This window comes from Pelophylax lessonae (genome assembly GCF_965119305.1).
Source record: "Pelophylax lessonae genome assembly, chromosome: 1".
In the NCBI taxonomy this organism is placed as follows: domain Eukaryota; kingdom Metazoa; phylum Chordata; class Amphibia; order Anura; family Ranidae; genus Pelophylax; species Pelophylax lessonae.
In genome coordinates, this window is record NC_138768.1 from 842,143,353 (window position 1) to 842,287,531 (window position 144,179).

Sequence of the window (144,179 nt, forward strand, 5' to 3'; positions counted from 1 at the left end):
AGGGCTAGGTGGATGGCCCTGGGAAACCATGCTAACAGAGTCATCAAAAAGAAGAAGAGACTGCTGCATGACTTGGGGCGCAGACTGCTTGGCTGATTTGCAAGGGGGTGAGGTGAAAGATTGATGGACATCGGCTGCAGGTGCCAACTCTGACCTTTCAGCAGTAGACTGGGTGGGAGACCATGTGAAGGAACTGGAGGCACTGTCAGCAACCCAATCTACTATCGCCTGTACTTGTTCTGGCTTCAACATTTGTAGAGGCGCATTAGGCCCTGCCAAATACTGCTGCAGGTTCTATCGCCTACTCACACCTGAGGAAGGTGTTTCACTTGTGCGTGTAGCTGGCACAGATTGACCACATCCTCTCCTTGCAACAGGAGCTCCACCAGCAGCACCACGACCCAGGCCAGGTCCCTTATTTGACCTTCTCCTCATATTTCTCTAATTTAGGATCTTCCCCTAAATGGGTGTTTATTGAATAGCAGAATAGAACAACAGTATCCTTAAACATATTGGACAGTATCCAACGGGTGTATCTCACAGTAACATATGCAGACTAGGCCGCAATTTAATTTTTTTCCCTAAATGGGTTTTTATTGAAAAGCGGAATAGAACAACAGTATCCAACTGGTGTATCTCACAGTAACATATGCAGACTAGCCCGCAATTTAATTTTTTTTCCCTAAATGGGTTTTTATTGAAGAGCGGAATAGAACAACAGTATCCAACGGGTGTATCTCACAGTAACATATGCAAACTAGGCCACAATTGAATTTTTTTCCCCTAAATGGGTTTTTATTGAAAAGCGTAATAGAACAACAGTATCCACCGGGTGTATCTCACAGTAACATATGCAAACTAGGCCACAATTTAATTTTTTTCCCCTAAATGGGTTTTTATTGAAAAGCGTAATAGAACAACAGTATCCACCGGGTGTATCTCACAGTAACATATGCAGACTAAGCCGCAATTTAATTTTTTTCCCTAAATGGGTTTTTATTGAAAAGCGGAATAGAACAACAGTATCCAATGGGTGTATCTCACAGTAACATATGCAGACTAGGCCGCAATTAAATTTTTTTTCCCTAAATGGGTTTTTATTGAAAAGCAGAATAGAACAACAGTATCCAACGGTTGTATGTCACAGTAACATATGCAGACTAGGCCGCAATTTAATTTTTTTCCCTAAATGGGTTTTTATTGAAAAGCAGAATAGAACAACAGTATCCAATGGGTGTATCTCACAGTAACATATGCAGACTAGCCCGCAATTAATTTTGTTTTCCCTAAATGGGTTTTTATTGAAAAGCGGAATAGAACTACAGTATCCATCGGGTGTATCTCACAGTAACGTATTAATGAAAAATTTTTATTTTTCCCTTTAATTGGTGATTTTTGAAGAGCAGATTAGAACAGAAGTGTCTAAACGCTGTATGTCATTGTAACAGTAAAGTATGAATGAAAAACTGAAAAATAATTTTCCCCTTAAATTCGTGCTTTTTGAATAGACGTTTAGAACAGCAGTGTCTAAACGCTGTATGTCAGTGTCACAGTAAAGTATGAATGAAAAACGGATAAATAATTGTCCCCTTAAATTGGTGCTTTTGAAATAGCAGATTAGAAAAGCAGTGTCTAAACGCTGTATGTCAGTGTCACAGTAAAGTATGAATGAAAAACTGAAAAATAATTTTCCCCTTAAATTCGTGCTTTTAGAATAGCAGATTAGAACAGCAGTGTCTAAACACTGTATGTCAGTGTCACAGTAAAGTATGAATGAAAAACTGAAAAATAATTGTCCCCTTAAATTGGTGCTTTTTGAATAGCAGATTAGAACAGCAGTGTCTAAACGCTGTATGTCACAGTAAAATATGAAGGAAAAAAATTATTTTTTTTTAAAATCCAGATTAAACAGACACATATGCACTGAGCTTGCATTACATGGCCGCTACACACCGCACACCTAACAGACTGATAAAAGTTTTTTTTTTCTCCCTCCTCTTCACTGGGCTCAGGTCAGGACAAAAAGATTGTGCACTGCACCCCCACACAATAAAGTCAATGTAGATCGCTGTCTGATTAAAGAAGATTTTTCTTATTCTTTTCCTGAAAGCAATCTCCAGCCTGCCCCTACAATAATCTCCTATCTCTCCCTTAGCAGCATCAGGAACCTCTCCCTACAGTAGTTAGAGCAGAGTGACGCACGGCGCTACGTGACTCCAGCTTATATAGAGGCTAGGTCACATGCTGCACTGGCCAATCACAGCCATGCCATTAGTAGGCATGGCTGTGATGGCTTCTAAGGGCACACTAGTTAAACGCTTGTTGATTGGCTGCCCTGCAGCTGTTGAAACCGCGCCATTAAAACCGCGCCAAAACATGAAATAAATTACCAAACAACGGACTGTATCCCGAACATACAGTAAAATGTTCGGTTCCTTGTCTGGGTACCAAACACCAAAAAGTCCGGTACGATCCCGAACAATACAGTCCGTGTTCGCTCAACCCTAGTGGTAAGGATACTGGGTCAGGTCCAAAGGTAAGTAGAATAAACCCAGGCTGCCTACACACGGTGGTGAAGAGCTTTATTTAGGAACAACTTTACTAAAGCTGAAATTGGACTTTAAAGCAGAAAGCTAGTCGAAAAAAAATGAATAGCCCAATAAAAAATGAATCTGAAGTTGTTCCTCACAGTACTTCTTTTCCACCATTAGATGTCATCAGTCTTCAGAGCACATGATAGCAACCATTTTCTTTGTACCCAGGTTAGCATGGACCCACCCCCTGCCTGTGATTGGACCATGAAGGAGAAGCAGCACAGTAATGAGCTCATTTACTTTTCACTTTCATTACTCCTCCATTCAGCATTCTCCTTGTCAGCACATGTACTGAATGGCTTGGTAGGTTGGTTTCACAGGGAATGTCCGATTAGGTCATCTGTCAGTTTTTCAGGCTGGCCTGATCAGACCATCCATAGTTCTCAATGGAGTGCCGGAAGTCAGTGGACACACCAGCGCCTGATCCCGATCCTGTCCACCAGCCATATTCTGATTTTTCCTCCACCAGTATGAGCTCTGCTGTACAGGCTGAGCTATGACTGCAAGAGGCTGATACCAAGTAAATTCAGGGATTTCACTGCATGAATTAAAAAAACAAAACAAAAAAAAAACACATTCATTGATGTAATAATGAATATAGAGCTGCATAGACTTAAGCTAGCCTCCCCCTAGCATACAAGCTGAACACTTTGGCTTCTACAGAGTTTATCAGGAGGTGGAAGATGGATTGGATACAGGAATTTCATGATTCTATGCCAAACCTTTTAAACACTTTCCAAGAGTTAATTTTCTGCCTTAATAGAAGTACTTATTTTTCAATACGGACATTATGGTAAGTGGTCTTCCTGGAGCTCACCAAGTGATATCATGTCAAGGATTGCCAGCCCTCCAAATGTAAGGCAATAAATGTAATAAGCTGCAAATTTGCTATCAGTCCCGTCTCTGCTGTGCAATTAATTACTTATTCAAAATTAAAATGTAATTAAAAATGTATGAAACACCACATGCAACATTTGGTGAAGTTTTCCGTGCAGGTCTAATGTAAATTTAGATCACCAGTGGAGAAGGAAAATTATTATGCAGTAAATCCTTATTGATCGTATTGGAGGGCATTTATTTTTGTAATATTTTTTAATAGAGTGGGAGATTTTTCTTATAAATGTATGAGTCTAGTTAAGAGATACTGTAAAATTTTTCATTAGCCGCATGTGTTCGCGAAAAGTAAACACATTTTTTTCAGATAATTACCCCAAAAAAATCAACATTTTTGAGTAAGTTTACAGTTTTTTGTTGGACTGCATTCATAGCCATCTTGGGCCGCAGACAAGGGGGGGGGGGGATCAGACTGGAGGAAGGTCGGTGTAAATGGACACAAGTTCACTTACACCCTCCGGTCCATAGGGGTAAATGGACCATTCAATCAGGTTTCCCTGAAAAACTGACAAGTGGACCTGATTTGACCTTTCTTGTGAAGGGGGCCATGATGCCTCGATGCCCAGGCCAAATTAAGCAGCATCAAAATGGGTCGGTTAACTTGTAATGTTTACATATTTTATTAAGGATATGGCTTTTATTTGTTATACTGTTTTCATTTAAAAAAAAAAAAAAGAAAAAAAAATCCTCCTTGGTTTTTATTATAGGCCATCAACTGTTACAAAAATTTTAATTTATTGTATTATTATTTTTAAAAATGCAACTGCATCTGAAAAACACAATATTAAATAAATTACACTACAACCTAAAGTTGGCAGTGTTCATCTGCAGGCTGAAGATGTATTTTGTCAATAAAGCCTTAAAATGGGAGTAAATTCCTATAAATAATTTGTACCTATAGGTAAGCCTATAACAATGCTTACAGTATCTCACAAAAGTTAGTACAACCCTCACATTTTTGTAAATATTTTATTATATCTTTTCATGTGACAACACTGAAGAAATTACACTTTGCTACAATGTAAAGTAGTGAGTGTACAGCTTGTATAACAGTGTAAATTTGCTGTCCCCTCAAAATAACTCAACACACAGCCATTAATGTCTAAACCGCTGGCAACAAAAGTGAGTACATCCCTAAGTTAAAATGTTCAAATTGGGCCCAGTTAGCCATTTTACCTCCCGGGTGTCATGTGACTCGTTAGTGTTACAAGGTGTCAGGTGTGAATGTGGAGCAGGTGAGTTAAATTTGGTGTTATCGCTCTCACTCTCTCATACTGGTCACTGGAAGTTCAACATGGCACCTCATGGCAAGGAACTCTCTGAGGATCTGAAAAAAAGAATTGTTGCTCTACATAAGGATGGCCTAGGCTATAAGAAGATTGCCAAGACCCTGAAACTGAGCTGCAGCACGGTGGCCAAAACCATACATCTGTTTAACAGGACAGGTTTCACTCAGAACAGGCCTCACCATGATCGACCAAAGAAGTTGAGTGCACATGCTCAGCGTTATATCCAGAGGTTGTCTTTGGGAAATACACGTATGAGTGCTGCCAGAATTTCTGCAGAGGTTGAAGGGGTGGGAGGGTCAGCCTGTCAGTGCTCAGACCATACGCCACACACTGCATCAAATTGGTCTGCATGGCTGTTGTCCCAGAAGGAAGCCTCTTCTAAAGATGATGTACAAGAAAGCCTGCAAACAGTTTGCTGAAGACAAGCAGACTAAGGACATGGATTACTGGAACCATGGTCTATGGTCTGATGAGACCAAGATAATTTTTTTCAGATGGTGTCAAGCGTGTGTGGCGGCAACCAGGTGAGGAGTGCAAAGACAAGTTTGTCTTGCATACAGAAAAGCATGGTGGTGGGAGTGTCATGGTCTGGGGCTGCATGAGTGCTGCCGGCACTGGGGAGCTACAGTTCATTGAAGGAACCATGAATGCCAACATGTACTGTGACACACTGAAGCAGAGTATGATCCCCTCCTTTCAGGGACTGGGCCGCAGGACAGTATTTCAACATAAAAAAATGACCCCAAACACACCTCCAAGACGACCACTGCCTTGCTAAAGAAGCTGAGGGTAAAGGTGATGGACTGACCAAGCATGTCTCCAGCCCTAAACCCTATTGAGCATCTGTGGGGCATCCTCAAACCAAAGGTGGAGGAGAGCAAGGTCTCTAACATCCACCAGCTCCGTGATGTCATCATGGAGGAGTGAAACAGGACTCCAGTGGCAACCTGTGAAGCTCTGGTGAACTCCATGCCCAAGAGCACAAATGTCAAACACAAGGCCCGCGGGCCGAATGCGGCCCGCCAGGTCATTTCATGTGGCCCTCACACCTCTCCTGCCGCTACAGCACCCCCCTAGTCTCGCCCCATCTTGTCTCAGCAGTTGGCAGCAGAGAGGATGACAGAACTCCTCCACCAGATCTTGCACTTCTCTGTGCAGCCGCGGAGGCACTCATCTCTGCCACCCTCCTCCCCATCTCAGGAGTCGGCAGCAGAAAAGAGAACAGAACTTTCTACAGATCCTACTCCTCTGTGTACAGCTGCAGCACCCCCTTGCCTCCACATCCCACAGTCTCGACATTCAGCAGACTCTGGAAGTTGACTCCAGCCCTCCTCTTGTCCTCCTCCAGACTCTGCACTTTCTGCTTCCCAGCCTCTTCCCCGGCTTCTCCCCGGCAGAAGCACAAGGTAAGAGGGGTGAAGTATAATTTAAAGGAGGCTGGAGGGCTCTTGACATCTGATGTAGGGGGGGTCTAGTCTTACAGATACAACCGGCCCTTTGAAGGCAACCATAATACTGATGTGGCCAGCATTGAAATTGATTTGATGTCTGTCTCTCTCTCTCTCTCTCTCTCTTTCTCTCTCTCTCTCTCTCATCTTGTATTACTGGAAAAGCAGGCTGTGATATATCAGTATTTCTTATTTTAATGAGCAGACTAAATCAATGGCAGCAGGGTTCATATTGTGGAGAAGCCACATTTTTTTGGATGTAATCTTGGGTTCCCAGGATAAACAGAAGACAGCTGGGGTCAGCCGAGCATATCAAAAGTTCAGATGTTGAATCTGCCCCTCATCAAAGTCAGTGGTAGCCAAATCTATACAGTCATTTTTCTAAAAATTTAGTAGTGCGCAGGGGTGTGTCTGGGCACAATCTAATCACCTGCTAACCGGTTAATGTATGCCTAATAGTGCTTACTGACTGACTGTGTGGGGGGGGGGGGGTGTTCTGTGACAGGCACAGAGAGATCGGGGTTGTAGCTTAGCTGAAACTCCTGATCTCTCTCTGCCTGTGTGGCAGAAGACTCGCCTGCTTTGTTTACATAGGCAGGCGGGTCTTCTGTCAGTTTCTCTGACGATCGCAGGAGGCAGGTGGCAATCGCCGCCGCTCCTCCTGTGGCCCGCCTCCCACTGTGTCTAAACATAGCGTGCGCGCCACCGAAAACCACGTGCACAAAGTCACGTAGATCTACGTGACTTTGTGCAGCCGAGCCGCCCTGCCGCAGTATATCTGCGGCGGGCGGTCAGCAAGTGGTTAAACACTAGATTCAAGAGTTGTGCCTACATTTTTCTCTCCCTCCCTCCCTCTTTCACTGTCTCCCACCCCTCTGTGCCCTGAGCCCACCCAGTTGTGTGACAATAGCGAATGAGTATTCCCTATTGTCACACTGATTCTCCTCCCAGCCAATCAGGAAGCGGTCGTGAGACCCCTTTCCCGATTGGCTGAAAGGAGAATCATTCTTATTGGCCGAGGAGGAGTAGGAGGGAGGAGACACACGGCCGGAGAAGCACAGACCGACCCACCAGCCGCCACTTTTCCTATCCCTGCACACACAGACAGATTCTCAGTTGCAGAGTACAATGTGTTGGGTGTACAAGGGCATAGCTGACCTGACCATAGCTCTACATGGGGATCTGATCCCCATCTGATCCCCATCTGATCCCCATCATCTTATCATAGGTAGAGAGTACACTTACTATGAAGTGGCTGTAATCACATTGTGACCTGATATTACTGTCTATTATATATTGGGAGCAAATCATAGCTCTGCTGCATTTCTATGGAATGTTTGTACTGTATATCTACCCATATACATGCATTACTACTGTATATGGATTAATATAATATAAATTATTAATAGAGTTTAATCACTGTGTGATCTCATATAATGAGTCGATCAGATTTCAGCTCATTTGAATTCCAATATGGAATATATACTGTATATATATATATTATTTGTATATATGTATAATATTATATTGAACTTGAATACATGTACATGGGTACATGAATACTGTGGGTAGGCTGGAGGACAAGCGGGTGGGCGGGCAGGCGGGCGACTGGGAGGGGGGGGGGATGTGAGGCAGAAGGAAGTTTGTTTGCCGCCCCACAAAAAAAATGGAGCACCAGCCGCCACTGGATTCCAAGAGACAGGCAGTTACTCTAGGAGAGCTGGATGGGGCCATAGAAGGTCCTTAACCCGTCAGCAGGACGGGTATCTGCCCCTTTGTGCAAGGAGGAACAGGGTGAGCACTGCCAGAGCCCTACAAAATGACCTCCAGCAGGCCACTGGTGAGAATGTCTCTGACCAACAATCAGAAACTGATTTTATGAGGGTGGCCTAAGGGGCTGACGTCCTCTAGTGGGCCCTGTGCTTACTGCCCAGCACCGTGGAGCTCAATTGGCATTTGCCATTGAATGCCAGAATTGGCAGGTCCGCCACTGGCACCCTGTGCTTTTCACAGATGAGAGCAGGTTCACCCTGAGCACATGTGACAAACGTGAAAGGGTCTGGAGAAGCTGTGGAGAACATTATGTTGCCTGTAACATCGTTCATCATGACCAGTTTGATGGTGGGTCAGTGATGGTCTGGGGAGGCATAGCCGTGGAGGGACGTACAGACCTCTAAAGGCTAGACAATGGCACCCTGACTGCCATTAGATATCAGGGTGAAATCCTTGGACCAATTGTCAGACCCTACACTGGTGCAGTGGGTCTTGGGTTCCTCCTGGTGCACAACAATGCCAAGCCTCACATGGCATAAGTATGCAGCCAGTTCCTGGAGGATGAAGGAATTGATACCATTGAATGGCCCCCAGGCTCACCTGCCCTAAATCCAATAGAACACCTCTGGGACATTATGTTTCGGTCCATCCAACGATGCCAGGTTGCACCTCAGTCTGTTCAGGAGCTCAGAACACCATCTGTCGTCTCATTAGGAGCATGACCCGACGTTGTCAGGCATGCATACAAGCACGTGGGGGCCATACAAACTACTGAGGACCATTCTGAGTTGCTGCAATGAAATTTCAGCAAAATGGACTAGCCTGCTGCATTATTTTTCCACTTTGATTTTCGGGGTATCTTTGAATTCAGCCCTCTGTAGGGTAATAATTTTCAATTCCATCAAACGATGTGGCATCCTTTCATTACTAACACATTACCCACTCCATACCATAATAGATCCTAACACATTACCCAGTCCATACCAGTATAGATCCTAACACATTACCCAGTCCATACCAGTATAGATATCCAGCATGATATTTTTGAGATCTGTTGTGTTTTCAGTGTTCCTTTATTTATTTTTTTTTTTTTGAGCAGTGTATAAGGAATAGTACTCATTGTAGTACATATAACAGTGTTATAGGTACTGACACTCAGTTTACAGAGATCACTGTTATATATAGGGAATAGAATACACTTTGGCGGGAAGAATGTCCCTTACATTGGTGGTCAGTGAGAAGAATGTCCCTTACATTGGTGGTCAATGTAAATAATATACCTTACATTGGTGATCAGTGGAAGAATATCCCTTACATTGGTGTTCTGTGACAAGAATGTCTCCTTACGTTGGTTGTCAGTGAGAAGAATGCTCCTTACATTGGTGGTCAGTGGGAAGAATGCTCCTTACATTGGTGGTCAGTGAGAAGAATATCTTTTGTATTGGTGGTCAGTGAGAAGATTGTCTCCTTACATTGGTGGTTAGTGAGAAAAATGTCTCCTTACATTGGTGATCAGTGGGAAGAATGCTCCTTACATTGGTGGTCAGTGGGAAGAATGCTCCTTACATTGGTGGTCAGTGGGAAGAATGTTCTTTACATTGGTGGTCAGTGGGAAGAATGTTCTTTACATTGGTGGTCAGTGGGAAGAATGTTCCTTACATTGGTGGTCAGTGAGCAGAATGCCCCTTAATATGGTGGTCTGTGGGAGAACACTTCTTACATTGGTGGTCAGAAGGAAGAATGTCCCTTACAATGGTGGTCGATGGGAGGAATGGCCCCCTTACATTGGTGGTCAGTGAAAATTATATAAAGTAAATAAAAATTATTGTTAAAAAATGATTGTAAAGCACATCCAGGTAGGGTGTTATGTAGGACAAGCACATGTATGTAAACAATAATGGCGACACATATGTATGATATCGTCAGGAACGTCAGAGTGGGAGCAATTCTAGGGCCATAATTTTGTAACATGCTGGTCAGAGCTTTTTATTTTTTATATCTTTTTTAATAAACTGTTCAGCTAAGAAGACATTTGTTGCACCTGTTATGTTGTGTTAATTCATGAAAACCTTAATTTTGGAAATGTACCATTGTTGCACTTTATTTAATGTATATTTTTATTTTTTATTTTTTTTTTCAATAATAAACATTTATTTTGAACATAGTTTAGAGAAATTGTGTGACGAACAAATGTAATGTGGGCAGTGCAAGCTGTAGGCGGGGCTTTGTGTGGGTGTGGCTTGAGTGTGGGCAGGGACCCTGGAGGGCCCATGATCTCTTATCTCAAAAAAGATGCTGAGCCTTAATCTGAAACCATGTGGAAATGCAGTGTCCTGCAAGAGAGTGTGCTTCAGGCATAAAGAGGGGTTGTGAAAAATGCGAAAAGGAGGTATAGGGTAGTGGGGTTTCAAACCCACCATCTGTGCACATGTGGCAGACATGGAGGTCTGCATTGAGCACCTGGGCTGGAATCTGCCTAAACAGGTGCCTACATATCTTTATTTTATGTAGTTAAAGAGAGATATAAAACCCATGTAAAATGCGAAAAACCTAAAATTTAAGAAAATAGACTCCATATCGTTTCCCACTTATTTTTTTTAGTTCCACTTCACAAAAACAGTTTGTTGCCTTTCTCCTACTCAGAAAAGGTTAGGGGATTGTGTTTGCTATCTTTCTTATCTTTCCCTCTTTGAAGTTCTATCAGCCTTTTAATCTTAGCTATGTTTAAATATTCAAAGGAAACTCATTAACGAGGAAAACATCCCCGGGAAAACTCAGCGTCTGATGCCGATCTTTAATTTTGTTTTTATCATTATTTTTGTGACACAGATTTTTGTCTTCAATGGATGAAAATTCTGCATGTATTGGTCAATGACATGAAGAAAATCTCTTTGTGTTCTTGACCAAAGACCCAAGCAAGACCTGTTCACCTTGATTGACATGCATGTATGTTCCTGCAACAGTTTTCTTCCACGTTCATGCTTGAAGTAAATGTAGCCAAATTAGTGCACTTGCTGTCCATGATACTTTTTTAAATTGCACTAACATACAATTTTTCAAGACAAGCTTTCAGGGTGTTCCACCCCTCATCAAGGTCCAAGCAGTAGTGCTTGGACCATGATGAAGGGGGTACACTCTGAAAGCTTGTCCTGAAAAATTGTATGTTAGTGCAATTAAAAAAGTATCACAGACAGTACTCAATTGTTTCTTCTACATGTATGTAATGTTTTGGGGTGTTCCTTCCAAGGCAAAGTGCTACACACATAGCAGTTGAGGTAATGGCTATGGGGCGCAGGTGCCACTGTACTTATCTGAAAAAGGATTGTCAAGAAAAAGCTCTGTCATGTTCTTTCATATTTTCATAGTTGGTAAGGTTGAATAAAGACACTAGTCTATCCAGGTGTGTGTGTGTGTTCATGTCCATAATCATTTTGCATATCCCTGTATATTGTGTTCACTAAGATGCACGTCTAAAAGTTTTTTTAAATTAGCAATACTTGCTGCTGACACCACCGATTGTGAAAGAGAGTTCCACATCCTTACCGCTCTGACACTGGAAAAACCTTCTACGCAGCTGAGGTCCCTTTCACACTTGTGCAACTTGTCATACAACTTTTGGGCATCAGAGTTGCACAACATGTTGTTCCCTGTGTTTTCCAATGATACCCATTCATATATGCGCAACTTCAAAGTAGTTCATGCACTACTCTGGTCTGACTTTCATGCAACTTGAGGGCCATAGACTTCAATGTTAACCCTCAGAAGTTGCATGAAAGTCATACCTGAATGTTATACAATGCAACTTGTGTGCAACAGTTGTCCATTAAAACTGGTCAAAGCCAAAGACGTATCCAAGTTGCACCCATCCAAAGTTGCACTCCAAAGACAGCGCAACTTTAGAGTCTTACAAGTGTGAAAGGGGCCTCAAGGTTAAACCGCTTCTCCCTTAAATTTCAATAAATGGCCCCATGTCTTGTTAGACTCTCTGAGACTGAATAGTTTCCTTCCTATGCTGGGGTCACCATTGAGGTATTTGTATATTGCTATCATATTACCTCTCAATCTCTTCTCCAGGGAGAATAAGTTAAATGTTTGTAATTGTTCCTCGTAACTGAAGCCTCCAGTCCCCTTATTAACTGCTGACTGTACAGCACAGTGATAATGTCACTGCTACTTATACAAAGTAATTTCTCTGTTTGAATATATCTGATGTGAACAAATCAAATTTTTATCCTTTATGACTATTGTGGAGAATATTTAAATGGAAGCTTTCGTGCCCAAAGTTCAGTTAAAAAAACAAAATCGGCTGCTATACACCCCCTAAATCCGAAACTGCCTATGAAGTACCGCTTCTTGCCAGCACCATGGCAACTGTAAATCAGACAGAGGCTAAGATGACCTCTTCCTTGGTTGTAAAAGATAGGAAGGTTTAGTTAACCCCAGGTATCTGGGCTTGTGATAGCATCTGCTGCCTCGCTCCTTTCCTGTTGTGGCCTGTCAATTACTGTGTTACGGCTACTTTGACACTGCTCCATTGCAAAAACATGGTAAAAACACATATGCGTTTTGCTGTGTTTTTACTGCATTTCTGGTGCATTTTGCACCTAAGGAAAAAGGTCATGTGACTCAAAAAAAACGCACTAAAAAGGCAACGGCCACGGTTGCATTTGTGTTTGAAACGTTTTCGATGCGTTTTCGATGCATTTTCCATTCATTTCAGTGGGAAGGTGGGTTTTTAGTGCGTTATTTTTACCGCACCAAAAATGCAGCAAGCAATGGACCCCCAGTCTAAACAGTTCTTCCACTTTTTTTAACGCAAAAATGGAACAAAAACTGATCAGTGTGAAAGCAACCTACATGTCGTTTGAATTATTCGAGGGGGGCTGTGCGGGCGGCTCTCTGATGTAGGAGGGGCTCTAAATTAAGGGGGGCTTTGTGTGAGGGGGGTCTCTGATGTAAGGGGGCTCTGTGTGGGGGATCTCTGATGTAAGGGGGGGCTAAGTTATTAGTGATCATAAAAAAGAATAGTGAAATAAAGTGCAAAAAAGTGCAAGAAAATGCGTGGGGGGGGGGGGGTGGTATTGGGCGCCACAGGATTAGCTCGCACAAGGCGCCTGAACACCTAAGGCCGGCCCTGTTTGAATCCCTCATTGCTGACCCCTGCCTTGTACCCAGACTTCTAATTTGGAATGCAACCTAATTTGACCTGGGATTGCTTACTGGATTATACTTGTCCGCTACCTGGACTGAGCTTGGAACTGTCTACTGGACTGCGCTTGCCCACTACCTGGTCTGACCTTGGAACTGTCTACTGGATTACTGCAGCGATTATTGTCTTGACTGTATTTACATACCAATACCTAGTGAGGATGGTTACACGTATCAGCGCCTCAGTTGAGGCGAAGTATTTATGTTGTTAATGTCCTTTTAATTGTAAATCAATAAAATGTGTTATATTTTACCTACCTAGTGCCGTTAAAGTCCATGTCTTTTCCAACAACATATTCTCTGTCTACTGGATTCGGTTTGCCGCTACCTGGCCTGACCTTGGACTGTCCCAGGTTTCTGCTGCTAGCTGCTGTCCTCTGCCTGATAAAGCTGCAGATTACGTTCCTTGCCTTGTCTTGTATGTCCAGTCCTGGTGTTATCTGGCCAGGAACTTTAGCGTTGTGCTCTAACCAAGTACAGTAACGCTACCTAGACAAACCCAAAGAAAATTCCCAGCTCAACCCACCAACCAGTCTGCTTACCAACCAAATTATCCTATGTAACAGTTGGCATTAAAACCAGGGGTATAGTTAGCACACACTTGCAAACGCATGTGTAAGCTGCAAGGCCCCTTCACGGCACTCTGTATTACTTGCAGTCCTAATCCTTGTAAATTTATGATATTCTCCAGCAGTGGGAGCACATGTATTCTAATGGATAGATAGGGGCCGGTGGGCCTGGAGGTAGCCTAATAGACTAATATTACTGTTGTTGGTTTAGTAACACTTTAAGGAACTCAAAGCAGCAATGGCAGCTATAGTTGACCTAGGCATCGGGCTCTACATCACAGCAACAGATTAATGTTGAATCTCTGTTTAAAAATAAACTCTTATATCACCGGATTTTCCCTGGAGATGCCTGCACCTTTACCCCCGTACACACGATCAGAGTATCATACAAAAAATAATGCTTTCGAAGTGATCATACAATAATCTGATCATTTGTACACAGCTTTCGTCCAAAATTTTCAGAAGGGAAAAACACGAAAATTCTCTTTTTCCAGATCGTACGATTTTCATGTAATCAGAGTTTTCGTCCGAAGATACAATAAAAATACATTACATTACTTCCAAATTTTTATTGTATCATACAAGAATTTTTGTACTTTAGTAACCTATTCATCTTCTATATGGAGGCAAGCATGCAAAAAAACCCCAAAAAAACGGACGATCATTTCTCCGAATAATCTCATCGTGTGTGCTTAGGCTTTATTCTTGGTTTCCAACAGGGTAAAGTGGCATACATTGTGTCTTGTTTCTGTTCATGTGTTGCAATAATTACCCTTTTGGGATCAATAAAGTATTCTGATTCTGATGCTAAACAATTGTATAATTCATAGACAAGTAATCCTTTTTTTTTTTTTTTTTTAATCATAATGAAATAATTAAAAAACTTATTTTTCCAATAATACAACATTTATTTATGTAGCAATGACAATTTTTCCACGGTGCCTTACAGAGATCATTGAGTCACTCTCACCTCTCCCTGACTTCAAAGGAGCTCACAATCTAGGGATCCTGTCCACACATAGTAGGGGCAATGCTAGTATCACAGTACTTTTAGATTAGAAACACACACAACAAACAAATCATACAAACTCCATGCAGATAGTGGTCTCCAGGAGAACCTAACCCAGCACCTCAGCACTACAATGTTCACTGCTATCCATTTTCCTCGTAAATAATATACACATGCTTTCATTTCCTAGCCTGATGATTCATTGTCTAATAAATTCTGGGTCTTAAATGACATCGCAATGTCCATTGTGGTGGCATTTGGTGTGAACTTCACTGCTATTTTTAGGAGTGTCCCTGGAGTGCCCGTAAAAACTTTCCCCTCCCAGATTTTATTTTTGGTAAGCTGCAGTTCTGTCTTTACAGGCCCAATAACAAGAACCTTACAAGCTCCAGGGATCTTCACTCTAAAATTCTCCCAACTCTCTGCATGGAGGAGTCCATATCTTGGCTGCAGTAAGATACAGCCGCGACCCCAAGCGCTATAAACTTTGGGGAAGGGGAGTAAGCGATTAGTGAATGCACATTGAATGACATAATCACAGGCGTGGGAATATTCCTCATTTTCCTTCCTTTTTGTAAAAATGCTGAGCTTATAATGTCCTGACTCTGGCAGATGGACAGTCAGACTTATCTTATGTTCCAGGTGTGTTATAAAACAGTATCGGTCCAAGGAATGCAAACTGTTATTCAGTCTATTATTTTCCAGAGAAGTAAAAACCTCCAAGTCCCACAGGGTATGGAAGGTGATGTTGCACTTCCCAGTAGTTGTGTTTATAATGGGACAAACATGACTGGGGCTGGTGAGACCATTTTGCTTAGTGTTGGTTCCAGGTCCACAGTGAACGCTGAGGTTGGGTGGGAACAGTTCATTGTGGTTGATTGGATTCTTGCAGTTGATGAACATGTTAGCAGCATTTTGGAATTTGTCTCCTTCCTGGCCTTTCACAAATAAAGACAGTCTGTAATATCCCCAAAAGGGAAATAGAAGATGACATTCCAGTTGGTTGTCTTGTCTTTGGGAAACCAGGCACTTCTTACTGAACGGTTCCGAGAGTTCTGGGTGAATCAGCTGGAACTTGGCCAACAAGGTTCTGGATGTCTCAAAAGTAAAAGTCAAAGCACCGTTTTCTGCAATAATCAGGTCTTCCCTGAGGCTACAGTTGGTTACTCCCAAGTCTTTTGATCTTGGATGTAGCCCCCAAAAATGAAAAGGATTTTCAGGCAACCCAAGTGGATGTTTTGGTTGTGGGCAATCAATTTGGTAGGAACAAACCCACTTGTAGGGATCATTGGCTTCACTGGGTTTTGCAAATACCATCAGCTCAAACTGGCCAGCTGATGGCGGATAAAAGCACAGGGTCATGCTAGATTCATGGACAGTAAGTATGCCAAAGGACTTGTCCACCTGACTTCTGCTAGTGTTCAAAAGCTTGAAGACCTTGTAGCTAAATTCCAGTGGAGATACACAGCCTAGTGACACTTTAACTTCTCCGTTTTCTGTATGAGAAAGAAAAAGAAAATGTAAATAATTTAGATAACTCTTAAGCCAGCCTTACGCCTGTAGAACTTAGTTCAAAAATTGTAATTTTCAGAAAATTTGTTTGATTATCTTGGGGTTAAAGAGGACAGTTTGACAATTGTTTTTGACCAGAGCTAGGGAAAAAAACGAAGGTCAATGATGGGAAATTTTTATTTAATCTAATGTGAAAGAACCTTATTCTAATTCTTAAAACAGCTCCCTTCCAAGAAAAATTTTAACTAATCCTATGCACATGCACTTGTCCAATCTTTCTGTAAAAATTGAGAAACTGACATGTTACGTAAATGAAAAGTACCTGAATTTAAAATTAGTTCAGTCCATGAAGGAACCATTGAATGGTTGAACGAGCAATTTTTATACTTTCTTGTCCAAACTTTTGAAGAAAATTCTACAGATGTAAGGCCGGCATTACACAGCAAGTCCCAGCAACAAGCAAAATCAATCAGGGCCCTTTGTCATCCATGCACATAAAAAAACATACTTTTTTACATGCTTTACTGTGTGTGCCTACATTTTTTAATGCTTGTTATTGTACATTTTAAATGTCATTTTCTTGCTCATGTATTATGAAAAGAAGAGGAAACACATTCCAATTAGAGATTTTTCTATGGAGCACTAAATGCACAAAAACACGATACATGCTGCTACTCTTGCCTACAGAGGGAATTTTTATTTCTTTATTTTTTATTTTTTGCTAAAAAATATAGTTTAAACTTCCAAACAATTACGTATTTTCTGAAAGCAGAGACCCCGGAGAATAAGAGGGTGGCATTTGCAGTTTTTAATGTCTCACAATATTTGCACAAATGTTTATGAATGCATATTATCATTACATTAAAAGTAATATTAGTGCAAGCAAACACAATACTCAATTGTGGTGATGGATAAAAATGGGGTATACCTGCGCTATGGAGTGTGTATGCAACACAAATACATGCACATAGGTAAAAAGGAGTGAATAAAATAAATTAGACCACTTAATTGAGGATTCTTTTGTATAAAGAGGAGGTACTAGTGGAAATGAGGCGGGGCTTGTGCATGAATGTGACATGAAATGAGGCCTTGCTGGGGCGTATTTTAAACGGCATCTGGGGAAAAAATTTGAATATGTTCTGATAAAACTGTTGGATGGCCATTAGATAAAAAGGCAAAAAGAGGGGGGGGGGTAAAAGAGCATGATAAAAAAGCATGATAAAACATGATATAAACATGATAAAACCGCATGGTAAAAGTAGTAAAAGAGTAAGACCAGGGTAGAAATGGAGGGTGCCTAAAAGTCAGTGATAAAACAGTTTAGGTCAATGTCTATATTGAGACCTTCAGGCTGGAGAGTTTGTAATAGATATATCCATTTTGTCTCGTTGCGTGATACATTAATTCTTTTTTTACTGCCTCTCCAATCTCCATTGATTTTATCGATTGCATAAAAGGTCATACCTGAAGGATCTTGGGAATGTGCTGATTTAAAATGATGTGATAGGCTATGCTTTGCAAAACCTTTTATATTTTTTACGTGTTCCCTTATTCTAACGAACAGTGGTCGGGTGGTTCTACCCACGTACTGTAACCAACAGGGGCATTCGATCACGTATGTTACATGTGTACTTGTGCAAGTGATTGTCTCATTGATTTTGTACTCTTTTCCCGTTGATGTAGACTTGAATACTGATTTCCTTCTTTCTTGTTCTTTATTGGTCCTGCATGGTAGGCATTTTCTGCACCTGAAGTCATCTTTGACCAGGTCATTAATAGACAGGACATGGACAGTTCCTTTTAACAGCTTAGACATAACATGGAAAAACAACTGAGAGTGTGGTGGGACATATCCACTCTAGATAAATACACAAAAGAAAACATCACACCCAGGAGACTGAGGTGGGATATTGCACCTAATGACCATATCAATAACCCACTATACATGGATGACTGGTTTACATTTTTCAACAAATGTGAGAAAGACCTTCTAGGGCTGATTATCAAAAGGAGACAATATAAATTGAAGAAGGTTGAGGGGATTATAATACAACTTATAGAACAGTTAGCCCCCTTCTCAGACAACAAAGAATATAAAGATAAAGAAAAAGCACTTCATGAAGCCATACAAAAATATGACAAGACGATCCAAGGCAAAAAACAGAAGAAGTATAAAAGGGACGTGACGGACTACAAAAACCAAGAGGTTTATAAATGGCAGATGGATTAAATATATGGGGGACAAACAACCCATGTGGATCCCATCAGCTTCCCCTCCAGGGAACCATCAGAGGATGGAGATGATGACTTGGGTAGAGGTCAGAACAACCAGACCCCCACAAAGGTAATACACACACAGACCAACTGACCAGAGACAGAGTGGGGAAGACCCCAGACCAATCAAACAGGATAATACAAGACCCATGAGAACCCAGAGAAATGAAAGGGAACACGTGACCACATATAAAACAGTTACTCACCCCTGGAAGACTACCAAGAGCCCTATTATGAAAACAGGGATCCACCACCAGCTAGGAGGGTTTTTTTTCGAGGGGCAACAGGGGAAGACCACCACGAGGAAGAGGAGGACCACACAGACCACCTGGCCAATGGGGGCACCAGAGGGACAATTGGTGGCACCAATCATGGCGACAAGGACCCCAAGGAGGGGGACATAGGGAGAACCCTTGGCCCCAAGGGGGGAACAATGGACAAAGAAGATAGGACACACAAAGTTACCAAGAACAAAACAGTTACCAAGAACAAAACAGAAACCGAGAGGAAAACGAGGAGGGGCAAAAAGAAGAAGAAGGGAACAATAGGAACAGGAATTTTTAACCTAAGCAATACGGTATTTGATGAGGAGGAAACTTAAACTGTTGGATCTGGGACTTAAATATGCACCAGACAAAAATATGAACAAATTCGAAACATATATTGACCTTCAGAAATATGTCAGGAAACTCAAGATTAAGAAATTTTTCACAATTAAGAAAAACCAAGAAACACCCAGCACTAATATGGATTATAGACAAACGAACTTAAAAAAACGATCAACCTTTAACCCAAAAAACCCCCAAAGTGAGAACTTGGAGGTATTTAAGAGAATGGTGGAGGAAGAAATAAGAGCACTAAAAATTAAGAATAAGAAAGAAAAAAAACACATGGGAAACCATCAAAAAGCTGGAAAAGAAAAAGGGCGTAGTCATAAGACCAGCGGACAAAGGAGGAGGGCTGGTAATACTGGATAAATAGGACTACGAGGCAGAAATGGAACATCTACTGAGTATGGAGGACACATATATTAAATTGAGGGGAGACCCAAAGAAAAAGTACAAAAAAACATTACATCAATATGTTGACAAAGGCAAAAAGATGGGTATCCTAAATAAAAAGGAGGCCAAATACCTTTGCCCAGAGGCACCGAGGACCCCGGTCATTTATTATGTACCGAAAATACATAAGGATGACAAGAAACCACCAGGACGGCCCATAATAAGTGGCATAAATTCTCTACACTCCAGATTAGGAGAATATCTCGACCAACACCTGCAACCTTTAGTACCCTTAGGCAAATCTTACCTAAAAGACAGAAAGCAATTTCTATCAGAAATTCAAAATATTACAACTACAGAAGAAGAATTATTAGTTACCATCGATGTAAATTCATTATATACGAACATCATTCAGAAGGATGGCCTACAAGCAGTAGAGTGGGCACTACATAAACACACAGACATGAAAGAAGCGCAGATCAACTACATCTTGGTAGGACTCAATTTGGCCATGAATTCCAACTATTTCTGGTACAAAGGGAAATACTACACACAAACCAAAGGCGTAGCCATGGGAGCCAAGTATGTGCCGAGCGTGGCCAATATTTTCATGCAGAAATGGGAGGAAGAGCAAATATTCAGTATTGACAGACCTAATCTTGGCTACTACTGAAGATACATAGATGATATCGTACTTATTTGGAAAGGAGACATGGAATTCCTACAATGTTTCTTCGACGAAATAAATATTAATGCATATGGAATCACGTTTTCAGGCAACTGGCACACCCAACGGATCGCATACCTTGATCTAGAAATCTTCAAGAAAGATGGAGCATTGGCAAGCAAGACATACTTCAAGACAACAGATAGAAATGGGTATATCCCAAAGAAAAGCTGCCACCATCCAAAGTGGCTAGGTAATATCCCTAAGGGACAGTTAATGCGCATTAGGAGAAATTGTAGTGACCTCAATGACTACAACACACAAGCAGACATGTTGATCGATCGATTAATGGAAAAGGGGTACAGGAAGAAGGAATTGATCAACATCAAAAACGCAATAGAGAAGATGAAGAGAGAAGATATGATTCATGACAACAAACAACAAAGAGGAAAAACCAATAACCTGGATTTTGCCTTCCTTACAGGATACAATAGACAACATAAGGCCATAGAAAAGATCATAAAGAAGCATTGGCCCATCCTCAAAGCAGATAAAACTTTGAAACACATGTTGCCCAACCAACCTACTTTTATCTACAGAAAGGCGCCCACGTTAAGAAATAGGTTGGTACAAAATGTGATAGACCCTCCTAAAACAGTACATCTTCCTAACAACCTAAAAGGTTTTTTCAGGTGCAGAAAATGCCTACCATGCAGGACCAATAAAGAACAAGAAAGAAGGAAATCAGTATTCAAGTCTACATCAACGGGAAAAGAGTACAAAATCAATGAGACAATCACTTGCACAAGTACACATGTGACATACGTGATCGAATGCCCCTGTCGGTTACAGAACGTAGGTAGAACCACCCAACCACTGTTCATTAGAATAAGGGAACACGTAAAAAATATAAAGAAAGGCAAACCTACTGTATGACGTCATTTTAAAACAGCACATTCCCAAGATCCTTCAGGTATGACCTTTTATGCAATCGATAAAATCAAGGGAGATTGGAGAGGCAGTAACAAAAGAATTAATGTATCATGCAACGAGACAAAATGGATATATCTATTACAAACTCTCCAGCCTGAAGGCCTCAATATAGACAATGACCTAAACTGTTTTCTCACTGACTTTTAGGCACCCTCCTTTTCTACCCTGGTCTTACTCTGGTTTTATCATTTCTTTTTTTGTCATGCGTTTTTACCATGCAGTTTTATCATGTTTTATCATGCTTTTTTATCATGCTCTTTTACCCCCCCTCTTTTTGCCTTTTTATCTAATGGGCATCCAACAGTTTTATCAGAACCTATTCAAATTTTTTTCCCAGATGCCGTTTAAAATACGCCCAGCAAGGCCTCATTTCATGTCCCATTCATGCACAAGCCCCGCCTCATTTCCACTAGTACCTCCTCTTTATACAAAAGCATCCTCAATTAAGTGGTCTAATTTATTTTATTCATTTTTATCTCATTTTAATTTTTAAAAATAAATTCTACTTTTTAATTCTTTTAGAATTAACTTTTTAATTTTCAATAAACTATTATTATTTTATCTATTTCACTCATTTTAGACATTGGTCCATATTGCACATACTTCTTATGCGCTTTTATGCATTTTCTTTTTTGCACCGACAGCACAATTTCTGCACCATTATTATCATTAAAAAGTATGAATCTAGCAATGCATATGGAAACCACTGTCTAAGGAAGTTCACATGATGAAATGTGCCTACCGTATCCATGTATACACTGACCTGTAGCAAAGCGCCTTAAGGTTACCAATATGGCCGCCGCGTGACTTCTAAATTGGTTACCAATATGGTGGAGGTAAACATTATGGTCACTAGGATACGGAGACCTATATAAACACTGGAAGTACATAAAATGGCACCGCCCCAGATGACGTCGCAGTGACGAAACGCGTACCGCGGCAACACAGCTTCATTAGTCACTTCCGGTTAGGTGGTTTCGTCCCTGGAACGCGGAAGCGCCGGACGGCCGAACACCTGAGGAGCTGAACGTGAACTTCCTATCAACGATTATCATTGAGAAATTGCAAATAGTCGAGCCTCATACAGCAGCTTCATACGTGCAGCATATCACTAGAAGCAGAGTGACACAGTGGGAATGCTACCAACCGACCCCTACTTGGAACAAGGGAGTAAGCCTGGTAAGTGCTTTACCACGGGTATTAGCACTTGCACTCCCAGCACGCGCCTAGCAGGTGCCACTCACGCACAGATTGGAATCTCATCACTTTTATGGCTATAATCATACTCTGTTCACCCCCAATATGGGGACATCACAATAAATGTATTTGCAACAATATTCACCTTTTTATTTATCTTAGCACTTCGGCAAGTGCTTCGTAAGCAATACCAGTTGGTTCTTTCACGATTTGTACTCAGAAAGCTGGCACATTAATTGATTTGTTGATTTGTATTAGCACTAGTACACTTCATTCGTTTGGTTCAGCAAACAGATTATACTCTGCAGCACATTGCACTTTCTGTTTATTTCAGCACTTATTTGCCCAAGGGCTAATTCTTTGAGCACAGTGCACTTTTTATACTTCTTTACAGGTATATCCTATATTTTATAAATTCATAATTTTTAGTTCTTGCACAAATTTGTTTGTGCACGGTGGTAGCGCCATAAACCAACATCTTCTAAACCACAATACTCAATTGTTGGTAAAATATAAAATATGTGGGAGACCATGGAAAACAAAAAGGGAGGCCCGGAGAAAAAAGAGCAAACCTTAGACGGAGGACTGGCATGACTGGGTCAGAAGGGGTTTGGGCATAGGAGGAGTCGGGAAAAATAATTGGGATGGGATTGAACTGATTTGCTCCGATACCCAGAAATATATGTATAAATAATAAATAAAGATTATGTGTGTATATATATATATATATATATATATACACACATAATCCTGCTCAGCGCGACCGCCCTGTAGCAGTAAATCTGCTATGGGGTGGTCGGCAAATGGTTAACCACTTCTAGACCGGAAGGTTTTCCCCCTTAATGACCAGGCCATTTTTTGTAAATTGGCACTGCGTTATTTTAACGGACAATTGTGCGGTTGTGCGACGCTGTATCCAAATAAAATTGATGTCCTTTTTTCCCCACGAATAGAGCTTTATTTTGGTGGTATTTGATCACCTCTGTGATTTTTATTTTTTGTGCAATAAACATACATGCTACATATTTTTGATAACAAAAAATCCCAACAAGTGTACATTGATTGGTTTGCGCAAAATTTATCGTGTCTACAAACTAGGGGAAAGATTTATGTCATTTCTATTTATTTATTTATTTTTTACTAGTAATGGTGGTAATTTAGCAGGACTGCGACGTTGGGGCGGACAGATCGGACACCTAACTGACATTTTTGACACTTTTGGGGGGACCAGTGACATTACTATAGTAATCAGTGCTAAAAATATGCACTGTTACTGTAATAATTGCACTGGCAGGGAAGGGGTTAACACCAGGGGCTATCAAGGGGTTAAATATGTACCTAGGGAGTGCTTTCTAACTGTGTGGGGGATGGAATTGTGGAATGAACACAGAGACCTGTGTTCCTAAATAGGAGGATCACAAGATCCCTGTGCTCATTGCTGACAGAACAGCAGTCTGCCTTGTTTACATCAGCAGGCCGCCGTGCTGTCTCCATGGGGAGCGATCTTGGGTGCCCGGCGGCAATCGTGGCCGCCGGACCCGCAGATCAGCTTCCCCCTCAGTGAATGGGCGACCACTCGAGGTCCCGCGACGTACAGTTAGGTAGTTTCGCGGGACAGAGCTGACCTGCCACAGTATATGTACTGCTGGCGGTCAGCAACTGGTTAGGATCATCAACATTATGATAACTCACAAGCAGCAGGCACTCTATCATGGCTCTGGTTGGCTCTGTCACAGTGTGTCACATAACATGCCTGCTGGGTTCTGATTTTGCTAACCTATGACCAATAATCAGCACCCAGCACCCAGCAGCCATGTTATGTAACACACTGTGACAGTTACTGCTAGCCAGAGCCATGATAGAGCGCCCCCTGCCTGTGGGTTATGATACCATCCATGATGCCAGAGAGACAGACACAGTGCAATATAGTCTATTCACAGACACCCCCAAAGCCCCCCTGTGTTGAAGCCTTGAAGGCACTGGCAGCCCCACGATGGGATCCATTTCTCCTCTGTTCCTGCTGCTGGACACTATCAGCTGAGCTGCCTCACTCTGCCTGTCACCGCCACTGCCCGCCTCACAGCCTCTCAAGTCTCACTCTCCGGGCCCCCGGCTCCTACTGGGTGGGGAACCGTGCTGAGTGGAGGAAGATCACTCCCCGTGGAAGGCAAGGAGATAGATAAACAGGCAGCTGGCCAGGACTTGAGCCAAAGGCAGAAGAACCTGCGAGAGGAAGCAGGATGGGCATGCACCCGAAACTGAAGAAATAGTCCCTCCGCTCTGACCAGCACATGATCATCAGAAAGGGGCACAGATAATGGAAAAAATACCCCCCCCCCCAAGTTAGTAGGAGCAGCAGAGCGGGGGGTGTAATTCTGATGTTTTTTTTTTTTTTTAATTCTGCACTGACTGTCTTTGAAATTGCCCAGGCACCTGTTTAAATCCAATCCAGGGACATAACAGGGGACAGACTTGGTCCGGTGACTGTCCCTGGAAACTGGGGACATCTGGTCACCCTAGTCTAAACTTTCATTAAAATGTACATTGAGACTTTTGTATGTTTTGTATGTATAGTATGTTTGCAGTGCTCAGATTTAATTTAGTTTCGCTTGAAATGCATTATAATATCAAAGAAGTAGCTTTGCTTGCTTTTTAAAATTGCTAGATAACATGAAATAGTGGCAATAGGAAAGATTTTCTTGCACACGTCCGTAGGTATAATCTGTCCTCCTTTAATTTTACTCATGTGTGTAAAGCCTTGTGACATACTGTTATAATACAAAAAGGGTTTTATGTGTGTCTTTTGTAAGCAATATAAAGAAGGATTATGAGAGGATTATATTCCTGGCAGAAAGGCATGTCCAGGTTGGTGTGTGTTGTACTTATCGCCTCTGTACACCCTCCTCCGCAGGAAGGGCATTGAGAGCCACTATAAAAACCCAGCTGCCAGGGGCACAATGCTGAATCGGCTCCGGAAAAATACATCTAGCTTTTATCTAACTAAGGCTAGCCATGCATGTTAAGGTTTTTCCATGCTAGGGTAATGAATATATCTAAACACTGTGGATGGAGGCATCTCCTCTGCTGGCTATTGTATCCTGACAGCCGCTGTTCCAGTTGCTGTGAGAATATCCATAGCTCCCAACTGTCCCTCATTTGAAGGGCCTGTCCATCTTTTGGGACCAAATCCCTCTGTCCCTCGTTAATCCTCAGATGTCCATCTTTGGAGAACAAATCTCCCTGTTCCTCGTTAATCTTCCGATTTTCTTCTTTTGGGACCAAATCTCCCTGTCCCTCATTGGTCCTCAGATGTTCTTCTTTTGGGACCAAATATCCCTGTCCCTCATTAAGTCTCATATGTCCCTCTTTTGGGACCAAATCCCCCTGTCCCTCATTGATCCTCAGATGTTCCTCTTTTTAGAATCATATCCCCCTGTCCCTCATTGATCCTCAGATGTTACTCTTGAGACCAAATCCCCCTGTCCCTTAATGATCCTCAGATGTCCCTCTTTTGAGTCCAAATCTTCCTGTCCCTTGTTGATTCTCAGATGTTCCTCTTTTGGGACCAAATCCCCCTGTCTCTCATTGATTCGAAGAAGTTCCTCTTTTGAGACCAAATTCCTCTGTCCCTTGTTGATCTTCAGATGTTCCTCTTTTAGGACCAAATCCCGCTGTCCCCTGTTGATCTTCAGATGTTCCTCCTCTGAGACCAAATCCCCGTCCCTCTTTGATCCTCAGATGTCCCTCTTTTGAGACCAAATCCCTCTGTTCCTCGTTAATCCTCAGATGTTCTTCTTTTGGGATCAAATCCCCCTGTCCCTCATTTATCCTCAGATGTCCCTCTTTTGGGACCAAATCCCCCTGTCCCTCTGTCACGTACCTGGTCAGGGAGCCTGACGTGTAGAGTAGAGCCTCTCGTACAGCACCGGCTCGGGGGTTACTAATATGGAGACAGCAGCCACAAGAGCACGTAGAAGTAGGGGTGCCTGCAATATGTCCAGTAATCCGCATGGCAGCAATCAGCAGGAGGATGTGCAGCAGACAGGCTGGTGATAGGTAATCTGGCACAAAGCTTGACAGACTGAAGAAGCAGCTGAAGCAGACTGGAAATGCAGGTGCAGAGTCAGACAAGCTGGGTCAGTAACAAGCCGAGGTCGGGGTATTAAGCAGACAAACGTAAGTCAGGAGTAAGCCGGATCAGAATCAGAGGTCAGCACAAGAAACAGCAATAACACACAGAAGCTGCAGACCAAACAGCAATGAGTCCACACTGCAGCCAGTTTAAATAGCCCGCCTGGCGCCACCATCAGTGACAGGCGCTTGCACGTGTGTGCGCGCACATATGCACGAGTGCGCATGCGCGTTTGCTTTTGCACATTCCTTGGTCCACAACCATGTAATTTTGCCTGAACAGTTGCTGGCTTGTGCATGCGCATATATTTGCGCTGAGAACCTCCACCTGTACGGGCATGTCTTCCCTGACACCCTCATTGATCTTCAGATGTTCCTCTTTTGGCACCAAATACCCATGTCCCTCATTGATCTTCAGATGTTCCTCCTTGGAGACCAAATCCCCCTGTCTCTCATTGATCCTCAGATGTCCCTCTCTTTGGTCTGATGTGTACATCTCTATACAAAATGTACTATTTTACTACCAAAAGTGTTATGCTACACTAAACCTTTTATCCAATCTCTATATTAATGCACCTGATACTTTGAAAAGCCAATATAAAGGAAAAATAGAGATAAAAAGCAATTGTGTGGTGGTCATTGTCAAGAACATCTTGTCAGCCATCAGGGAGATCGTTTTTCTGGCATGAGAGCCTAAGTGGGCAAGAATGGAACACATGCGCAACAGCATGCATGTTGACACACGACACACGGGCATGTCTACAACAGATATTGGAACCTAGTAGCCTACATAAACCTGGGCCCTTCGTGGGATCATTGCTGGATGGTCTTTCAGCTTGTACTTCTGTCAGTCTTGATCCTGAATCCGCTTGATTCTGGTATTGACCTGGCTTTCGTCTGACCAGTCTCGGGACAAGGTCATCCAGCCAGGGCGAAGATGCCAAACAGGCATTCTTTGTTGTTCTCCACAAGGTGGAGTTTATTTGGTGGGGGGTGCATCGGTTAACATGCTCCTTAAACTGTGTATTATACATGTACAGCAGAGTGTAAAGATATATTTTTTCACGCTAATTTATTTGTAAATTCTTTTTTCCCTTTTCCAGGTTTGTGGGATACTCCTGATTTTTGGCAGAGTTTTGATAGGAGGCGGCTGCCTCATAGTCAGAGGGACCTGACTCATTTTGGTGTGGGGTGGGTGTAGCACCCTACAGGTAGGTGCTAGGTAAATGTATAGTGGGCCTTGTCTGCCTAACAGGAGGGCCATGATTTCTGTTAGTTAGGGTGTCATGGGTTCCAGATGTGTTTGCTGAAGGGGAAGTCTCCTCACTGGCTCCTGTTAGAGGCTTCTCATAGGGTAGTGGAAGAAGCCCAATCAGGGGACACATTCAAGCTTGTAGCTACCCCAGAAGGCAGATTATGCCGCAAAGGATTCTGGGAGTGGATATAAGTTTGGGGGAAGTGCGTGACACAGTGTCTTTGGCGGGAGCAGAGTCCCAGGAGGGAGAGAACGGCTGTCTCTCCTACTGTCTGAGGAAGCGGATGTCTCGGGGTGCTGCATGGGAATCCAGAGAGTGCTGAGTTGAGCTGAGGGGATCCGGTGTGCCAAGAACCTGCGGCGAACGAGAGGGGTCCAGTCCCAGGAAAGCCTACAGAGGTCGTGAGTACTGAGGATTGCCCCTGGGGGTCTGCCTAGAGTCAGAGGGGCCACTCCGGAAGAGGTTCTAGGATCCAGTGTCAGCTAGCTGAGGGAAGGGGTATCTAGGTTGAGGACCCTGAAGTTACCGAGGGGGTACATAGTCAGTGAACCCCGAAGAGTTCAAGGTTAATGGGGGCACCTGCAGTTTGGGCCCTGGATTGTACAAAGTGTCAGTTGAGAGTTGCAGCCATACAGGAACCTACAACAAACTACCTCAAGCCAGTGCAAGGCTGGAGGAAGTAGCCAGTGACTTTGTAGTACCGCAGTGTCAGTAGTTCTATAATCCACAGTCCTGGATCTTCTGGACTAAAAATCGAGGATTCAGCACTTCTATCAAGCTACAGTGTGTTCTGAGAGTCAGTGAGCGTTGGCTAGCGTCGGCTGGCGTCAAGGCAGCGCTAATAGACATTTTTCCTGGATAAAGTCCCAAGTGTATTTAGTTGAGCCTAAGGAGTATCCCACTCACTCCCTTCTCCCATCCCCTAATCTACAATAAAACCAAAAAACAAAGATGCCGGAGTTGTCAATGTCTCAGTTCTCACACCCAGGGTCGCAGCTCACATGGGCTGGAGAGGTAACCGGTAACAATGGCAGACCCACATCAGGCTCAATGCCTGAAAAACCTGCTACAATTGCATACTGATTTTACATACTGTATGTGAAAGGACATCCTGATTAATAAAAGATAATACAGTACGTTTTGAATATTGTCAAGTACAACTGAATCCGCAGTAAGAGCTTGTTTACACTTGTGGCATAGACTGCTGCTCCTCTAAAAAACAATCTGCGTTTGGATTGCTTTTCAGAGATGTTTGCCGGGCAAGAAGGAGTTGATATGTCACCTCCTCGCCACCTGTTTAACCCCCTAAATGCTGCACTACTGTACTGCAAATGCATACAGTGCATACAGTGCATGCAATTGCACAGAAGTTGCAGCTTTACCCCATTCATCTTCGGTAGGCGAAAGTGCACGCTGAAAGTGGCAGGGGGTATAATTCCTGCTGCAGCCTCAAATTAAAGCATCGCAGCAATGGCAATTGTACACCCCCAGCTACTGCCTCTGCAGCTTAAGAGGGTGCGGAAGTGGGTGGTAAAAATGAGTCTCAGCCACATGTTTTTGCCCCCCCCCCCCAACTGCAAATGTAAACAAGCCCGATTAGTCAGCTATATGCATAAAGCAAGCCTCCAACATAATCAATCCAAAAGCACAAAGTCACTTTATGAACTATTATAAAGTTCCACTGAGTACTCCTTGATTTAACAATCCAATCCATAGTGCTCATTCCTCAGGTAAAACCAGCAGAACACAATTGCTCCTTACCTGTAATACTTCAGTGTTCCTAGATCTTCCCGGGTTTAGACCCAGTATGATGCCTTGTGTCACCGCCCGCCAGTTCGCCCTCCATCTGGAACGTTTCTGTATTCTTTCATTTGCTGGAGTCTAGTCTCGGCATCTTCTGACGGAATGTGCCCTGCGCCCACCACCTATTAGACCTGTAGCACAAAGTTTAGCGCATTGCTACAGGTGGGTGTGTGTGTGTGTGGGGGGGGGGGGTTGTCAGGTAGGGACACTATCTGTCATAAGATCAGGGCTTGGACAAGGGATGGAGGGGTGGTTGCCCTGGCCGCAATGATTTATTATAAAATATGGGTATAGTTGCGCTAAAAAACGTAAAAAGTAAGCGATTGAACGCACAATTAAATAATTAACAAAGCAGCTACACTCAAATCATACACTGAGCATATGTATATAACAAAAAAGAAATAAAATATGTAGCGCTAAAACATTATGAACAAAGTCCATAAATAAAGTCCATTTCCACCAGTGATATTGCACGGCACCAATTTGCAGTAAAGTGAAAGGAATCCACCACCAAAAGGAGTGTTCAAAACACGCTTACCAGATAGTTATGTATATTGGGCCTTGAACTATCATAGAACTGCAACACACTCGGTGACGAATTGGACCGGACCTCTTCACAAAGATGAATCCCAGAATTGATACGCCCCTGAAGACGTCAGTCATATGTGACGAAACGCCGCGTCGGGCCACCCTTGCTGGACGCCTACATGCAATAGAGGACATTGGCTGCTACCTTGCTAACCGATTTGGAACCACGCAGGTCGGCGTGTGATTCGCACACTATACCCTTCTCAAATGTGAGTGCTATATATCTTTGCTTTACATCCAATAAAGTTTATGGAAATTACTGCACTATGAGGGGTTTTATTTCCTTCTTTTGAGTGGCTCCCTTAAGGTATACTGTCAAGGTATCAATTCTGGGATTCATCTTTGTGAAGAGGTCCGGTCCAATTCGTCACTGAGTGTGTTGCAGTTCTATGATAGTTCAAGGCCCAATATACATAACTATCTGGTAAGCGTGTTTTGAACACTCCTTTTGGTGGTGGATTCCTTTCACTTTACTGCAAATTGGTGCCATGCAATATCACTGGTGGAAATGGACTTTATTTATGGACTTTGTTCATAATGTTTTAGCGATACATATTTTATTCCGCAATGATTTATTGCAAGGACGGGGGGGGGCATCCTTGCCCTGGGCGCTGGGTGACCTTGTCCCGGCACTGCATAAAATGCCGGGATAGGGCCAGGCAGATGAAAGAATACCAAAGAATTAGTGATGCTAGGCAAGCCGGTGGGCGCGGACAGACAATTTTGGTCTGTGCATTAAGGCGACAACTGTGCCTGGGACTAAAATGCAGGAGAAGCTGAAGCTCCCACAACCCTCTCACCACTGCACCCGTGGCAGGTGCCCCCTGCCTCCCACCCCCCCCGTTGTCCCCTCCCTGCCTGTATGCCCCTACATTGCCAACCTCTTCTTGTTTCTGACCTTGATCCTGGTCATTTTGGCTCGATTTGGTGCCTTTCTGTTCATCTGTTACCGAACTTGTGACCCAGTACTGTTCTCCTGGTCTGGGTGAATTTGGGGTGCCCTCATCGCTGTGCTTCTGTCTACCTGACACCAGCGCTCACTAGTTCAAGTCCACAGTTCCAACTTCCTGCGCCATTCCCTTGCCCTAGCAGCCCCTGTCTCACCTTTAAGAGGTGTTCGGATGGGAGTTGTGCACGAGGCCACCCTCATCCTCTAAAGCTCCCTCATACAGATTGTTTAACTTTTTAGATTTGGTTGGTGGAACACCATTAGATTTATGGGTTGGTATATTTAGCAACATGTTTATTTTTAATCTTGTGACATACCAAATTTACCAACCTGCTATATTGATTAATGAATCATTTATTGCCCGCCGCATAGCGAATTTACTGATAGAGGGCGGCCATTCTGTGCAGAATCACGTATATAGATAGATATATATATTCTGCTGTGATTTGTCTCAACAGAAGCCAATCTGCGGGTGCTGGGCACTGGATGTCCGCCGGCACTCGACAATCGTCGAGAACAGAGGTTGGACAGAGTTCTGTCTATGTAAACAAGGCAGAACTCCATCCTGACAGGGAGAAAGTAAGGCCCCTTTAACACGGACTTTCCGATCCGGTCCCTGTCAGTTTTTCAGGTGGATCTGATCGGACGCTCCATGTACCTCTATGGAGCAGCGGATGTCAGCAGTGACATCTCTGCTGACACCGACTGCTATCCGATCCGATCCTGTCTGTGTAATCCGGACGAATGGAAACCCTATATTCCATCCATCTGGAGGATCGGATAGGATCGGATCGGATGAAAACGGACAGGTGGCCCATTTTCATCCGATCTCCCATAGAGGAGAGCAGGGATCTGACAGGTCTGTCTCTGCAAAGTAAGCGGAGATGGTCCTGTCATCCGCTTGCTCAGTGGGGATCGGCGGATAGATCCCTGCTGAGCAAAACAGACTCCACCGAGCGCACCGCTCATTTGAAAGGACCCTTATGGATTTTCTTTCCCTGCAAAGCAGGGAATAAAATACATTACTTCCCTTAGTAAAAGCAGAACACACAGTACACCAAAGCACTGGTTAGGCACACAGTTAAAGCTTTGATCGCCCTAGATGTTTAACCCTTTCCCAGCCAGTGTCATTGCATATTTTTAGCACTGATCACTGTATTAGTGTCACTGGTTCCCGCAAAGTGCCAGTTAGTGTCTGATTGTCTGCGCAATATCGCTGCCCCGCTAAAGGTCGCTGATCACCGCTATTACTAGTATAAAAAAAGTAAATAAAAATTCCAGTATACAGTATCTCACAAAAGTGAGTACACCCCTCACATTTTTGTAAATATTTTATTATATCTTTTCATGTGACAACACTGAAGAAATGACACTTTGCTACAATGTAAAGTAGTGAGTGTACAGCTTGTATAACAGTGTAAATTTACTGTCCCCTTAAAATAACTCAACACACAGCCAATAATTTCTAAACCGTTGGCAACAAAAGTGAGTACACCCCTAAGTCAAAATGTGCAAATTGGGCCCAATTAGCCATTTTTCCTCACCGGTGTCATGTGACTCGTTAGTGTTACAAGGTCTCAGGTGTGAATGGGGAGCAGGTGTGGTAAATTTGTTGTTATCGCTCTCACTCTCTCATACTGGTCACTGGAAGTTCAACATAGCACCTCATGGCAAAGAACTCTCTGAGGGTCTGAAAAAAAGAATTGTTGCTCCACATGAAGATGGCCTAGGCCAGGACCCTGAAACTGAGCTGCAGCACAGTGGCCAAGACCATACAGTGGCTTAACAGGACAGGTTACACTCAGAACAGGCCTTGCAATGGTCGACCAAAGAAGTTGAGTGCACATGCTCAGCGTCATATCCAGAGGTTGTCTTTGGGAAATAGACGTATGAGTGCTGCCAGCATTGCTGCAGAGGTTTAAAGGACTGGGGTTCAGCCTGTCAGTGCTTAGACCACATGCTGCACACTGCATCACATTGTCTGCATGGCTGTCGTCCCAGAAGAAAGAGTTTTCTAATGATGATGCACAAGAAAACCCGCAAACAGTTTGCTGAAGACAAGCAGACTAAGGACATGGATTACTGGAACCATGTCCCATGGTCTGATGAGACCAAGATAAACTTATTTGGTTCAGATGGTGGCAAGCGTGTGTGGCGGCAACCAGGTGAGGAGTACAAAGACAAGTGTGTCTTGCCTACAGTCAAACATGGTGGTGGGAGTGTCATGGTCTGGGGCTGCATGAGTGCTGCCATCACTGGGGAGCTACAGTTCATTGAGGGAACCATGAATGCCAACATAAACTGTGACATACTGAAGCAGAGCATGATCCCCTCCCTTCGGAGACTGGGCCGCAAGGCAGTATTCCAACATGATAACGACCCCAAACGCACCTCCAAGACGACCATTGTCTTGCTAAAGAAGCTGAGGGTAAAGGTGATGGACTGGCCAAGCATGTCTCCAGACCTAAACCCTATTGAGCATCTCTGAGGCTTCCTTAAACGGAAGATGAAGGAGTGCAATGTCTCTAACATCCACCAGCTCTGTGATGTCATCATGGAGGAGTGGAAAAGGATTCCAGTGGCAACCAGTGAAGCTCTGGTGAACTCCATGCCCAATATTGACACTTTGGGCCCAATTTTAACATTTTCACTTAGGGGTGTACTCACTTTTGTTGCCAGCGGTTTAGACATTAATGGCTGTGTGTTGAGTTATTTTGAGGGGACAGCAAATTTACACTGCAATACAAGCTGTACACTCACTACTTTACATTGTAGAAAAGTGTCATTTCTTCAGTGTTGTCACATGAAAAGATAGAATAAAATATTTACAAAAATGTGAGGGGTGTACTCACTTTTGTGAGATACTGTATATACCATAGTTTGTAGATGCTATAATCTTTGTGCAAACCAATCAATAAACGCTTAATTTTTATTTATTTATTTTTTTTTTTTTTACCAAAAGCATGTAGCAGAATACAAATTGGCTAGATTTTAAATTTTTTTTTTTTTATTGGATATGATTTATAGCAGAAAATATTGTTCGTATTTTTTTTTTTCAAAATGATCAATCTTCTTATGTTTATAGCACAAAAAAAAAAAAAAAAAGAAAATGCAGTGGTGATCAAATACCACCAAAAGAAAGCTCTATTTGTGGGGAAAAATGACATCAATTTTATTTGGGTATAATGTTGCATGACCGCACAATTGACAGTTAGAAAAACGCAGTGTCGTATCTCAAAAAAATGGCCTAGTCAATTAGGGGGGTAAATCTTCCAGAGGTCAAGTGGCTATCAAGACAAGAAGTGACAGATGGCAGGAAAAAAAAACTGAAAGGCCTTTCATAATTCCCTGAAAGTTTTGGTTTTTGATAGAAAGTAAGTATTCTGTAAAGAAAGTTTTGGAGTCACGCTGTACAGTAAATTCCAGAACACAGCCCGCTGCTCCCCCCTCTGTTTCTTGCAAAGTCTGTTTAGCTCATTTAGCCCTCTGTGTTGGATATGCTTGATTCATTCGGTTGTATCTCATGTAACATGCTCGGCCAATTTAAACAAAAAAAAAAATCCAATTATAAAACAGAAGGCTGAGGAGAAAACAATCTGCTTGGAGAGCTTGTGGGTGTTTCATCAACAAGCTTCCATTATTCCGAGAGCCAGAGAGTGATCTGTGCTCTCCCCACTCAAGTAAGCCTCTCAAAGGTTGCAGAAGTCTTTATCAGAAGCAAAAATATCAAATTTGCATTCATTTTTACTAAGACTGCCAGGAAATTGGGTTGGTAGGACGGTTATTGCAGAAAGTCCTGTCAGTTGTTATAATAAGGAATGTTACATCTAGAAGCCGAGTATTACCTGGCTAATTGCCGGATCTTCTGTTGGGTGAAATTCTCTAAATATTGATTTTCCAACTAATAAACAGGAAGCTTGTTCCAACAGCATGCATTCTTACAAGTCACAAGAGTTCTTCTACTCTTTATGATATTTTTGGCAACCAGTTCCAGGTCCTGTCCCCTTTTTCTGGAGTATACTTTAGGCCTCATGCACACGGGACTTTTTACAGCGGCTGTTTTTGGTGTCAGCAGTGGCGGCCCGTCCATTGGGGACGCAGGGTGCGCTGCCCCCCCTATAAATGCATCCAGCCCCCCTAATCTACACGCAGGGCGCCGGATGCATAGATTCCAATAGGGTTTTTTTTTTTTTTTTTTAGCACCTGATTAGAGCCCGAAGCTCTAATAGTCTTCAAAAAAAGGTGGGCTCGGGGCGCAGAGCACTGCGCCCTGAGCCCACCCAGTTGTGTGACAGTAGCAAGTGAATATTTGCTATTATCACACTAATTCTCCTCCCAGCCAATCAGGAAGCGGGTCATGAGACCCCTTTCCTGATTGGCTGAAAAGAAAAGCGATTTTACTGGCCATTGGCCAGGAAGAGGGAGGAGACACTCGGCCGGAGGAGGTAAGAATGCTGGCTACCTTGCCAGCCGGCCGTCCGCCCCACTGGGTGGGGGTGGTGTATTTGCTGGCCGGCCATCCCGCTGGGGGGGGGTGTATTTGCCTGCTGGCCATCCCGCTGGGGGTGGGGGGGTGTATTTGCCGGCCGTCCGGCCATCCCGCTGGGGGGGTGTATTTGCCTGCTGGCCGTCCCGCTGGGGGGGTTGTATTTGCCGACCGTCTGTCCTTTCCGCTGGGGGGGTGTATTTGCCTGCTGGCCGTCCCGCTGGGGGGGGGTGGATTTGTCGCCCCCCTCCCCCCAAATTATCATGCCCCAGCACTTACTGGGTGTCAGACATTTTTTTCTGCAGCCAATAAACTCCCCAGCATGTTCTCATATGTGTCCATGCACACACAGGCTATTAGCATTTTTGTGGCAGGGGCGTTTTCTGGCTGTAAAAACAAAAAAACAAAACTAGTGGGTTTTGAGTGGTTTTCAGCCGTAAAAAATGCTCTAACGTTGATTGTAATGGAACCGCGACCCACACTGTGTTTGTGGGCTTCTGTCAGTATACGGCTTCCTCCAGTATTGAACATAGATATCAGATATTCTTGCCTCCCCCCATACGAAGTAGCCGACAATTTAGCTTGCACAGGCTATAGAACCTTTAGGCCCCTTTCACACAGGCTTTCCGATCCGATCTGCCTGTCCGTTTTTCAGGCGTACTGGATTGGATGCTCCATGCAGCCCTATGGATTGGCGGATGTTAGTGGAGACATGTCCGCTGACACCTGCTGCTATCTGATAAGATCCAGTCCATGAAATCCGGACGGATGTAAACCCTATTTTCCATCCGTCTAAAGGATCGGATAGGATCGGATGAAAACGGACAGGCGGCCCATTCTCATCCGATATCCCATAGAGGACTTTGGGGATCTGAGAGCTCTGTCTCTGCACACAGAGTGGAGGCGGAGCTGTCATTCGCCTGCTCAGCGGGGATCGGCGGGATCGATACCCGCTCAGCAAAACGGACTCGGTCGGGCACACCGCCCGTGAGAAAGGATCCTTATTGAACAACTCACACCGAATATATACAGGATGGACACCCCCCCCCTCCTGATCAGATTACCCCACCAGGTCAGGTGCCTGATTACATTATCCTATGCAGATGAAATTGTGTACAGAAATATAAATGACCTGAACTAATTATCTAAAGAACATCCGACACAAACAGTATCCTACTTTTCCATCAGTAACTAATAGCTGGCAATGATTCAATCAACCTGAGCCAATTAACTAGCAGACTGCCGTCCTCGAGCTCCTAAATAACAATACATATTATCATAAGTGTAGACACAGAACCCACAGTAGATAACAGGTGAGTAAATCAGCATATTCAACAATGTCTGGAAGACAGGTGATTGAGCTGATGATATTGGCATTTGCTATGAGTCTGACTGTCTTGGGGAGACATGGACTTGAATCCAAAGTAACATTACTCCAAGGGCCCCACATATAGTGTCTGTCTTTCATTCCCAGTTACGGTGAGTACCGTCACATCGATAAACGCTGCTAACTGGCTTTTTTTTACGTTTTATATTCCATTGCTTTTTTTAAGCCTGGGTTCTGTTTGGAGGTGTCGTTCATGGAACATAGCCTGGGATCACACTGGTGCATGCTGAACACCGGATGTGATTTGCACTAAAAAAGGCACTGCATTCCTGTGCACATCACATGTGATGTCTGTGCAATGCGACTTGAGCCATATATTTTGTATGGCTCAAATTGCATCACATTTGCACCAAAATGTTGTAGGACCCTTTTTTTCTCCACACCTAATCACATCTCATGGGTGTGAACACCCATACGATGCGATTCTGGCAAGCGCACTGCATTTTGCAATCCATTTCAGGGTATCGTTCATGGAACATGAAGCCCCAGTTGACATTGCGCCGATTTGGCATGCGATTTGTCATGTCGGATAGCATGTCAAATCGGAGCCTGTTGCTGGCAACAGCACCGGTTTACACTGAGGGCGGGTTTGAAATCATTCAGGTGAATGCGCACAATTTCAAACTCACAGGTCAGTGCGACTTTGGGGGGCGATTTGACAGACATCTGTTTGGGTTCATGCACAGATGTCTATTGAAATCGCCCTGAAATCGCCAAAAGTAGTGCAGAAACTACTTTTGGGAATCGGTGCGGCGCCGCAAAGTCAGGGTTGCACCAATTTGGACAGTGACGTTGCCGGCAATAGGCTCTAATTTGGCATGCGATTTGACATTTCAGATCTGCACGATGTGAGCGGAGGCTGAATGTTCCCTGTGTGTGTGAATATATACACACACACTTGATCTGGCGCACAGGTGCCACCCTGTAGTTATAAAGCTGCTATGGGGCGAACCTGAAGTAGTTAAAGCGGACTTCTACCCTTTTTTGTGTTTATTAAAAGTCAACAGCTACAAAAAGTGTATTTGCTGACTTTTAATAAACACACACTCATCTGTCCCACGATTCAGCGATGCGGTCGGCAGGAGCCTCGGTTCTCTCCCTCTTCTCTCCGTGGCGCCAGCATCTCTAGTGTGGGCACCCGGCTGTGACATTCATGAGTCGTACTGCACATCCTGAGTGGACGGGCAATCTTCTGGGACCTGTGATGTGTCCCAGAAGATTGCGGGGAAGGAGGGGGAGAGGCGGACCTCCGCTCAAGCTGCCTAGAGGGCCAGGCATAAGTGGGAGCGGGTACCTGTCAAATCTAGGTACTTGCTCCCCCCCCAAAAAAAATGACATGCCAAGTGTGGCATGTCAGGGGGTCAGGAAGCCTTAAAGCGGAAGTTCCACTTTTGGGTGGAACTCCGCTTTAATAGTAGTCACAGTTTATGTATGTTTTGCACAAAAAAGTGGTATATGCACTATAAAATTATTATGCACTGGCATTTTAAATATATGTAGCACTTGCAGTGCCTTGCGAAAGTATTCGGCCCCCTTGAACTTTGCGACCTTTTGCAACATTTCAGGCTTCAAACATAAAGATATAAAACTGTAATTTTTTGTGAAGAATCAACAAGTGGGACACAATCATGAAGTGGAATGAAATTTATTGGATATTTCAAACTTTTTTAACAAATAAAAAACTGAAAAATTGGGCATGCAAAATTATTCAGCCCCCTTAAGTTAATACTTTGTAGCGCCACCTTTTGCTGCGATTACAGCTGTAAGTCGCTTGGGGTATGTCTCTATCAGTTTTGCACATCGAGAGACTGAAATTTTTGCCCATTCCTCCTTGCAAAACAGCTCGAGCTCAGTGAGGTTGGATGGAGAGCGTTTGTGAACAGCCGTTTTCAGTTCTTTCCACAGATTCTCGATTGGATTCAGGTCTGGACTTTGACTTGGCCATTCTAACACCTGGATATGTTTATTTGTGAACCATTCCATTGTAGATTTTGCTTTATGTTTTGGATCATTGTCTTGCTGGAAGACAAATCTCCGTCCCAGTCTCAGGTCTTTTGCAGACTCCATCAGGTTTTCTTCCAGAATGGTCCTGTATTTGGCTCCATCCATCTTCCCATCAATTTTAACCATCTTCCCTGTCCCTGCTGAAGAAAAGCAGGCCCAAACCATGATGCTGCCACCACCATGTTTGACAGTGGGGATGGTGTGTTCAGGGTGATGAGCTGTGTTGCTTTTACCCCAAACATAACGTTTTGCATTGTTGCCAAAAAGTTTGATTTTGGTTTCATCTGACCAGAGCACCTTCTTCCACATGTTTGGTGTGTCTCCCAGGTGGCTTGTGGCAAACTTTAAACAACACTTGGATATCTTTAAGAAATGGCTTTCTTCTTGCCACTCTTCCATAAAGGTTTTGTGCAGTATACCACTGATTGTTGTCCTATGGACAGAGTCTCCCACCCAGGGCCGGCCTTTGGGGTGTGCGAGCTGTGCGGCCGCACAGGGCGCCATGGGCAATAGGGGCGCCCTGTGGCCATCACAGCTCGCAAATGATGAAGCCGCACAGCGGGGGGTATGCGGCGACCGCGGCCTGGAGAGGGTCAACACAGGCCGCGGCCGCCGCTTACCTCCCGCTGTGCGGCTGTACCTGTGTCTCCGAGTTCCGACTCTCTGCACGGCTGAGCTGTGTATCTCACACACAGCTCAGCTTCAGGGACGCGAGAGGAGAGAGAGAGAGAGATCGTCCTCCTCCCCCTCCCCTCTCCTCCTGGGTCTGCCCCGCCCACACTCTCCGGGGATGTGTGGGCGGGAATTTTAACACTACACAAAAGAAAAGCTGCAGCGTGAGCCTTCCTTCATCCTGGGGTAAGTAAGCCTACCCTGCTCCAGTAACAAATGTAAGGGGGGCTCTGAAGTAAGGCGTGGGGGGCTCTGATGTAAGGGGGGTCTGGGGGGGGGGTCTCTGATGTAAGGGGTGGTCTGTGGGGGGCTCTGATGTAAGGGGAATCTGTGGGGGGCTCTGATGTAAGGGGTGGTCTGTGGGGGGCTCTGATGTAAGGGGAATCTGTGGGGGGCTCTGATGTAAGGGGGGTCTGTGGGGGGCTCTGATGTAAGGAGAGTCTGTGGGGGGCTCTGATGTAAGGGGAATCTGTTGGGGGCTCTGATGTAAGGGGGGTCTGTGGGGGGCTCTGATATAAGGAGAGTCTGTGGGGGCTCTGATGTAAGGGGTAATCTGTGGGGGGGCTCTGATGTAAGGGGGGTCTCTGATGTAAGGGGGGTCTGTGGGGGGCTCTGATGTAAGGGGGGTCTGGGGGGGGGCTCTGATGTAAGGGGGGTCTGGGGGGGGGCTCTGATGTAAGGAGAGTCTGTGGGGGGGCTCTGATGTAAGGGGGGTCTCTGATGTAAGGGGGGTCTGTGGGGGGCTCTGATGTAAGGGGGGTTTGGGGGGGCTCTGATGTAAGGGGGGTCTGGGGGGGTCTCTGATGTAAGGGGAGTCTGAGTGGGGGTCTCTGATGTAAGGGGGGTCTGTGGGGGTCTCTGATGTAAGGGGGACTCTGTGGGGGTCTCTGATGTAAGGGGGGCTCTGTGGGGGTCTCTGATGTAAGGGGGGCTCTGTGGGGGGGTCTCTGATGTAAGGGGGGCTCTGTGGGGGGTCTCTGATGTAAAGGGGGCTCTGTGGGGGTTCTCTGATGTAAGTGGGGCTCTATGGGGGTCTCTGATGTAAGGGGGCTCTGAGGGGGGGTCTCTGATGTAAGGGGGTCTGCGGGGGGTATCTGATGTATGTGGGGCTCTGAGGGTCTCTGATGTAAGGGGGGGCTCTGTGGGGGGGTCTCTGATGTAAGTGGGGCTCTGTGGGGGTCTCTGATGTAAGGGGGTCTGTGGGGGGTATCTGATGTAAGTGGGGCTCTGTGGGGGGTCTCTGATGTAAGTGGGGCTCTGAGGGTCTCTGATGTAATGGGGGGGCTCCGTGGGGGGTCTCTGATGTAAGTGGGGCTCTGTGGGGTCTCTGATGTAAGGGGGGGCTCCATGGGGGGGTCTCTAATGTTAGGGGGGCTAAGTTATTAGTGAACATAAAAAAGTTCCAAGAAAAGTCCAATGAAGTGCCAAAAAGGTGCAATAAAATGTGCAAAAAAGTGCAAATAAATATTTATGGTGACAAAGCTGCTTCCACCAATCACCCCAAACTGACTCACCAGACTTAAATAAAAGCCGATGCATTTTATGGAATTACGCTATGTTGATTAAATTTTTGCACATTGTAGAGGTTATGAATATTTAATTGTTATTTATCTAGTAGTGGTATATGATCTGTATACTGTAGTAGCCATGCAGATTTAATTATTATTTTGCACTGTGCACTTTTTACAACAGAAACAGATTTGGGTGACGTATTTATATATAATTTTAGGGTAAATACTATTTTTGCGCTGATTTTTTTCCCTGTTTTTATCTTGCTGCTGCACCCACTTGGAGTCAATTAGCAGCAATTATACTCTTTAATAGTTTTTCAATAGAGACAGCCAAGTTTAGGGGGGTGCGAGAGGTGAGGATGGGGGGGGGGGGGCGCCACAGGATTAGCTCGCAAAGGGCGCCTGAACACCTAAGGCCGGCCCTGCTCCCACCTCAGCTGTAGATCTCTGCAGTTCATCCAGAGTGATCATGGGCCTCTTGGCTGCATCTCTGATCAGTCTTCTCCTTGTATGAGCTGAAAGTTTAGAGGGACGGCCAGGTCTTCGTAGATTTGCAGTGGTCTGATACTCCTTCCATTTCAATATTATCACTTGCACAGTGCTCCTTGGGATGTTTAAAGCTTGGGAAATCTTTTTGTATCCAAATCCGGCTTTAAACTTCTCCACAACAGTATCTCGGACCTGCCTGGTGTGTTCCTTGTTCTTCATGATGCTCTCTGCCCTTTAAACACACCTCTGAGACTATCACAGTGCAGGTGCATTTATATGGAGACTTGATTACACACAGGTGGATTCTATTTATCATCATTAGTCATTTAGGTCAACATTGGATCATTCAGAGATCCTCACTGAACTTCTGGAGAGAGTTTGCTGCACTGAAAGTAAAGGGGCTGAATAATTTTTCACGCCCAATTTTTCAGTTTTTTATTTGTTAACAAAGTTTGAAATATCCAATTAATTTTGTTCCACTCCATGATTGTGTCCCACTTGTTGTTGATTCTTCACAAAAAATTACAGTTTTATATCTTTATGTTTGAAGCCTGAAATGTGGCAAAAGGTCACAAAGTTCAAGGGGGCCGAATACTTTCGCAAGGCACTGTACCTATTTAGTAGTTTCTTGTCACTTTCTATTTATTATTTTTACCTTGATTTGGAGGCAGCACGATAACACATTTTAACAATTAATATTTATATATTTTTTACATTTTTTTTTACTAGTAATAGCGGCAATCAGCGACTTACAGCGTGACTGCGATATTGCAGGAGACAAATCGGACACCTGACTGACACCTTTGATACTTTTTTGGGGAACAGTGTTTAAATTACAGTGATCAGTGCTAAAAATAAGCAATGTCACTGTACTGAGGACACTGGCTGGGAAGGGGTAATATCAGGGGTGATCAAAGGGTTACCTGTGTGCCTAGCTAATGTTTCAATGTAGTGGGGGAGGTGTTTTCACTAGTGGATGGCATGAACCAGTGTTTCTGCTTTGCAGGAACACAGGATCCATGCCTTCTGTACTGACAGAATGGCGATCTGCCTTGTTTACAGACTGGCATTCTGTCAGTGTACCGAACGATCAGCTCCTGCTAATGGCCAAAACCCGGAAGTGCAGAATCACGTGTATATATACGCGATTCTGTGCAGAGCGGCCGCCCTGTAGCAGTAAATGTGCTACGGGGGGGGGGTCAGCAAGCGGTTAATTGCTTAACGACCGCCCGCCGCACTAATACGGCGGCAGGCGGCCGCTCCTGGGCATATCGGCGTAGCTGTACGTCGCTTGCTCTCAGGAGGCCCTGCCAGTGTCATTATTACAGTAACAGTGCATATTTTTAGCACTGTAGTAATGTCACTGGTCCCCCCAAAAGTGTCATAAATGTCAGTTAGGGGTCCGATCTGTCCGCCGCAATGTCACAGTCCCGCGAAAAAAATCGCAGATTGCCGCCATTACTAGTAAAAAAAAAAAAAAAAAAATTACATAAATTTTTCCCGTAGTTTGTAGACGCGATAAATTTTGCGCAAACCAATCAAAATATGCTTATTGTGATTTTTTTTACCAAAAATATGTACCAGAAAACAAATTGGCCTAAAATTTTAAAACATTTTGATTTTTTAATTTTTTTTTTTGAGAATGTCATATAGCAGAATGTGAAAAATATTGTTTTTTTTTTTTTTTTTTCAAAATTGTCGCTATTTTTTTGTTTATAGCGCAAAAAATAAAAATCGCACAGGTGATCAAATACCACCAAAAGAAAGCTCTATTTATGGGAAAAAAAGGACATACATTATTTTTGGGTACAGCGTCGCACGATCGCGCAATCGTCCGTTAAAGTAACGAATCGCAAAATAGGGCCTGGCCATTAAAGGGGACAAATCCTTCCGGTCTTAAAGTGGGTAAATAACAAACATGTTATATTTAACTACTCTGTGCAATGGTTTTGCTGGTGCTCCTGGCCCCTCCCTCCTGCAAACAGCTTGCTATGGGGGCACTCCCAAGCCTCTGCTCTGTATGTCTATTTAGACACAAAGCCGCTGTTCCGGCTATGCCCCCTCTCTCTTCTCATTGGCTCACTGGCTAAGATTGACAGTACCAGGAGCCAAGGACTGTCTCAGCCAATGAGGAGGGAGAGTACCTGGAGATCCGAGACATTTTGTCGCTGGATCACAATGGGGCTCAGGTAAGTATTCGGGGGGCTGCTACACACCAAAGGTTTTTTTTTTACCTTCGTGCATAGACTGCATAAAGGTAAAAAACCTTGAGCTTGTACAACCACTTTAAGGGAATTTCTCGGGGACCCCCAGGTCAGCAGAACTAGTGTTCCCATTAGAAGATTACCCCTCTATTACTTTTCTGGGGACAACCCAAAATGTGGGGATTTTCCTTTACTTTAACTTTTAATGATAATGATAAACAGGACAAATAAAGAGGGGGTGAGCCTCCCTAACGGGGGCACAGATACATAATAAAGACCTAATAAGTGTTTTTAACCACTTAAGCCCCGGAAGATTTTACCCCCTTCCTGCATGACTTTAACGGACAATTGCGCGGTCGTGCGACGCTGTACCCAAACGAATTTGACGTCCTTTTTTTCCCACAAACAGAGCTTTCTTTTGGTGGTATTTGATCACCTGTGCGATTTTTTGATAATGCGCTATAAACAAAAAAAGAGCGACTAATTTGCAAAAATAACAATATTTTTCACATTTTTTTTATATGAAATTCCCCCAAAAAAATTTAAAAATCTAAATTTTTTTAAATTTTTGGCCAATTTGTTTTCTGCTACCTATGTTTGGTAAAAAAAAAAAATCACAATAAGCGTATTTTGATTGGTTTGCGCAAAAGTTATTGCGTTTACTAACTAAGGGAAAGATTTTTGTCATTTTTGTTGGTTTTTTTTAACGCGTAATGGCGGCGATCTGCGATTTTTTTTGCGGGACTGCGACATTGCGGCGCACAGATCGGACCCTTGACTGACATTTTTGACACTTTTGGGGGTACCAGTGACATTACTACAGTAATCAGTGCTATACATATGCACTGTTACTGTAAAAATGACACTGGGAGGGAAGGGGTTAACTTTATTGGAGAGGGAGGGGCTAAGTGTGTCCCTAGGGGCGTGTTTCTTACTGTCATTGGATGTGGCTAGTGGTGTAATAGCACAGATCAACGGTCCTACATAGCAGGACCGAGTGATCTGTGTTTTTACACAGGGGAGAATGACAGACGGCTTTGTTTACATTAGCCGCCTGCCTTTCTCCCTCTCTGCCTGACGATCGCGAGTGGCCGGCGGACATCGGGTCCGCCGGTCACATGCGCCGGCTTCCTCTGGTACAAGCGGGGGCGGGAGCGTGCCTCCGGCGGCGCGCGCTCGCCCCCTATTCGCTCCCAGGCTAGTGACGTACCGGTACGTCACTTTGCCTGGGAGGGGCTGACCGCCGCCGTATATAGTCGGGCAGCGGTCGGCAAGTGGTTAATCCCTCTCTACTCTGTCCAAAACAAAAAATGTTTTGCCTTCAGTTATACTTTAACTCCAATCTTTCTCCATAAAACCATTCCTTGAAGCAGAAATTATGCAAAGCGTTTGGCTATAGATTTTTTAACACTTTCCAAACCCATACTGCCAATTTTTCCTTTGAAATGCCAGCACCGGGATTCCAGCAGTTTGCCACCTAGCACAACTTGTAAGGTCATACCTGTTGAAAGGTAGAAAACGTTTGGTGAGATGGTGAAGAGACGAAGTCTGAAGAACTCCGATGTTTTGAAAATTCTCTGCTCAAAATCTGCAAATGAGACCACAGATTGGAGCAACTGCCAGTTGGGGTCATCCGGCCAATGAGTGTTGATGAAATCTTCAGGGTCGGTGAGGAAGAAGAAATCATCATAGCTGTGAGAAATAAAGGAAAGTGAATTTTCCCTTTATCTGGGTATAGTTGTTTTTGTAGAAGTGGTAAATGTGTGTGTATATGTGTATATACTGTATATATATATATATATATATATATACACAGTGTATATATATATATATATATATATATACACACAGTACGGTATATACACTGCTCAAAAAATTAAAGGAACACTTTTTCATCAGAGTATAGCATCAAGTCAATTAAACTCCTGGGATATTGATCTGGTCAGTTAAGTAGCAGAGCAGGATCTGTGAGTGAGGTCTGCTCAGTGTGCTCAGTGTATGATTCATTGGGTCTTGATAGTGTTTCCACAACTGGTCCAATAGGGAGGCATGTTGGACAGTGGGAGGAAACCTGACCAATGAATACACATGCCTTGATACAGTTCCAGTGTTTGGTAGAGACTGGCTGTCTTGGTGCATTATGGGATACTGTATAAAAGCCAGGAGCACATGTGCTGCGGGGTCTTTGGCTGGTGAGCAGAGTCCTGGAGGGGGGGGTGGGGTGGGGGGGTGTTGGCTGCCTGTAGCAGTGGCACGCGGTCACAGGCAGTCAGCCTGGGGACCAGAGAAAAGGAACTGAACCCAGAGATCCAGGAGAACAAACTGGAGGGGTAGAGACACTGGAGACCCTCGAAAAACAGTATCGTGAGTACAGGGGATTGTGTCTAGGGGCCTGACCTGAGGGGGGCCACCCCGGGTTAGGCTAGTCAGAGGACGGGTGTCAGTCTGTGGAGTGAAAGGGGATACTAGGCAAGTATCCTGAAGATAATCTACCTAACTAAGTCGTCTGAACAGAGACTTGACCTAAATTCATCTAGTGGCAAGGTGAATCTGCAGCCTGGCTGCATCTCAAGACAGGAGTCCTCATCCATTGTGAATAGTTCAATTTGGAGCATCCCACTCTTCCCCTCTCCCATCGCTATTTAAAATAAAACACCAAAAACAACTACATACCCCTGGATTGATCATTGACTGAGCCAAAGAGGTAAAGTGTTAATTTGTGAATGCCAATGTTGCTAACGGTAACCCAGGGGGACACAAGAGTGTATTATCCAGCAGTCCTCAAGGGGGCAATGCTACACACATTATACAACTTTTGTTGTTCGACTTCCTTTAGATTTACCTTCAACTATGTAGTGCAAGGGCCTGCCTCATTGCATACAAATTTAAAGTGTTTAGGTTTGACCTCATATTATCTGGTATGGAGTTTGCAAAAGCGTTTGACACAGTTCCCCACACACGGCTAATATGTAAGGTAAAGTCTACAGGCTTGGAAAGATCAGTTTGCAAATGGATAGAAAACTGGCTAAAAGATAGAATTCAGAGAGTAGTGGTTAATGAATAGTGTTGAGCGAACACGGACTGTATTATTCGTGTTCGTACCGAATAATTGGATTTTTTGTACCCGAACACGGACACGGACACTTTACTGTATGTTCGGGTAAAAATCCGTGTTCGGTCGTTTTATTTCCGGGTTTTGCATGCTTTGGCGCTCTTTTCATGGCGGGCTTTCAACAGCCAATCAACAATCGTTTAACTGGTGTGCCTTAAGCCATCCCAGCCATGCCTGCAAATGTCTCAGTAGCTGTGATTGGCCGTCTGAAGCATGTGACCAAGTCTTTATAAGTTCGAGGCAGCCGCAGCGGCGTCATTATGCTGCTTAGATTCAGGGACAGAGCACACATCAACGTGCTGGCTGCTGATTAGGGAAAGATAGGCAGGAAAAAACCATTTGTGTCCGGATAGAATTGAGGGACAGGTCGGAGTGTTTAGGCAGGGCGAGTTGTAGGCATTTTAGGGATAGAGTCTGCTGAATTATAGGGTCAGTGTCTTCTACAAACTACAATCGATATTGCTGTGTGGGGGGTGGGGTCTGCACTCAATCCTGATCTACGATCTCTTCTCAATCCTGTTAGGGACAGAGTCTGCTGAATTTTAGGGAAACTGTGTTCTACAAACTACAATCGATATTGCTGTGTGGTGTGGGATTGGAGATAGGCAGGTGTCAGTGATCCACATCCATTTTTCTGTGTGTGAGCTGCAGTGAACACAATCTTTTTGGGCTGCAGTGAACACAATCTTTTTGGGCTGCAGTGAACACAATCTTTTTGGGCTGCAGTGAACACAATCTTTTTGGGCTGCAGTGAACACAATCTTTTTGGGCTGCAGTGAACACAATCTTTTTGGGGTGCAGTGAACAAAATCTTTTTGGGGTGCAGTGAACACAATCTTTGTGGGGTGCAGTGAACAAAATCCTTTGTGGGGTGCAGTGAACACAATCTTTTTGGGGTGCAGTGAACAAAATCCTTTTTGGGGTGCAGTGAACAACATCCTTTTTGGGGTGCAGTGAACACAATCTTTTTGGGGTGCAGTGAACAAAATCCTTTGTGGGGTGCAGTGAACACAATCTTTTTGGGGTGCAGTGAACACAATCTTTTTGGGGTGGAGTGAACAACATCCTTTTTGGGGTGCAGTGAACAAAATCCTTTTTGGGGTGCAGTGAACAAAATCATTTTTGGGGTGCAGTGAACACAATCTTTTTGGGGTGCAGTGAACACAATCTTTGTGGGGTGCAGTGAACACAATCTTTTTGGGGTGGAGTGAACAACATCCTTTTTGGGGTGCAGTGAACAACATCCTTTTTGGGGTGCAGTGAACACAATCTTTTTGGGGTGCAGTGAACACAATCTTTGTGGGGTACAGTGAACAGAATCTTTGTGGGGTGCAGTGAACACAATCTTTGGGGGGTACAGTGAACACAATCTTTGTGAGGTGCAGTGAACACAATCTTTGTGGGGTGCAGTGAACACAATCATTGTGGGGTGCAGTGAACTCAATCTTTGTGGGGTACAGTGAACACAATCTCATACTTCTGAAGGTTTGAGGGTGCTGCCTGTTCCATACTCCCCCTACTCCTCATCTAGCCTTTTAGGGGTACAAACAATAGTAATTGGGGCCTAGTGTGGTTGTGTACGTGTGATATACATACACTTTTTTGGGATCATATTTTCTATTCCGCTATTTAATCAAAAACCTTTGGGGATCAGTTAAATTGGGGGATAGTCTGTGTTGGTACGTGTGAGAGAGATCCACCTTTCCAAGTTGTTGGGGTTCATCTCATACTTCTGAAGGTTTGAGGGTGCTGCCTGTTCCATACTCCCCCTACTCCTAGCCTTTTAGGGGTACAAACAATAGTAATTGGGGCCTAGTGTGGTTGTGTACGTGTGATATACATACACTTTTTTGGGATCATATTTTCTATTCCGCTATTTAATCAAAAACCTTTGGGGATCAGTTAAATTGGGGGATAGTCTGTGTTGGTACGTGTGAGAGAGATCCACCTTTCCAAGTTGTTGGGGTTCATCTCATACTTCTGAAGGTTTGAGGGTGCTGCCTGTTCCATACTCCCCCTACTCCTAGCCTTTTAGGGGTACAAACAATAGTAATTGGGGCCTAGTGTGGTTGTGTACGTGTGATATACATACACTTTTTTGGGATCATATTTTCTATTCCGCTATTTAATCAAAAACCTTTGGGGATCAGTTAAATTGGGGGATAGTCTGTGTTGGTACGTGTGAGAGAGATCCACCTTTCCAAGTTGTTGGGGTTCATCTCATACTTCTGAAGGTTTGAGGGTGCTGCCTGTTCCATACTCCCCCTACTCCTAGCCTTTTAGGGGTACAAACAATAGTAATTGGGGCCTAGTGTGGTTGTGTACGTGTGATATACATACACTTTTTTGGGATCATATTTTCTATTCCGCTATTTAATCAAAAACCTTTGGGGATCAGTTAAATTGGGGGATAGTCTGTGTTGGTACGTGTGAGAGAGATCCACCTTTCCAAGTTGTTGGGGTTCATCTCATACTTCTGAAGGTTTGAGGGTGCTGCCTGTTCCATACTCCCCCTACTCCTAGCCTTTTAGGGGTACAAACAATAGTAATTGGGGCCTAGTGTGGTTGTGTACGTGTGATATACATACACTTTTTTGGGATCATATTTTCTATTCCGCTATTTAATCAAAAACCTTTGGGGATCAGTTAAATTGGGGGATAGTCTGTGTTGGTACGTGTGAGAGAGATCCACCTTTCCAAGTTGTTGGGGTTCATCTCATACTTCTGAAGGTTTGAGGGTGCTGCCTGTTCCATACTCCCCCTACTCCTCATCTAGCCTTTTAGGGGTACAAACAATAGTAATTGGGGCCTAGTGTGGTTGTGTACGTGCGAGATACATACACTTTTTTTGATCATATTTCCTATTCCGCTATTCAATAAAAACCTTTGAGGATCAATTGAATTGCGGGATAGTCTGTGTCGGTACGTGTGAGAGAGATCCACCTTTCCAAGTTGTTGGGGTTCATCTCATACTTCTGAAGGTTTGAGGGTGCTGCCTGTTCCATACTCCCCCTACTCCTCATCTAGCCTTTTAGGGGTACAAACAATAGTAATTGGGGCCTAGTGTGGTTGTGTACGTGTGATATACATACACTTTTTTTGGATCATATTTTCTATTCCGCTATTCAATAAAAACCTTTAAAGATCAATTGAATTGCGGGATAGTCTGTGTCGGTACGTGTGAGAGAGATCCACCTTTCCAAGTTGTTGGGGTTCATCTCATACTTCTGAAGGTTTGAGGGTGCTGCCTGTTCCATACTCCCCCTACTCCTCATCTAGCCTTTTAGGGGTACAAACAATAGTAATTGGGGCCTAGTGTGGTTGTGTACGTGTGATATACATACACTTTTTTTGGATCATATTTTCTATTCCGCTATTCAATAAAAACCTTTCTAGGGCAAGATCTTAAATTACAGAAATATGAGGAGACCGTCAAATAAGGGCCGTGGCCTGGGTCGTGGTGCTGCTGGTAGAGCTCCTGTTGCAAGGAGAGGACATGGTCGATCTGTGCCAGCTACACGCACAAGTGAAACACCTTCCTCAAGTGTGAGTAGGCGACAGAACCTGCATCAGTATTTGGTAGGGCATCAAACGCCCCTAGAAGTGATGAGGCCAGAACAAGTTGAGGCGATAGTAGATTGGTTTGCTGCTTGCAGTGCCTCCAGTTCCTTCACATTGTCTCCCACCCAGTCTACTGCAGAAAGGTCAGAGTTGGCACCTGCAGCCAATGTCCAACCGTCTTTCACCTCACCCCCTTGCAAATCAGGCCAGCAGTCTGAGCCCCAAGCCATACAGCAGTCTCTTATTCTTTTTGAGGACTCTGTCAGCAGGGTTTCCCAGGGCCATCCACCTAGCCCTGCCCCAGAAGTGGAAGAGATTGAGTGCAGCGATGCCCAACCACTTATTTCTCAAGATGAGTACATGCAAGGATCATCGCAGCACGTCTCCGATGATGACGAAACGCAGGTGCCAACTGCTGCGGCGTTCAGCATTGTGGAGACCGACAAGGAGGGCAGGGGTGAAGACTGGGTGGAAGATGATGTGGAGGACGATGAGGTCCTCGACCCCACATGGAATGAACGTCATGCAGGTGACCTGAGTAGTTTGGAGGAAGAGGCGGTGGTCGCACAGAGCCACCAGCACAGCAGAAGAGGGAGCAGGGTGCAGAAGCGGAGCGGCCGTGCCCTAGACACTACGCCCGCTACTGCCCAACGCAGCAAGGGAACGAGCGCACCAAAGTCAGCTCAAAGGAGTTCTCTAGCGTGGAAGTTCTTTAGAAAATGTGCTGATGACAGGACACGAGTGGTTTGCACCCTGTGCAATCAGAGCTTGAAGCGAGGCATGAACCTTCTCAACCTGAGCACAACCTGCATGATCAGGCATCTAAGTGCAAAGCACGAGCTGCAGTGGAGTACACACCTTCAAAACCAAGAAACGTCTCTGGCTCATCCTGCTTCCTCTTCTGCTGCAGTCTCGGCCGCTCCAGCCACATCTGTAGTGATACCGGCACCTGCCACCCCGCAAACAGACGATCTGTCAGCAACACCACCACCTGGGTCACCAACAACCATCTCCACAATGTCCCGTGGAAGCGTTCAGCTTTCCATCTCCCAAACACTTGAGAGGAAGAGGAAGTACCCCCCTACCCACCCGCGATCCCTGGCCCTGAATGCCAGCATTTCAAAATTATTGGCCTTTGAAATGCTGTCATTCCGTCTGGTGGAGACGCACAGTTTTAAAAACCTTATGTCGGTGGCTGTCCCACAGTACGTCGTGCCCAGCCGCCACTACTTTTCCAGGCAAGCCATCCCTTCCCTGCACAACCAAGTGGGGGAAAATATCAGGTGTGCACTGCGCAACGCCATCTGTGCCAAGGTCCACCTAACTACGGATACGTGGACCAGTAAGCACGGTCAGGGGCGTTATATCTCCCTAACGGCACACTGGGTAAATGCAGTGGCGGATGGGCCTGAGGCGGATAGCAATTTGGCGCATGTCCTTCCACCACCGAGGATTGCAGGGCGCTTCAGTTTGCCTCCTGTTCGTAACTCCTCCTACTCCGCTTCCTCATCCTCTACCGCCTCCTCATCCGGACAGCGTAACACCTTCACCACCAACTTCAGCACGGCCAGGGGTAAACGACAGCAGGCAGTTTTACAACTTGCCTGTTTGGGGGACAAACCACACACCGCGCAGGAGTTGTGGAGGAGCATGGAACAGCAGACAAATGAGTGGTTGCTGCCAGCGAGCCTCAAGCCCGGCCTGGTGGTGTGTGATAACGGGCGAAATCTCATAGCAGCTCTGGGCCTAGCCGGTTTGACGCACATCCCTTGCCTGGCGCATGTGCTGAATTTGGTGGTGCAGAGGTTCCTTAAAAACTACCCCGATATGTCAGAGCTGCTGCAGAAAGTGCGGGCCGTTTGTGCGCACTTTCGGCGTTCTCACCCTGCTGCTGCTCGCCTGGCAGCGCTGCAGCGTAACTTCGGCCTTCCCGCTCACCGCCTCATATGTGACGTGCCCACAAGGTGGAACTCCACCTTGCACATGCTGGAAAGACTGTGCGAGCAGCAGCAGGCCATAGTGGAGTTTCAGCTGCAGCACGCACGCGTGAGTCGCTCTGCGGAACAGCACCACTTCACCACCAATAACTGGGCCTCCATGCGAGACCTGTGTGCCTTGTTGCGCTGTTTTGAGTACTCCACCAACATGGCCAGTGGCAATGACGCCGTTCTCAGCTTAACTATCCCACTTCTATGCCTCCTTGAAAAAACAATTCGGGCGATGATGGAAGAGGATGTGGCACAGGATGAGGAGGAGGAGGAGGATGAAGAGGTAACATTTCCAAGGCTTTCAGGGCAGTCATTCGCAAGGGGCTCCGAGGGTGGGTTCCTGCACACGCAAACGCCAGGGACGCAATTGTCCAGCAGGGGCACAGTTCTGGAGGATGAGGAGGATGAGGAGGAGGAGGAGCTGGAGGAGGAGATGGAACCATGTTCACAGCAGGGTGGCACCCAGGCCAGCTCATGGCCATCACTGGTGCGTGGCTGGGGGGATACAGAGGACACGGACGATACACCTCCCACAGAGGACAGCCTTTCGTCGCCTCTGGGCAGCCTGGCACACATGAGCGATTACATGCTGCAGTGTCTCCACAACGCCCGCCGAGTTGCCCACATTCTAACTTGTGCTGATTACTGGGTGGCCACGCTGCTGGATCCCCGTTACAAGGACAACGTACCGTCCTTAATTCACTCACTGGAGCGCGATCGCAAGATGCGCGAGTACAAGCGCACGCTGGTAGACGCCATGCTGCTGGCATTCCCATCTGACAGCGGGGCCACAGTGGAAGCACAAGGCAGAGGAGGAGGAGGAGGAGGTCGCCAACGCAACCAGGGCACCGCCAGCACCTCAGAAGGCAGGGTTAGCATGGCCGAAATGTGGAAAAGCTTTGTCAGCACGCCACAACAAACAGCAGCACCAGCAGCTCAGATGGAACGTCTTAGCAGGAGGCAGCATTTTACCAACATGGTGGAGCAGTATGTGTGCACACGCCTACATGTAGTGAATGACGGGTCTGCCCCCTTCAACTTCTGGGTCTCCAAATTGGGCACATGGCCTGAGCTTGCCCTTTACGCCTTGGAGGTGCTGGCGTGCCCTGCAGCCAGTGTATTATCTGAACGGGTATTTAGCACGGCTGGGGGCGTTATAACAGACAAGCGCAGCCGCCTGTCCAGAGACAATGTGGACAAGCTCACGTTCATTAAAATGAACCAGGCATGGATCCCACGGGACTTTTCCGTACCTTATGCAGAATAGCAATGGATACCGACCTTACCCACCCATTGTTCCATTTTTGCTCTTTCTCACTCTTTTGGGGTGTACCCTCATTTAAAATTTTTGAAAAGAAGCAGTGTTGGCTACCTCGTCCTCCTCCTCAGGGCCAGATTAATGTAGGGGCTATTGGAGCTGCAGCTCCAGGCCCCTACCTTTTATATAGGCCCCGGGTTGGCCATATTCACTGTTACCGCTCTTCTGTCACTTGTAAACACAGAAGTCTGGCTTCTATGCTCGCTTCCCCAGGCAGCACCCTCAGAACCTCCCCACACAGCGTGAAGGCCGGACAAGGAGGGACAGTTGGCGATGCATGGATGTGTTTATGGGCTTCAGAGACAGCATCCCATGTTGAATTAGGCATGCATGGCTGCACCCTTCCTCCTCTGGGTGCATGGCAAGGCACGGCCCTTAAGGCCCTTCAAAATCCTCAGCACCAAGCCCATGATGCTGTTAATCCGGCCCTGGTCCTCCTCCACCGCCGCTTCCACCTACACCGCCCATAGGTGTGCGCAGCCTATTGCATTAAGGTGTGCACCCCAAAGTTGAAATACACATGCATGTGTTTGCCAGCAGGGAGAGTAATGTATCGGGGCCATGTACCTGTAGGCAAGGAGAAATAGAGCAGAGCAGGTCCCAGGGAGATCTTTCCCATCTCCTCACTGGCAATGCTATGTGCCCTAGGTGATTAGGGTGTGCCCAGGCACACCCAGCACACCCTGTGCGCACGCCTATGTCACCGCCACATCCACCACCACCTCAACCTCCCTCCTACTCCATATGGGCCTCGTCCTTCAGAGATGAAGAAGAACATTGTTTTATTTTTCTGTTTTTTTTTTGTTGTTTTAAGTTATTTCCCTATCCACATTTGTTTGCAGAGCACTTGCCATGCTCTTAATTACGTTTTGCTGCCATTTGCAGCACTCTAGCCCTTTCCTTTGGTGTTTTAGAGCCATTTTAGTGCCTTAAAGTTCGGGTCCCCATTGACTTCAATGGGGTTCGGTGTCCGGGAAAAGTTCGGTAAAAGTCCGGGACACGGACCCGGACTTTTTTTTAAAGTTCGGCCGAACCCGTCGAACACGGACATCTAGGTGTTCGCTCAACCCTATTAATGAATGATTCTTACTCTGAATGGTCTAAGGTTATCAGTGGTGTACCCCAAGGTTCAGTGTTGGGACCCTTACTTTTTAATATCTTTATAAATGATATAGGGTCTGGGATTAAAAGCACCATTTCAGTCTTTGCAGAGGACACCAAGCTTTGCAGTGGAATAACTTCTTTACAGGATGTCTCCAACTTACAAGCCAACCTCAATGCACTGTTTCATTGGGCAACTATGTGGCAAATGAGGTTTAATGTTGATAAATATAAAGTTATGCAATTGGAGGGCTAATAATATGCATGCGTAATACATACTAGGGGGAGAAGAACTGGGGGAATCCATAGTGGAGAAGGATCTGGGTGTTCTGGTAGATAAGCTTAATAATAGCATGCAATGCCAAACTTCGGTTTCCAAAGCAAGCAAAGTCCTTTCTTGTATTAAAAGAGGCATGGACTCCAGAGAAAGAGATATAATTTTTCCCCTCTATAAATCATTAGTAAGACCTCATCTGGAATATGCAGTTCAGTTTTGGGCACCAGCTCTAAAAAAGGATATCGGGGAACTGGAGAAAGTACAGAGAAGGGCAACCAAACTGATAAGAGGCATGAAGGAGCTCAGCTATGAGAAAAGATTAGAGGAACTGAATTTATTCTCTCATGAGAAGAGGAGATTAAGGGGGAATATGATCAATGTGTATAAATACATAAGGGGTCCATATATTGGAATTGGTGTTGAGTTGTTCACTTTAAGGTCAACACAGAGGACAAGGGGGCACTCTTTACGTCTAGAGGAAAACAGATTAAGTCTCCAAATATACGAAAGGTTTCTTCACCATAAGAGCTGTGAAAATGTGGAATAGACTCCCTCCAGTGGTGGTTCTGGCTAGCTCATTAGATTGCTTTAAAAAAGGCCTGAATTCTTTCCTGGGTGTACATAATATAAGTGGGTACTAAAAATTTTTTTAGGTAAAGTTGATCCAGGGAATATCCGTTTGCCTCTTGGGGGATCAGGAAGGGATTTTTTTTTTCCCCTGCTGTACCAAATTGGATCATGCATTGCTGGGGTTTTTTCACCTTCCTCTGAATCAACTGCAGGTATAGGATTGTGTACATGGGATTGTATGGTTGGGTTTTCAATACGGTTTGTTTGTTTTTTTTGTTGGTTGAACCAGATGGACTTGTGTCTTTTTTCAACCTGACTAACTATGTAACTATGGTTTTTGGTAAATCTAAAGGAAAAAAAATCCTTAAGAAGATTGCATAGTGTGTAGCCAGCTTAAGTCAAGGACAGGAACTCGCTGGATAGGGACATTGTGCCTAGTGCAGGGAAAGGTTCTGTTGGAGGAGGGGCAGAGTAGGAACTGATCACCTCTGTCACCAGCTAGGAGCCATTAAACCTCCTCTGTCAGATGCCGTTGGGCATTATAAGTGTTTTTGGTAATCCTCTGCAATTCCTAGTATGTGCTGCCAGGCCAGTTTGGCCGTGTTGGCAGTGACTCTGTTACCACCTTGTAGGAACTTTTCTGTTAATTTACGTAATAATTTTCTGTAATAATTTACTGCAATCCCTGGTCTCCATGTGCATTCTCACCTCTCTGAGTACCAAACTCCACAAGTGTAAGCTGAGCTACTGTTGTCACTGGCCCGAGTGAGTTCCAATGTAGAAATCACCAAATACAGAAATTCTGTATCATTTGTCTTTTGGTGGATGCTCCTTAGGAACACACTGTATGGGGGACCTTGGCCGGTGACAACAGTAACTTGGCTGAAAATCTGACTTCAGCTGTCATAACTGTGCTAACAGTAGGAAGAGCTCCTTTTTGGTACCCCAAATTAGGAGATACGACTTTTTTTTCTATGATCGATCCAACATAGTTTGGTTATGCTGACCTTGGTATGAATATCCCTTTCTGGAGGTCGACAGTTCCAGCCCCCCAGCAGGCATCTAGCAGGTACCACTGCCCAGCCAACTCCACTGCGTTCCACACATGATTGGACTTGGTCCGATGGAAGGCATCATTGTCACTGTTTTCTGCACCGCGGCTGAACCCCGTGATCTCCATGCACTGGATACCTATTTCCCTGAAGGGAAGAAAAATATTTCCATTAATAGGCCACTAAAGAAATACTGTATAAGTACTAAACTCATAGCTGTAAAATGATTGCAATAACTGGGGACCTCTCATGGTCTCATCCTGACTGTCAGGAATTTCATGTACAAAGCCTCAAGGTACAAAATCTCAGAGGTAGACAATCAAAACTGTTTTCCCCTCTTACACAGAAACCTTTTATCTTTTAAGGGTAACTCCACTTTCGTGGGGAAAAAAAAATAGCAAATAAAGAAAAAACAATATAGAATATACAATTGAGACACAAATCATATTGTAATTGAATGTTATTAAAAAATGACCTTTCCTTTTCAATCTACAGCTGTTGTAATTTTCTGAAAATGCAATACAATATGGCCACCTGGAGGTGTTCTGTACACAGAATGTATACTGACCACACCCCCAGAAACATCCTTTCCTGCTTGTGTGATTGGCTCACCAATTTTCCCAGAAGTCTGCCTAAGATACAAGTCAGATTTCTGGCATTCCCTGCAACAAAAATATAATTTTTGGTGATATACTCCCCATAGGAACATGTCTAAAGGGATGCAGGCCCAGCAGCTTCCCTCATTAGAGCCCTGCAGCTGCCACAGCTGATTAATTATTATGAAATCACTCCCATTTGACCCGCTCAGCACAGAGGAACAAACAATGATTTCTTCAGAATAACAAAAGGTAGGAATCTGCAACAAAGTTTGTTAAAATCCTTGTAATGTACAGAGATCACCCAGAGGGGAATGTTTTTTTTCTCAACAAAAGTGGAGTTACTCTTTAATGCTGAAGTGTTGTACACATATAATACCCCCCCTCCCCTTTTGCTAATTCCCCTGATCAACATGCCATTAAAACTGTTCAATCAAATCATTTGGTTTTCTAGAATTAAATCTTTGAAGACCTGTTGATGACATCACTGGTATTCTGGTATTGCACTGGGGTAGGTGGGAGGGGCCGGCAGACCCCCAGTAATTGCCACAGCACCCTGCCTTGGATCGTCTTTTACAAGTGCTGTATGAAAAAATACGTCCCCGGGATCTCTTTAGGCATGCATGCACCCCATCGCTGGCCACTGGGTGCTCCAGACTTTAGCTGTGCAATATTCTGATCAGTTGCTTGACCATGTACATCTAAAGGGATGCCGAGTAAGCATTCTTTTATGTAATGTTTGGGAACAAAATAACTGATAACAGAGAAAGCTAATAGATGTAAGAGGTGAACAATAAAAAGATTGATGATGATTGAGATCATTCAGGCAGGCTTAACCACTTACCGACCGCTCACTCGAGCTCTACTGTGGCAAAGTGGTTAGTTCCCGTCCAGCGACGTAGACCTACGTCGCTGGACTCCTCCCCTTGTGGGCTCGCTCCCGCTGTATTCAGTCACAGCGGGAGTCGGGCCAGGGGAGGAGCGGCGGCGATCGCCGCCGCTCTTCCCCGATCGTCGGGGAATCGAGTCTGGAGATCCACCCGCTTGTGTAAACAAAGCGGGCGGATCTCCTAAGTGACAGACAGGGTCAGATTGCAGGGTTCAGCATAGCTGAACATGCGATCTGTCCCTGTGTCACTCAGGCACCTCCCCCCCACACAAGTTAGTAAGCACCAGGCATACATTAACCCCTCCCTCTCCAATAAAATTAACCCCTTCCCTGCCAGTGTCATTTTTACAGTAACAGTGCATGTTTATAGCACTGATTACTGTAGTAATGTCACTGGTATCCCCAAAAGTGTCAAAAATGTCAGTCAAGGGTCCGATCTGTCCGCCGCAATGTCGCAGTCCTGCAAAAAAAAAAAAAAAAAAATCGCAGATCGCCGCCATTAAAACAACAAAAATGACAGAAATCTTTCCCTTAGTTAGTAAACGCAATAACTTTTGCGCAAACCAATCAAAATACGCTTATTGTGATTTTTTTTACCAAACATAGGTAGCAGAAAACAAATTGGCCAAAAATTAAAAAAAATTTTGATTTTTACATTTTTTTTTCGGGGGCAATTTCATATAAAAAAATGTGAAAAATATTGTTATTTTTTCAAAATGTACGCTATTTTTTTGTTTATAGCGCAAAAAGTAAAAATCACACAGGTGATCAAATACCACCAAAAGAAAGCTCTGTTTGTGGGAAAAAAAGGATGTAAATTTCGTTTGGGTACGGCGTCGCACGACCGCGTAATTGTCAGTTAAAGTCGCACAGTGCCGAATCGCAAAAAGTGGCCCAGACGTAAGACAGCAAAATCCTCCGGTGGTAAAGTGGTTAAAGTGGAGTTCCGGCCTCAAATACCTTTTTTAACTAAAAATACCCTTATAATACTAATCCATTGCCCTTTACAGAACCGCTATTCTCATACTTACAAGGTGTACAGTATTGGATTTTAGTCAAAATCGTACTTTTAAAAACGCTGTCTGAGCGCGACCATCTTGGATGTGGGCACCGGAAGCCGCAGTGTAATCTGCTGTGTCCTTCTTCCTGAGTCCAGGGAGTGTTCTGGGAGTTCTTCCTGACTCCAGCCTCCTGGGAGTGATGACAAACAGCTCCCAGGATGCAAAGCAAAGGCGGAAGTGATGTCGGTGGCCGTGGCCACAGAGGGGGAAGAAGGAGGAAGTACAATCAAAAATGCCCTGAAAATAAGTTAAAGAACCCCCGAAAAAAGTTGAAAATGCCCAATTGTTGATCAGCATAGCGAGCACTCCAGGAATCACTAAAGTTGAAATATAGGTCACAACTCCGCTTTAAGGTAGCTGCTGTACCTTCAAAGGATTATTTTGTGGAGATACAAGTTTGCAAGGAATAAAGATTAACCAGTTACAACACAGGAGGTTCAGCTTTAAAGTACTTGGGGCCAATAAGATAATTTAGGAAAATACTTTACACAAAGTCATAGTCCTTGAAAGCACAGTGTCACTTTGTAAAGAATCTCAGTCACATTAATTGGATCTGCTACTTTAAAAAAAATAAAGTGTGTGCCCAGCCAAGACCGTATGTTTCAATTTTGGATAGTGGGGGAGAGTTAGAACCTCTGGGGGCCACTGTGGGAGGTTGGGGGGCACTGTGGGGGCTGACGGCTCTCTGGGGGCACTGTAGGAGGTTGATGAGCACTGGGGGCCACTATGGCAGGTTGGGTGGCACTGTGGGAGCTGGGAGACACTGTGGACAGTTAGGGGATCAGCAACTGGCTAGAGGCCTGGGAGGAGGGAGGCCACGGCCCAGCAGTGGCACCAAGGGGTTGCTGCTCCAAATGACATGTTTTACCACTTTTGCTTACAGTTACAGGCAGCTGACAGTAGGCTGTGCCTAAATGTCAGTTTTAATCTGCAGACACGAATAGACCTGGACATACATTATGAATATTCTTAGTACTCCGTTTGCATAATGCAACTTTTTCTTTTCTCTTTGAGTTCAGTGATCCTTTAACAATGTTTGCTAATTGCATGCGTAACCCACACAGTCTCTGTGAGGCCGCCTCCTGCGCCGATGCCATTCAGTTAATTAGCCGAACTTGGTACGGTGCCAAATCTATCCAGTACAATAACATCATGACTCTCCGATATACGGTATGTGCTGTGATTCTGGAAAACGGAGCTCCGACAGTGCAAACTCTGTGTCAGATGTCATGCAGGCACCATTAAAGAACACATTCTATAATAAGAAGGAAATAATATTCCTTTGTTTTAAAGTGTAGGCTGATTCCTATTTCATTCTCATATTCTCAGTTTAGTCATAGTTGTATATACTTGTCAGACCTGTATATTAACCCACCCATTGCAAAAATGTCATCATTACTCTACTTAGTAGTAATTAGTCACCGTCAACTGGACCTTTGCTGTAATGTTGAAAACGTTTCACTTCCCATCTGGGTACCTTCCTCGGGTTTGAGTGTCAGGAAAATACATTAGCTTTGGATGAGCATCAAAATGTTTGACTAATGTTTACTCTGACTAATTATTACTTGCTATTCCATGACCTAGAGCAGGGGTCTCCAAACTTTCTTAACAAAGAGCCAGTTTACTGTCCTTCAGACTTTAGGGAGGCTGGACTGTGCCCAGCGGGAGTAGAAAATGCTCCATCTTTGGTATTAGGGGGAGAAATTGTGCCCCATTGTTGGTGTCAGTGGCAGGAATTATGCCCCATTGTTGGTGTCAGTGGCAGGAATTATGCCTCAAGGGCTGGATAATGCAAAGGGCTGCATCTGTCCCAAGGGCAAAACTGACCTAGAAAGTCCCTTCACAGGCATCCTCATTGTTAATACCCCATACGATGCGTCATGTGGTATAAGACACTTATCAGTGTAGCCACCCTGCCTTAAGCAGTCATGTCATATCAAGTGTATTACTGCCTAGCTGTATCCCGTTAGTGCTCAGTTTATGGATGGTTCTGTCTTAGCTAGATTTCTTGAACTCCAGCCTGATTGCTTACTCCTGACTGCTGTCAAGGAATGTCTCCAGTAATAGAGGGAAGGGCAATAGGGCTGGATTACAAATATTTTTTTCTATACCTGGCCAATCAATGGGAGTTTTAGTATCGATGCATGCTGGGGAAGGTTATAAATATGTGGCTTAACCCTGATGATGATCTTTACCTTCATTCTTGGGCTTAGGGAGGTGTTCTGTCACTTTGGCTGTCTTCCTAGGCAGGCTGCCTAGGGAGGGCCTACACGTGTTCTTGAAACAAGGCCTGGGTTTAAGGCTAGGGCTGTCATGTCTTGAAAAGAGAAATGTAAGCAAACTCTGGTGGAGGAGGTGTCATGGAAAGCTGGACTCTCATGGAGGACTGGTAACTCACTTGGGAGGATGAATAGAGCCCTGTACTCACCAGCAAAGTTTTCACTAAATTACAGAAACTCTGGGCTCAGCCTAAAGGCATATATTTTGTAAAGTTGGGATTGGAGACTTGAATCTGTGTGGGACAGCGCTTTGGGTATCTGATGCTGTAAACCAGGTGTGCCCAACCTTTTGAAGAGCGATGGCAACTTAAGCGACTTGGTAACCAGTCGCAGCCCACAATGAGTGGAGTGGGTTTCATTTACAGTGCCATCCCAGAGCAAGAGGTCTCAGGTCACCCCAGAGGGCTCTGCAGGCCACTGGTTGGGCACCCCCTGCCCTAATCTTTTCCTGGAAATGATAATGAATAAACTTAGTTTATTTAGTTAACGTGACTGATGCGCAATCCTTAAAGCTCCCCACTATTCACAATAAACTCATTGTAAATGTCAGCCTGCCTGACATCCCCCACCAGCCTCCGGGGGGTAAGGGACTGCTATATTAGCAAAAAGCCTCTTCTAACTGATAAAAATAATAAATAGAACCACATGAATGGGAGGTATTGGATCAGGGTCAGATTTGGCCTCCAACTAAGCCAACTCAGCTTCTTCCACCCTTGTTACTAAACCATAAATACTCATTATGAGATAGGTAGCAAACCTGCACATTGCTTTGCACAGTCCCGCATAACCGGCACACACGCCTTTTCTGGACTCCAGGACATCTTCTACTCTGTATAGCTTTGGAGAGCATCCAAGGAATCCTTCAATGTCGTAACCTGTTTAAAGACAATCATCAGAGTTGTGAACAGTGAAATAATTTAACTTCTTCGTCAGAGCCCTAATGGTCCCTGGAGACACCCAGTTTCACTGCTCTCAGTAGCTAAGCTCTCTTAGAAGAAGTGGCCCCACTAAGTTTAAGGCTGTTTCCTGAAAAGCGTTGGTCATATCTTTTTCCTTTGCTAAGCACACCATGAAAATGCATGGCTCTGTGTGGCCTAGCCACCTTCCTTCTAGAACAGAACAGGGGGGACAGCACAAGTAACATTGCCCAGCAGCCTGATTGCTGAGATGAGGGTGGAGAGGAGTGAAAATGGAGGGCATGAAACAGAAAAGGACTCCTCCACACACAAATGAATTAATGGGATTGCAGGAGAGGAAGAGGAGAAGATACACTCAATAAGGGGTGAGTAAAAGGAACATAGGCTGCAGGTCAATCCCACTGGGGAGGGAATGGGGCTCAGCAATATTGGGGCTCTCCAGTACTGACCAGTACAGATGTCAGTGTCCTTCAGCCCATTATGTACAATTCAGGGGCACTAGGTACACCACCTTTAGCCCTACCATCTATTCCGTCCTCTACTTCTCCTTCTGTTCTCCCCCTATTTTCAGACCCACTGATTTCCAAATGTTCCCAGGTACTGTATGCTGACTGTATATCAGTGGACTTGTTTATGGTGGTGTCAGTACAGTACTCATTGTATATCTGTGGACATTTTTATGTCGGTGTCAGTACGGTACTCATTGTATATCAGTGGACATGTTTATGGTGGTGCTAGTACGGTACTCATTGTATATCAGTGGACATGTTTATGGTGGTGCCAGTACAGTACTCATTGTATATCAGTGGACATGTTTATGGTGGTGCTAGTACGGTAGTCATTGTATATCAGTGGACATGTTTATGGTGGTGCCAGTACAGTACTCATTGTATAGCAATGGATTTTTTTATGGTGGTGTCAGTACAGTACTCATTGTATATCTGTGGACATTTTTATGTCGGTGTCAGTACGGTACTTATTGTAAATCTGTGGACATGTTTATGGTGGTGCTAGTACGGTACTCATTGTATATCAGTGGACATGTTTATGGTGGTGCCAGTACAGTACTTATTGTATAGCACTGGATTCTGGTGTCAGTATGGCACTCATTGTATATCTGTGGACATGTTTATGGTAGTATTGGTACGGTATTCGTTTTATATCTGCGGACATGTTTATGGTGGTATCGGTACGGTAATCATTGTATATCTGTGGACATGTTTATGGTGGTATCGGTACAATACTCATTGTATATCTGTGGACATGCTTATGGTGGTGTCAAATGGTACTCATTGTATATCTGTAGACATGTTTATGGTGGTATCGGTACTGTACTGATTGTCTATCTATGGACATGTTCATGGTGGTATCGGTACTGTACTCATTGTCTATCTATGGACATGTTCATGGTGGTATCGGTACTGTACTGATTGTCTATCTATGGACATGTTGATGGTGGTGTCAGTACAGTACTCGTATATCTGTGAACATGTTTATGGTGGTATCGGTATAGAACTCTTTGTATATCTGTGGACATGTTTATGGTGGTGTCTGATGGTATCAGTATGGTACTGACTGATTTGGGGGGGGGGGGGGCAATTTATGGATATTGGCTGCCAAGGGATAAGAAAGCAAAAACATTTTTGGAACCACTGCTCTATTGAGTCACTGACAGCATCTGGTTAATACTAAAGAAAATAGTTTTCAGGTGTCAGGCTTCAACATCTGTTGAGATAAGATATCAGCCACGCAGGGAGTGCATTGTTTTTAGTGAGTCAACTGACTCATAAACTTGCATTGTGAGAATGGGCGGTAAAGTGCAACCTTTGTATAGCACTGCAAAGCAAGGTTGCTTTAGCATCAGTACAGCAGTATTTACAGGTAGCTTATCCATTTTACATATGTATATAAAAAGTAACTGAAAATACTATTTATTCCCCTCAATATAGACCATGCTAAATAAGTTTGAACCATAACAGAAAAAAAAGTATAGCAGACAATTCCCTGAAGCCTTTGTGCTTCAAAATGGTCCCAATGTGAGATGAAACTCTGTATGACCCTGTCCTTCACCGAGATGCCTCTATTCATAATGCAACACAGGTAATATATACTTACCGATGTTGTGGCAAAGCCAAATCCATATTGCTCTTAATTTCTCTAAGCTGTTTTTGGATGTCACTGTAATTTTATGAACAATTTCCTGTACAGACAGCTTTTCCAACTTGGTCTGCAAAACAAGTCAAAGTATTGAGAGAAAATTATTACTATATTGCCCAGAGAACATTGCCTCGTTTAGAAGCAACTTTTGATAAGAGGTCTAATTTTTAACAGTGCATTCATGGTCAAAATGTAAAATCATATATTCATTTCCGCATTTTTCAGTTATTTCTAGCCTATTCCTAAAATCCTGAACAATCTTAAAGGTACATAGTTAGTCTGGTTGAAAAAAAGACACATCCAGTTCAACCAATAAACAGGGGGGGGGGGGGGGATTTTTTTTACAATCCTATACCCACAGTTGATCCAGAGGAAGGCAAAAACCCCAGCAAAGCATGATGCAATTTTTACCAGAAGGGAAAGAAATTCCTTCCTGATCCCCCATGAGGCAATCGGATGTTCCCTGGATCAAATTTACCTATAAATGTTAGCATCCAGTTACATTATGAACATTAAGGAAAAAATCCAGGCCCTTTTTAAAGCAATCTACTGAGCTGGCCAGAACCACCTCTGGAGGGAGTCTATTCCACATTTACACAAATCTTACTGTGAAGAATCCTTTACGTATTTGGAGATATAATCTCTTTTCCTCTAGACGTAAAGAGTGCCCCCTTGTCCTCTGTGATGACCTTAAGTGAATAACTCAACACCAAGTTCACTATATGGGCCACTTATGTATATATACATGTTGATCATATCCCCCTCAATCTCCTCTTCTCAAGAGAGAACAAATTCAGTTCCTCTAATCTTTTCTCATAGCTGAACTCCTCCATGCCTCTTTTCAGTTTGGTTGCCCTTCTCTGCACTTTCTCCAGTTCCCTGATATCCTTTTTGAGAACTGGTGCCCAAAACTGAACCGCATATTCCAGATGAGATCTTACTAATGATTTGTACAGGAGCAAAATGATATCTCTCTCTCTGGAGTCCATGCTTCTCTTAATACAAGAAAGGACTTTGCTTGCTTTGGAAACCGCAGCTTGGCATTGCATGCTATTATTAAGCTTAGGATCTACCAGAACACCCAGACCCTTCTCCACCATTGATTCCCCCAGTTATACTCCCCTAGTATGTATGATGCATGCATAGTCTTAGCCCCCAAGTGCATAACTTTACATTTATAAACATTAAACCTCATTTGCCACATAGTTGCCCAATTAAACAGTAAATTGAGACTGGCCATAACATTATAACCACCGACAGGTAAAATGAATAACACTGATTATCTCATTACAATGGCACCTGACAGCGGGTGGCATATAATTGGCAGCAAATGAACGTGTTGTCCCTGAAGCTGATGAGTTGAAAGCAGAAAAAACGGGCAAGCGTAAGGATTTGAGTGACTTTGACAAGGGCTAAATGGTAATGGCTAGATGAATGGGTTAGAACAAGTCCAAATCTTCAGCTCTTGTGGGATGTTCCCGGTCTGCACTGATCAGGACCTAACAAAAGGGGTCCAGGGAGGGAAAACCAGCAAATGCTGTGACAGGGTCATGGGCGGCCAAGGCTCAATGATGTACGTGGGAAACAAAGGCTGTTCCTTGTGGTCCATTCCAATAGAAGAGCTACTCTAGCTCAAGTTGCTGAAAAAGTTATTGTTGTTTCTGATAAAAGGTGTCAGAACACACATTGTACAAATCACAGGTTGTTGTGTATGGGGCTGCGTAGCCGCAGACCAGTCAGTGTGTCCATGCTGACCTGTGTCCACAGTCAAAAGTTCCTACAAAGGGCACTTGAGCTTTAGAACTGGACCACAGAGCAATGGAAGATGGTGGCCTGGTCTGAATTTAAGTTTTCTTTTACATCATGTGGATGGCCAGTTGTGTGTGTCACTTTGCAGGGGAAGAGTTGGCACCAGAATGCAGTATGGGAAGAAGACAAGCCAGTGGAGGGAGTATGATGCTTTGTGCATTGTTCTTCTGGGAAACCTTGGTTCCTACTGTAGCACTGTCCCCTTAGGGCTTGCTGTAGGATGACTTGTTGGGCCTCCTTTAATTACCAGCAAACAGTTACTTAGGGTACACTTCACATATCCCTCCTTACTCCCAATGGCTTGTTGCTCAATAAAGAGTCCAGGGGTGTTGGTTTTTAGTATTTATTGTGGAACTTGGATGGGAGAAGGAAATAGTTGGATACTCCGAATGAAACTATATAGATTGGATAAGGACAGCTCTCACTTGGTTGCTTGTGGAAGCAGTCTCACTGTTTAAACCATACTGCTACATGTATGGAAAGGGTTAAGTCTCCTTGCTCTTTCTCCAGCAATAGACTTGGTAATCTACTTTATCTTCAGGATACTCTCTAGCATCCCCTTTACTGACACCCATCTACTGACTTTTCTAGCTGCAGGGGTGGCCCTCAGGTCAGGCCCGATGATCCAGATCTGTACTCACTGTACTGCAGAATCAGATCCTTCCAGTGTCTACCCTTCCAGTCAGCTTTACAGGATCTCTGGGTACAGTTCCTCTCTAGCTCTTTAGGCCCTCAGGTCAACCACCTGAGGCCACATGGCACTTCCACAGAGGAGGAGGCAGCCAAAAAACCCAGAGCACATGTGCTCCTTTACTGCATTTATACAGTATCCCAGCATGCATCGAGGCATTTTCCTCTGCCAAATCACCAGGACTAGCAAAAAATTTGGGGGAGCATACCCATGTATTTCTAAAGCTGCTGCAGCTATGAACCAAAAGACATGTATATTAAAAAAGAATAGCGTGCACATGCAAAAGAAATTACTACCAAATCTGAAGACAGTCCATAAATAAAAATGGGGATTTGGTCCCACCATATGGCCATATAGTGCTCAAGCCCACTACTACGTCAAAGTACCCCATTATCAGTGGGTCCTACACTATCCATGAAAAAGAGATGAATCCAGCCTTTCTAACCCTTGGAGATAATACTCTGAACAATCACCAGGACTGTACTAAATGCCTGTGCACTCATTTGTCAGGTTTCCTCCCACTGTCCAATATGCCTCCCTATTGGACCAGTGTAAAACAGTCTTCAGACAGACTGACTTGCACCTGAGCACATTGAGCAGACCTCACTAGCAGATCCTGCTCTCTGGTAGGCAGACAACAATATAGGTTTACCTGCAATCCCTCTGGTAAGCAGAGAGGATTGAAAACTATACTCTCTCTCTAGCACCTACCTAGGAGAGTGCTACACTACTGTTCATTTGGATGTTACTTTGGAGTTCATGCCTCAATGGGTCAGGGCTGTTTTGGTGGCAAAACTTACCAAACATTAGGTGGGTGGTCATAATGGTATGGCTGATCTGTGTATATATACACACGTTACCCCTAAAGTGCTTTTTATAACCACTGTACATGTAAAAATAATTGGTTTTGGAGATACCTGATTACTTATGGCAATAACATGATCATCAATATGTCTCGCAGCACTGGCAGAGAAAATCTCATCCCTCTTCTTCCTCTTCAGAGATGTCATTGCAGGAACTATTGTAGCAACATCACATCTTGGGGCTGGACTGCCACTTAAATGTTTTACTGTATCTTTTTTATTATCTCTGTTTAGTCTTGGCTTAACTGTTGATACTTCCCTATCATGATCTTCTTGACCATTAACCTTGGTTGACCAGAAATGGAAAACCTCCTTCTGGGCTTTAGACTTGGAAGTTGACAATGTTCTGCTTTTGATATTTGAAACCTTTAGGACTCCAATCATCTTCTCCACAGTCACCACATCATGGGATGTTCTTGTAGAAACATGAATGTCAGTCTGTGCTCCGTGGAACTGATGTGGATTCCCATTCTGTATGTCCAAAGTTTGAGACTTGGAGGAGAAGTGAGATTCAACCTTAGCTTTGGTGATACATTCATGGTCTTGCTTGGCCTCAGATACCTTAGAAAATTTCTTGTAGCTGTTGTTGTTATTGTCATGTTTAGCCAAAATGACCTTCACAGTGGCAGGTTTTGGCTGGCTATTTTCGGTTCCATTGTTGTTAACACGACCCATCTTTATAGCATTAATGTGGAACCTGGTGATAGAGAAAAATAAATTTTTTAGTTTAAAGTTTATGTGAAATTTTTTTTAGTTTTGGTATATTGTGGAATGGTGAGAACCCGTTTAAAGTACTGATGAGCTCAGGTTTGGGCCCAAAAACAGTGGAAAACTGTTGCATGATAGCAGGCCCAGTCAGCTGTGGTTGTGAAATTCCCGGCTCTGCAGCCACACATACCAAAGAGGCAGAGATGCTGGTGACATCATTGACCAATGGCATTGTCCAGATATGGCCACGTGGTCACAATGGGCTGGTGACCTTATGTGGCCACGTGGGTCAGCGGCGTGCTATCATGTGACAGTCTCCTGTGGGTTTAGCCTAAAACCCTGTCCTTTGCAGAAATTGCATGGTTTGGGGGTCTTTTACAAACGTTGAAAGCTCTTAGTACAAAGGAAATAGACAAAAAACAGTATAGGCCCCCTCTTTTTTTTGTCTATTTCCTTTGTACTATTAGCTTTCGACGTTTGTAAAAGACCCCCAAACCATGCAGTGTTTTAATTTCCTAATATCTGCTTCCCCCTATACCGCGCTCTCTATCAAGGGAACACAGCGGACCCCCAGAAGACACCCCCACCTCAGTGAGAGGAAAATACCCTGGATCCCATCGTGGCACCTAGAGGGACGTCCGGGAGTCATCTAAAGGGGACCATTTACCTACACTAGACCCCAAGGGGTCATCTGGTAAGTGGGCTGAAATTAAGGTGAAGGATCCCCCACTTAAGTGTAAACCTGGATGCCTATGGTCATTATACCATTTTGGCCACCACCGAGCACAAAAGCACAATTTTATTTTTTGGAAACTATAAAAGACTGTCACATTTGGAACACTATACATAGACTATTATATAAAGTAATATGTTTATGCACCTGGATGTGTTTATGAGCCCAATACTCACTTAGTGCACAGTCACCTTATCCTACACTATATAATTTGAGCACTATTGGTGTTGAATCTATTTATATATATATATATTTTTACATGATAATTATTTATACGAATATCTTTATATATATTTCATTGCATTTATTATCATGCACTAATATTTGAGTGCTGTCTCCACTTTTTCTGCACTTTATTCAACTTTTAGTTGTTTGGACAAGCAGCTCATATTCATTTATTTATTTATTTATTTATATATTTTTTTTAACATACTACCATCCCCACTAACATATTGATCATAATGAAATTCCTAGGCGCGATCACGAGTGTTTATCACTTATTTTTCTCAATGCAGATCAGTGCAGCCCATCAGTGCCCATTAATGCAGCCTATCAGTGCCCATTAGTGCAGCCTATCAGTGCCCATTAGTGCAGCCTATCAGTGCCCATTAGTGCAGCCTATCAGTGGCCATCAATGCAGCCTCATCTGCACACATCAGTGAAGAAAAAAATAACTTATTTGCAAAATGTTATAACAGAAACGAAGAAAAATGATTTTTATTTCAAAATGTTTGGTCTTATTTTGTTTGTTTAGCAAAAAAATAAATAGCCCAGTGGTGATTAAATACTCGCAAAAGAAAGCTCTATCTGTCTCAAGAAAAGGGATAGAAATGTCATATGGGTACAGTGTTGCATGACCCTGACTAAGCTATATTGCTTTACCTGAGATAGAGAAAGCTCAGGGCAAATCTTTACAGTGGCTAAAAAATTATTGTTGTGTCCCACCTGTTGTGTTTTTATTCTGTTGACACAGTATTGCATTGTTTTGTAATATTGTATATCTGCTGACACCTAGTAGTGTAGATCCAAAGAAACTTTTTTTATTTGTGCATTTATTCCCTCCTTTTTAGAGCTAGTTAGTACAGTCCTAGCTACACTCTCCCTGCTTTCTTATATTTCTTCAGTTAGTTTCAGTTTCATCCCAGACACAGAGTTTAAAAAGAAATGTAAATCTTATACTTCAAAAGACTGGAAAAACATCCTCTGAATTATACTTTGTAAAGTGAAACCGCATTGGATTTAACTTCTGAGCCTTATTAAAGAGTTAAAGTGGTATTAAACCCAAAACCAGTGATATAACATATATCGCAGCTTAACATTTATTAGATGTGATGGCTGCATTCATTTTCTTTTTTCCCCTCTATTTTCACCTGATAATCTGGCCAGTAAGGGTCCTTTCACATGGGCGGTCCGATCAGATCCGCCTGTCAGTTTTTTAGGTGGATCTGATCGGATCCTCCATGCATCCCTATGGGGCAGCGGATGTCAGCGGAGCCATGTCCGCTGACACCCGCTGCCATCCGCATCCGATCCTGTCCGTGAAATCCGGACGGATGGAAACCCTATTTTCCCTCCGTCCAGGGGATTGGATCGGATGAGAGCGGACAGGCGGTCCGCTCTCATCCGATTCCCCCATAGAGAGCAGCGGGGCTCTGACACCTCCCTCTTCGCACACAGTGCAGAGACGGAGCTGTCATTCACCGGCTCAGCGGGGATCGGCAAATCGAACCCCGCTGAGCAGGGCACGGTCCGCAATGGAATGCGGACCATGTGAAAGGACCCCAACACTCCTTGTGTATTAGAGCACCCCCCCACTCTGGATAAGCATGCACAGGGGGACCTCTGGACAGCAGCATTGTTAACCTGGTGGGAGGGGAGTTCAGATGTACTAGCAGATTTAGATACACTAACAAATTGAAACCAATCTCCAATTAGCATGTTTTAAAGAAGAGCTCCACCAAAAAAGGGGAAGTTCTGCTTTAAGGCCTCCTCCCCCGGTCCTGTTTGTGAAATTGAGCTTTTGGAGAGGAGGGGGGAGCAGGTACCCAATTTTGACAGGTACCCACTCCTACTTCCGCTCTGACGCCAAGGTGATTAGAAGCGGAAGTTCTCCTTTCCCCCCTCCCTCCCAAAGTCTTCTGGGACACATGACAGGTCCCAGAAGACTGCAGCACCATTCACAGCACATGGCACTGCTTTCGCATGCACAGTGGGCACCCGGCTGTGAAGTCACAAGCTGTCGCACCCAGGTGCCCATAGTAAAGATGCCAGCGAGAGAGGACACAGGGAGAAAATGGCTGGGTTGAGCACACCGCTGGATCGTGGGACAGTTGAGTGGCTGTTTGTTTAAAGTCAGCAGCTACAGTTTTTGTAGCTGCTGACTTTTAAATTTCACTTAAGAGACCGGAGCTCCTCTTTCACTAGGTACAGTAACCATTTTATTCCTCTTGGGATAAAGGTTTTAAATAAAAAGAAGGCTGATCATTGTAAGCACTCGTCAGTGGTTAGTCTCAACCCTCTAGCTGCTGCATAAACAGAAAAGCTTGTTCTGTTGAAAAATAACAGACTTACTAGCAGGATCGTCAGGTGAAAATAAAATAAAGAAAGGCCTACAAAAGAAAACGCATGCAGCCATCATATCTAAGAATTAGTAAGCTGCAATATAGTGCACAAAGCAAGGTCCATAAAGACATGGATGAGTGAGTTTGGGGTGGAGGAACTTGACTGGCCTGCACAGAGTCTTGACCTCAACCCAACAGAACGCCTTTAGGATGAATTAGAGTCTCCAACATCAGTGCCTGACCTCACAAATGCGCTTCTGGAAGAATGGTCAAACATTCCCATAGACACACTCCTAAACCTTGTGGACAGCCTTCCCAGAAGAGTTGAAGCTGTTATAGCTGCAAAGGATGGGCCAACTCAATATTGAACCTTACGGACTAAGACTGGGATGCCATTAAAGGTCATGTGTGTAAAGGCAGGCGTCCCAATACTTTTGACAATATAGTGTGTATTATAAACCAACTGAATGAAGGGTTAATTAGTTTAAGCAACCCCAGTCATGTTGTGGTTTGTCCCAAGCCCGTCGCTGTCACTAGTACTGAACAATAAGGTCTTATAAATGTGAAGAAAAAATGTGAATTTTACAGAAAAAATGTATACAGTACATTAAATGTTAATAACTTGCAATTATTTTTGCATAGGTTGTTCATTAGGTGCTAGAACCTACCGGGAATAGAACAGGTCCTCTTATGTTACATTGTTTGTAGCTATGTGCATGTAATATCTGTATAGAGTGATGATTTGTGTCCTTGCCCTGTATTGGTTCACCTTACACTTAGAAGGACAGCTGTGCTATAATTAGCCCCTCGGTCCTACAGATGTCCAGCTTATGTTTGTGTATTATTAGGCTTGTGGCATTGTGCTCCTCGTGTTTTCCAAAGAACAATTAAACAACATGTCAGCAAAAGCCTTAACTGTACATTGTTTCACCCCCAGCCTGCCATTCTTCTTTCATATGGCTTCTATACCGCGGCAGTATCTCTCCCCCTTCACTTACTGCTCACTTACGAAACAGCTTGGACCTGGAGCTGATGTGCACTGATTGAGTTTGCCGAAATCTCACTGGGTTCATGCTTGTACAAGAGACTCACTCAAGACGAAAACTAAAAATGATAGCCCTGGAATGTGCCTGACAAAAAGGAAGTCAAAAATGGCAGTTGTGTCCTGACATTCCCTTTTAGGAACACCTGTCCATAATAAAAAGTATTTCCAAACCATAATGAAAGCCATGAAAAAGAATAAAAAAGGGAAAATGAAGGCACACTATGAGTTAACTCCAAGGAGTTGCATGACATCTCCTGGGCTTATCATTATTATTTATGTCTGACAGGTTTAAGGCTCTGCAACTCATACCTAGGGCTGGGAGAGAGGAGAAAGAGGCACATAGAATAGCTATGTCTGCCCCTCTCCTCTGATGCCCATTCAGTGGAGCCTTTGTATTTTGTGAATGAGTTTATGTAATACAAAGACTTCTGTGAATGGGCAGGAGAAGGCATAGCATGTTGAAGATGCTTAGACCTCAAGCATCAGGGTCAGGCTCCCGGAGATACAGCTATAGCCTTTTCCGGGAGTGCAATAAAACTGTCAGATGTAAATAGTAGAGATGCTCCCTTGCGGCCACATATTCTTAATCTAGGCTGCACTGATTATGGTCATGCATTGTAGATGCGTCTTCGTCTGTTTCTTGGGTTTGTTTTGTATTGTATGTGAAAAATTTCAATAAAAACTATCTGATTTAAAAAAAAAAAAAATAGTTGAGATAAGCCAAGGAGATGTCTTGAAACTCCTTGGACTTGGTTAATAGTGTGCCTTCACTTATTACAAAGGAGTTGAATTCCTGAAATTCAGCTGTAAAACAAAACAGAGCCATTCCGAAAGGCAATGCCATGCCACTTCTGAATAGTGGTGGAGCTTGCTTTGCTGCTAGCCACAGATTCTTATGGAGACATTAGATGAAGAGCCAGAAACACATACTTCCGAAAACATCACTTTATTACATCGAGTGGACTCCACTCGATGTAATAAAGTGACTTTTTCAGAGCAATGTATTGCCGGCTCTTCATCTTATATCTCCATGTTCCATTAGTGTTGGGAAGACACTCTGGCCTGGAGCACCATCAGTCTACCTATATAAATAGAAAAAAGCGGTGCTAATAAGTACCAATTTGTCAATATTGATACTGTGCAATACGCCAATCTAAATAGTGTTATTGTGAATAACAGAAAATTGCATAAAAATTGTATAAAAACACCTAAATGCCAATAGTGCATCAAATGATCAGTGAAAAACACCAAGACTGCTTATTACATAACATGGATACTTCTTGTGACCACTAGAAATCACAAAAGCAAGTTAAATATATAAATAAATGAATAAAAGTAGTCCATAAGTGATTATGCCATGTAATAAAGTCCCAAAGAGGAAATATCCAAAATAAGGAAATAAGTAAAGTAAATGAAGATATGAAGCCAATGTCTGTTGTCACCATGGTGCTCCAACAAAAGTGACATACATGTCTCCTTACCAGATAATGGTATAAAAACAGCCTGTATATACGATTCCTTACAGCTCCACTCTAGATAGGGAAATCCTTACTTCAGCGAGCCCCCATGGATATGGCCAGAGAAAGATGACACTGTTCCTGATGTTATTCACAACTGGGAACTCCGGTGGTACCATACAAGGAAAAGATGGGCTCGATAGTGTGATATCATCAAACCATTAATTAAAAGAAATAAAATAACACTCACATGAATAAGAAGAATTAACGCTCAAGAATCAAGGAACCCGGCCGGCTCTTGTGTAGCCCGTCCTCAGGGCAGCGTGGTGACGTCAGCACGCCGTACCCAATCAGTCTACCTCCATTGGGAAATCTGTCTGGGTGTTGCACTTTTCTTCTCATGACACATTCCTATTGGCCCATTACTATGATGGGCAACCTCACTGGGCTAAAAAGGGAAAGAAAGGAATGACTGGAAGGTGACATGATCGAGTGCTTTTCTGGTGAGAACAGACCACCATACAGCTATGAGAGTGAGGTTTTGGAGATATGTGAAAGCCTTTACTGTATACCGGCAGCAGTTCTTTTAACTTATGACCTCAAAGAAGTCTAAGAGTGAAGCACTATGCCACAGATTAATAGTTTAGAAAGAATTGTATTCCAATGTAGGATTAGGTAGCAGGAAAAAATTAGAAATCCAACACATTTCGGGGGTTTGAAAATCACCCCCTTTATCAGGGCTTGAGTATGGGAAAAATGTAGATGGACTAAAATGATGGTACAGTGTTCATGGTGTTTGAACTGGTATAACAGGGGGTGAAGAACTCATCAGCAGTCGCTTGAGGCTGCCAAACCAGCTTTTGGACCCCCAAAACATGTTGACTTTTCATTTTGATCTTCTTCTAGTCCCCACACATTGGAATAAAATCGTATCTGGACTATTAATCTGTGGTGTGGAGCTTCAATCTTTGATCTGTTGTTTTGAACTACAAACCAAGAAAAATGGGAATCCTCTGATGTGTAGAAGCTGCCTGCCCAACAATCCATACCAACACCATTTTAAATACTTTTGGAGAGTAACACCAATAGGCCAACCCTAGGTTCCAGAGCTACTTAGACTAAAGTGTGGTTTGGCACTCCACTCTTAGATCTGTTCATTTGCACTACAAACCAAGAAGACTATGGGAATCCTCTGGTGAGTAGAAGCTGCCTGCCCAGTAACGAGACAACTTGTACCAACAGCATTATAATACTTTTGGAAAGTAAGACAAATAGGACAACCCTAGGGTCCAGTCCCACCTACAGTAAAGTATGGTGTGGCATTCTACTCATATCTGTTCTTTAGCACTGCAAACCAAAGAAACTATGGGAATCCTCTAGAGGGTAGATGCTTGCTGCTAGTCACACATTCCTGTTGGCCCATCACTATGATGGGCAGCCTCCCTGGGCTATACAGTGCACCCGGAATGTATTCACAGGGCTTTACTTTTTCCACATATTGTTATATTACAGCCTTATTCCAAAATTGATTAAATGAATTATTTATCTCAAAATTCTACAAACAATACCCCGTAATGACAATGAAAAAGAAGTTTTTTTGAAACCTTTGCAAATGTATTAAAAATAAAAAACGAAAAAAAAAAATACATATAGATACTGTAAGTAATCACAGCCTTTGCCATGACACTCAAAGTTGAGCTCAGGTGCATCATGTTTCCACTGATCATCCTTGAGATGTTTCTACAACTACAACAGTCCACCTGTGGTAAATTCAGTTGATTGGACATGATTTGGAAAGACACACACCTGTCTATATGGGGTCCCACAGTTAACAGTGCATGTCAGAGCACAAACCAAGCCATGAAGTCCAAGAAATTGTCTGTAGACCTCTGAGACAGGATTGTATGGAGGGATGGATCTGGGGAAGGGTACAGAAAATTTTCTGCAGCATTGAAGGTCCCAGTGAGCACAGTGGCCTCCATCATTCGTTAAAGAGGTTGTAAACTTACTCTTATAACTTGTACCAATAGGTAAGCCTTTAATAAGGCTTACTTGCACCGTTAAGGAGATATTTACATTTCATGCTGCCGATGACACTATCGGCGCATGCGCTCTGAAGAAACGGCCACCCGTGTCGTTCCTCCAGAGCCCTGTGCCGTGAACAGCGGCTCCCGTGCGCATGCGCAGGAGTGATGTTATCGCACCTCCAACCATCTGCAGGAACCAGGAAGCAGGATGGCTGAGCATGTCAGTCATGTCACCGGTGAGCGGGCAGCAATGCGGGGGCTTCATTCTAAGGTAAGCATTTCATAATGAGCTAGTATGCAATGCATGCTAGCTCATTATGCCTTTGTCTTTCAGTTTTTTTTTTTCTGCAGTTTACAACCTCTTTAATGGAAAAAGTTTGGAACTACCAGGATTCTTCCTAGAGCAGGCTGCTGGCCCAAACTGAGCAATCGGGGGAGAAGGGCCTTAGTCTGGGAGGTGACCAAGAACCCAATGGCCAATCTGACAGAGCTCCAGCGTTTCTCTGTGGAGAGAGGAAAATTTTCCAAAACAACAACCATCTCTGCAGCACTCCACAAATCAGGCCTGTATGATAAAGTGTCCAGACGGAAGCCACTCCTCAGTATATGGCGCATGACAGTCCACCTGGAGTTTGCCAAAAGGCATCTGAAGGACTCTCAGACCATGAGAAACAAAATTCTCTGGTCTGATGAAACAAAGATTGAACTCTTTGGCCTGAATGGCAAGCGTCATGTCTGGAGGAAACCAGACACTGCTCATCACCTCGCCAATACCATCCCTACAGTGAAGCATGGTGGTGGCAACATCATGCTTTGGGGATATTTTTTTAGCGGCAGGAACTGGGAGACTAGTCAGGTTCGAGGGAAACATGAATGCAGCAATGTACAGAGACACCCTTGATGAAAGCCTGCTCCAGAGCACTCTGGACCTCATACTGGGGTTCATCTTCAAACAGGACAATGACCTCACATTGGTGGTTAATCACAAAATGACCCCTTACATTGATGGTCAGCAATAGAAGGGTCCTAGTAAACTGGTGGTCAGTGGGAAAAATGGCCCATACAATGGTGGTCATTGGGAAGAATGGCACAATGGTGGTCAATGGGAGGAATTCCTCTCACCTTGATGGTACCTGGAAAGAATGGCACTTGGGTTGGTGCCCACTGGGAAGAATGCTCCTTACATTGGTGGTCAAAGGGAAGAATGTCCCTTACAATGGTGGTCAGTGGGAAGAATGCCCCTTACATTGGTAGTCAGTGGGAAGAATGCTCCTTACATTGGTAGTCAGTGGGAAGAATGCTCCTTACATTGGTGGCCAGTGGGAAGAATGCTCCTTACATTGGTGGTCAAAGGGAATAATGTCCCTTACATTGATGATCAGTGGGAAGAATGTCCCTTACATTGGAGGTCAGTGGGAAGAATGTCCCTTATATTGGTGATCAGTGAGACGAACGCTTCTTACATTGGTGATCAGTGGGAAGAATGCTCCTTACATTGGTAGTCAGTGGGAAGAATGCCTCTTACATTGGGGATCAGTGGGAAGAATGTCCCTTACATTGGTAGTCAGTGGGAAGAATGTCCCTTACATTGGTGATCAGTGGGAAGAATGCCCCTTACATTGGTAGTCAGTGGGAAGAATGCCTCTTACAATGGTGGTCAGTGGGAAGAATGCCTCTTACATTGGAGATCAGTGGGAAGAATGTCCCTTACATTGGTGATCAGTGGGAAGAATGCTCCTTACATTGGTAGTCAGTGGGAAGAATGCCTCTTACATTGGGGATCAGTGGGAAGAATGTCCCTTACATTGGTAGTCAGTGGGAAGAATGCCTCTTACTTTGGTGATCAGTGGGAAGAATGCCCCTTACATTGGTAGTCAGTGGGAAGAATGCCTCTTACATTGGGGATCAGTGGGAAGAATGTCCTTTACATTGGTAGTCAGTGGGAAGAATGCCTCTTACTTTGGTGATCAGTGGGAAGAATGCTCCTTACATTGGTGGTCAGTGGGAAGAATGTCCCTTACATTGGTGATCAGTGGGAAGAATGCTCCTTACATTGGTGGTCAGTGGGAAGAATGTCCCTTACATTGGTGATCAGTGGGAAGAATGCCCCTTACATTGGTAGTCAGTGGGAAGAATGCCTCTTACAATGGTGGTCAGTGGGAAGAATGCCTCTTACATTGGAGATCAGTGGGAAGAATGTCCCTTACATTGGTGATCAGTGGGAAGAATGCTCCTTACATTGGTGATCAGTGGGAAGGATTCCCCTTACATGTAGCTGAAAATAATATTAATGACAGTGTTTGCTTATCTTAAAGGCAGAAATTGCTCAAGGAACCTCTGTAGGAACCCCATTGGTTGAGAAAGGCCGATCTCACACAATATAACTTGCAGTATGATTTTTATTAGCTTAAAAAAAAACATTTGTCATTGTTTGTTATGTTGTCTCTTTCACAGACATGATTATGGAGGAGGTTATATATATATATATATATATATATATATATATATATCCAAACAAGTAAACACGGAATGCTATTATTACCCTTCCAGGTTTACTACTTAGTAATGCACCAAGAGAAATAATATAGAACAGAATTGTTTGGGTGCAATTAGTGATTTACAGATGACTGTAAAAGCTCTTGAAGTGTTGATTCTGGATTGGATCCTAATTGCTTTCACTTGAATGGGTCTCAAGAGAAAATGTTCTGTACTATTACAGTGACTTCATTTCCATAATGCACATTATTTTAACTACTAGCAAAGTGTGCCTGGCTATAAAACTGTATTTGCAGGCTAAATGAAAATAAAGTTAAAGGTAACAGTAAGGGGGCATGCCCGGGATGTGAGATGGACTGGATGCACTGTGCTGGAGCTCTGACCCTGCCTTTTTGTTTGTTTTGTCTTGCTATTATTTTTCAGTGCAATCTTCTATTCACTTTGCTGCTCATGCGATGATCCTATATTCCTTTATGACTTTAAATTTCTATATCTATGACACCACTTAACTCGGAAGGGCTCAAGGTCCTGTCGTGAAATGTTCGGGGACTAAATTCCAAATTTAAGCAAGGCCCTATTATTCCAATACTTGGAATTACACACCCCTCATATACTGCTATTGCAGGAGACGCATCTTATGGGCAGCAAACCTCTGGCTCTAAAAAAGCCGTGGGTTCAGAAAGCGTACCATGCCACTTACTTGACATGTGCCAGGGGTGTTTACGTTTTAATCAACAAATCTGTCCCGGGTATTATTGACTCCATACATATGGACCCCTTGGGCAGGTATGTAATTGTGGTATTTACGCTCTGGGGCCATCAATATGTGATTGTAGATGTCTATGTTCCATCGCCCTTTTCCACTACAGTATTACAGGTGGTTCTGGAAAAGATTGCTCCCTGCTGCCCTGCCAAATTATTAATAATGGGCGACCTATCACAAGACCTGGATAGGCCGATGCGTCCCAAACAATCCTCTGGAGAGTTGGAGGCATGGGCACAGGCTGCAGGCCTCCCGAAGGCCTGGAGATGGAAGCACCCTTCAGCTCGCTCATACTCCCGTTTCTCTGCCTCCCACAAAACTTCGTCCTACATGGATCTTGCATTTGTTAACTCTGCATTGTTACTAGATGTTTTAGATGTCTCTTATTTGCCTAGTGGCCTGTCATATCGCAGCCCCCTTGAGTTGATTATCCGTTCCCCATCCTCCCAGACTGCCTCCCTGTGGCGGGTGTCTCCCCACTGGCAGAATATTGGGACATCAATGGGGAGTCCTCCTCTGCTCCTCCTGTTACATGGGATGCCTTTAAGGCCTATATGAGAGTAGAGTATATCTCCTCTATTACCGCAGTTAAATCTGACCATGACTCTGCCACTCACTCCCTAAGAGCCTCAGTATTGGGTCGCACCTCAGATTACAACTCTGACCCTAGTGATACTAATTTTATCCATTTACAGGCTTCCCAAAGGGAAACCCATTTACACATGGCTGAACTCACATGACTCTCAATACCATACCAAATAAACATTCTTTGAACAGGGAGATAAAAATGGCCATTTGTTAGCTTTACTAGCTCAGTATGATCGCCCACTTACTACCAACCCCGAGATCACCCTCCCTGGTGGGGAATCTGTCTCCACTCGGGAGGACATTCTGGAGGCCTTCCGCACTTACTACCAATTCCTCTATACATCCACGCTTCCAGGGGACTTCTGCCCACAATCCATCGCCTTCATTTTAGACCAAGTGGCACTGGGATGACTTGAAGATGGGGAGCGCTCAGCCCTGGTGTGCCCTATTATGGCAGATAAGGTTGCGGTGGCCATCTATTCCTTCCAAACGGGGCAGGCACTGGACCCTGATGGTCTCCCTATTAACATTTATAAAGCCCCTGTGACCTATTGGCCCCTAAATTTTTTATACACACAGTGCTTGGCAAAAGGTGCTCTTCCCCTTTCCATGTGCCGACACGGATGCCCCTCCCACTCAAGTTTAGTGGAGATCATCGCAATTACAGAGGTTTCCCAATCAATGTTGTATATTCTTTCTGATGCAACCTGCTGCATTTACTTCCTACAGGAAAAAGGTGCTGATTATAATCAACCTCCTGACTGAGGAAACCTTAACCTGGGCCTCCCCTTAGGTGAAGAAAGACAATGTCATCCTGGATATTTGCAATACTTTTGTGGCTGTTAGTCAAGTTTTTGATGATCCCAACCACTGCGCTACTGCTGAGGCAAAATTGCACAATTTATGGCAGATTAGACGCTCTGTTGCAGAGTACACAACTGAATTCCGACGTTGGGGGAAACTTCATGGACATTGAATTTGCCCAAAATGATAACTTTCAAAGAAGAAATAAACTTGCCCTATTGATATGGAAACTGGATGGCTCACCTTTGTCTTCAGGACCTGTTATCAAAGAGACCATCCCACTTGAACTCCTAATTGAGAATGACCATCAGGAGACTATCAGTTTTCAGCTGATCACATCGCCCAAGTTCCCTATCACCCTGGGCATTCCTTAGTTCTCTATCCATAATCCCTCCTTCATCTGGGAGACACGTTCTTTAAATTTTACATCTTACCATTGCAAAGAACATTGCAAAGAATCTTATCAAGTAAGCCCTCCATCAACCCAGTATTCACAAGCAGCTTTGGTAACTATACCCAGTCATACATCAAGCTGCCTCCACGATAGCTTGAGTTTCGGGACCTTTGTGATAAAAAGAACGCTGATCGGCTGCCTCCTCATCCCTCTTATGATTGTCCCATTGAATTGCTTCCAGGGGCAGAAATACCCTTTGGTTGCCTTTATTCTTTATCAGAACTGAAGGTGCTCAGGGAGTGGCTTTATGAGAAACTAGAGAAGGGTTTTATCAGACACTCAACTTCTCCTGCTGGAGCAACCTTATTCTTCGTGGAGAAAAAGGACTCCACCCTGCGTCCATGTATTGACTACAGAGATTTAAGCAGGATCACAATTAAACATTGCTATCCACTCCCACTGATTCCAGAAATGCGCAAGAGACTACAGTCTGCCAAACTTTCTACCAAATTAGATTTACAGGGGGCATACAACCTTGTCCGCATTTGCCCCGGAGATGAATGGAAAACTGCTTTCAGAACCAGATATGGACATTTTGAGTCTTTGGTTATGCCCTTTGGACTTTGCAATGTTCCTGCAACCTTTCAACACTTCATTAATGATGTTTTTTTGAGACTTGTTGGATCAGTTTGTAATAGCATATTTGGATGATATTCTAATTTTTTCTGATAATTTGGAAGAACACCGCAAGCATGTCTGTATTGTCTTCGAGAGATTAAGGAGAAATCAACTTTACATCAAACTAGAGAAATGCGAGTTTGAAAAAACTAAGAACCGGTTCTTGGGATACATCATTTCTTCTGAAGGAGTGATCATGGATCCCGATAAGATCAAAGCAGTGGTGGATTGGCCTGTTCCTAAAAATGTTAAGGAGATACAACGATTTGTTGGATTTGCCAACTTTTACAGAAGATTTATTAGGAATTTCTCCAAGGTAAATGCTCCAATTATGACCTGAGCTTGCAATAAGACACCACGATCTTCTTCTCTGGGGTTACTTCATCCACTGCCTGTTCCATCATGACCACGGGGGGTCAATTTCTATGGATTTTGTAGGTGATCTTCCCCCTTCAAAAAGGGATAACCACCATCCTGGTAGTTATTGACCGTCTCACTGTAAGATTCTGGTACCTCTGGTACCCTTATTTTCCATTTTCTGTCAATATGCGTCCCACCTTTCTAATTAGGTGGTACGCATACACCTTTAAGACGGATGACGTCATCGCCGAGCGCCGCAGAGCGGCTATTTCAACCGCCGGCGTTCTCTCTCATGTTGTTCGTTCAACCTGCCTGTGTGTCCACATGCTTACAAGCTTGTCTTGCAGCCGGAACCTCCAGCTACTCTCTTTTACTTGGAACAGACCGGAACCTCGCTACTGATCCCTGTATCTCGCTACTGGATCACTCCCTCACTACTGGACCCTTCTACTACTAACCTTACTAGTGATAAGTACCCCACAGGGGAATCCTCCATAACCTTACTTACACTATCTACCTCTGCACATTAAGGACTGTTACTATCTATGCATACTAATTCTATCATCTGCACTGTTACACAGATTGCTAGCTCTTGAGTCTACTACCATCTATCCTTGCACTGGGTTAGTCTATCCTGTATTTGTCATCTGCTGTCCTTACCACCTGTTACCATACTCGATTACTAACCTATCTGCATTCTACCTAATACCATCTAATACTCTCCTGAACATTTCTATCAAGTGCTTACCATCTCTGTCACTGTTCACACCTGTCCCTTCAGCACATCATCTTCATACTATCACTCCAGGAACATCTTATTGAGTGTGTATATCTGTATGCTGAAGCTGACAGGCCCACAGTGATGAGTCTGGAGAGTTGGATCTGGTTATTCAACACATCTCTACATGACTACTGAGTGGAGATTCTGCAGCTGCAAATCCAGCCTACTACAAAAACGCAGGAGCGTTACACTCACTAATATGGCTCTTTTCACACTAGTTAAGGGGGTACCCTCCGCTGAACATACTGCAGAGGTAATGGTTCCAGAAGTTTTTAAACTACATGGAATTCCTGATGATGTGGTGTCTGACAGAGGTATACAGTTTACCTTAAAATTTTGGAGAAGTTTTTGCTTAGCTTTGGTTGTAACAATTTTTCGCTCCTCGGCTTTTCACCTCAGTCTAATGATCAGACCGAGAGGACCAATCAAACTTTTCAGCAATACCTTCGATAATTTGTGAGTTATCTGCAGAATGATTGGGTGGACTACCTTCCTACGGCAGAGTTTGCTTATAATAACTCTAAACATAGCTCTACTTCCCGTAGCCCCTTTTTCTTAAACAGTGGATATCATTCTGTTTTTATTCCAGATCCCCCTATCTCAACTCCAATTCCTGCTGTTTGTTACCAACAGATTAACTACATTACAAGAGATTCAGGAGAAACTGATTAATATGTTAAAGGAGGCTCAGGAATATTACAAGAAAGCCGCTGACAGACATCGTAGATCAAGTCCCACCTTTTACGTAGGTGACAAAGTTTGGTTATCTACCAAAAATTTGAAGGTTCATGTTTCACTTGCTATGTTGGGTCAAAAGTTTGTAGGACCTTTTGAGATTTCTGCTCAAATCAACCCAGGCACCTTTTGCTTAAAACTTCCTGACAATATGAAGATTCACCCGGTTTTTCACATATACAATGCCTTGCAAAAGTATTTGGCAACGTTTTGCATTGTTGCCAAAAAGTTCGATTTTGGTTTCATCTGACCAGAGCACCTTCTTCCACATGTTTGGTGTGTCTCCCAGGTGGCTTGTGGCAAACTTTAAAAACACTTTTTATGGATAGCTTTAAGAAATGGCTTTCTTCTTGCCACTCTTCCATAAAGGCCAGATTTGTGCAGTATACGACTGATTGTCGTCCTATGGACAGAGTCTCCCACCTCAGCTGTAGATCTCTGCAGTTCATCCAGAGTGATCATGGGCCTCTTGGCTGCATCTCTGATCAGTCTTCTCCTTGTATGAGCTGAAAGTTTAGAGGGACAGCCAGGTCTTCGTAGATTTGCAGTGGTCTGATACTCCTTCCATTTCAATATTATCACTTGCACAGTGCTCCTTGGGATGTTTAAAGCTTGGGAAATCTTTTTGTATCCAAATCCGGCTTTAAACTTCTCCACAACAGTATCTCGGATCTGCCTGGTGTGTTCCTTGTTCTTCATGATGCTCTCTGCGCTTTAAACGGACCTCTGAGACTATCACAGTGCAGGTGCATTTATACGGAGACTTGATTACACACAGGTGGATTCTATTTATCATCATTAATCATTTAGGTCAACATTGGATCATTCAGAGATCCTCACTGAACTTCTGGAGAGAGTTTGCTGCACTGAAAGTAAAGGGGCTGAATCATTTTGCACGCCCAATTTTTCAGTTTTTTATTTGTTAACAAAGTTTGAAATATCCAATACATTTCATTCCACTTCATGATTGTGTCCCACTTGTTGTTGATTCTTCACAAAAAATTAGTTTTATATCTTTATGTTTGAAGCCTGAAATGTGGCAAAAGGTTGCAAAGTTCAAGGGGGCCAAATACTTTCGCAAGGCACTGTAGCTATTCAAATCATTTTATGAAAATTCTTTTTCTAGAAGAATTCATCCTCCTCCTCCACCTGTTGAGGAGACTAAAGCTCCATTTCCACTAGTGTGACTTGTCATGCGACTTTGAAACACAGATCTCTGATTTCCTCTAGTACATCCATTCCCCCCACAGTTAGAAATCACTCCCTAGGGACACACTTAACTCTTTGATCACCCCTGATGTTAACCCCTTCCAAGCCAGTGTCATTAGTACGGTGCATTTTTTTTTTTTAGCACTGATCACTGTATTGGTGTCACTGGTTCCCAAAAAGTGTCACTTAGTGGCAGATTTGCTCGCAGCAATGTCGCAGTCCCGCTAAAAATCACAGATCGCCGCCATTAATAGTAAAAACAATAAAAAAAAATAAAGTCATAAATCTATCCCATAATTTTTAGATGCTATAACTTTTGCGCAAACCAATAAATATACGCTTATTGTCAATCCCCCACACAGTTAGAAAGCACCCCCTAGGGACACATTTAACCCCTTGATCGCCCCTGGTGTTAACCCCTTCCCTGCCGGCGTCATTAGTACAGTAACAGTGCATATTTTTTGACACTGATTACTGTAGTATTGTCACTGGCTCCCCCAAAAGTGTCAAAAAAGTCAGTTGGTGTCCTATTTGTCTGCCGCAATGTCGCAGTCCCGCTAAAAATCGCAGATCGCCGCCATTAATAGTAAAAAAAAAATAAAAAAATAAAAATGCCATAAATTTTTCCCCAAGTTTGTAGACGTGATAACTTTTGCGCAAACCAATCAATAAACGCTTATTGGGATTTTTTTTTACCAGAAATATGTAGCAAAATGCAAATTAGCCTAAAATGATGAAAAAAAAATATTTTTTACATTTTTTCATTGGAAATGTTTTATAGCAGAAAGTAAAAAATCATGTTTTTTTTTTTTTTCAAAATTTTCGCAGTTTTTTTGTTTAAAGCTCAAAAAATAAAAACCACAGAGCTGATCAAATACCACCATGTGGGGAAAAAAAGGACATCGGTACAGCGTTGCACGACCGCGCAATTGCAAGTTAAAGTAACTCAGTGCTGAATCACAAAGAATGGCCTGGTCAGGAAGGGGGTAAAACCTTCCGGAGCCGAAGTGGTCAACAGCTGCTGGTATCTCACTATAGTGGAGGTATATGGAACAGGCAGAGTTATATCACCCCCCCCCCCCCCAGGTAACAAAGTACTGCGTAGACTGAACCTGATTTATTTCCAGCAAGATCCTATGTGTAGAGACATACCGGCCAAGCGGCTAGACTGCCACAGCCTGTTCAGGCGACTAATTAAGCCGTTCGCTGTCATTTTGCCTCCCTGCAAAAGACGGATTTGCTAATAAAGGTCACATCAACCTGACAACTTCAGGAAGGACTCTCAGCAACACGGAGAAAAGCAATGACCCAGCAACTCATTGATTGCGTGAAACTTATCCACTAAACTGGCTACACAGATATCCCGAAAACTGAAAAAATGTTATTTAGATATATTCCTTAACAGCCATTAACTATATAAATCAATTTACATGCAGATATTACCCCGTAGATTTAGCAGCATAGGCGTGTGCAAGGGGTGTGCTGGGTGTGCCTGGGCGGTGCAGAGACCGTGCGGTGCAGATTCCCATTGCTAACATTTCACCAATGCTGCCCCCCCCAAGCTCCTAAAAAAAAATTGTAAAAAATAATAAAAAAAACAAAATAATAAAAATAAAATACTGAGACCATCCACTGCCCTATTAACCGCTTGCCGACCGCCGCACGACTATTTACTGCGGCGGTCAGCCCCTCACAGGCAAAGCGACGTAGTACTACGTCGCTAGCCTGTGAGGCTCTAGGGAGCGAGCGCGCGCCGCCAGAGGCGCGCTCCCGCGTGGTCACGGACCCCCCCCCCCGCGCGTGTGCCCGGCGGACCCGATGTCTGCCGGGCACTCGCGATCGTCTGTTACACCGGAAGAAAGGCAGGCGGCTGATGTAAACAAAGCCGCCTGTCATTCTTCCCTGTGTAAGAATGGAGATCAGACGGTTCTACTATGTAGGACCGTTGATCTCTGTTCTTACACTAGTAGCCACAGCCAATCACAGTTAGAAACACGCCCCTAGGACACACTTAACCCCTCCCTCTCCGATACAGTTAACTCCTTCACTGCCAGTGTAATTTTTACAGTAACAGTGCATATGTATAGCACTGATTACTGTAGTAATGTCACTGGTAACCCCAAAAGTGTCAAAAATGTCAGTCAAGGGTCCGATCTGTCCGCCGCAATGTCGCAGTCCCGCAAAAAAAAATCGCAGATCGCCGCCATTACTCGTTAAAAAAAAAAAACAACAAAAATTACAAAAATCTTTCCCTTTGTTAGTAAACGCGATAACTTTTGCGCAAACCAATCAAAATACGCTTTTTGCAATTTTTTTTGGCCCAACATATGTAGCATAAAACAAATTGGCTGAAAATGTTAAAAAAATTAGATTTTTAAATTTTTTTGGGGGAATTTCATATAAAAAAATGTGAAAAATATTGTTATTTTTGCAAAATTGACGCTATTTTTTTGTTTATAGCGCATGATCAAAAAATCGCCAGGTTATCAAATGCCACCAAAAGAAAGCTCTGTTTGTGGGGAAAAAAAGGACATCAAATTCGTTTAGGTACAGCGTCGCACGACCGCGCAATTATCCGTTAAAGTCACGCAGTGCTGAATCGCAAAATAGGCCCTGGTCAGGAAGGAGGTAAAATCTTCCGGGGCTTAAGTGGTTAACACTGTTCACGTTTTATTACATATGGGGTGCACATCCTAATACAAAAGGCTGTGCACACCTGTGAGTAGTGGTGACATCATCACTGTGCTGTACATTGCCTGTGCAGAGAGCAGAGCTGTGGGAGGGGCCCACAGGCTCCACCTACTACAGGCTGCCTGCAGAAAACTACAGGAGGGGGCGGGGACAAGACCAGTCACCCAGCACAAGGAGAGAGTACAGCAGTGAGAGGTCTTTATTACAGGAAGCTCCTGCACAGAGGGAAAGTCTCACATTGGATTACTGCACAGATCTGTAAGAAATACACAAAGCACACCGAGATTCAATAAGAATACACATGAAGAATGTATGTAGACAAAATTTGTTTAGCCTGCAGTTCAGCTTTAGCCTCTTGGCGACTGCCTGCCTGCAATGTACTGCGGACGAGCAGCTTATATAGGCACAGCAACATACCCGTACGTCACTGCCTACTTCCGGTTTATGGGTGCCCGGCCGGCACCTGCTGTGATTGTACACAGCTGGAGCCTGTCAGCAAGTACCAGCCAATGAATCATGGCTGGGACCTGCCGATCGGTTGTGTACAAGCACAGCACAGAGCTCTGTGTTGGTAAATAACACAGAGCTCTGTACAGAGGGAAAAATCTGTCAGAAATTGAGAGATCATTAGTAAAAAGCAGCACACTGTACACACATTACACATAGTTAGACATATATTTAACCCCTTGATCGTCCCACATGCTAACCCTTTCCAGCCAGTGTTATTAGTACAGTGACAGTGTATAGTGTTATCACTGATCGCTGTATTAATGTCACTGGTGATTGATGTCAGTGGCAGTTAATCAGTCCCCGCTAGTGCCAGTTAGTGTTAGATTTCCCGCAGCACTATGACAGTCCCATTATATGTCACTGTTCAGTGCCATTAGTAGTATAAAAAAAGTAAATAAATAAACATTCTAATACACAGTATATACCATAGTTTGTCAGAGGTATAACTTTCACACAAATCAATCAATATACACTTATTGAGATTTTTTTATAATCAAAAACATGTAGCAGAATACATTTTGGGCAACATTTATAGATATGTTTTAGAGCATCCTGTAATTGGTACATTTCTATTTGACTTTTAAAAACTTACTTTGTTTTTGTCTTGGCAGTAGACATTTTGGCACACGATATTGTCCCTAAGTGCTGGTTGACACATATGCAATGTCAGACATCCCATGTGATTCGAAGGGCACTGCTGTGCAAATCACATGCGATGTCTGTGCGATGCGAATTCAACCATACAGATTGCATGACTGAATTTGCATCGCATTCAAACCAAAGTCGGACAGGACCCTTTTTTTGGTCCGCAGCAGAATTGGATCGCATGGGTATTCACACCTGCGATATTCAAACTAATCTGGGGGTGTCGTTAACTTTGTATTGACATTCCCAGCAATTCCCATATGGCAGTGTGAACTGCATGCGGGTCGGGTGCGATGCGGGGAACCCGCAGTGGATTTGCAGGGTTCCCACATGGCACCAATATGAACCGGCACTAATAGCTGTTACATTGTAACTTTTTCTTACACATTTATCATTCCTCAAAAAATATTATAACTGCTGGGTCTTTGAAACACTTGCGGTTGGGGGGGGGACGGGGTAAAAACACGTGGTTGAGCCTCGTTTTACCCAACCACTCTCCATACAGCTGCAAAGGCAGCGAACAGGGGTGTTCAAAACCCGCAGCAAGAATTAAATACCCTGCTGCGCTCAGTGGGCAGTTCTGACTGCTGGGCACAACCCATTCAGGTGAATAGAGCTGTGCCGATGTTGGTATAAATGCTGTTCTATAGCACTACCAATTTATGTATGCTTGGTGCAATTTGCAGTATATATTACAATACCTGTATGCTTGGTGCAGAGTACTACTCTTCTGAGCAGGGGTGGACTGACAACTCATGGGGCCCCGGGCAATCAGAGATCATGGGGCCCCCTGTGTCCACACTCAAGTCACACAAAGCCTCACCTACAAATTGCAGCTCAGCCACATAGAGTGGGCATTTAAATATCTACCACAGCATAGCCTGCATGGAAGTTCCTAGCTTCTTTCTGTAGTGTGTAGCCTCTCATGGGCCCCCTACTGACCCTGGGCCCTCGGGCAGTGCCCTAATCCCCGAATGGTCAGTCCGCCCCTGCTTCTGAGACTGTATTTTAGCATCTGTCCTTAACCATTTCACCTCTCTTACCTTTTCACCCCATGGACCAGAGCAATTTTTACATTTTTGCTAAAGAACTGTTTATTTGGCAATAACTCATTTCATAACCCCTTCCCACCTAAGGCTGCATTCACACAGTCAGCGTTTGGATCGCGGGCAGAACCGCCGCGGTTCCGCCCGCGATCCGGAGATTATTGCAAATCGCGGGACGCCTAGCGTTGCCCGTTGATTTGCAATAGCCCCCCAAACGCCTTGCCGCGATTTCCGCCTGCCGAATCGCGGCAACATCGCGCAAACAAAATCGCGGGACGCCATACGCTCCAAAGAAGCTCTTGTACTTCTTTGGAGCGTATTGCATCCCGCGATTTTGTTTGCGCGATGTTGCCGCGATTCGGCAGGCGGAAATCGCGGCAACATCGCTCGGCGTTTGGGGGGCTATTGCAAATCAACGGGCAACGCTAGGCGTCCCGCGATTTGCAATAAATCTCCGGATCGCGGGCGGAACCGCGGCGGTTCTGCCCGCGATCCATACGCTCACATGTGAACGGAGCCTAAGGGTAAAACAAACATTAATGCCTAAGCACAATTTTGCAACTTTGACATGTTAGTAAAACAGTACATATCTTCTCAACTACTTTGTGCATCCAGGTGGATTGTACCTTGCTTTTTTCAGGACAAATTGGGCTTTCTTTTGGTGGTAAGTGGTAATAGATATCTATGGTTCATTACTCTTCAAGCTTGCACCATTGCTGGCCAGATACCCCACTGTCCCCAGATCCGAGTCTGGACAAACTCAACCCCCGACTCCGCTACAGATTCCTGGGCTGAAATGTTTGGTTTGTGTGACGCATGGCATCCATGGGAGAAACATTTTACTTGCCATTCTCCCACATAAGCCACCTTTTCTCGCATAGACTTGATATATGTTAGTAACCCCTTGCTTTCTCGCACTCAAGAAGTATCTATATTACCGCGTGGCATTTCGGATCATGCCCCTATGTTTCTGATGCTTAGGACTGATTCAGCCTCTGACTCTTGTCTTTAGAGGCTGTCCCGGTTTCGGGTCACAGATGAGACAGTGGTTCAAGAGGTGACAGCAGAGCTGTGGGATTTTTGGGTGCACAATCGGGACACTGCTGCCCCAGCTGTGACTTGGGACACCTTTAACCCCTTGCCGACCGCCGCACGACTATATACTGCGGGGGGTAAGCCCCTCCTGGGCAAAGTGACGTACCGGTATGTCACTCGCCCACGAGTCTCTAGGGGGCAAACGCGCCGCCGGAGGCGTGCTCCCGCCCCCGCTCGTTCCCTGGCATCCCCGCGCGAGTGACCGGCAGCTCCGATGTCCGCCGGCCACTCGCGATCTCCCACTGTAAAGGGAGAAAGGCAGACGGCTGATGTAAACACAACCATCTGTCATTCTCCCTGGTGTAACTGCTATGTAGGATCGTATGTCTCTGTGGTTACATCACAAGCCACGCCCCCCCCCCCCCACAGTTAGAAACACGCCCCTAGGGATACATTTAACCCACTGATCACCAATAAAGTTAACCCCTTCCCTGCCAGTGTAATTTTTACAGTAACAGTGCATATGTATAGCACTGATTACTGTAGTAATGTCACTGGTACCCCCAAAAGTGTCAAAAATGTCAGTCAAGGGTCCGATCTGTCCGCCGCAATGTCGCAGTCCCGCAAAAAAAATCGCAGATCACCGCCATTACTAGTTAAAAAAAAAAAACAATAAAAATGACATAAATCTTTCCCTTAGTTAGTAAGCAATAACTTTTGCGCAAACCAATCAAAATACACTTATTGCGATTTTTTTTTTTTACCAAAAATATGTAGCAAAAAACAAATTGGCCTAAAATGTTAAAATAATTTTGATTTTTACATTTTTATTTTGGAATTTCATATAAAAAAATTTGAAAAATATTGTTATTTTTTCAAAATTGTCGCTCTTTTTTTGTTTATAGCGCAAAAAGTAAAAATTGCACAGGTTATCAAATACCACCAAAAAAAAGGACGTCAATCTCATTTGGGTACAGCGTCGCACGACCGCGCAATTGTCCGTTAAAGTCACGCAGTGCCGAATCGCAAAATAAGCCCTGGTCTTTGAGCAGCCAAATCCTCCAGGGCATAAGTGGTTAATGCCCCGTACACACGTGCAGATTGTCGGCCGACGACCGATCGGCCGATTGTAGGCTTGTTAGTATGATGCTTCCGACAGCCGACAGCGCACTTTCGGCCGAACAGAATCTGTCGTGCAAGCATTAAAATTTTTGTATGCGGACACCAGAGCGGCCGATTGTTCGCCAGTCAATACAGAATTCGGCCGACAGACAGCAGATTTGCAAGACTGGGCATGCTCAGAAAAGAAAAAACACAGGGAAAGTTAACCATCACATGACATCACCTCTGCAGTCGGCTGTAGTCGGCGGACAAAATTTGTGTGCAGTCTTTTGCACTTTTCAGTGGACACGACAGCCCGGGGACAAAAGACGGCCGATCGGTCGGCCGACGATCGGTACGTGTGTACGAGGCATTAGGCATATGCCAGAGGCCAATATCAGATAGACATAGGCAAGGTCTGGAGGGAGTCCTCTCTTACGCTGGAGGAGACAGAGGCCAGGGCTCAGGCTTTCCAAATATGTTGCTACAGGGAATAGGCAGGCATTACCTGCAAGTAATTTATAGAGAAAAAAAAACTCTTACGCACTACCTCCTGCAGGAAACTCCTTCTATCCTAGTCCCAGAGGATTTTTGAACAAGGGGAGAGAACAGGTAGACTCCTGGTCTAGCTGGCTAAGGAACGCTCCACAACTTCACACATAGCCAATATTAGCAATGATGGAGGCTCCCTTTGTTCTGACCCTATCCAGATTAACACTCAGTTTTCTTTATATTATGAATGCCCTTATCTAGAGTGGGCTATACTCCTGAAAACCTGTTGACTTTTCTAGACTCTGTAGACTTCCGGTGTGACAACTGCAGCTAGACAAGGCTTAGATGCTCCTTCTACACTAAAGAAGGTGCAGGCTGCAATAGCCTCGCCCAGAGGGGTAACTAGAACCTTCAGGGCCCTGGTGCAAGAAACCATGAAGGGCCCCCCAGACCCCTGGCTGGGGCCCTTCCCTTCAAGCCTGGGGCTCTTTCCACTGATCCTGGGGCTCTTTACTCTTGTTGCAGGGCCCTTTATTACAGTCCCGCAGCAGGACCCTTTCACAAGTTCTGCAGTGGGCCCCCTTCCTGCCATCTTGGGGCCTCCCCACGGTGGTGGAATGCCAGGGCCCGGTTGCAAGTGTGACCTTTGCGATCCTGGAAGTTCACTCACTGGTGTCAGTAGTTTTTATTTTTTGTTATTTTAATTGTATTAATTTTTGTCATTTAAATTTTTTACATTGTCACTGAATCTGTCAATTCAGAAAAGGAAGGAGCTGGTAAATTGCATATTTACCGACCCCTTCCTGGTTCTCTATTATGACACATGCAGCTACAGGAGGAAAAAGGAGGACAGTGATTTCTCTACATGCTGCCCCCACCGCCCCTCCTATCCAGGTGTACAGGGGCGTACCCCTGTAGTTACGCCCCTGGCCTCGCCCCAAACGGGAAAGACTCCAGGACCGGATGGTCTGCATGCCAAATTTGTTTAGACTAATACCGAAGTAATCATACCCCACTTTCATACGTTGGTCCACACTGTGTTTGAGCAGGACTCTCAAAGACCATGAACTATGCACTTCTTAAAAGCCAATTTCTTTGCTTAATGTAGATGCAAAGATTTTTGGCAAGATTTTAGCCAATCGCCTTAACTCCGTGATCCTGTCTCTGGTTCATGACGATCAAACTGGTTTCATGCCGGGTAAGGGTACCGACATCAACCTCTGCTGACTATACACTAATTTAGCCTATGTTCGCAGTGGTGATTTCCCTGGAGTGGTGGCCTCCCTGGATGCAGAGAAAGCCTTTGATTGTCTGGAGTGGGAGTTCCTGTGGCAGGTGCTCCGGAACATTGGCTTTGGTCCCAAATTTGTGTCCTAGATCCAACTACTCTATCGGTCTCCCACTGCCAGAGTTAGCACCAATGGCATTTTGTCCCCATCCTTCAAACTGAAAAGAGGTACCAGGCAGAGATGCTCACATCCCCCTGGTCTATTTGCGCTTGCTATGGAACCATTTGCCATGCTTATCCGCTCCCTACCTACGATTGCGGGTCTCCCAGCCGGTCCCCTATTAGAGAAAATTTCTTTATATGCAGATGATGCCCTATTGTATCTGCCTGCTGCCTCAGATTCTCTTCAGGCGGCCCTTGAGCTTATAGACCCAGTTTGGAAGATTTTCCGGTATTAGAATTCACTACTTTTTTTCCCTATCACAATCGCCCCGCCTTCTCCAGCCCAGTCCCCTCTGACCTGAGTCTGGAAATTAAGATATCTGGGGATTGATATCCAGGGTGAACCTTCCTCCTACTTGACAGATAATATATACCCAGTTCTGCAACAACTGACTCTTCAATGCCAGGCATGGAAGTCCCTGACACTCTCCCTAGTGGGCAGAATTCATCTAATAAAAATGACCTTGCTTCCCAAGTTCCTTTACGTTTTTCGTAATACAGAAGCGGAAATGACGTAATTACACCCTACGCGTTTCATCATCAATGATGTCTTCATGCTCCTGAAGATGTAATTGATGATGAAACGCGCAGGGCGTAATTACGTCATTTCCGCATCAGTGGAATGCAGATCCGGCGGTTGGCTCGCATAGCGTCCTGGAAGTCACCGCTAAAGAGGGTCTTGCGGTCCCTAACACACTGCTCGCTTATTTACCTGCATTGAATGTGAGTACTATTTTTACTTTATAATAAAGGAAACTATTTTTAATCAGTACTTCACAATATGAGGCTCTTTTCTCCTGTACATGACCCTGGATTTATTTTTGATGGATATGAACCGCACTTGAGGCCCATTTGAACACATTATATATATATATATGGGAAAGATGATTCAGGATTAACCACTGAAGTGATCGGCACACAGGATAACTCCTTACTGAGGGCATACCTTATTGCCAACACGCTGGTTACCCCTGCAGGGGTGCCTACTTCTGGTGAGTGCGGGAGAAATTAAAGGGGGAGCACTGTTTCCTCACCCGGCACCCAATACCTGGATTACCTCAAGAGTCACCTATCAATTTGACACTCATTTGCAATCATTTTATGAACTTTATGGACTTTTCTGCCCACTTTTCCGCGATATTTTTATATAGTAATTTTTTGGCCAAATTTTTTGTTTTCTGTATCTTCCACTGGTCCCTCTACCAATTTTATACTTGGTAGAACCTATTGCACTTGATCACTTTTTTCCCTGATATATTTATTCACCACCACCAATAGGTTTTTTGGCCATTTTTCTCAGTTCCACTGGTCCATTTCAGGACCTTTTGCACCTGATCACTTTTTTGATATTTTTATGTGTATTGAATATTCATTTCTATCCAATTTTATTGGAATCACTTACTCTTTAATATATCAACCTTTGTTGATACACTTGAATATCTCTTCCGTTTAATTTTACAATGACCGATATATAGTCTTTCTGACACTTTTTTCACTCTATTTGGTCACTCATTGCTCACTAAGCACTTTATATATATTTATTTATTTATTCACCGCTTACATTATTGCACTTTATATTTATAGTATTTTATACATGGTTTATTGTTTCTGTATATGATTGTACCGTAATTTATTGTGATATTAAGTACTCATTATACCACCATATCTTTAGGCAGCGCCAATTACCTCACCACCCCCACTACATATTGAATATTGACTTCACAGTCGCGGAAAACCCCCACCTTATACACAGTGAAAGGGGCCTTAACAGTGCTGTATATAAACACTGATTCAGACTTCTTTTGTGACAGCTAGAGCTGCCAACACCTTTTCTGAGTACACAGCAATGCCGGCTTTCAAAGCCAGTGTAGCACCCTCCTAGGTAGGTGCTAGAGAGTGAGTTTATTTTTTGGCTCTGTCTGCCTATCAGAGGAGCAGCGGGTAAATTCTATATTGCTTTCTGCTTAACAGAGAGCAGGATCTGTGAGTTAGGTCTGCTCATGGTGCTCAGCGTGTGATTCATCTGGTCTAGGGAGTGTCCACACTGGTCCAATAGGGAGGTATATTGGACAGTGGAGGAAACCAGGCCAATGGGTACACAGGCTTTGATACAGCCCCAGTGATTGGCACAGACTGGTTGTCTCGGTGCATTCTGGGATGTGGTATAAAAGCCAGGGGCACATGTGCTCGGGGTCTTTGGCTGGTGAGCAGAGTCCCGGGAGGAGGGTGGCAGCTGCCTCCTCCTCTGTAGCAGTGGGTGCGTAGTCGCAGGCAGTTGGCCTGGTGGACCAGAAGGAAGGAACTGAACCCAGAGGTCCAGGAGAACTGACTGGAAGGGTTGACACACTGGAGACCTTGGAAAACAGTATTGTGAGTACAAGGGATCGTGTCTAGGGGCCTGACCTGAGAGGAGGCCCCCCAGAGTAGAATAGTCAGAGGACGGGTGTCAGCTGGTGGAGTGAAATGGGGTGCTAGGCGAGTACCCTGAAGATAGTTACTCAATCAAGTCATCTACTCAGAGACTTAATCCTGAAGTTCATCTAGTGGCAAGGTGAATCAGCACCCTGGCTGCATCTACAGACAGGAGTCCTCATCTTTTGTGAATAGCTCAATTCTGGAGTATCCCACTCTTCCCTTCTCCAATCCCTATTTAAAATAAAAACACAAAAACAACTACAACCCCTAGACTGTTTATTGACTGAGCCAGGAAGAAGAAAGTTAAATTGTACATGCTGCATTTGCTAACGGTAACCCAAGGGGATCCCGAGATACACATTTCAGCAATCCTCAAGGGGCAGTGCTACACCAACATTTGCTGCATTCCCGGGGGGAGGTCCCAGAAGAAGGGTAGAGAGACTGGACAAGCTACACATGTCCTGCGTACAATGATGATGTCTTTTGTGGGTGTGTGTAGCATGCCAAAAGTCTACAACTAGTTAAAAAATGTATCTACACCCAGTTTTTGCCACACCATATGACACATCATCATCACCGTATATACAGTATAAAGTAGAGATCGACCTATTATCGGCAAAGCCGTTATATCGAGGGCCGATATGCACTTTCCCTGATATATCGGAATCGGCCCTTGAGGTTACCGATATTGCCGACATTTCGGGAAAGTGCTGTACCAGAGTGATGCCTGCAGCTAGAGGCATCACCCGGTACCGACGTCCATAGCCGACGGTCAGCTGTCTTGTAATGACAACTGATCTTGTAATGACCTGCTCGGCAGTCATTACAAGGAGCGGGAGGGGACATCCCCCCCCCTCCCACCGTCTTCCGCGGCTCGCCTGGGTCTCCCGTCCCACCGGGAGACCCGAGCATCCTACCTGCCCGGCCGCCGAACAGAAGACCCGATCAAAGCTGCATTCGGCTCTGATCGGGTCTCCATGTAAAAAACCTGGAAGTGGTGTCGTGACATCACTTCCGGGTATTCTACGCCAAATTAGAAAAAATGACAGCATTCAAAACAGCCAAACTTGGCGTTTTGAATGCTTTTAAGTGCAGAGGAGGGGTTTGGGGTCTTTTAGATCCCCAGATCCTTTCACAACAGTGAAAAAATAAATAAATATATTTTTTTTTAAATGGCCGAAAATATCGGCCCATATCAGCCGATACCGATATCCGATGACCAAAATATCGGTATCGGCATTAAAAAAACGATATCGGTCGATCACTAGTATAAACTCTTCTTTCAGGCTGCCATCTCCGGGACTGGCCTACTGATGTAGGTGACAGGTACACTTTAAGACTGCTGGATTCTTGAATGGCAGATGGGAAAATAATTCTATTTCTTGGCTCCATTCTCATCCAGAAAGTTGTCATTTTTTGGCAGGCAGAGCGGGGACGCTGGAGGGCCACAGATGTTTATTGCTTTATGAATGTAATTGGCCATCGCCTGCCAGGAGGTACTTTCCAAGTCACCACCATGACTTCTCTGCTCCGGCACACAGACCTCAAGGAAGAAGATTGATATGGGGAAAATGACTGTAGTGCTGCTTTATCAAAACTTCCAGGATCCATGGCTTTATTTATACAAGGAGTACGAGACTGAACGTACCTGGAAACAGGTAAGAGGAGGAAGAACATTGTATGGCTGGTATTTGTATTGACTCGTGTAGCCCGATACCTTCCAGATACAAGGGGTTAAAACTTAGATAAAAGATTTCCCTATCTCTATCACTATCTTAATAACCCGTTCACACGATCCGAAAATCGGATGAAAAATATTCGAGTTTCAAATCGATCGTACGACCATTGGATCGTTAGTACACAGCTTTCGAGAGGTGATTACAACAGTTTATTCAATATTTTCCGATCGGACAAGCACGAAAATGTTTCTCCTATGATACTAGATCATACGTTTTTCATTTAACCTCTTGCCAACCACCCGCCGCAGATATACTGCGGCAATGTGGCTTGGCTGCGCGAATCTCCGTATCCATACTTGAGCTTGGGGATGGGGGCGCGGCGATTCGCAAGAAAGGAAGCTGATCTGCGGGGCCGGTGGCCACGATCAGTCCCCAGGGAGACAGAACGGCGGTTTACCATTATAAATACGCAAGACCGTTGTTCTGTTAGAAATCATCACAGAGTGCCTCTGTTCCTCCTATTTAGGATCACAGGTCTGTGTTGATTCCATAAGCCCACCCCCTCACAGTTAGAAAACACCCCCTAGGCTCACAATTAACCTGTTGATCGCCCCTGGGTTAACCCCTTCCCTGCAAGTGTCATTATTACAGTAACAGTGCATATTTCTAGCACTGATTACTGTAGTAATGTCACTGGTACCCCCAAAAGTGTCAAAAATGTCAGTTAGGGGTCCGATCTGTCCGCCGCAATGTTGCAGTCCCACTAAAAATTGCTGATCGCCGCCATTACTAGTAAAAAATAAATAAATACATAAAAACAACATAAATCATTCCGCTAGTTTGCCGGGGCCTAAAACAGGTACCCACTCCCCCCCCCCTTCCAAATGTGGTGCTGGAGGGGGGGAGCAATCAGATAAGCGAAGTTCCACTTTTGGGTGGAACTTCGCTTTAATCTAATTAAAGTACAGATGATGTTTTTCCAGTCCGTTGAAGTGCAAGCAAGCAATGCCTTTCCTAAGCTCTGTCTCTGCAAATTACTAACACTGAGGAAACATGGAGGAATTGGGGAGGGTTTAGCTAGGAACTGAACTAACTAGCACTAAACAGAAAGAGAGGACAGAGGAAAATACAAAATCCCATCAGTAATCCAGTTGGAGTGGGCCAAAACCGCCACTAATCTGCATGCCAAGCATAACCCCCCCCCCCCCGGCACAAATCTGACCCCCTGCTATAATCTCCCCTACAGGCACAAATCTTTGCCTACCCCATCCCCCAAATCCTCCTTACACAAATGTCCCTCCCCAAAAAAGTCACCCTCCTAGCTCCTCTATCACTCAAATTTCCCCTCCAAGTAAACATCTCCCCCCCTGACTGTAAATACCCCCTCCTAGTACAAATTTATCCCCCTAAATTTTCCCTCCTAGCAGAAATCCCCCCAAACAAAATGTTCTCCTCCTATCACAATTCTCCTCCCCCCTTCACCATATCACCTCTTTTAGCACAAACCCCCCAAATCTTTTCTCCTAGCACAAATCCTCTACCACTTAATTTTCCCCTCAAAGTACACATCCCCCCAAACTGCAAATACACCTCCTAGTACAAATACATCCCCCAAATTTCCCATCCTATGAAAATCCCCCTCAAACAAAATGTTCCCCTCCTAGCACAATTCTCCTCCCCCTTCACCATATAACCTCTTTTAGCACAAACCCCCCAAATCCCCCCTCCTAGCACAAATCCTCTTCCCCCATTCCCCCTGCAAACACCACTCCTAGAAATTCTTACTCCCTGCCGCCCCCCCCCAAATTGTCCCTCCCAAAACAAATCCCCTCCCTTCAATCTCCTCCCAGATTCCCCCTCCCCCCCACACTTTACATAAAAACCACAGTGCCCACCCCTTCTCCCTGCCCTGATAACCCCTCCCCCTCTCCATGACATAGGGGAGGTGTTTTGTAGTTAATGAAGATAGCTGAGAACAATGATAACTGTCAGCAGAGGAGGGGAGCTCAGGAAGTTATCAGCACACAAGATTTCTGGTTAGAGCAGTGATTTTTCTCTTGCACTTGACAGATATAATAAAACAAGTTCATGGCATATTTAAGGCTCCGTTCACAGTCACACCTGGAAATTTTATGTGCGTTTTGGGTGAATGTTTAATGGTAAAAAACCTAAAGCTCAACTCACAGATGTGAACCCGCCCTTACAGGCCATAATGCAACAGATATGAGAAATTAAGCTTAAAGTGATACTAAACACACACGGTTTAATTTATATTATCCCTTCTATTTCTGTATGTGGGTGATGGCACTGTAATTATTTTAATTAAAAAAAACATCTAAGTACCTTTTTCCTAATCGACATACAGCTATCACATGACCCAACTCTCTCCCAGCCTGTCTGCAGGGAAACATAAGCAGGAGGAGATTCTAGTCCTCTGCTGCTGGTCACGTGTTCTAAATAAAAATACAAAAACAGCCTTTGGAATGCAGAGTAAAAATGGATAAATAACATCAATAAACTGATTTAAATTGTCATATATATATATATATTTTTTTTTTTTTAAACCAAATCTTTATTATTTTTTGGCAATAACATGGTGTGGGTGGATTTCTGCCAATCACAGGCTGTGTCACTTCCCTCCAACCCGTGTCTTAAAATAAGAGGGAGGTGAAGCCTCCATTAATCTACATGTAATATCCCGTTCCCAATGTGTTTAGCTGGCTAGTAGGCATGGAGGAGGAGGGGGAGTGGGCTGTCATCTACCACTGTGTATACACCCACATGTGTGACACATGTGTGTAGTCACATGGGCTGCTGAGATGTGATTGGGAAGAAATGCTCCACATAGAAACTCACTGAAAACTGAGCATGTGCAGAGTTGCCACCACAGCTGAAAAATCCCTAGCTGCATTGGGGACATGGACAGGAGGTAGAGATAGAGGGCAGCAGGATCAACCAGGTTTTTTGCAGAATACAGAAAACTAATCTCATAGTGACTGGGTGAGTATGAACAGCATGGAATACTCCATTTATTCATAGTTATTTTTTTAATGTGTGTATAATGACACTTTAAGGCTAAAGGGAGCTCAGTTGTACATTAAAGTAGACACTTAGAGGTTTATATATAAAACATTTATTGCACAAATGTCAGAAACATTTCTACAAGTTGAACGGAATGTAATGTATTTTTTTTTCTAAGAGATTAATGCCTTTATCGTAAGCTCCATCTAGTGGCCAAAATGCAGTAATGTTTCCTGAAATACCTCGTATCATGTCCTCAGTCTCTGACCAGCTCTTGTATCCTGTCCTCAGTCTCTGACCATCTCTTGTATTCTGTCCTCAGCCTCGAACCAGCTTTTGTATCCTGTCCACAGTCTCTGATCGTCTCTTGTATCATGTCCTCAGTCTCTGACCATCTCTTGTATCATGTCTGCAGTCTCTGACCATATCTTTTATCATGTCTGCAGTCTCTGACCATATCTTTTATCATGTCTGCAGTGTCTGACCAGCTCTTGTAGCCTGTCCTCAGTCTCTGACCAGCTCTTGTATCCTGTCCTCAGTCTCTGACCATCTCTTGTACCCTGCCTTCAGTTACTGAGGAGCTCTTGTATCCTGTCCTCAGGCTCTGACCATCTTTTATATCCTGTCTTCAGTCTCTGACCACCTCCAGTATCATGTCTGCAGTCTCTGACCACCTCCAGTATCATGTCTGCAGTCTCTGACCATATATTTTATCATGTCTGCAGTCTCTGACCAGCTCTTGTACCCTGTCCTTAGTCTATGACCAGTTCTTGTATCCTGTCTGTCTTCAGTCTCTGACCCTTTCTTGTACCCCGTTTGCATTCTCTGACCATCCCCTGTATCCTGTCCTCAGTTTCTGACTATCTCTTATATCATATCCCCAGTCTCTGACCATTTCTTGTATCCTGTCCTCAGTCTCTGACCATCTCTTGTATCCTATCCGCAGTCTATGACCCCCCCCCATACCCTGTCTTCAGTCTCTGACCATCTCTTGTATCCTGTCCTCAGTCTCTGACCATCTATTGTATCCTGTCCTGAGTCTCTGACCATCTCCTGTATCCTGTCCTCATTCTCTGACCAACGAACTGCTTATGATCCAAAGCATACCACCTCATCAGTGAAGCATGGTGGTGGTATTGTCATGGCGTGGGCATGTATGGCTGCCAATGGAACTGGTTCTCTTGTATTTATTGATGATGTGACTGCTGACAAAAGCAGCAGGATGAATTCTGAAGTGTTTCGGGAAATATTATCGGCTCATATTCAGCCAAATGCTTCAGAACTCAATGGACGGCGCTTCACAGTGTAGATGGACAATGACCCAAAGTATACTGCAAAAGCAACAAAAGAGTTTTTTAAGGGAAAGAAGTGGAATGTTATGCAATGGCCAAGTCAATCACCTGACCTGAATCCGATCGAGCATGCATTTCACTTGCTGAAGACAAAACTGAAGGGAAAATGCCCCAAGAACAAGCAGGAACTGAAGACAGTTGCAGTAGAGGCCTGGCAGAGCATCACCAGGGATGAAACCCAGCATCTGGTGATGTCTATGCGTTCCAAACTTCAGGCTGTAATTGAATGCAAAAGATTTGCAACCAAGTATTAAAAAGTGAAAGTTTGATTTATGATTGTTAATCTGTCCCATTACTTTTGGTCCCTTAAAAGTGGGAGGCACATATACAAAGTGTTGTAATTCCTACACCGTTCACCTGATTTGGATGTAAATACCCTCAAATTAAAGCTGAAAGTCTGCAGTTAAAGCACATCTTGTTTGTTTCATTTCAAATCCATTGTGGTGAATATACAATCCTAACTTATCGATCATATCTGCATTTTTACCACACAATCTCATATTGATTTTTAGTCACAAATTGAATCGAGTTAATCAGCAAAGCATCTCAGTGCACTAATCGATGATTCTCCGCCCTGGCCAATCGGCTCAGTTTGCCTAAAATCCGTTCTAAATAGAATGTAAATCAATCAGCGTGGAGGGTTTTTGCTTCAATTCTTTGCCGATTTGATCCTTTGGATTGTCTCACACAATGTTCAAATTATTAGATTGTAAGCTTTTATGATCAGGGCCCCCCTAAACTTCTTGCATTTTATTGTATTGCCTCCCTTTGTATTGTAAAGCGCTGCGGAAACTGTTGGCGCTATATAAATCCTGTATAATAATAATAATAGCATTGATGCATGTATGGCTATACTCCGTTCACTAAGGCTCCATTCACACTTGCACTTTTTGTTCGGGCCAGTTCACACCATAGAAACGTAATCCAGGTGTGTTCCGGATGCTTTTCTGTATGCATGTTTTTGATGCATTCCAGTGCGTTTTTGGTGCATTTTTGATGCGGTCCAGTGCATTTTTCACCCTCTTTTTTTCTTCGGGCCCGTTCACACCGCATGCAGTCCAGTGTGTTTTTTTTCTGCATCAAAAACGCATAGCTAGCAGGTTACATGGTTTTCAGTGGCATAGTTCACACTAGTGCAGTCAGTTCCAGTGCGTGTGCGTTTCAGTTTTCAGAAAAAAAGTAGAACATGCTCCATTTTTTCTGCACTGGATTGTACTTCAACGCAGTAAAACATATCAAACATGCATCGGAACGCACCTAAATGCACTGGAACACACGTCCTTAATTAGAGCCAGTTCACACCATAGAAATGCAGTCTGGATGCGTTCTAAATGCTTTTCTGCATGCGTGTTTTTGATGTGTTCCAGTGCATTTTTGATGCAGTCCAGAGCATTTTTCTACCATTTTTTTTCCCTAACCTTAAATAAGAACATGTGTGTTCCAGTGCGTTTTTGGTGCATTTTTTTATGCGTTTTACCGCATTCCAGTACAGTCCAGGGCCGGAAAAATGCAGCATGTTCTACTATTTTTTTTCTAGAACTGGAAAGCACTGGTGTGACTGTGAACTATGCCATTGAAAACCATATAACCTTCTATCCATGCATTTTTGATGCAGAAAAGAAAATGCACTGGACTGCATGTGGTGTGAATTGGCCCTTAATGTTAAGAAAAATGAGGAGGGGAATGCACTGGCCGCATTAAAAACACGCCAAAAATGCATCAAAAACGCACTGGGACGCACCAAAAATGCGCATGCAGAAAAGCATCCGGAACACATCTAGACTGTGTTTATGTGGTGTGAACTGGCCCTTAACCTTAAATAAGGACGTATGTTCCAATGCGTTTAGGTGCGTCCCAGTGAATTTTTGATGCATTTTACCACAATTCAGTCCAGTGAAGAAAAAAATGCAGCATGTTCTAATTTTTTTCTGGAACTGGAACGCACAGGAAATGACCGTACTGGTGTGAACTATGCCATTGAAAACCATATAACCTACTTTCCATGTGTTTCTAATGCAGAAAAAAAAAAAACGCACTGGACTGCATGTGATGTGAACTGGCCCTAAAATAGCCAGAAAATCGCACCAAAAGGCATGTTACGTTTGCGGCGCCATTTATTGATAATGGCACCTCAAACCTGACAAACAGATGCACGTTTCATGGTGCGCAAAAGTGCTCGACAAACTCGGCAAAGCTTGCAGTAAAAAAAAAAACTGCGCAAACTAAGCGCAGCAAAAAAGCTACATGAGCTACTTTGCCATGTGTAGGGCAGCCCATGGAAATCAATAGGTTGCCCTATGCGTGTTGTGCAAAAACACACAAAAAAAAAAATGTGTGCGTTTGTAAAATGTTATATGTAAATGGAATGATTATAACAATCATCACTTATAATAGCGACTGGTAATTTCAGCTACAAGAGCCGAAAGTAACACATGGCTAAAAAAAACCCCCCAAAAAACTGATTTTTATGGCAAATATCACGCATGCAATATCTTAGTAATTTGCGATGGATGCGCAGTAACCTGCAATAACCAATCAAATATTAGTTTGCAGGAGGCAGATTAGTTATATTATACTGTACTTATTGTATTATATTATATTCCTTTTTTATATACTTCTATTATATTACAGTATATATAATAATTGGGTTATCCCCTTTACACATCTGCTTTGCTCCTTGCAGAATAATGTATAATATAAGAACAGTCAATGTATCTTATGTACTTACCACCCCCAGAGAAAGTGATCCCAGCGCTGCGCTCTGCCCCTGCTTCTTTATACCCCCCCGGTACCCTTGACTGGGGGGCCTGTGCTATCTTCACACACACCTCCCATGCTCGGAAAGGTCTATAAATACTACAAAGGCTGCGTACACACTTTCCGTTCCCTGGCTGGGATAACGCGCAGTGCGAGCGATAAAACAGTTTGAACGTAAATACTCTCTGTACAAGCTGAGCCTCACACTTACTGGCAGGACGGGGTGCATCTCACTAAAGCGCAACCCCCCACTAGCAACCAATCACAGAACTCCTGTGGAATTTTTAAGAAATAATACAAAGTTTTCTCTAAATTCTACAGGGGTTCTGTGATGGGGGGGGGGGGGGGGGGGACGGAGTTGCGCTGGTGTCCTTGTGCCTCTGGCAGTACATAAACTACAATGTGCATATTAGACATTGTGTGTATTATTGTCCTCAGAATGTCGCAGAGGAAAAGGGGTGTGCGGAAAAAAGGGCCAGCTCCTATGATAATATGCTCTCCTTGCTCTGTTCCTGCATAGACTGGGTGCAGGGGAGGTTATTGTAAAGGCCCCTACACACGTACCGATCATCGGCATACAAACGTCGGCGGACGAAAGATCTGCCGATTGTACGCTTGTTAGTATGGTGCCTCCGACAGCTGTCTGCGCACATTCTGCGGACAAGAGTCTTGCAAGCATTAAAATTTTTGTATGCCGACACCAGAGCGGACGATTGTTCGCCAGTCAGTACAGAATTCTGCCGACAGACCGCAGATTTGCAAGACTGGGCATGCTCAGAAAAGAAAAAACACAGGGAAAGTTAACCATTACATGACATCACTTCTGCAGTCGGCTGTAGTCGGCGGACAAAATTCGTGTGCAGTCTTTGCACTTTTCAACAGACACCGACATCCCGGGGAGAAAAGACGAACGTTTGTATGCCGACGATCGGTACGTGTGTACGGGGCTTAAGGGTTAGATTTTGGTTAGTAGGAAAGGTTAGTGTGTCTTTTTCTTTTTAGTTTTTTCTTTTCTTATCTCCTTTCCTTTCTTGCCTTTATATCCATGTTGCTGCTACACCTTCGGTATTTTAATCATATTTTCTTTTTTATGCCATCTGCATCATGTGGTGTTAGTAATTTATACACACCTTCAAATACTCTTATTATATCTTTCTCTCTGCTACGATTATCATATGATGCAATATTCATATTTACACATTTTTACACATTTGCTTCAGCAGTACACATGGACATTCAAGGTCATTTCTCTTTTTGTCCCCCATCTGTTCTCCATTAGAAAGGGGGAATGGTCTGACACTAGCCATTGTGTGCACCTCCATCCCTGATTCAAATGCAAAGAAAAGAGTGCCCTGATGGGACTTTAATTGAGGTGCACGCAATAGTCACTACTATAGAATAATAAATGTATTGGTTTATTGTAAAAACATAACTGAATATGAACAAGTACCAACAAGTAACATATGTCAAGATCTTAACCGCTTGCCGACCGCCGCAAGTAGATTTACTGCGGCGGTCAGCCCCTGCCAGGCAGAGTGATGTTAATTAACGTCACTAGCCTGGGAGGGTCTGGGGAGCGAGCGCGCGCCGCCGGAGGCGCGCTCCCGCTCCCGCGCGGTCACGGACCCCTCCGCGCGTGTGACCGGCGGACCCGATGTCCGCCGGCCACTCGGCGATCGTCGGGGGAGAGGGAGAAAGTCAGGCGGCTTGTGTAAACAAGCCACCTGTCATTCTCCTCGGTGTAAAGACACTGATCACATGGATCTACTATGTAGATCAGTTGATCAGTGTCCTTAGAGCTGAAGCCACAGCCAATCACAGTAGAAAGCACGCCCCTAGGGACACACACAGCCCCTCCCTCCCAAATAAAGTTAACCCCTTCACTACCAGTGTATTTTTGCAGTAACAGTGCATATATATAGCACTGATTACTGTAGAAATGTCACTGGTAACCCCAAAAGTGTCAAAAATGTCAGTCAAGGGTCCGATCTGTCCGCCCCAATGTCGCAGTACCGCCAAAAAATCGCAGATCGCCGCCATTACGCGTTAAAAAAAAAAAACAACAAAAATTACAAAAATCTTTCCCTTTGTTAGTAAACGCGATAACTTTTGCGCAAACCAATCAAAATACGCTTTTTGCGATTTTTTTTTACCAAACATATGTAGCATAAAACAAATTGGCCGAAAATGTTAAAAAATTTTGATTTTTACATTTTTTTTGGGGGGAATTTCATATAAAAAAATGTGAAAAATATTGTTATTTTTGCAAAATTGACGCTCTTTTTTTGTTTATAGCGCGTGATCAAAAAAATCGCACAGGTGATCAAATACCACCAAAAGAAAGCTCTGTTTGTGGGAAAAAAAGGACGTCAAATTCGTTAAGGTACAGCGTCGCACGACCGCGCAATTGTCCGTTAAAGTCACGCAGTGCCGAATCGCAAAATACCCCCCTGGTCTTTTAGCAGGAAAATCCTCCGGGGCTTAAGTGGTTAATACAAAACATAATCAACATGACAGGATTACAGAGCAACATACATATGAAGCAATAGACTTAGTATATAGCTTTAGTTAAGTAAAGACATACAATAAAAGTATAATGGTTAATGCACAAGCCAATAAGCATCCGTGCAAGACATATGTAGCAGTAATACATGAGTAGAATGTCTTGGATAAAAACTCAACAGAAAATCTTGTAGAAAACTTGACGCGTTTCATGGGTCTGTTGGCCCACTCATCAGGAGTAAATAATTATGTAAGCCTGTCAAGACAATAGTGCACATGTTATAAAATAGCCAGCAAGTATGGAATATCAGCAAGTGTATGACCCAAGTGGGGAAAACCATACTTACATGTGGCTAAATATGACTAGTAGGGGATGCCATCATGTGGTAAAGGTACCGTAAGTCTGACCCGGGAGCTGAAGGGACAAGGATTGGCGACAAAGGGATGGAGAGCCAGGCGAGAAGACGTGTAATCAAGTAAAAAACAAAACCTCCTGCGCTTAAGTGCTGTCTGATGGAGTAGAAAGAGGTGCACTACAAACTCAGATGTAAAGAGAGCTGTTTGGTCTTGCTGCCCCCTTCAGGATCAAGGGTATCCAGAACCACTGGTAGAGAAGACAAAAAAAGAAAAAAGAGGGGCGCACCGACCTAGTGCATTACCATAAAAACTTTTATTAAAATATTAAAAGGTGTACAATATACTCACAAGACTGGTGTGGTACAACACACATCAAGAATAGCATATACAGTCTCCAAGGTAGCCAGGTCCCAATAGTGACAAATGGGCATACAGATAGTCGCATGGGGCTGCTGTGGCTAGGCTGACGCGTTTCAGGGGCGAGCCCCCTTCCTCAGAGCCAGAAAAGATGCTGCTCTTTTCTGGCTCTGAGGAAGGGGGCTCGCCCCTGAAACGCGTCAGCCTAGCCACAGCAGCCCCATGCGACTATCTGTATGCCCATTTGTCACTATTGGGACCTGGCTACCTTGGAGACTGTATATGCTATTCTTGATGTGTGTTGTACCACACCAGTCTTGTGAGTATATTGTACACCTTTTAATATTTTAATAAAAGTTTTTATGGTAATGCACTAGGTCGGTGCGCCCCTCTTTTTTCTTTTCTTTTTTTGTCTTCTCTACGAGAAGACGTGTAATATGAGAGTGTGATAGTAATGTGACACCAACTGAAAAACGCATGGATAAACATCTCAGAGTTAAAAAAATGTGTGAGCTGTATCACATAGTGATAACAGAAAAAAGTATTGGTATCCAAATGTATTACAAGTATATATATGTATATATATGGTATCACATGGTAATAGCAGAAAAAGGTAATAGTGTGAAAAAATGTTGCAAAAAACAGATGAATATAAAATCAAGAGAGAAAGGGTGAGAAGACTGAGATCACATCACCTGGTGCTAGTCTGATAGACAGAGGATTGAAGGGAATACTAGAAGGTGTAGAAATTAGTAGAGCTAGGCGTGTGATCCAACTTGGGAAATTAGCACTGACTGAACTTGCATAGAAATGTAAGAAAGTATTAAAAGTGCATAAGCTGTAACACAAAAGTGACAGCAAAATAACGAAATATAGAGTATATTAGTATATAGTATGGATTTTACAAGTTATACATTAGACATTTATTTTTACATCTTCTGGTTGTTGGTGCTTATCCAGCATCTCAGTGACTTAGTGGTTTAAGGGTGCTCCCTCTAGTGGCAGGACATTGTCTGCACCGGTAGCTGCGATATATTATGGGAAAGAAGATTTTTTCTCTCTTCCCCTGCTGTCCCCTCCCTTTGTGGGCGGGGCCACATATATATATATATCGGCGCCATGTCCCCGCTGTTCATTTGAATGGCCGCATCTGCGGCGTCCACATGTGCAGGCGGTGATTTCATCTTTGGTTGTGGTTGCCAGCCAATCCCCTTTTCTCTATCGCTCATTGACAGACGTAGTCTTCTTGATTCTCAAGAGCTGGGTTATGTTGTCTCCGCAGGAGTAGGACTAGGCAGAATGACAAAACGTTCTGGCTCCACCCTAGGGGGCAGTCCCTGAGGGTATATCCTCCCTCTCTCTGCTACAGGGAATCAGTTTTTTTCTGTCTAGTCAGGAGTAAGGACCTAAGTTCCTTGCTGGGATCTTTTGGTCCTGGCAAGACTTTTTTTCTTTAAGAAAAAGACATTTTTTAGGTAGTTTTCTCCAGTGTTTTTTTCCTGTGAGATCTTCAAGCAAAAATGCCGGACTGGGCGACACTTGTGGTCACCCCAGCCGGCCTACGAGCGGCAGACCAGGCATTGCGCTTGGTCGGCCGCGACATATTCAAGTAAGTATGCGGGGCCGGGCGACGGGCTGGATGTGAGATCCAGTGGTCACCCCGGTTTCTGCCTAAAAGCGCGTGCAGACCAGTGCGCTGAGTCGGCCGCGACGGAGTCCCAGTAAAGGGACTGACTTTGCGAGTCAAAAGCTCGCTTGGACGCCAGGACCAGAGAGTCGAGGCGTCCACAAACCCCCACCTCGGTGGAGAGGGTATTATGAAGAGAGGGTGCCTGTCGGTTCGGTATGGTGAGTAAAACGTTCCCTTTTTTCCTCATTTATGAGGCAGTATATATTATGGGCCCCTCCAGATATGGTCAGTATTTATCTGACACTTACAAGTCCCCCTTGTAATACAGCATGTGTTTTGTGGGAAGTGGACTTGGTTCAAGAGCTAACACTCTACCCAGCAGACTGTAACATTACAGCAGACATAGGAGGTATAATCCTACCTTATGTGCAGTGTATCTCTGTAGATCCATATGTCACCTCTCAGCAGAGTGCAGGTGGATGTGCTGGGAAGACGATATCGGCGGTCCGCCGCCATTTTGCCGTAGACCGAATGCATGTATGTCCTCAGGTCACGCCGGCCGCCATGTTTTTGGAGTCTTATGTCTCTTCTATGGGGGCGGCCATGTTTTGTGAGCCCAGCTTCCTCGTGGAGGGCTGGGAACGCCGGAAGGCGTACACAGGGGGCGGAGCCACGCCTTCTGCCCGGGAAAAAGCAAACAGCTCCTTCCAGTCTGTGTAAGACAGACGCTGGCTGCAGTTTGTTGGAAACTGCACTGCATCGGTTGGTGAGCCTTGGGGGTCCCTCTCTCTCTCTCTGGGATCGAGAAGCAGGTACTCTGAGGGGCGCTATTGCGCTAGGGGGAGACACACAAAAAAAAAAAAAAAAAGGTTTTTTTGTTTATTGCTGGCAAAAGTGTCCTGTATTAACATGGACCCTGCCACTCATGTATCTCCTCCGGATCTCCTCGAGGGGTCTGCGGGATCCTCCAGCACCCCATTGACAATTGAATCTTTGTCAGCCATTATGGAAACTTTTGTGTCCCGGGTGGAAGTGGCTTGTCAGGGACAGGGCGCAAGAAAGCGACCCCCGCCTAACCCCTTATTATCTGAAACCTCGGATTCAGACTCTGAGCCTATTTCTGCAGTTGCAGGTACTTCATCTGGTATTGGTGTCTCGGGTCCTGTCTCTTCAGACAGTGAGGAGGATGTTTCGGCATCTGCCATAGCCCGAGAGGAAGCGTTGGTAAACGCACTCATTGTATCTGTTCAAGAGACTTTAAGGTTACAGGGTATTCCATCAGAAATAGCTGAAACTGAGATCCCTTTTGGGACTAAAAAGCGCATCAAAGTGGCAAAGGTTTTTCCATTGCCCAAATGTTTTGGCAATCCAATCGATGAAGAATGGCGTCTGCCAAAACGCACTTTTAATATTTCCAAACGCATTGACAGGCGTTATCCGTTTGAGGAAACCCTTATTAAGAAATGGACAGAACCACCTGTGGTGGATTCACCAATTGCTAGATTGAATAAAGCCACGGTTATTCCTTTAGAAGACGCTCCGTCTTTTAAAGATCCAGTGGATCGCAAGATAGAAGCTATGTCTCGCACCATGTTTTCCTTGATTGGATCAGCTTTCAGGCCAATAATTGCTATTGGTCTGGTTTCGCAGGCTGTAACTGAATGGACCAAGTGGTTACGCCGGGACTTAGAAGAAGTCCCTCAGGCGGTATCAGATTTGTTGGAGCAAATGATACAGGGGTTACAGTTTGTATGTGATGCGGCGTTAGACGCCACTCCATTAATGGCGCGAGCATCAGTCTCAGCAGTGGTTCTCAGGCGTACACTGTGGCTAAAAGGTTGGATAGCCGACCAAGGTTCCAAAAAAGCATTGGCTAATATCCCCTTTTCAGGAGAACGTCTATTTGGAGCCAACTTAGATGAGATCATTAAGGATCTCACCGGTGGAAAAAGCACCTTTTTACCGCAAAATTTTAAAGGTAGAGGAACTCGTCAAAGACGAGGGCCTTCTTTTTCTGCTCACAAGAGGTTTTTTCGTCCAGCGGGTGAAAAAACTAAGTCCTCCAAGGTTCCTACAGGAGGCATCAGGGGTCGTTGGTCGGGCAAGCAAAAGCCCGCCCCCTCCAGACCTGAAGATAAACCATCCAAAGCCTGAAGGTGCGCCCCCACCCATAACTGGGGTGGGGGGACGTCTTCGCCGGTTCCCGGATCCATGGCTTTCCAGAATCCCGGACAAATGGGTTTGCGAAGTCATAAAGTCAGGGTACAAGATCGAGTTTCGATCTCTCCCACCGGCACGATTCTTCCCTTCCAATATCCGACTATCTCCGGATCGTCTAGAAGATCTGCGGAGAGCAGTCACAGATCTACTACAACAAGGAGTGGTAGTCCACGTTCCTTGGACAGAACGGTTTCAAGGGTTTTATTCAAACCTGTTTACAATACCCAGGAAAGAGGGCAAAGTGCGTCCAATTCTGGACTTAAGAGCACTCAATTCTTTCGTCAACATAAGAAGATTCAGAATGGAGTCCATTCGCACGGTAGCAGCCTTCCTGCATCCAGGGGATGTCCTAGCGTCCATAGACATCAAGGACGCCTATCTTCACATTCCCATTTTCGCAGGACATCAGCGTTTTCTACGCTTTTCCGTAGAGGAGAACCACTATCAGTTTGTGGCGTTACCTTTCGGTCTCGCCACGGCTCCGCGGGTCTTCACAAAAGTGTTGGCCCCAATGTTGGCACTTCTGCGCCAAAGAGGTATATCGATTCTAGGTTACCTAGACGATCTTCTGCTTCATGCAGAGTCTCCTCAGACCTTGCTACAAAACATAGAAATTACTATGATTTCTTTACAGGAATTCGGGTGGCTGGTGAACCAGCAAAAGTCTTTTCTGGTTCCCACCCAGAGGCTCGAATATCTGGGTCTAATTCTAGACACAGTCAGGACAAGAGTGTTTCTTCCGGTAGGGAAACTTCGAAAGATTCAATCAGCAGTCCAGTTGTTACTGTCCAACAGCTGGTCTTCCCTTCGGACTTGCATGAGGGTTCTGGGGTTGATGGTGGCTTCATTCGAAGCAGTCCCATTTGCCCAGTCCCATACCCGAATTCTTCAGCAAGAGATTCTCCTCAGATGGAATCGGAATCCGGAATCCCTGGACAATCAGATACGATTGAGCAAACAGACCAGAGAGTCTCTGGTTTGGTGGCTTCGGTCTCCAATGCTCAGCCAGGGAAAGTCATTTCTGCCAATATATTGGACGATAGTGACCACGGATGCCAGTCTATCCGGATGGGGAGGAATTCTCGGTCAATTATCTGCCCAGGGACTTTGGTCCCCGGAAGAATCCAGATTACCGATAAATGTATTGGAACTGAGAGCGATCAGACTTTGTCTGATTCACTGGACCGAGCAGCTCCAGGGCAGCCCGGTTCGGATCCAGTCGGACAATGCCACGGCCGTGGCTTATGTCAATCACCAGGGGGGCACCAAGAGTGTCCGAGCGGCCAAAGAAGTGGCTTGCATTCTTCGCTGGGCGGAACGATTTGTTCCAGCAATCTCTGCGGTGTTCATTCCGGGGGTGGAGAATTGGCAGGCAGATTATCTCAGCCGTCAGACCCTGGATCAGGGGGAATGGTCCCTCCATCCAGACGTTTTCCACCAGTTGTGCCTACGGTGGGGCACCCCGGATGTGGATCTGTTGGCATCACGATTCAACAGGAAAGTTCAGAGATTCGTGGCTCGCTCCCGCGATCCTCTAGCAGAAACCGCAGACGCACTGATCGCCCCGTGGGGGCAATACCAGCTAATATATGCCTTCCCTCCTCTCGCGTTACTGCCAAGACTTCTTCGCAGAATAGAGGAGGAAGGAATCCCAGTAATCCTGGTAGCTCCGGACTGGCCTCGTCGAGCTTGGTACGCCGACATGGTCAGACTGGTGGCGGACGTCCCGTGGAGACTTCCTCTCAGGGAGGATCTACTGTCTCAGGGACCGATCTTCCATCCTGCTTTACGATCGCTGGCTTTAACGGCCTGGCTATTGAGACCCAGGTGCTGAAGGACAAAGGTTTGTCAGCTTCAGTTATTCCTACTCTAGTTGAAGCAAGGAAAGCGACTTCCAGAAAGATTTATCATCGCACATGGAAGTCCTACATTGCATGGTGTGAACCTTTGGGGTTCCGTCCTCGGTCTTATTCGATTAGTCGAATATTGGCTTTTCTGCAACAAGGGGTTGAGCAGAAACTGGCCTTGAGTACTATCAAGGGTCAGGTCTCAGCATTAGCCATCTTCTTTCAGAAGCCTTTGGCTACTCATTCCTTGGTGCGGAATTTCATCCAGGGGGTGCGACATCTGGCTCCGCCAGTGCACGCGCCGTTACCCCCCTGGGATCTTAATTTAGTGTTGTCGGTTCTTCAGAAACCTCCCTTTGAAGATATTAGGGAGATTCCTCTACCCACGTTGTCCCAGAAGGTGGCCTTCTTGGTGGCTATTACTTCTGCACGCAGGGTGTCAGAACTGGCCGCATTATCTTGTCGTTCACCATATCTGGTGGTTCATAGAGATAAGGTGGTTCTTCGTCCGAATCCATCCTTCCTACCAAAAGTAGTTTCAGAATTTCATCTGAATGAAGAAATTGTGTTACCTTCCCTGTGTCCTAAGCCCAGTCATCCTCGGGAATTTGCTTTGCACTCCTTGGATGTGGTCCGGGCGATCAGGGTATACTTGAAAACGACAGACTCGTTTCGCAAGACGGATTCACTTTTTGTGATCCCAGATGGACCCAAAAAGGGGTTGCCTGCATCTGCCGCGACCATTTCCAGATGGATCAGACAGACGATAGTGCAGGCTTATTCTATTAAGGGTCGGGAGCCCCCGTTCCCTGTTAAGGCGCACTCCACTCGGGCGATTAGTGCGTCATGGGCCTTTCGCCATCAGGCGTCAGTGGTCCAGGTGTGCAAGGCGGCTACCTGGTCGTCGGTGCATACCTTCTCTAAACATTATAAAGTTGATGTAATGGCATCGTCTGATGCCTCATTTGGCCGCAAGGTTTTGCAGGCCGCAATTTGAGGAGACCAGTGGTCTACCTCGAGGGTTTTTTTCCGTTGGAAAATTTTTTTCTTTAGTCTCATTCTTTGTTTATAATGAGCCTTTAAAACTTCTAGTTTGGCACCGGTTGGGCCTACTAGATTGGATTTGATTTTGTCAATCCCACCCCTCATTTGTGGCACTGCTTCTGGATGTCCCAGCTCTTGAGAATCAAGAAGACTACGTCTGTCAATGAGCGATAGAGAAAAATGGATTTTTGTAAGAACTTACCGTAAAATCCTTTTCTCTTAAGCTCATTGACAGACGTAGTACCCGCCCCTCTATCATTGAGTTGGGTTGGGTTAATTTCTCTGTACTGCTTTAAACAGAACTGATTCCCTGTAGCAGAGAGAGGGAGGATATACCCTCAGGGACTGCCCCCTAGGGTGGAGCCAGAACGTTTTGTCATTCTGCCTAGTCCTACTCCTGCGGAGACAACATAACCCAGCTCTTGAGAATCAAGAAGACTACGTCTGTCAATGAGCTTAAGAGAAAAGGATTTTACGGTAAGTTCTTACAAAAATCCATTTTTGGACGAACACATGCCAGTTGGCGTCTGACCGCCCTTCACACCATCACATGGCGTTAGGGACAGGATTTGCCTGCATTTGTTATGGATTTTCAGGTGAGGAATGCTCTGTACACTTTCAACTCCTATCATGATTTGGCAATCCTTCACATTTGTTTTTTTGGCACAACATGGTGTCTTTCTCAACAACTTCTTTCAAGGTTTTCACTTTTTCTCTTGCATCCTATGGTCTCCTCACCTTTAGGACACCATTCTCACGTTTTCACCATCACTTTCTATTCACCCACCACTTACACGGTGCAGATATCATAGTTTCTTTCTGTTTTTTGGTCCCTCTTGGGTCTGACTGGATTATATATTTTTGCATACACATGTAAAATAAGAAAACCTTTTTTAACAATTTTATTTATTTTGTATTTTTTATTTTATTTTTTCCTATATACTAATATACTCTATATTTCGTTATTTTGCTGTCACTTTTGTGTTACAGCTTATGCACTTTTAATACTTTCTTACATTTCTATGCAAGTTCAGTCAGTGCTAATTTCCCAAGTTGGATCACACACCTAGCTCTACTAATTTCTACACCTTGTAGTATTCCCTTCAATCCTCTGTCTATCAGACTAGCACCAGGTGATGTGATCTCAGTCTTCTCACCCTTTCTCTCTTGATTTTATATTCATCTGTTTTTTGCAACATTTTTTCACACTATTACCTTTTTCTGCTATTACCATGTGATACCATATATATACATATATATACTTGTAATACATTTGGATACCAATACTTTTTTCTGTTATCACTATGTGATACAGCTCACACATTTTTTAATACTGAGATGTTTATCCATGCGTTTTTCAGTTGGTGTCACATTACGATCATACTCTCATATCACACGTCTTCTCGCCTGGCTCTCCATCCCTTTGTCGCTAATCCTTGTCCCTTCAGCTCCCGGGTCAGACTTACGGTACCTTTACCACATGACAGCATCCCCTACTAGTCATATTTAGCCGCATGTAAGTATGGTTTTCCCCACTTGGGTCATACACTTGCTGATATTCCATACTTGCTGGCTATTTTATAACATGTGCACTATTGTCTTGACAGGCTTACATAATTATTTACTCCTGATGAGTGGGCCAACAGACCCATGAAACGCGTCGAGTTTTCTACAAGATTTTCTGTTGAGTTTTTATCCAAGACATTCTACTCATGTATTACTGCTACATATGCCTTGCACAGATGCTTATTGGCTTGTGCATTAACCATTATACTTTTTATTGTATGTTTTACTCAACTAAAGCTATATACTAAGTCTATTGCTTCATATGTATGTTGCTCTGTAATCCTGTCATGTTGATCATGTTTTGTATTAAGATCTTGACATATGTTACTTGTTGGTTCTTGTTCATATTCAGTTATGTTTTTACAATAAACCAATACATTTATTATTCTATAGTAGTGACTATTGCGTGCACCTCAATTAAAGTCCCATCAGGGCACTCTTTTCTTTGCATCTGTTCTCCATTGGGATGTTTGTTACCCCACGCCTCCAGCTCCCGGACTGTGCCCTTTGCCACCACCTCGGGATCACAGTGGCATTTCATTAAATCTTGGCTCCATCCAATTGCAAGTATATATTCCCAGCATAGGGTCCTGCATATGCCTTCATACTTTATTAGACAATATGTTGTGTGTGTGTGTGTGTGTGTGTGTGTATATATATATATATAATGTATATATTATAATTAATATTGATACTCCATGTACTTTTCAGACCAATTGATGAGCATATACTCCAGAAGATGTAAGCATGTTTCTCACGATACACGTCGAGTTCTATAATGCTCCAATTCAATTATGCATTGTGTTTACTGTACTTGCAAGCATACTTTTATTCATGTATGTACATGTGGTCATATATATTATGATTGTTATATTTTCAATAAAATTGATTTATTTGCCCCTCTATGTTCACCTCAATTCAAAGTCCCAGGGCATCCTTCTCTCCTGTTTTCTATAATATGCTTTCCTTGCTCTGCTCCTGCATAGACTGGGTGCAGGGAAGGTTATTGTAAGGGTTAGATTTAGGTTAGTAGGTAGGGTTAGTGTTGGAGTTATGAGAGGGGTTAAAGTGAGGATTATAGGGAAAAGGTTAGAGTGAGGTTTACAGGGAGTGTTAATGTAAAAGCTACAGGGAAGGATTGTGTGAAGGTTAGGGTTGCTGGTAGGATTAGGGTTTGGGTTGCACGTAGGGTTAGGTTTGAGGTTGCATTGCAGGCAAGGTTAGGGTTGGGGTTGGGGTTGCAGGCAGGGTTAGAGTTGGGGTTACAGGCAGAGTTAGACTGGGGGTTGCAGGCAGAGTTAGGATTGGGGTTGCAGGCAGGGTTAGACTTGGGGTTTGCATGCAAGGTTAGGGTTATGGTTGCAGGCAGGGTTAGGGTTGAAGGTAGGGTTAGGGTTTGGGTTGCAGGCAGGGTTAGAGTTGGGGTTGCAGGCAGGGTTAGAGTTGGGGTTGCAGGCAGGGTTAGAGTTGGGATTGCAGCCAGGATTAGGGTTGAGGTTGCAGACAGGGTTAGGGTTTAGGTTGCAGACAGGGTTAGGGTTGAGGTTGCAGACAGGGTTAGGGTTTCAGGCAGGGTTAGGATTGGGGTTGCAGGCAGGGCTAGGGTTTGGGTTGAAGGTAAGGTTAAGGTTTGCAGGCAGGGTTAGGGTTGGGGTTGCAGGCAGGGTTGGGGTTGCAGCCAGGGTTAGGGTTGGGGTTGCAGCCAGGGTTAGGGTTGAGGTTGCAGACAGGGTTAGGGTTGAGGTTGCAGACAGGGTTGGGGTTTCAGGCAGGGTTAGAATTGGGGTTGCAGGCAGGGCTAGGGTTTGGGTTGAAGGTAAGGTTAGGGTTTGCAGGCAGGGTTAGGGTTATGGTTGCAGGCAGGGTTAGACTTGGGGTTGCAGGCAGGGTTAGACTTGGGGTTGCAGGGTTAGGGTCAGGGCCGTCTTTTTCATTGGGCACGCCCGGCGGTTGCCCGGGGGCCCCACTTGCCAAGGGGCCCACACACATGGACATGGTGGCAATTACTGTCAACAGGCCTGAGGCCAGAATCCAGATTACCTGGTGTTCTAGGGCCCCTCCCCCGTTGTCCGCCGGTGTCTCGAGTCTCAGTCTGCTGTCTGCACTGCACACTGGTTGCTAAGGCCAGGCCGATTGGCATCTAGCAACCAGTGACGTTAGCAGAGCAGACCCATGATGCACAGCGGAGGAGGATCCTCCTCGTTGGCTCGTCCTCCTCTACGCGCCTAGAAGACTGGCTCCGCCTCCACCCAACTTCTCCCTTCATGTGCACTTGTGCAGCCGTTGTGAAAGGTAAGGCAGCTTGATTTTCTTTTTTTTTTCACACTCTCTCTCTCTCCATCGATCGACACAAGAGACAACTACCTGGAGGATATACCTTACTATATATTGGTCCCTGTAATATGTATATAGTAAGGTATATACTCCAGGTAGTTGTACTCTCTTGTAGTATATTCTCGTGGGTGATTGTGTAGGCAGGGGGCCCCAGTGCACTGCATTGCCCAGGGGCCTATAAGGCTCTTAAGATGGCACTGGTTAGGGTTATGGTTGCAGGCAGGGTTAGGGTTGGGGTTGCAGGTAGGGTTAGGGTTGGGGTTGCAGGCAGGGTTAGGGTTGGGTTTGTAGGTATGGTTAGGGTTGGGGTTGCAGGCAGGTTTAGGGTTGGGGTTTCAGGCAGGGTTAGAGTTGGGGTTGCAGGTAGGGTTAGGGTTGCAGGTAGGGTTAGTGTTGGGGTTGCAGGCAGGTTTGTGGGGTTGCAGGCAGGTTTAGGGTTGGGGTTGCAGGCAGGGTTAGGGTTGCAGGCAGGGTTAGGGTTGGGTTTGTAGGTATGGTTAGGGTTGGGGTTGCAGGCAGGTTTAGGGTTGGGGTTTCAGGCAGGGTTAGAGTTGGGGTTGCAGGTAGGGTTAGGGTTGCAGGTAGGGTTAGTGTTGGGGTTGCAGGCAGGTTTGTGGGGTTGCAGGCAGGTTTAGGGTTGGGGTTGCAGGCAGGGTTAGGGTAGGGGTTGCAGGTAGGGTTAGGGTTGGAGTTTCAGGCAGGGTGAATGTTACTGTTACAGGGAGGGTTATTGTGAAGATTACTGGGAGGGATAGTGCTACATTTACAAGAAGGGAAGGATAGTGTGAGGGTTACAGGAAGGAATAATGTTGGGATTACGGGGGGATAGTGCTACATTTACAGAAGGGTTAGTGTTGAGGTTTCAGGGAGGTTTCATTTTAGAGTTGCAGGGATGGTTGGTGTTAGGGTTACAGAAGGAGCTAGTGTTGGGGTTACAGGGTGGATTAGTATTAAAGTTACAGTGAGGATTAATGGATTAATATTGGGGGGATACAGGAAGGGATAGTGTGGCGGTTACTGGGAGGGTTAGTGTTACGATTATAGAGGGATAGAGTAAGGGTTACAGGGGGGGTTAGTGTTACGATTATGGGGGGGTAAGGTGAGGGTTACAGGGGGGGTTAACGTTATAAATATGGGGGGGTAAGGTGAGGGTTACAAGGGGGGTTAGTGTTATGATTATGAGGGGGTAGGGTGAGGGTTACAGGGGTGAGTTAGTGTTACGATTATAGGTGAGTAGGGTGAGGGTTACAGGGGGGGTAAGTGGTACGATTATGGGGGAGTAGGGTGAGGGTTACAGGGGGGGGGGTAAGTGGTACGATTATGGGGGAGTAGGGTGAGGGTTACAGTGGCAGTAAGTGGCACGATTATGGGGGGCAGGGTGAGGGTTACAGGGGGGGTTAGAGTTACGATTGTGGGGGGTTAAGGTGAGGGTTACGGGGGAGGGGGTTGTGTTACCATTATAGAGGGGTAGAGTGAGGGTTACAGGGGGGTTAGTGTTACAATTATGAGGGGGTAGGGTGAGGGTTACAGGCAGGGTTAATGGCAATGCTACTAGAAAGGCTAGGGCTACAGGGAGAGTTAGTGTTAATGCTATAGGAGAAGTTAGTTACAAGGGAGATAGTATTGGGGGTTCAGGAGGGAGATAGTGTTAGCGTTACAGGGAGGGTTAATGTTACTGCTACAAGAAGAGTTAGTGTTAATTCTACAGGGAAAATTAGGGTTAGAATTACAGGGAAGGATAGTGTGAAGGTTACAGGTAGGGTTAATGTTGGAATTACAGGGAAGGAGAGTGTTATGATTACAGGTAAAGTTAATGCTATAGATACAGGGAGGGTTAATATTTATGCTACTAGAAGGGATACTGGTAAAGGAGAAAAACAGCCAAAGCTCGTCTGGCTGTACTTCTCCTGTGAATCACAGGGGTGGAGTCAGTTCTGCACTCCTGTGACCCGTTTTCAGCATACAGCGGGCGGACGTCCGCTGTCGGCTAACGCCACAGAGCCGGTACAGGCTCAGGAAAGATCAGGACCTTATGTAATATCAAGGTGCAAAGTGATAAAATTTTTATCACTTTGCACCTTGATATTTCATTGAACTTTTGGACTTGATTATTGGCACGTTCACTATTTGTTTATTTATACATGTGTATTTTCTAGGGGTTTAGCCCATTTTATTGATTTTAGACACGTAGATAATACATTTTATATTTATTCCATTAGTTCCTGCACATATTAGCAAGCGCTATATTCTTTCTCAATTAGTTGGGAATTATATATACAATTTTGCTAATTATCCAATAATATATAAAATTGTATATAGTTTCTGGCACCGGAAGTGTTTCAATATGAGGAGGGTTTTGTAGTACTAAATATATATTGTAAAAACCACCAAGGCTACATATTTAGGGATTACAATTTTGCAAATTTTTGGGATTTCCTGCATGATTTTTAAAATAATTAAAATTTTTATTAGCATACATTCATATTAAAAAAAAGATTAAAATAAAAAACTTTATAATAAAAATTATTAAATAAATGCAGGGCATCCTAAATATTAAAATATATCTAAAAAATACATAAAAATATTACTAAAAATATTCAAAATGTTTGTAATATCTATAATGTTTTAAAATATGAAATATTTACAAAAATATTATTTTTAAAATTTATTTAAAATAATACAAAGGTGTATATAGTTTTCAGTGGAGGAATATACCAACGGAGGAATTAAATGTTATTATTAAATTGAATTTCTTTCCTCTTTTGTTTGTTGGTATAAATGGATGGTATCCTTCCACTGGAAACCGTTTTGGTGATATTACACCTGGTTACTGTAAATTAGAGATCAGTACCATGTGAATAGAGGATAAAGAAAAGGAAAATATATTTTTAGCAGTTATTTATATAAGAATTTATGTCCCACTCAATATTGTGGCCCAGGGGTCTTAAGCATTTCATCTCATAGATCCAATATGTCTCCCTTTTTGATATGGATCTTTTTAGATTGCTTCCACGCCAGTGTGGGGGATATTTTTCTATTACAGTAATTTTCAAATCCTGTGGGTTTCTTTGATGGCACAAATCATAGTGTTTGGACAGACTGTGTCCTTGAAAACCCTTACGAATATTTGTTAAATGTTCACCAATTCTGATGCTTGCTGTCCTAATTGTCCTGCCAATGTATTGTTTGTCACAACTACAGGTAAGTAAATATATTACCCCTTTTGTGTGACATGAGATAAAATCTCTGATTGGATACGCTTTTCCAGTGTTTGAGGACCTAAACTTGTTCGTTTTAATAGTCTTTGCCTCTTTGCAAATTTTGCAGTCTCTACACGGGAAAAACCCTTTCATGTTTGGGAACATCTCCGATTGTATGGGCTTTTCGGTAGGATTCTTGGCGATCATATCTTTCAAGTTTTCAGCTTTGCGGTATATCATTTGGGGTTTTTCAGGTATCACAGGTCCTAATATCTTGTCCCCTTGTAAAATTCCCCAATGTTTTCTGAATAAATGGTTCATCCATTTATAATGACTGGAGAATTTAGTAGTAAAAGCAGTAGTAAAAGCATATTCATACTTCATTTGAGCTTGGTCAGGTTTTTTCTTTTCTTTTGGGGTAATCATTTAATTTTGTTTGTATTTTCATTTTTTCTATCTCTTCTTCCAGGGTGGAAAGATTGTAACCCTTTTCTACAAATCTTTCTTTTAAAATTTGTGCTTGCCTCTTCAAGTCTGAATCTTCAGTGCAGTTTCTTCATATTCTGGCTTTTAGGTATAGCCTTTAGCCAGGATGGATGGTGACAGCTATCTATAGGGATAAACCCATTTTTATCAGTTGGTTTGAAGTAGGTTTTGGTTATCAGCCTAGAGCCTCTTCTGCTTATCACCAAATCCAAATAATTTATGGAAGAGTTACTGTACTGGTAAGTAAACCTGATCCCCCAATCGTTACAATTGAGGTTAGAGAAAGATGCCAGAAACAATATACAATTTTATATATTATTGGATAATTAGCAAAATTGTCATTGGCAACAATGGGGACACAAGAACCTCACGCCGCAAAGAAACTTTTGTAATTTTAAAGATTTTTATAGCCACTTTTTTCTTTTTAGATTAGGTGGTAATTGCAGTGATACGAGGTTCGTCACTTCCTGTTTGAGCCTCGGGTTGACACCGGAAGTAAAAAGATCTTGTTATATATATATATATATATATATATATATATATAAAAGGGCAGAGATGACGGCGCGGACTCCCCTCCTATCTCTGTGGAAGCCCAATAGGGAGAAACGCCGCGTCAGAGCAAGGAGGAGCCGCGCTGTCATACACTACACCACGGTCTGGACTGCAGACAGCCGCGGACAGCGACATCTAGAGGCTTTTGTGTACTCTACTAACTGTAAGTGCATTTACCTATAATAAAATCTTGTTTTTTGGGATAATGCACTATGTTTGGCTTCCTTTCTTGTTCCCCATGTGGATACACCTTGGATGCTGAATTGAGTACTTGTGCCAGGAGTCTCTCCTCACCACTGTCAGCACAGGATAATCAGAGAATATATATTCCAAAGCTCTACATATCCGTTATCTGGTAAGAGGCTTGTGTGATATATATCAGGTGAAGGTGGCTCACATATACCCTCACCTGTGGTGAATTAAGAGGCTTCATTTGGATTGATCGTTTTTCATGCCCTTAATACATTTTATTTTGGTAAGAAGTAAATCTGGAAAGGTGGTGGGAATTGTCACATCCCTTGCCAATATCACTTCATCATTATTGTCACCAGTTCATACTTCTTGGACACTCACCCATTAGAAATTTGAATTTCTGAATTTTTTGTCACCATATACTTGATTGTGGACAATTTGATTGGAATTCCGTTTTTTTTTTTTTTCACTGTGCACCTGATTGTGGGCAACTGATTATATGTCACCATAATTGATTTTTGCACCTTTGTATTATTTATATTACTTGCATATATTTATGTTGATATATTTGCACATCACATAATTTTTGTAGCGCACCAAACTTTTTTTCATTATCATGTACACATATATGCTGTATATGCATTACTTTGCTACTTACCAACCAAGTCCATGCATTATAGGCCCACGCCACCATTCAGGATCTTGTTGCAATATCTGGGGTGCAGTCAGGGGAACCCGCTCTACATTTTCCCACTACGAGCATCAACGCACAGCAAGGTACACTGGGGAGTGTTTATAAAGCTAAAATATGTTGAAAGTGTTTATAAGATATCGCACGTTTATTACAATGTCACTAATTTCAGATTTGTTCACTTTTTAGAATTTTAGGGATATCCTTGAAAAAGGCTCTTTTTACATAGCCGAAACGCATCGAAATTTTGGATGGTAACTTGATGGCATCTGTGAAAAAGCTGAAGTTAAAGAGAGGATGGCTTCTACAAATGGATAATGATCCTAAAACACACCTCAAAATCCACTGTTGATTACATCAAGAGGCATAAACTGAAGGTTTTGCCATGGCCTTCACAATCGCCTGACCTCAACATAATTGAAAATCTATGGATAGACCTTAAAAGAGCAGTGCGTGACAGACAGCCCAGAAATCTCAAAGAACTGGAAGACTTTTGTAAGGAAGAATGGGCAAAGATACCTCAAACAAGAATTCAAAGACTCTTGGCTGGCTACAAAAAGCATTTACAAGCTGTGATACTTGCCAAAGGGGGCAGTACAAGATATTAACTCTGCAGGGTGCCCAAACTTTTGCAGATGCCATTTTTTTGTTTTCTGTTATTTTGAAAGTGTAAATGATGGAAATAAAATCTAACTTTTGTTGACATATTATAAGAATGTCTAATCTGTAATTTGATGCCTTTTGGAGATTTTTCCATCTTTCCTTGGCTTCTTTATGCACATTATTACAAATTTTTACCTGGGGTGCCCAAACTTTCGATTCCCACTGTAGGATTGGGTTACAGGGGTGGTTAATGTTGGAGTTTACGGAGGGATAGTGTTGGGGTTATGGGGGTATAGTGTTGGGGTTACAGGGAGGTTTAATGTTGGGGTTATGGGGGTATAGCATTGGGGTTATAGGGAGGGCTAATGTTGGAGTTACGGAGGGATAGTTTGGGGTTACGGGGGTATAGTATTGGGGTTACAGGGAGGGTTAATGTTGGAGTTACGGATAAATAGTGTTGGGGTTACAGGGAGGGATAGTTTGGGGTTACGGGGGTATAGTATTGGGGTTACAGGGAGGGTTAATGTTGGAGTTACGGGGTATATAGATTTGGCATTACAGGAAGGGGTAATGTTGGCGTTACGGAGGGATAGTGTTGGGGTTACAGGGAGGGTTAATGTTGGAGTTACGGACAGATAGTGTTGGGGTTACGACGTAAAGTGTTGGGGTTACAGGGAGGGTTAATGTTACAGAGGGATAGTGTTTGGGTTACGGGGGTATAGTGTTAGGGTTACAGGGAGGGTTAATGTTGGAGTTACAATGGGATAGTGTTGGGGTTATGGGGATATAGTATTGGGGTTACAGGGAGGGTTAATGTTGGAGTTATGGAGGTATAGTTTTGGGGTTACGGGGCTAAAGTTTTGGGTTTACAGGGAGGGTTAATGTTGAGTTATGGAGGGATAGTGTTGGGGTTACGGGGGTATAGTGTTGGGGTTACAGGGAGGGTTAATGTTGATGTTACAGAGGGATAGTGTTTGGGTTACGGGGGTATAGTGTTAGGGTTACATGGAGGGTTAATGTTGGAGTTACAATGGGATAGTGTTGGGGTTATGGGGGTATAGTATAGGGGTTACAGGGAGGGTTAATGTTGGAGTTATGGAGGTATAGTTTTGGGGTTACGGGGATAAAGTTTTGGGTTTACAGGGAGAGTTAATGTTGAGTTATGGAGGGATAGTGTGGGGGTTATGGGGGTCTAGTGTTGGGGTCACAGGGAGGGTTAATGTTGGAGTTATGGAGGGATAGTGTTGGGGTTACAGGAAGGGTTAGAGTTAAAGGAAAGGTTAGTGTGATTGTTACAGGGTGGTTTATTGTGAGCATTACATGAAGGGTTAGTGTTAGGGTTACAGTGGGGGGGGTGTGAGGGCTACAGAGGGGGACAGTGTTAATGCTAAAGGGAGGGTTAGGGTTACCAGGAAAAATATAATTAGAGATACAGTTAGAGAGTTAGGGGTTACACGAATGGTTAGTGTTAGGTTGCAGGGAGGATTGGTGTTATAATTATTGGGAGGGATAGTGTTAATGCTACAAGAAGGATTAGTGTTAGGATTTCAGGAACAAATAAAAATTGGGAAAAAAGGAAGGGGGAGTGTTGGGGTTACAAGGAGGTTTAGAGTTAGGATTACAGGGAGGGTAGAGTTATACTGTAGTTACTGGAAGGATTATTTTAGGGTTACAGAATGGAAGTTTGTGTTAATGCTACAAGTTAGGATTACAGGATGGGTTAGTGATTTTGTTACATTGAGGGATAAATCTGGGGTTACTGGGATGGTTAGCTTTAAGGGTTACAAGAAGGGATATCATGGGGGCTAAATAGAGGGTTAGTGTTCATAGGAAGAGTTAGTGTTAGGATTACAGGAAGGAATAGTATTAGGGATGCAGGGAGGGTTAGTGATACAGAGATGAGTGAAGGTGTAAGGGTCATCATGGAAGGGTTGGGATGGATGTGAGTTAATGGAAGTGGAAGAGCATCTGGAAGAGATGGGCAGGAACCCTAATGCCTGGGAACCAGAAGCACATATCAATATTGCTCATACATAATACATAATATATACTAATTGACTCTACATATACTGGGATTTGGATTTTATGGTCTTTACTCTGAATACTTATGTGTTATATGTGTTGCGGTTATTGCAAGTGACTGGGGGATTGGGTAGTTGGTAGCGTTTCAGGGGAGGGGGCCATTTTCTAATGTTCGCCCTGAGAGCTGTACTGCCTGGAAATGTCCTTTCTCCTCTCATTTCCTGATGCATTTGAATGTATTGTAAAAGAAGAAAATTTCTCCATATTTTTATTGCATTGTGGTGAATATTTCATTAGACACATCTAGGCTTGTGCTTGCACAGTGAGCGATGTAATCGCATTAATAGAACTCTGTGAAAACACACTGAAAGCGTATCGCCAAAGCACCCACATTGTTAGCATTGGATTAAAAAAAAAATGCATTATGGGAAATTAAAGCCTAACTGAAATTTTAATTTATTTTTTCCCCTTGTTTTTGAAGAATAGGAATAATTTATTTTTGTCAGGTTTTTTTATTCCTATCACCCCTCTGCCCATAGCACCAGCTTTAAAGCCCATTTTCGCCTTTAAAACCACCCTTCATTTGCCTTTCTGGAAAATTCAATGCACTTCAATGGGAAATTAAATCTCTTTGGGGTGTATTTCCAACAAAAAATTCATATAGCTATTCATAACTGCATGTACATTCGTTCTGAGCAAAAAGAAGCAAAATCAAATGCTATGAGGCTATTTTCTCTCCAGGGCGTATGTTATTTCTTTAAAAAAAAAAAAAAGAATAAAAAAGTGCAAGGAGCTTATGATTAGGGATAAGCTTACGGTTTGGCCCCAATGCGACGAGCCAGAACCGCAGGGGCGACACGTGAGGTGCACGGTGGGCCGATGAGAGACAGCAATAATACAGTTCATCGGTTTACTCACGGTTAGCAGAAAGCCTCCCTGGGCTGGTCGCACAGTGAAGAGGAAGACAGCACGAAATCCTCCGGGGCACGCTCTGTGATAGGGAAACGCCAGCCAAGATGGTGGTTGAGGTGCCCGTGATGACAGGGGTGTTTAGATTGCTTGTTGTGGCTGGGTCCCTTGATGGTATTTGTCGTGACGCCAGTACTGTTAATGGTGGTACAACCAGTTGTAATAGCAATAGTGAAGAATAAGGTAGACAGTGGTAGGATACAACTCACAACTTTTACTGTGACTGGTTTTGGTTGCAGTACAAACATCCAGATAGAATACAGTCTCTGGGTAAATAGAGGAATTTTGCTGATCCACTGTTAATAGGCTTTAGTAATGCTGGACTCAGGCTGTGATTCAGTGTAATGCTTATTTGTAAGTGATTTGGCTTCTAGTACCTTTTGAATCCAGGGAAATTTGGTGAGATTGCCAGTGGCTAAGAAATCCTTCACCTTTATTCTCAAAGGTCAGTTGCTGCCGTTTGGTGGCTTTTACCCTTTGATTTTAGCAGTTCCAATTTGTCCCTTCTTAGGACTGACCTTCACTAACCTCTACATGGTGCTTCTCTCCTCTGTACACTCACTTCCTGAACTGACCAACTGACCACAGATAAACCTGAGCTGGGATAGATATCCCAGAGTGGTGCTATCCCCATCTTGTGGTGGGAAGTATGAAGCACACTTGACCAGCCTATGAACAGGGATTAAACAGGTGTAGCAATGCACATGCAAAATATAGCAATGACAAAGAAATAATACATTTGCAGTTCCCACGTGTCATGAGTGGGATGCTGCATACCCCCATGGTAAAACGTGTGTCGACCTCGACACACTTTTGACTCGATGTTGTGTCTTCCTGTAAGATATAAGAGAAAGGGAAAAGCATGCATGCATAGGAAATAACAACATAACCCCATTCTTGTACTTCTTGTATCTTCAAGTAAAATGGGTTAGGCAAACATATCTCAGGCAACAACGAAATGTGTCAAAAAGGTGACAAAAAGGGGTGTAGTTTTTCCTCTGAAGACTGGTGATATATGGCAAAACCAGAATAGTCCACGATGAGATGGAAAAAGGAAAAACAAAACAAAAATAACATCTCAGGAGGCTCACAGGGTATGAGTCCGTTCCCTGGGCACAGGAAAATGTCAACAGACGAATATCACGGAGGCTCAGGTACATGAAAGTCTATCTCCGGGTGCAGGCTTGAACGTTGCAAAACAGTAGGTAAGTAGTCCTTTTAAAAAGTCATTTAAAGAAAATGAACATATCATCACAAGTAAGTCTTCTTCTCACTTTGGAACTTCAGAAGATGTAAGGATGCATTTAACAATGAGATGGCAGGGCTGGTAGTTGTCTTCTCGACTGCTGGTGTAGGAAATCCTTATAATGGACAGGTGGTTGTCCTCTTGTAGTCCTGTCAGATCTTCGTAGCGGCTGAGTTTCTACAGGCCTTGTTTCAAGGGAACTTGGTGTCTCTTGAGCTGTAGTAGACACTTCTTGAGATAGCTCCTCTGGTTGAAGTGTGGTTGTATTGGTCTTGGCAGGCACTAAGATATTGAGCCATGGTGTAAGGAACCATTGTTAAGGATCAGAGTCTAATAATGCTTTTCCAAAAGACTGTAGTGGACCCTCTGAATCAGATGATTTTGTATGCTCCGCTTCCATGGAGTGAGTTTCCTCTTGGACAGTTTCTTCTTGAAGAGTTTCTTCTTGAGTACTTTCCTTGAGACATAACTTAAGGCGATTGCGATGTACTACACGTGATTTGTTTTCTTTAGTGATCTCATAAGTATGAGTCTCTGGATTGAGAATAGCTGTAATGGTGTAAGGTTCTCTCTCCCATTTGCTATCTAACTTGCTGGTGCGATGGTCGTTTTTTAACCACACATGGTCACCAATTTTGAGAGGTTCGGCTTTGGCAGATTGGTTATAATCTCTTTGTTGCTTTTCATGAGCATGTTCCATGCGATGTTGAACAATTTCTTGTGCATCAATTAGACGTCTTTGGTGCTCACTCACCCAATCAGTCTTTGGTAAAGGGTTGATTGCATCAGGCACTTGTACGCCCAAAGTATGGTCAGCAGGTAGTTTACCTTGTCGGCCAAACATGAGATAGTAAGGTGTATACCCAGTAGAACAGTGAATGGTGTTATTGTAGGTGTACATCAATTGAGGCAATAGAGTAGGCCAATCACTTCTTGTAGCAGGTGGTACTGCTCTTAACATCTCAATTAAAGTTTGGTTCATTTTCTCGCAGAGTCCATTCCCTTGGGGGTGGTAGGCTGTGGTCCTGATTTTCTGGCAATTGTGAAGTGTACACAGTTCTTTGAAGAGTTGCGACTCAAAGGCAGATCCCTGATCTGTAAGGATTCTTTCTGGGCATCCATATGGCAATAGGAAATGTTTCCAGAAGGCATCTGCAGTTGTCTTAGCAGTCAAGTCCTTGACAGGTACGGCTACAACAAATTTGGTATAATGATCAATGATGGTCATGGCGTATGTGTAACCTGAGCGACTTGGTTCCAGCTTCACATGGTCAATTGCAACTATTTCTAGCGGTGTTCTGCTTACAATTGGATGTAAGGGTGCTTTTTGGTCATGTTTTTCATTTCTTCCAACAGCACAGGTGGAACATTCTCGACACCACTTTTCAATGTCTCCTCTCATCCCAATCCAATAGAATCTTCTACGGATGGTAGCTTCTGTCTTCTGCACACCAAAGTGTCCCGATTGGTCATGGTACATTTCAAGAATGATTCTTGCATCTCGGCGTGGTATTAAGATTTGGTATAGACGATCCCAGGTAATTGGGTCTAAAGTTCTTCTTAATAGTAGGCCCTTCTGTAGGAAGAGATGTTTTCTGTGTCTCCAAAGTTTTGACAATTCTGGATCAGCATTTCTTCTGCGAATTCTTTCAGGTGTTCTTCCGCTGGTGAAGAAATCTTGCAGTTCTCCCAACACTCTGCTTTCATTTTGCAGCTTGATCCACTTTTCTTTGTCCACTTGGGATCTTGGATCCACTTGTTGTTGAAGGTTAAGAACTTTTCTTCCTTTGATGGTGATAATGTCTTGTTGGGCAAAATTTTTGTAAAAAGCTGGCATTTCTACCTCTTCCCAGACATCTTCCTGTGTAGTAGGGTCTTCTTGGGTAGGCAGACGGGATAATGCATCCGCATTTTCATTTGCTTTTCCTGTTCTGTATTTTATGGTGAAATCGTAGTTAGCTAGGCGTGAGGCCCATCTTTGTTCCAATGCTCCCAACTTAGCGGTATTAAGATGTGCTAGTGGGTTATTATCTGTGAAGGCCACAAATGGTGTTGCGGCAAGGTAATCTTTAAATTTTTCTGTAACAGCCCACACGAGTGCGAGGAACTCCAGTTTGAAAGAACTATAGTTTTGGTAGTTTCTTTCAGTACCTCTAAGAGATCTACTAGCGTAGGAAATAACTCTTTCTTTACCTTCTTGTACTTGCGACAGGACAGCTCCCAGACCTTTCTTACTAGCATCTGTGTAAAGATGAAATGGCTGCTGGTAATCTGGATAGCCTAGGATTGGTGGGTCTGTTAACTTCTTCTTCAGGAGCTGGAAGGCAATTTCTCTTTCTGTGTTCCATTCAACTGGTATTGGAGACTTTTGGTACCTCTTAGGATGTCCTCTCAGAAGTTCAAGTATTGGCCCCGCAATTTGTGCAAAATGAGGAATAAAGCGTCTGTAGTATCCTGCGAAACGGAGAAAACTCCTCACTTCTTTCACTGTAGTAGGAGTAGGCCAATTTCGGACTGCGGCTATCTTCTCTGGATCCGGGTTAACACCTTCAGAGCTTACAATATGCCCTAAGTATTTGACTTCTGACTTCAGTAGATAGCACTTAGATGGTTTGACTTTAAGTCCATGTTTAATGAGGATTTGAAAAACTTCGGCCAAATGTTTCAAGTGATCTTCATAAGATTTGGAGTAGATGATGACATCGTCTAAGTACAACAGGACGGTTTCAAAATTTTTGTGTCCTAAACAACGCTCCATTAACCTTTGAAAAGTTCCGGGCGCATTGCAAAGTCCAAAAGGCATGCAGTTGAACTCAAATAGGCCCATAGGAGTGGTAAATGCAGTCTTCTCACGATCTTCAGGTGCCATTGGTACTTGCCAATATCCACTGGTTAAATCAAGGGTAGAGAAGTAGGCTGAAGATCCTAAAGCTGTCAAAGATTCCTCTATGCGTGGTAAAGGGTAAGCATCCTTGTGGGTGATTTGGTTAATTTTTCTGTAATCCACACAGAATCTGATGTTACCATCCTTTTTACGTACAAGGACTAGAGGTGCAGCCCATGGACTATGGCTGTCTCTAATAACATTGGAGTCCTTCATCTCTTGGATCATTTGCTTTACGGATTGGTACATAGTTGGTGGTATAGGCCGATATCTTTCCTTGATCGGTGGGTGTGAACCTGTAGGGATGGAGTGCTTGATGATATCCACTTCTCCATAGTCTGTGGAATGCTTACTGAAGGCACGGTGAAGCTCCTTCACAATTTTTAGTACGCCCTCAATTTGGTTTGCTGGTGTGGAAGCATCTCCCACATGAAGTTCTTTCCACCAGGATGTGTTTACATTTTGGTCCTGTGGGTTCTGTCTCTTGGTAATTTCTTCTGTGGTAGCTGTAGCCACACTGATGACATCTTGAAAAGTGACTTGGATTAGCTGTGCAATAGGACGGTGTTTTGTTAGTGTTACACTGCTATCACTCAAGTTTAGGAGTCGTATAGGCACTTTACCTTCAGAGACGGTTACTAGGCTCCTTGCAGCTCTAACTAGAGGATAGTCTTCCAAAACAACAGGCTCTACCAGGGCTTGGTAGTCTTGACCTTGAATTCCGACTACAGCTCGGCACCACAGGAGAGTCTCGGTGTTGGGTTTGAGGATCACAGGTTGCTTATCTCTGATGCGGGCACAGCAAATTTCTCCTTTTTCGTTGGTGAATCTCTGTTGCGCATTTAGTACACGGATGGTTTGTTGGATAACCTTCTTAGAATCAGGAGAGGCAGTAGGCACTAACTGGTGCAAGGCTTCTAGCATCTCAACATAACAGTTCCTGAGGACATTCATTCCTAGGACTATTGGAGGGTTAGGGTTATTGTCTCTGACTCGTACCACAATAAGGCCTTGTCGAGGTAGTGTAGTTCCTCCTACTTGAATGGTAGGTTCCCAATAACCATGGACTGGTATGGGTTTGCTGTTACTGGCTATGAGACTCAGCCAGGATTCTGGAGGCTGGGTAAGCTGATTTTGATCCCAGTATTTTTTAAAGGCTGCTTGTTGGATGGTGGTGACTTGGGATCCTGTGTCAACTAGGGCAACAAAAGGAACTCCATTTATTTAAAGTGCCACTTCTGGACGGGATCCTACGTATCTTGGCATCCAGTGGGGATCTTCTGGACCTATTGGTTCACCTCCCGAGGGGTGGTCTTTGGCCTCGGGGTTTTCCCTGTTTAACTGCCAGCAGGTTGCTTCTGTATGGCCTGGCTTGTGACAGTATGTGCAGATTGGCCGCTTAGGGGTACTAGTGCGGTCAGGGGGGCGTCCGCCAGAATTTCTGGAATAAGTCTCTCTATAATTAGAAGGGAAGAGTCTTCTGGACACAGGTTTCTCATCCTCTAGCATTAATGGTTTCTCCCATTGTTCCAACTTTTGGTGGACTTTCTCCAGACTTTTAGTCAGGAAATGGACTTGCTCAGTCAAGGCGGCAACTGCGTCAGAAACTGGAGCTTGGGTTGCCTGACTGACTATAGGTAAAGACTTTACAGGGGTAACCAGCTGTGATACAGGCACTTCAACAGATCTAACAGGTTCTGTTGGTGGGCTTTTTCCCAGTATGCTGATAGCTAATTCTTTAAAATCTAAGAAGGTAGCTCCTGGATGTTGGGCGGCTAACATTCTTAGTTGGCTCTTTAGATTGTCTGTATGGACACCTTCAATAAATTGTTCTTTCAGGGTTTTGTCCTGATTCTCTGCCTCACGGGGGTCTACTTGGACAACAGCTCTAAGGGCTTCCTGCAAAGATAATGCAAAGTCTCTGAGTGACTCACCAGATTGCTGTTTCTTGCTGAAGAACCTCATCTTGACCTCTGACACGGTTCTGGGTTCAAAGGTGGTGTAGAGACGTTCAAAAATCTGCTCCATGGTCTTTCTCTCTGAGCTCGGCCAAGATTTCACTTCTCTGAGCGCAGCTCCTTCCAATTGCGCAAGAAGAATCTCCATCTGTTGCTCTGAGGATACAGGGTACAATCTGAACACAGCAAGAATTTTTTCTTTAAAGTCCCTTAAAGTATGAATTTCTCCAGAATATCGTGGGAACCAGGGGGCCCCAAAATAATAAGGCATGGTTAAAGGCATTAAGCTTGGTGCTGCAGTGGTTGGTATTGTACTGGGACCGACTGCGGCTGCTGCAGGGGGTCCGCTGAGGTCAGGCTGCACGTCATCTTCCTGCACAGACATGGTTACAGCAGGTGAATTCTAGTTAGGTAAGTCAAATGCGTTTTTAGACACTTTTTGTGCGGTGTTGCTATGGGCAACCGCTGTCTTGCGGGTGTATGGCCCTTTAAGAATTTAATGTCGGCTGAATACAATGCTGCAGCAATGTTGATTTTGGGTCTCTGGCAGAGTTCCTGCTATTAGTGCTGCTTATAGTTAGTAGAGGCAAATTACAGGTTGCGATTACTGCTCGGACGGCAAGCAATGCAATTATTTTCTCTTTTGCTTGCATGCAAAGTCTCGTGACTTCTGGGGCGTGCGCTTGTCACACTCTCCTCCCAGGATTGACACAGCAAAGGTAAGGCGGGCTGGCTGGACAATTTTGCATAATTGGGTGGCACCAAACTTTCCCGCTCTGTCACTAACTTATCCACAGTGATGGCGCAGAAATTTTTAAACATGAAGGCCTCCGGCAGCCATTTTAAGTGAATAGAAACAGTCAATTCAAATACAGCAAGCAGTTTTGTTGACACACAAATGTCTGATTTCCTCTCTTTGGATGCTGCGATTTTTATGCTGATAACTGGGATAACACTTCCATGCGACTTTGAAACAGTTTAAACAGTTCTGTGGCCCCACACAGTGTGCAATAAGTAAACAGTCTCTCAATAAAGCAAAGGGGCTTATTCTGATGCGACAGTCTTTTAGATAAGGCGCAGGGGTTAATATCCTGTTCGTGACGCCAAATTTTTATGCGACGAGCCAGAACCGCAGGGGCGACACGTGAGGTGCACGGTGGGCCGATGAGAGACAGCAATAATACAGTTCATCGGTTTACTCACGGTTAGCAGAAAGCCTCCCTGGGCTGAACGCACAGGGAAGAGGAAGACAGCACGAAATCCTCCGGGGCACGCTCTGTGATAGGGAAACGCCAGCCAAGATGGTGGTTGAGGTGCCCGTGATGACAGGGGTGTTTAGAGTGCTTGTTGTGGCTGGGTCCCTTGATGGTATTTGTCGTGACGCCAGTACCGTTAATGGTGGTACAACCAGTTGTAATAGCAATAGTGAAGAATGAGGTAGACAGTGGTAGGATACAACTCACAACTTTTACTGTGACTGGTTTTGGTTGCAGTACAAACATTCAGATAAAATACAGTCTCTGGGTAAATAGAGGAATTTTGCTGATCCACTGTTAATAGGCTTTAGTAATGCTGGACTCAGGCTGTGACTCAGTATAGTGCTTACTTGTAAGTGATTTGGCTTCTGGTACCTTTTGAATCCAGGGAAATTTGGTGAGGTTGCCAGTGGCTAAGAAATCCTTCACCTTTATTCTCAAAGGTCAGTTGCTGCCGTTTGGTGGCTTTTACCCTTTGATTTTAGCAGTTCCAATTTGTCCCTTCTTAGGACTGACCTTCACTAACCTCTACATGGTGCTTCTCTCCTCTGTACACTCACTTCCTGAACTGACCAACTGACCACAGATAAACCTGAGCTGGGATAGATATCCCAGAGTGGTGCTATCCCCATCTTGTGGTGGGAAGTATGAAGCACACTTGACCAGCCTATGAACAGGGATTAAACAGGTGTAGCAATGCACATGCAAAATATAGCAATGACAAAGAAATAATACATTTGCAGTTCCCACGTGTCATGAGTGGGATGCTGCACCAACACTATTTTTTTTTTCTGCCATGGGGGTCCCCCTTAAAACTCATACCAGACTTAAATGGCCTGGTATAAATTATAGGGGGAATCCCATGCTATTTTATTTTATTTATTTATTTAACTTTGGGTGGGGTCCCCCATTAACTTCTATATCAGGCCCTCTTATTGGATAAGGATCTGGTATAGATAATATTATTCTCTGGTTGCTTTGTTTACAAACCAAACACAGTTGCTGGGACTTTGCTGATACAATTTTTTATTATTTTTTTAATAGTAATTGTTGCTGTAGTAGGTTATATGCCATCAAGGGCGTCCCCCGGGTAGGTTATTTTCAGGAGTTTTGCAATTTTAACCACCGGAAGGTTTTTCCCCCCTTCATGAGCAGGGCATGTTTTGCTTTTCAACACTGCACTAGTTTAACTGGTGTAGCAATATTTCCAGGCATTGGGCCTGATATGGTTCTGCCATCGTTACCGGTAACACTTCCAACACATTTAAGTTGAAAACCCAAGTGTGAGATTGGAGACAATGACCATTCCGACATCTTTGGTTTGTTTTGTTTATTTTGTAATGGGAATGGGAGAAGGGAATGAGTGGGATACTCCTCTGGCTCAACTAGGTTCAACTGGGACACTGTATAGAAAAATGCCTGTTAGCGCTGTCTTGACGCCAGCTGAATGCCGACCAACACTCCCTGGTGCTTGAAGATACTGTTCTGCTGAACTGTGCTGAAACGTTGACTTTAATACTCAGATTAACTCAGAAGATTCAGGACTGTAAGACATTTGACGCCTGACACTCTGTTTAGCTCAAAAGTCCGGTGAACAGCTCCCTCCAGCCCTCCACTGACTGAGGTAGCTCCTTGTAACTGTTTGTACTGCTGCAACTCTTAACACTGTACACTTCACACTGTACACTTAACTCTTAAGGGCCCAACCGCTGGCACCCCCTCTACACTTCAGGGTCCTCTTGCTAGGCACCCCCTCTACACTTTAGGGTCCTATTGCTAGGCACCCCCTCTAACACTTCAGGGTCCTCTCACTAGGCACCCCCTTGACACTAGCTGGCCCCGGGTTCCCTGGGACCTTCACCGGAGTGGTCCCCTTTACACTTCAGGCAGGCCATCAGGGGCAATTCACAGTACTCACAAACTTGGCATGCTTTCCCACAACTGAACCCCTCTATCTCCACTGGGCACACCGGATACTCTCTGTAGCTCAGCTCAGCTCTCTCTCTGGACTCTCAGGCAGCCACCTGAGACACCCGTTCCTTCTGACAGGAGTCCTTCTGAGGAGAGACAGCTGTACCCTCCCTCCTGGAACTCTGCTTCCCGCCAAAGATGCTGTGTCATGCATTCCCCTTAAACTTATACCCACTCCCAGAATCCTCTGCGGCAGAATCTGCCTTCTGGGGTAGATACAGGCCTGAATAAGCCACTGATTGGGTTTCCTCCACTGCCCAATGAGAATCCTCTCTTGGAGCCAGTGGGGAGACTCCCCTCTCAACAGTCACACCTGGGAGACATGACAGCCCATCTGAAAATCATAGCCCTGCTGTTAGGCAGCCAAGGACCATTATGCTTTTACCTAGCACCTACCTTGTAGGGTGCTACATCCACCCCACACCAAACGGAGTCAGGTCCCTCTGATTCTGAGGCATCCTCCTCCTATCAAAAACACTGGCCAAAAACTCAGGAGTATCCCACAAACCTGGAAAGGGGGAAAAGGGAAAAACGAATGTACAAATAAATTACGTTGAAAAAATATAGCTTTACATACTCTGCTGTACAAATATACAAACATTTTAGGGTGCATGAGAACTGATGCACCCCCCACCAAACGAACTTGCTTGGTTGGGACCTCGAAGAAAAACACAATGCACATTTCCTAACTACCTATCTCTAAGATGATCCCACCTGTAGAGAAAAATGGAAACAAAAGTTAGTCAACTGCATACACTTAGGAAAATACAAGACTAACTATCTAGACAGTTGGGTGGAAAGACCCTCCTTTTGGCTCTAAGGGCGACCTTTCCACTCCCTTCCCTAACTACCTCTGCTGTCCAGTGTCTTGACTCGCCGGGTCCACTCCTTAGCAGGTAGAAGTCTGTACTCTATCAATGGCTAACTATGCAGAGTCCTTTGATGAAGTGAAACACAGTGCCCTCCTGCTGTCTTTCAAAGTACTTCTTGAAGGAAACAGGGCAAGTCATCATGCTGTGTGACCTGCAGTCCTGCTGAGTCAGCGAAGTAACACAGGGATCCTTAAGGGCACTCCCCACCAGAGTTCCTGGACACACTGGAATTTGCAACAAACTGTATCTTCACCTTATCAGAACTGTGGATGGCTTCCCACAGTTATTTGTAATCCACAAAGACCCTGGCCCGATGGCCCAAGGGGTCTAACATAGCAACATTCTTTCCAAGACCCTGGCCCGATGGCCCAAGGGGCCTGCATTGAGCTTGAACGCTTTCAGCAACCTGTATTTGCAGCATTACATTTTCAAAGCTCCTTGGTCAGTTGTGATGGCCAGCCAGCCAACACAGTCTCTCTCATAATGTATTTAAATGAACCACTTGCTACCCTCAGATATAATAATCAGGGTGAGGGACACAGACATAAACACCTTGCTCGTTCTTGACTCTGGTGGACCAGGCCTGACCTGACCCATCTGGGCGACAAACCTCCACTCTGTCTATGTAAATGGAGCACTATAAGTTCCACTGAGCTTTCACACTGTTAAATTTCTCTTTTAATTTCTCCTCCGGTGAGTCCCTATATGGCTTGGGGACAAACAGGAAATCCCAGATCATTTCATCGCACCAAAAGTCTCTGAATTTCTCTACCATCAACATCACCTTTCTGGGTGCATACGGGTAGTCATTGTCATGTACCTGGGTGTCCTTGAACCGGAAGGTTCCTTGTTTCATAGCTTGCAGCCTTACCTGTTGTGCCACAAAGAAGCTCTGGAGTTTTGGCAGTGATTTTTCCAGCCTGATGCTTGCCTTGGACTCACTAGCCCCATCTGCTGTCAGCTGCGAACAATCTACAATTTAACCAGCTGTGAACAATGTACAATTTAACCAGCCTTTAAATAGCAGCACTTCCTGTTACTGACTGCCCGTTTGTTTTGGAATATCTTCCTGGGTGTGCTGCTTGCTCTTTGATAGACTTTCGTGTATGAACTTTTGCCTGTATTCGTGACCCCTCTTCAGCCTGCCAAATCTGTACTTCACCGCCAGCTTGTGTATGACTTCTGCCTGCCTGACCATTCTTTGGATTTCGTTTGGATACCGATTTGCCCGATCTGTTGCCGGCCTGATCTCTCTGACTTCGCTTTCGCCTGAATCCTCAGCACTCAAGCTCCACTTCGGACTTTACCTCACAGGTACCTAACATAACAAACGGGCCATAATGACAGTGGACCCTGCTGAGTTCGTTAAGGCGCTTACACATCAGGGACAATTGATTGGAGCTCATGAACAGCATATTTCTTCTCTGGATGCTAAGCTAAATGAACTTTGTGCTATGCTAAAATCCTGTTTGCCTGGCTCCTCTGTATCTGTCCAGACTCCTGCTCCAATCCAACCCACCTCTTCTGTGCTCCTCAAACTTCCCTTACCTGAAAAGTTTGGTGGTGACACCGAGGACCGCAGAGGTTTTTTAAACATTTGTCGTTTGCCCTTCTGCAAGAACCCTGGGGCTTTCTGTACTTCTTCTGCCAAAGTGACATTTGTAATTTCTTTGTTAACAGAGAAAGCCCTGGCATGGGTCTCTCCTTACTTGGAACACAATGATCCTGTGCTGTAAGATGCTGATAGATTTCTGGCTTCTCCTCAGACTGTATTTGACAAGTTAGATAGAGCTTCTGCAGCTGAGTGCTCACTTTTGGACATACAACAAGGTACCAGGACTGTGGCACAGTATGCTATTGAGTTAAGCACCCTGGCGGCTGAGATCAAATGGGACTCAGGGGCATTAGGTGCAGCTTTCCGTAAAGGTCTTACAGATCGCATTAAGAATGAATTGGTCTATAAGGACTCCCCAGAAGATCTTGAAAAATTCATAGAGTTGTTTGTTCGTCTGGATCTCAGGTATCATGAAAGGTGCCAGGATAGACTCAGAACTCGTAAGCTTCCAAGGCCGGTATGTCGCTTGGCCCCTAACTTCCAAGCGCCATCTCAGCCTGAACCTGAAATTTCTGTTGAATCCAAGTCTCCTGTGGAACCCATGGAAGTCAGTCATCTCCCCCTCTCAGAATCGGAGAGACAAAGGAGGCGTGCATTGGGCTTATGTTTGTACTGTGGACTTAAAGGACATTTGCTATCTGGTTGTCCAGCCCGTCCAGTAAAAGGCAGGGTCTAACCAGTGTCAGAATAGCTGGGTTAGACCTTACAAGTACTTCCTCCAAAACCAGGACTACTGTACCCGCAACTTTCTACTTTGCCTCTAAACTTGTCTCCTTTGAGGCTTTTGTAGATTCGGGAGCTGCTGGTATATTCTTGGATTACAATTTTGCTAAAGAAAATAACATCCCATTTGTTCCAAAGTCTAGACCCCTGAACATTACCACCCTGAATGGATAGCCGTTGGGAGTTGGCCTTGTAAAGTTTGAGAGCACCACAATCACCCTTCAGGTAGGCGCACTCCATAAAGAGGAAATCATCCTGTCTCTTATTGATTCCCCACTTCTGCCTGTTATCCTTGGCTACCCTTGGTTACAACACAACCCTTTCTTTGATTGGGTAAAGGGAGAATTAACCTCTTGGGGGTCTTCTTGTTATTGGAACTGTTTATCTCGACCCACAAGACTTTCTGGTTGTCTGGAGCACCTCTTCCCAAAGAAAGGACCTATCCCCTGTCTCTCTCGGAACAAAAGTCCATGGAGGAATATGTCAAGGACAAATTGGAAAGAGGTTTTATTCGACCCTCTTCTTCTCCAGTAGGGGCAGGTTTCTTCTTTGTCAAAAAGAAGGATGGGGGTCTTCGACCATACATAGACTATCGAGGGTTAAATCAGATCACTGTAAAAGACTCCTACCCATTGCCTCTTATTCTAGAGTTATTTGATGTGCTTAAGGGAGCTGTTATCTTCACTAAACTTGACATCAGAGGGGCTTATAATCTGGTTTGAATTAGAGAGGGAGACGAGTGGAAGACAGCTTTCAACACCCGCAATGGACACTATGAGTATCTGGTTATTCCATTTGGACTCTGTAATGCTCCTGCTGTCTTCCAAATTCCTAGCATTGTAATACAGGGCTGTGGAAGAGAGTGGAAGCAGTTCTATTACTTCTGCTCTCAAAGTGTCATTTAGCAATTATTAGTGTGAGGAAAGGGCTATCTAGGGTAGTTAGGGTGCTATTTTCCACTTTAGTTAGATTCAAAAATCTAGTTTCTGTAGGAAAAGTGTTAAGTGCCAGGGTGACCGTAGTGTAGTGTAGGGTGAACTGACTGACTGCTATGGCAGGGTGACCAAACCCTTCCATGTCAGGGTGACCGCTATAGAGAAAAGATAGTTTCTCTTAGGTCACTTATAGAACAGCAATATGGCTTCTCGCCTGTCACCCTGCTTTTTGCTGTAGGCGTTTATAGGGCTTTTTTGAGGACATGTTTGGAGTCAGGCATGACATCTGAGCTTCTGTATAGGGGTATATATACACACACACACTTATATGTATTTATACACATACACATATATAGGTGTTATAGGAGCGGAGACATATGCCTGTAAATTTCATTAGCGCAAGCATAGTGTTCTGCTATTTTCACACCTATATATGTGTATAAATACATATAAGTGTGTGTGTATATATACCCCTATACAGAAGTTCAGATGTTTTGCCTGCCTCCAAAGACCCACAAAAAATGCCAAAAAAAAACGCCCAGGTGTGTTATTGCAGGGGGTTTTTTTGGGCATTTTTTGTGGGTCTTTGGAGGCAGGCAAAACATCTGAACTTCTGTATAGGGGTATATATACACACACACTTATATGTATATATACACATATATAGGTGTGAAAATAGCAGAACACTATGCTTGCGCTAATGAAATAATTAATAGGCATATGTCTCCGCTCCTATAACACCCCAGACACTAAATCCAAAGAAATCTCTTTTTTTTTCAATCATTTTTTCAATAATTGGCTCTCTATCAAAAATTACAATTTTTAAGAACTTTTTTTTGTGTGATTAATAGTCTCTGGGGCATGACCCCGAACCCTAGGCACTTTTTAGGGGCATTTATTGGGTTTTAGGGCTTCAAAATTGGGTTTTTTGATTACCGAAGTTCGGGTCCCATTGATTTCAATGGGGTTCTGAAATCCGGGCCGAACTTTCGGGAAGTTCGGGTGTTCTGGTCGAACCGAACTTTTGAAAAGTTCGATCATCCCTAATCTCCAATACATTGTTGAGGTGGATGCCTCTGAGGTAGGAGCAGGTGCCATGCTGTCCCAGAGACAACCTAAGACCGGTAAGATTCATCCAGTGGCGTTTTTTTCTAAAAAGTTTTCTCCAGCGGAGATGAATTATGATGTTGGGAATCGAGAACTACTTGCTATAAAACTTGCATTAACCGAATGGCGACATCTTCTGGAAGGGGCTCTAAAGCCTTTTTCTATCCTGGCCGACCATAAAAACCTGCTGTATCTTCAGACTGCTAAACGTTTGAATTCACGTCAAGCTCGATGGGCTCTGTTCTTTTCCCGTTTTAATTTTGTCCTTTCCTATGTCCCTGGTCATAAGAACAGGAAGGCCGATGCTCTTTCCAGACAGTTTGTTACTTCTGAAGAAGATCAACCTACCGAACAATATATTATTCCACCTCACAAGATTGTCGCACAGATCTCTGCAGCTCTTTCCCAACAGTTACAGGAAACCCAGAATCGTGTTCCTCAAGGGCTGAAGGTACCACCGGGTCGCCTGTTTGTAGCCCCCAGCCTCAGGAGACCTGTACTCCTCTGGGCACATGATGGAGTGTTATCTGGTCATCCTGGTATCACAATCATTCTTAAGACCTTGCAGAGTCATGTTTGGTGGCCTCATATGAAAAGAGATGTTACAGACTATGTGGCTGCCTGTCCAACCTGTGCTGCTAATAAAGTACCTCGCACATTGCCTGCTGGGCTATTACAACCGCTTCCTGCACCTCGCCAGCCTCTCCAGGGCTTCCTTGGCCTCCTTATCAATGATCACTGGCACATCAGGACCTGGGGAGCTGCTCCCAGCTAGCGACCCCCAGTCCCACCGTATTTGTACTGAAAAGATGGGGACCCGATGGGTACAGGGCATGCTTCCCCCTCACCACTAGACTTTTCAGACTGCCGGATGCTAATAGGGGCGGATCCTGCCATCGCTGCTGAGGTAGATACATCCTCCGGCCACCCTCTGGTCAACGATGCTGGCATGGATCCCCTCCCAAGGGAGCTCTGTGACCGAGTTCCCCTTCCACATATTGAAGGCCCACCGACTGCTGGCAAGGCCTCTAACTGCATCATCTGACACAACATGCCCCTCCCGCCTCCGCGGAGGAACTTGGATTCAGTCCCAGCCACCTCCTGTGTGAGGCCTGATTCCCATGTAACACATGGCTTCTTGGGTCGGCCCTCACTCTTCTGAAGCAGCAGGTAACCACACTGCCCACATTGGACCCACGCTTGTACTCTTAACGTGACAGTGGCACATTGAGGACATACTGCTCCTAGGAACTCCCAGTCGCCTCCTGTGCACAGCGGGAGTCCGCTGTCTGGCACCATCCGGATACCGGTGTCCCAGACAAGGGACGGATTAGGCTGGTGGATCTGCTCTGGATTCT

General features: G+C 44.2%; 1 protein-coding gene across 1 annotated transcript; it reads right to left on the bottom strand.

Annotated features, from left to right (window-relative positions):
* Nucleotides 1–14,970: 14,970 nt before the first annotated feature.
* On the bottom strand, nucleotides 14,971–68,824 carry LOC309544840 (kyphoscoliosis peptidase-like; the record flags this gene model as incomplete). Its single annotated transcript, XM_082243823.1, has 6 exons — nucleotides 14,971–16,280; nucleotides 45,410–45,600; nucleotides 56,843–57,034; nucleotides 62,470–62,587; nucleotides 64,745–64,856; nucleotides 68,204–68,824. 6 exons carry the CDS (start codon nucleotides 68,822–68,824, stop codon nucleotides 14,971–14,973), a joined length of 2,544 nt encoding a protein of 847 aa, XP_082099949.1.
* Nucleotides 68,825–144,179: the final 75,355 nt, after the last annotated feature.